Below are 114,098 nucleotides of genomic sequence, written 5' to 3'. Positions count from 1 at the left end.
ATCCTACCAACGGAAACTGTAACATCTTATGTTTCACGGAATCGTGGCTGAATGATGACATGGATATTCAGCTAGCGGGATATACTCTGCACCGGCTAGATTGAACAGCACATTCCGGTAAGACGAGAGGGGGGGGGGGGGGGGGGTCTGTGCATATTTGTAAACAACAGCTGGTGCACAAAATCTAAGGTAGTCTCTAGATTTTGCTTGCCTGTAGTAGAGTATCTTAAGATAAACTGTAGACCACACTATTTTCCTAGAGAGTGTTCATCCATACTTTTCGTGGCTGTTTATTTACCACCACAAACTGATGCTGGCACTAAGACTGCACTCAGTCAGCTGTATAAGGAAATAAGCAAACAGGAAACCGCTCACCCAGAGGTGGCGCTCCTAGTGGCCGAGTATTTTAATGCAGGGAAACTTAAATCAGTTTTACCTAATTTCTAATTTCAACATGTTAAATGCGCAACCAGAGGGAAAACATTTCTAGATCACCTGTACTCCACACACAGAGATGCATACAAAGCTCTCCCTCGCCCTCGTCCTCCATTTGGTAAATCTATCCTCCTGATTCCTGCTTACAAGCAAAAAATTAAAGCAGGAAGCACTAGTGACTTGGTCTATAAAAAAGAGGTCATTTGAAGCAGATGCTAAACTACAGGACTGTTTTGCTAGTACAGACTGGAACATGTTCCGGGATTCTTCCAATGGCATTGAGGAGTACACCACATCAGTCACTGGCTTCATCAGTAAGTGCATCGAGGACGTCGTCCCCACAGTGACTGTATGTACATACCCCAACCAGAAGCCATGGATTACAGGCAACATTCGCACTGAGCTAAAGGGTAGAGCTGTCGCTTTCAAGGTGGGGGACTCTAACCCGGAAGCTTATAACAAATCCTGTTATGCCCTCCGACAAACCATCAAACAGGCAAAGCGTCAATACAGGGCTAAGATTGAATCGTACTACACCGGCTCCGATGCTCGTCTTACGTGGCCAGGGGCGAAAATCTGATATCAACTTTGGAGGGGACAATTACATGAAATTTTCTCAAGAGCAATTCCTGAGGGGGACACCAAAAGTAGTGCTGTAACACATAGCCTACGTTGTAATATGTTAAATGTATATTGAGGAACCATAATCACTACTACTGGATAATTGATAGGTACAGTAGTAAACTGAAGGGTTGTCCCAACTTGTTCCAAATGTTTAAATCATTATAATACTACTACTAATAATAGTTATAGCAGTGTTCCTTATCAGTCCAGTATGTATGCAGGTATTTGTACTTACAACCAGCAATACCAAGAAAGGCCAGTAGGTGGCAATGGTACTGTACACTGTATGGGTGCAGTTTTCGTAAATACAATGAACATGGTGTGATCTCGTCTAAAATAATCTCCATTGAGAACCATCACAAAGTTGGTCTCCATATTGAATTGACCTTATAATTAGACTTTTTCTGATACATTTATATAGTCATTAAATGTGCCACTGGCCTGAGTCTACTACAATATCTTTACAAGAACAAAAAGATACAAATAAGTACAGTTCTAAAAGCAAAATAACTACTTCAATGAATAACCCAAATAAATCAACCAAAAATATTCTTCAGTCAGTGTCTCAACTCTTCAAACAGCAGCTATGGACAAGTATGTCACACAAAGTATGCAATTTTAAATAAAATAACATTAAATAAATAATTAGTAAGTGTACTGTCATGTACTGAAAACTACTAAACAAAATAACAAATATCATACTATACACCAGGGGTTCTCAAACAGGGGTCCATGGACCCCTAGGGGTCCCTGGTGTAATTGCAAGGGGTCCGTGAAATAAAAAAGTGTAATGAACGTATTCAGTACCACAAGGTTTCCAGTAACTTTACATATAATATAGAGGGGGTGGAGGTCCCTGAGGACCACTCAAAACCTTGCCTGCCTTGCCTCAAAATATGCAGGGGTTCCAGTACCCCAAAAATGGTTGAGAACCACTGCTATACACACTACTGAACAAAAGAACCGAACATATGTTTGTGGGTTTCAATGAATCCAACAAATTGCTGGCAGACATTTTCCCTCTTGAGACTGTCCAGCCTGTCTCTATGTACATTACAGACAACTACGCCGTTCAGTCTCTCTTGGCCCATGCTAGCCCGTAGCCAAGTCTTTAACCTGCGGAGTGCACTGAAACTCCTCTCAGCCTCACATGAAGACACTGGCACCACAAACAAAATTCTGATCAGCACCTCAACTTGGTCAAACAACCCCCGCACCTCCACTGGAAGCCTCCTGAGGACCTCTGCTTCCTCTCCACTGCTGCTACAGGGGTATTTGTTGTGAAAGAGAGGGATCTGCACTGAAAGAGAGTCTATGTTCACCTCTGGGTACTGATCTAGAGACTCATCCAACTCCCCCGTGAGAAGCGCACTTTCCAACTTTTGCAGGACGTTTAGACTGTCCTGGTCAAAATGGTCGCCAAACTGAGCCTCCACACCATCCAACACTTAAAAAAATTCTGCCCTATAGTGATCCACTGCTTTGCCAGCAAATCGTCTTGAGTGCGTCTCAATGGATTCAATAGAGTCAATCAATGTTGTTGCTTTCTCATACAGTCAAAGGTAGCTTTCGTGATTTCTCTTGCCCCTAAGAGATGGCCGCACACACTCGACTGCAGCCTGCATACCAGAGACAGTCTGAGTTTTCTTCTGCAGTGAAATGTTTAGACATTCAAGCTCTCCAAGAACAGCAGAGGCAAGTTTGAGGCCCAACACAGTCTTGCCTTTGTTGAAGTGCTCAAATATGCCACTGGCAGTTGAAGCTTTTCTTTGATGCAGTTTTTGCCATCTCCTCTAGGCTGCTTAGTACCCGCTCATGCTGCCCTAGCACAGCTCTAATAGCAGTATTCTGCACAGTCCACCTTGTTGGACATAGGGGTTTCAGGGTGGTCAGATTTGTATCTTTGGATGTGGCAATTGATTCAAACATGCTCTCAAACTTTCCTGGCTGTCCATAGAGGACACCTAACTGATGGACCCAAGAAAGGGAATCCCGGATCAGTGGGGAGGCTGAGCAGCCAGCCTGTGTAATCAGATTTACACAGTGTGCTCCACAATGGACATAGAGGGCTAATGGCTGCTGCCTCCTCATAATTGCCTGTGCACCTGTGTATTTTCCTGCCATGTTTGAGGCACCATCGTAACTCTGCACCGAACTAACAATTTTCATCAAGCAATGCCTTGCGTCCTCCCACGCGCTGGATAACTGGGCACTGATTGGATGTAGCTGGTGTGCTGTTACAGTTACAAAGTGGCGGTGGGTTTGGCAGTTTTGATGTGCTGTGAATTTTTCAATGGCTTTTCTCCAGTTCCTAAATCCTGCACTAACGAAGGCAGCATCTGCTCTTTGGCCAAAAGATGGCTGGCTTGAAAACCCTTGGCAACAGTGAAAAAACAACACTCCTTTTATTGATGGATTATAATGTAGCCAGGGGAAATCGCGAAACCATCTCTCTTGAAACGTCAACACTCTGTTGGCAAGAGTTTGCGGTTCTATAAATTGTGGGTGTGGCTGATATGGTTTTGTGCCATCACTGAGGTAACTGGACAATGCTGTGCCACTGTCCCCTATACTGGTGCTGCTGGCAACAAGGGTGACACCTGGTCCTGCCGTGGCTGTGACACTGTCCTCTGAAGTCTCTCTCCCTGGCTCTTTCCCTTTCATCACCCTCACAGACTCAGTCTGTCTCCTAGAAAAGAAATAAGGTGTTTGCTGTACTCCTAACTACCGGTACCCAAAACTACACAATTAATCACAACAGCAATACCATTGTCTTAAACAAATCTTAGTTTAGTCACCAGTTTAAGTTGAGAGTGGGGGTATCCATGGCATTTTCTAATTATGTCCCTATTTTACAAGTCCAAAAAATTGAGAACCTTTCATAATGTTGCCAAACAAAGACTCAACAAACTTACCTGAGACTCCCTGTCTCTGCCAGTCTGTCCCTGCATATCTGTCCCCAGCTCTGCTGTCTGTGTGCCATCTGTTGCCTGCTCTGCCTAATGACATCATTGTGAAACATTCCCATTAGCATTTCACTTATTTCTTATGAACATTTTATCAACTAGTCTTTGAGATATTAGGCTACTAGAGTTCTTACTTTGCGTTTTGGTGTACTGAAAAATACTCTGATGTCCGCCATTTTTCTACCTGGCTGGCTGGCTGGCCGGTCTAGCTGCACACACACACATTTACACAACATATGCTGCAACCTTCGTAATTTTAATATAGTTTGTTTCATATTGGCTGACTTCCAACAATAGCTGAATTTGCAAAGCTAGCGAGCACCAATTTTGTTTCTGTGGTGTTTGCTATAATCGTTGCTACCTGGTTAAATAAAGGTGAAATAAAAGAAAAAGAAAAAAGTTCACTAGCGACAATTTAGCTTTTGCAACGAGACCATTAAATATATTTAAGACAATGGTATAAGAGAGTGTAGTTCTGTTCAGTTTGGACTTCAGTTTATCGCTAACCTGATCACAGGGACTTTGAAGCACTCCAGCTGCATGCTGATCTTGGAATAAACTGATGATAGCAAAGATTCCATCTTTGACGACGCCACATAAATGGAATAGGTACTAGCTAGCTTGATGGTTAATGTTTGCTTTAGTTTGCGCGCTAGCTCTGCAAATTCAGCTAGTGTGTGAACCCTGCCAACACAAAAAAAATAACATTGCTATGGCCGATTGACTGGATTAACCTCACGTCAGTTACGTTACGTACATTGAGTGTCTTTCGGACAGTAGATACGAACCCTCTATTACCTTGCCAGCTAAAGAACTGGCAGTAGATCAAACCATTGTGAAGCAAAAAGTGGGGGAGGGGTCACAATCTTTTGAAACTTAAAAACGCGCTATTAAGTGTCTATAATCAGCATAAGTGCTTTCATTGCGTATTATTAATATTATTGAAATGACATAGTTATGTTTACAGTGATATATTGGGGGGGACAAATCATATTTTTCCCAGGATGGGGGGGTCGTGTCCCCCTGGGATTTCCGCCTATGTACGTGGCAGGGCTTGCAAACTATTACAGACTACAAAGGGAGGCACAGCCGCGAGCTGCCCAGTGACACAAGCCTACCAAACGAGCTAAATCACTTCTATGCTCGCTTCGAGGCAAGCAACACTGAGGCATGCATGAGAGCATCAGCTGTTCCGGACGACTGTGTGATCAAGCTCTCCGTAGCCAGATGGATTAACAGGACATGTGCTCCGGGCATGTGCTGACTAACTGGCAGGTGTTCTTCACTGACATTTTCAACATGTCCCTGATTGAGTCTGTAATACCAACATGTTTCAAGCAGACCACCATAGTCCCTGTGCTCAAGAACACTAAGGCAACCTGCCTAAATGACTACAGACCCGTAGCACTCACGTGCGTAGCCATGAAGTGCTTTGAAAGGCTGGTAATGGCTCATATCAACACCATTATCACAGATACCCTAGACCCACTCCAATTTGCATACCGCTCCAACAGATCCACAGATGACGCAATCTCAATCGCACTCCACACTGCCCTTTCCCACCTGGACAAAAGGAACACTTACATGAGAATGCTATTCATTGACTACAGCTCAGCGTTCAACACCATAGTACCCTCAAAGCTCATCACTAAGCTAAGGATCCTGGGACTATACACCTCCCTCTGCAGCTGGATCTTGGACTTCCTGATGGGCCGCCCCCAGGTGGTGAGGGTAGGTAGCAACACATCCGCCACGCTGATCCTCAACACTGGAGCCCCTCAGGGGTGCGTGATCAGTCCCTTCCTGTACTCCCTGTTCACCCACGTCTGCGTGGCCAGGCACGACTCCAACACCATCATTAAGTTTGCAGACAACACAACAGTGGTAGGCCTGATCATGACAACGACGAGACAGCCTATAGGGAGGAGGTCAGAGACCTGGCCAGATGGTGTCAGAATAACAACCTATCCCTCAAAATAATCAAGACAAAGGAGATGATTGTGCATCTCAGGAAAAGGAGGACCGAGCACGCCCCCATTCTCATCAACGGGGCTGTAGTGGAACAGGCTGAGAGCTTCAAGTTCCTTGGTGTCCACATGACCAACAAGCTAGAGTGGTCCAAACACACCAAGACAGTTGTGAAGAGCGCACGACAAAGCCTATTTCCCCTTTTTAGGAAACTAAAAAGATTTGGCATGGGTCCTCAGATCCTCAAAAGGTTCTACAGCTGTAACATCCAGAGCATCCTGACTGGTTGCATCACTGCCTGGTACGGCAACTGCTCGGCCTCCAACCACAAGACACTACAGAGGGTAGTGCCTACGACCCAGTACATCACTGGGGATAAGCTGCCTGCTATCCAGGGCCTCTACACCAGGTGGTGTCAGAGGAAGGCCCTAAAAATTGTCAAAGACCCCAGCCACCTCAGTCATAGAATGTTCTCTCTACTACCGCATGGCAAGCGGTACCGGAGCGCCAAGTCTAGGACCAAAAGGCTTCTCAACAGTTTTTACCCCCAAGCCATAAGACTCCTGAACAAGTAATCAAATGGCTACCCAGATTATTTGCATTGTCCCCCCCAACCCCTCTTTTACGCTACTACTACTCATTGTTTATCATATATGCATAGTCACTTTAACCATACCTACATGAACATACTACCTCAATTAGCCCGACTAACCGGTGACTGTATATAGCCTCGCTACTGTATATAGCCTCGCTACTGTTATTTTCACTGTCTTTTTACTGTTGTATTTATTTCTTTACTTATCTATTGTTCACCTAATACCTATTTTTTACTTAAAAATCGCACTGTTGGCTAGGGCCTGTAAGTAAGTATTTCACTGTAAGGTCGACACCTGTTGTATTCGGCGCACTTGACAAATAAACTTACTAATCCTAGAATCCTACTACGCCGGCTCTGACGCTCATCGGATGTGGCAGGGCTTGCAAACTATCACGAATTACAAAGGGAAACCCAGCCGAGAGCTTCCCACTGACACGAGCCTACTAGACAAGCTAAATGCCTTCTATGCTTGCTTCGAGGCAAGTAACACTGAACCATGCATGAGAGCATCAGCTGTTCTGGATGACTGTGTGATCACGCTCTCCGTATCCGATGTGAGTAAGACCTTTAAACAGGTTAACATTCACAAGGCCACAGGGACAGACGGATTACTAGGACGCATACTCAGCGCATGCGCTGACCAGCTAGCAAGTGTCTTCTCTGACATTTTCAACGTTTCCCTAACCCAGTCTGTAATACCTACATGTTTCAACCCTGTGCCCAAGAACACCAAAGTAACTTGTCTAAATGACTACCGCCCCATAGCGCTTACATCTGTAGCTATGAAATTCTTTGAAAGGCTGATCATGGCTCAACAACAACACCATCATCCCAGAGACCCTGGGTCCACTTCAATTTGCATACTGCCCATGCAAATCCACAGATGACGCAATCTCTATTGCACTCCACACTACCCTTTCTCACCTGGACAAAAGGAGCACCTACATGAGAATGCTGTTCATTGACTACAGCTCAGCGTACATAACACCATAGTGTTCTCCAAGCACATCAATGAGCAAAGGTCCCTAGGACTGAACATCTCCCTTTACAACTGGATCCTGGACTTCCTGACGGGCCACCCCCAGGTGGTGAAGGTAAGCAACAACACATCTTCCATTCTGAACATCCTCAACACGGGGGCCACTCAGGGGTGCGTGCTAAGTCTGTTCCTGTACTCCCTGTTCACCCACGACAGCGTGACCTCGCACAACTCTAACACCATCATCAAGTTTGACACAACGGTGGTGGGCCTGATCACCAATAACAATGAGACACCCTTTAGGGACAAGGTCAGAGACCTGGCAGTGTGGTGCCAACAACCTCTCCCTCAACTTGGGCAAGACAAAGGAGCTTAACGTGGACTACAGGAAACGGAGGACCAAACACGCCCTCATTCACATTGACGGGGCTGTAGTGGACCTTCAAGTTCCTCTGTGTCCATATCGCTAAGGACCTATCTTGATCCAAACATACCAACACAGTCGTGAAGATGGTACAACAATGCCTCTTCCCCCTCAAGAGGCTGAAAATATTTGGCATGGGCTCTCAGATCCACAAAAAGTTATACAGCTGTACCATTGAGAGCATCTTGACTGGCTACATCACCACTTGGCATGGCAACTGCTTGGCATTCGACCGCAAGACGCTACAGAGGTTAGTGCGTATAACCCAGTACATCACTGGGGCCGAACTCCCTGCCATCCAGGACCTCTATACCAGCCGGTGTCAGAGGAAGTCAAAAATGTACTGTTCTCTCTGCTACTGCAAGGCAAATGGTACCGGAGCGCCAAGTCTGCGATCAAAAGGCTCTTGAACAGCTTCTACTCCCAAACCATAAGACTGCTAAATAACTAACTAAATAGCTATCAGGACTATCTGCATTGACCCTTTTTGCACTAACTCTTTTTGACTCTATGCACCCACACTACACACTCACACATACTTACACTGACACGCCAACACTGTTACCCCATGTATGTAGCCAAGCTAGCATTACTCATTGTGTATTTATTCCTTGTGTTACTATGTGTGTGTGCGTGGGTGGTTGGTCTTTGGGACCTCCCTTGGTTAGGTGGGTAGCAGATGGCAGGGCAGCTTGGAGTGGGTGGCATGGACTGGCACATTCTTAGTCTACTGCCAAGCTGTGGCTAGTTTATTCCTGTGTGGTTTATTATTGGAATATTGGTGCCCTTTACAACTACAGCCAGTCAATTAAATGCCAAATAGGCAGTTAGTGCTTTTTTTCATGTTTCTGATGGGAAACTCATTCTCTACTAAAGCAATTCAAGGTCCAGCATGAGCAACATTATCCACTAGCTCATAGCCCTAGAATGCAGGGTCAGGGCTAGGTCAGGGAGTGTAGTCTGGATGTTCATAAAGCCCCTCTCCATTCCCATCTGCACCATTCTTGCTTGTGATTGTCTATGTCTGTTTGCAGACACGTGTGAGCCTGTATGCCTATATGTCAATGCATTTATTTTATTGTCCCTCAGATCTGGACGGCCGGTCAGTTTAATGGTTTTTCAACAGCGCCAGTCCCCTCAGCAAGATCTCCTGGGTGAATCTTTAACAGTATAGCTAGCCTACGAGCTTAGCTAGCCTACTCCTAATACAGACCTAATACATATTAAAGCTTTGTCGCATATTGGTCATTGTATATGTTTTGCCCACTGATGGATGTTGTAGAGGTGTACAGCTAAACGTATCTCTTTTGACCAAGGGGAAGAGAACACGCCAGGCTGGGTATGTGCGGAGGATGATGTGAAGACTAGACCTCCATTCTGGTGTCCCTTTCTAGCCTGACTACTCCCCATCTTTTCCCCAAAAACTCAAGACCCTAAAGGTAAGCAGCTATAGCTGTGAGGAAGCTCAGTGGTGGAGTGGACATATTTTGACAGCAAAATTATGCCATTTAAGAGAGTAGGAAACCGATCGTAGACAACAGAAAGGCCGGTTTTGTGGTTTTATGAAGAAAACAATTTGGGTCAGATGACACTGTAATAAAGTAAAGTGAGAAATGAAGTTTGAGTTCCTCTGAAGGTATCTGGTACATTGGTGGATTTGCGCTTGAACAGAGAGCAGACGATGTAGCAGGCCTTGGCTTCAATCAACCGGGGAATCAGAAAAAAATTGAATAATTGGCAATTAGAGTAGTGTGACTGGGATTCCTTTGTGTGTTGCAGGCTATGATTAGCAGGTTACATCTCGTTCAGTCAGTGTCTATATCTCTAACATTTCCTGGCAGCTGAGCTGGACAAGTCATCCAAATTGACTGATAAGAAGAAGCTGTTTGATAAAGAAAATGGAATCCTTCACTCACATGAGGAGAATAGCAGTCCTTGCTCATCTAAGAGACCACGAAATTACCAGAGGAACATTTTTTACATTGCCATTTCTTGTAATTTAGCAGACGCTCTTATTCAGAGCAACTTACAGGCACAAATGGAATGGCATTTAACACCTGGAAACCATGTGTTTGATGTATTTGATACCATTCCACTGATTCTGCTCCAGTCATTACCACGAGCACGTTCTTCCCAATTAAGGTGCCACCAACCTCCTGAGAGATATATATATATATACAAATAACACCCTTTGTTATTTCTTGCACTATATATATATATATATATATATATATATATATAACAGTGCATTCGGAAAGTATTCAAACCCCTTGACATTTTCCACATTTTGTTACGTTAAAGCCTTATTCTAAAATGACTTAAATTGTATTTTTCCCTCATCAATCTACACACAATACCCCATAATGACAAAGCAAAAACTGTTTTCTAGAAATCTTTGCAAATGTATTAAAAATAAAAAAAACTCACATTTACATAAGTATTGAGACCCTTTACTGAGTACTTTGTTGATGCACCTTTGACAACGATTACAGACTCAATTCTTCTTGGGTATGACACTACAAGCTCGGCACACCTATATTTGGGGAGTTTCGCTCTTCTCCCCCGATTGCTCAGTTTGGCCGGGTGGCCAGCTCTAGGAAGAGCCTTGGTGGTTCCAAACTTCTTCCATTTAAGAATGATGGAGGCCACTGTATTCTTCAATGCTCCAGAAATGTTATGGTACACTTCCCCAGGTCTGTGCCTTGACACAATCCTGTCTTGGAGCTCTACGGTCAATTCCTTCGACCTCATGGTTTGGTTTTTGCTCTGACCTGCACTGTCAACTGTGGGACCTCATATAGACAGGTGTGTGCATTTTCAAAATCATGTCCAATCAACTGAATCTACAACAGGTGGACTGCAATCAAGTTGTAGAAACATCTCAAGGATGATCAATGGAAACAGGATGCACCTGAGCTCAATTTCGAGTCTCATAGCAAAGGGTCTGAATACTTATGTAAATAAGGTATTTCTGTTTTTATTTTTAAGAAATTTGCAAAAAAAGATTACACATTGTGGAAAAAGTCAAGGGGTCTGAATACTTTACGAATGCACTGTATATGAATATATGTATATCATTTTTTAAATATTTTTTATTTTTTACAACGTCTGATATTGGGCATAAGCGTCATTTTACCAATTATGAAATTCCCTTACGTTGAGGACTTTTTACAAATCCAATCAGTTTTCCATGTTGGAAACAACATTGTGTCAACCAGTTTTTGCCCAGTGGGTTTATTATAATTCAACATTGTTGAGTTGAGTTCATCTATAACACCATTGGTATAATGATACGGGACCTTGGTCTTACCTACACATATCCCCGAGGGGCAAAAAATAGCACTATAACCTAAAGCAGTATTTCAAGCTGTTACAAAATAGCTCATTACTAAGTAAAAGGCAGGTATGTTAAGATGAAAGATATAATGTGCTCTTCCAGTACTATACTGCTATTATGCCATGCTAACACACCACCTTAGTTTGCCTGGCAGGGTTAAAGTAACAAAGGATGTTGAAGAGGATATCAAATATGCACTGTTGGCTCTGTGAATGTGCAAAACTAACTCATTATAATAGAATAATGCAGTTAAGATGAAAGGAAACCTTCTGTCAAGTGAAAGTAAGCCTGTGTGTGTGCCCTCATGCATTCATGCATGCTTACGTGTGTCCTGTAGAGGAGATGGGATACTATCATTATTCTCTCTCATTGTTTGAGCAAAGTGAAATCCCCCACAGCCTCGGAAGTCCCACAAAATGAATGACATGGCTTGTTTCAATCTGGAGTCATGTCATTTGTCAGATGTAGTGATAATCTGTGTTTCTCCCCCTTTCAACACCTATACTGCTGATACCGTATCAACACACTCTCTCTCAGTTTCCCCTCTTTCACAGTCTCTGTGTCAAGGGATGGCGGAGAGATCAAAGGGTAAGCACCTTATTTCTGGTGACTCGGCTGAGGCCATTGAGTCCTGAAGATAATCCATAAAGCGAGGCAAATGCTGGATGGTATTCAAATTAATCTTTCCAAATTGAGATTGAAAGGCTGATGGCCCATGTCCCACAAATATTCCTGCATACATATTCCTGCATACATATTCCTGCATACATATTCCTGCATACATTACAAGTAAACAGTAAATCACAGACCAGCCTGCGTCCAAAATGTCACTGTATTCCCGTATAGTGTACTACCCTATGCTGGCTCTGGTCAAATGTAGTGCACTATATTGGGAATAGGATGCCATTTTGGATGGAACCCAGTGTTCTTTCCATCTCCCTCCGCTCCTCCGAACTCTTACATACTGGACACCACTATTCCCTTCATCTTAACTATTTGAAATTCAGATGCCTCCGTCTCTGAAAGGAGAAATTGTGTGTGATGGATGGCAAACTCAAAGGAAAATACATTTACACAATTTGTATGGAAATGCAGAAGCAGTGGCAGAGGCCAGTCACCTGGAGACGGCGGACCACTGCAGGGTGCTTGGAGATGATGAACTTGTCCCTGTGTTTGATCTAAAATGTTCCAATTTTCATCCATATGTAGCTTAGTAGTGTGACCAAGCTCTTTATACGTCTTCATTCTGACTGATACCCAGAGTGTGTGAGTGTGTGTAATCATATTGCAGCTCAACCCCACTATGTCTGTGTTGTTATCCCTGTTCGTCTAATACCATCGGCCTCGTCCCATCAAACCTCATCGGAAATCTCATTCGTCTTTATCTGCGAATATAAATGCATGTTTCAATTCAAGTATTCCACAAAACAATCTGCTACCCAGAGTGTAGGGTCGTTCCACGAAATGAGTCCCTTTTGCATCCCTTTGATAGAAATTGTGCAGCAATATTATATTTTTTAAAAGCCTGTTATATTAAATAAAGTGCCCTTTAATATAGACCACATGGAAAAGTCTGCTAAAGTGCTAAAATCCAACATTTTGACATGTCCCTCTGTGCGCTCTCTATGACCTTTCGGAAAACTTTAACCCACGTAGCCATTTCCTGCAGTCAAATTACCTACTGGCCTCATGGGGGGAATGTTATGAATATTTTTCACAATTAACGTTATTGTTTTTTTTACTCCGACAGTCTAGTGTTTCTACGTCAAACAGTTTTGTTATATTTCAGTCTTCTGTGATGTAATATTGGGATGCAAACTCAACATCTATATCTGACATGGTACAGGTGTCTTCTTTTTTTTAAGCCCATAAACCATGTGTAGATCATTTTGTTTCAAAGTAGATTTATTCAAGACTACCAAGAAACACTCTGTGTGATCCTGATTTAGCCCACTGCAGTAGAAGGTTAACCGCAACATTACGTTTTCACCATTATTGTAAAGCCCTAGTTATTTTGTTGGTTTGACAAAGTCATTTCAGAAGATCATTATTTACAACTTGGAACTCGGAAATCGACTTCCAACTTAAGTGCGTTCAAGACAACTGGGAACTCACAAAAAACTAGCTCCGACTGGGAAAAATAGTTTTGAACGGACATCCAACTCGAAAATTCCAATGTCGGAAACGTGGTAATCTTTCTAGAGCTCTGACTTTCCGACCTGAAGATCACTGACGTCATTATATGACCTCGTTTTTTTCCAGTTCCTAGTTGTCTTGAAAGCACCATTCCTGTGTGAGATTATTTTTTACTTGTCCTGGAATATGGAATTGGTAACCATTTTGGATTTATTAGAGCATTGGATGCATACTCAAAATAATCTCAAATACTCTGTCCTCTGAACATGAAGTCAAGCGGGATGTTGCAGAGACGTTCTAATAATGTCAAAGGAAAACCATTTCCTCAGGTCATTATTCAACATCCGTATTGAGGCAAAGGAACATTCTGGTAACCAACAAAATAAGAAATGAAAATGCAGCTGTAATATGCAATATATTGCCTATAATGTAGAATACCACCTATATCCATATAACCAAAGACACTTACTACTCATCTCCAATCCTCTTTGCTATAACTGAGTAGTGATTACAGTAGGTCTGTGGGTAAAACTGAGCATTTGTTTTGTTGTCTGTAGCTGAAGACGGCCCTTCACCACCCGGTCCGTTGTGCCCTGCTGGGCTTCTCTGCAGCCAGCACATCTCTACCGCAGGGCTGTCTCTGGGTAAACACTGCAAACTGTAAATAGATTCCAGGACTGAACTGAGCTGCGGAGAGGAGGAGGTTAGGTTAGTGGTAGGAAGTGTAATGAAGGTGGTTCAATGAGCTATGTTGGTTCATGTGATACAGTAACCTAGGCCTTAGCTTTAGCTCTTTAGCTCAGAGGGTCTAGTGTCACGAATAAGACCTGTGATCAATAGCTGGTCGACACATTAACAGCCTCTATCTGTAATGACCAAGTGGCCAGTGGAGGTGACCGCAACCACGGTCAAGTGGAAATCTTCTCTCTGAACCGGTCCACGCCACACACGGTCAAGCCCATCCAGCTGGGGTTGCCAGTCCTGTTTCTGGACCACATGATGGAGCCCTGTCCCACCGAAGAGGAAGAGGATTCAGACGCTGCTGCAAAGAACACAGCCAGCTCTGGCAACACCATCTGTGTAGGCCTGCAGGATGGTTAGTGAGTCATCATGTACACTGTAGTACAAACAAAAATGGCAGAATTTTTTATGCTGCACCTTATGGATTTATTTATCCACAATTCCCCATCAAGGAACCAACAAATCAGAAAAAACGTGTCAGACTTAACATTAAGCATTCAGCTCATTGTGGCATGAATTGTCTGTAGCACTGCTAGTAGAAACCGGAACGTAGCAGCCCAAGTAGCCACACACAACTCTATCAGTAGAATTTATGTTTGCTCATGTTATTGTCATTGTCATGTACCTAATATTTAAATGCCCTTGAGGTCACCCTATTTCTCATTAACTCCATTTCCCGGGATCCGTGTGTATTTTAGTGTGGAAACTGCCACCCAGTGCCTTCTGACCTTCTTCCACCCAGACAGTTGTCCAGTTCTGTGCCTGAAACACTCTGCCTCTGTCCTGTTCGCTGGGCTGGGGAATGGAAAAGTTGCCGTTTACACTCGGAAGAGTGGAGGTGAGACTGCGAACCAACTGTATAATCATACAGTCATATCTTATATCACAGCCATTTTCTCGTATAATCAAGGTAATCAATTACAGGTTACAAAAAAACATAAAAATGAACAGGATGGGTCTATTGCAATGAGCATTGGCCAGCGTACTAACACAAGGTAATCTCTCGTTATATAACAAATTCTTATTTACAATGACGGACTACCAGAAGCCAAAAGGCGGGACAGGGGCTGAGATAATTGTTTTAGTTTAGTTTTTTAAATATAGGACAAAACACACATCACGACAAGACAGACATCCCAACACTACATAAAGAATAAAGAGAGACCTAAGACAACAACATAGCATTGTAGAAACACAATGCTATGTTGTTCTTAGGTCTCTCTTTATTCTTTATGTAGTGTTGTGATGTCTGTCTTGTCGTGATGTGTGTTTTGTCCTATATTTAAAAAACAAAACTGCTACAACATGGTAGCAGCACAAAACATGGTACAAATATTATTGGGCACAGAAAACAGTACAAAGGGCAAGAAGGTAGAGAAAACAATACATCACGTGAAGCAGCCACAACTGTCAGTAAGAGTGTCCATGATTGAGTCTTTGAATGAAGAGATGGAGATAAAGTGGTCCAGTTTGAGTGTTTTATGCAGCTCGTTCCAGTCGCTAGCTGCGGCGAACTGAAAAAAGGAGCGACCCAGGGATGTGTGTGCTTTGGGTGCTAAACTCACCCGCACAGGTGATCTCAATTGTAACCATCAATTGCCACGATTTAGCACTCTCTAAAGCAGATGTGACTGTGGGCAGTGGCCCCATCCGCACCCCCCTAATCCTGGAGAACACTTTGTGAGCCAGTTGTGCCAACTTCGTCACCGTCATCCAGGGCTCCAGCTTCCTCCTCCAGGTGAGCAAAACACATCCTTCTATACACCCTCATTTACACAGGGCTGAAGGAAAGAGGGAGGGATAGGAAAAGAATAGAGACAATGGCCTTTTCTCAATTCATTTTGCTCAATTCCTTCGTCCTCTCTCGCCTCCTTTTGAAAAAGGTCAAAGGGAATCAAGGAGAGTGAACGTGGACGAAAATGCGCTTGTATGAAATGAGAAGCTTCTTCTCCACTCGCGTCATCAGGCAAATTACGTTTACAGGGATGGATCCCAAAATAAATGTGTAAAGTGATGAAAGCGAATTAGGTTAGTTGTGCAAGACATTTCATAGATAAAAGGACAAGTAACATATTGTTTTTAAATGTGTGCATGCTTTTCTCCTCCGACAATATAACAGCTGATTCAAAGGGTGTGTGGCAGATATCAAAACTCTTCTGCGATAGGATACACTTGTGCTTCTTTGCCAAAAGGAGGCTATCGAGGAGGGGAGGACCATCTTTCGTTTGCCTACTAACGAATTGACACACTCCTCGACCACTTATCGGTTTCCGGATCACAGAGGAGAGAGGACGGAGAAGAGAGGATGGAGGACAGACTTTTGCCCAAATGAGAAAAGGCCTATATGACCCTGGAAAGGATAGGTTTTAATACTGTATGATACTGTAGCTAGTATGAAGAGGACACATGCATTGACAACCTCACACAACCTCTCCTCTCCGTCTCTCAATCATACCCCCCTCACCACCACCTCCTCCTCTTCCTCACCTTCACTCACTCACTCACTCACTCCTCACTCCTCGCTCCCCTTCACTCACCCTCACTCACCACCCCCTCCTCCCCTCTGTCTTCTCTTCTCTCTGAGGTTCGAGGCGTACCTAGAGCACCTACACGAGATCAATATCTCCACACGCTCCATATTCCTCAGCCCAGGCAAGTACAGTGTAGAAGGTCACAGGTCACCGACTACTTTTTTTCACTTACATTATTCAAATCCACCCCCTATACACTTGTGTAGGTCTAAAATAATTGTATACAGGTATGAACAATCAGGTAATAGGTTCACATTGCCCTATGTAAGGCTACATGTATTTTTTCCCCTATTGATCATATGTATTCATAGAGGCTAAGGTTGGATGTGGGAGTGGGAAGCTGCAACGTTGACATGAACAGAAGGAAGTGACAGAATGGTGGTTGTGTCTCTCTTGCAGGTCAGCAGGGCAGCGTCCGGGTCACCAGCCTACTCATCTGCCAGGGGCTGCTGTGGGTGGGCACTGCCCAGGGCATCATCGTCACCCTGCCCGTGCCCAAACTGAAGGACATCCCCAAAATTACAAGTCAGGCTTGGCAAAGACACAACCAACGTTTGCGCATTAAATCTGGCATCCGGTGGCATCGAGGTCCTCCCGTTGCGTTGGTGTGACTGGCTGTATTGAGTTATAACTTTCTAATAAAACCAATCAATCAACCAAATCAAATTTAAAAAATCACATTTCATTGGTCACATACACATGTTTAGCAGATGTTATTGCGGGTGTAGCGAAATGCTTGTGCTTCTAGTTCCGACAGTGCAGCAATATCTAACAAGTAATATCTAACAATTTCACAACATACGTAGTCCCGTGTGGCTCAGTTGGTAGAGCATGGCGCTTGCAACGCCAGGGTTGTGGGTTCATTCCCCACGGGGGGACCAGGATGAATATGTATGAACTTCCAGTTGAACTTGATAAGAACGCTAAATGATTAAATATAAATGTGTATGTAAATGCACCCAATGCACGCAAATCTAAGTAAGGCGGCATTAGATATATAAACATAAGGATGAGCAATGGCAGAGCAGCATAGACTAAGATATAGTATAGAATACAGCATATACATATGAGATGAGCAATGCAAGAAATGTAAACATTATTAAAGTGACATTATTAAAGCGACAAGTGTTCCATTTGTTAAAGTGGCCAATGATTTCAAGTTTGTGTATTTAGGCAGCAGCCTCTCTGTGCTAGTGATGGCTATTTAGCAGTCTGATGGCCTTGAGCTAGAAGCTGTTTTTCAGTCTCTCGGTTCCAGCTTTGATGCACCTGTACTGACTTCACCTTCTGGATGATAGCGTGGTGAACAGGCAGTGGCTCGGGTGGTTGTTGTCCTTGATCTTTTTGGCCTTCCTGTGACATCGGGTGCTGTAGGTGTCCTGGAGGGCAGGTAGTTTTCCCCCGGTGATGCATTGCGCGGTTGTGGGCGGTGCAGTTGCCGTACCAGGCGGTGATACAGCCCGACAGGATGTCATTGTGGGTGACAGGTAAGATGGAGGTGATATGATCCTTGACTAGTCTCTCAAAGCACTTCATGATGACAGAGGTGAGTGCTACGGGACAATAGTCATTTAGTTCAGTTACCTTTGCATTCTTATGTACATGAACAATGGTGGCCATCTTGAAGCATGTGGGGACAGCAGACTGGGAGAGGGAGAGATTGAATACGTCTGTAAACACACCTGCCAGCTGGTCTGCGCATGCTCTGAGGACAAGGCTAGGGATGTCGTCTGAGCCGGTAGCCTTGCGAGGGTTAACACGTTTAAATGTCTTACTCATGTCGGCCACGGAGAAGGAGAGCGGGCCGCGTCGATGGTACTGTGTTATCTTCAAAGTGGGCAAAGAACGTGTAAAGCTTGTCCGGAAGCAAGACGTTGGTGTCCGCAACGTGGCTGGTTTTCCTTTTGCAGTCCATGATTGTCTGTAGACCCTGCCACATTCGTCTCGTGTCTGAGCTGTTGCATTGTGACATTTTGTCTCTATACTGACGTTTTGCCTGTTTGATTGCCTTACGGAGGGAATGACTACTCTGTATTCTTCCATATTCCCAGTCACCTATCCATGTTTAAATGCAGTGGTTCGCGCTTTCAGTTTTGCACAAATGCTGCCATCTATCAACGGTTTCTAGTTAGGGTAGGTTTTAATAGTCACAGTGGGTACAACAGTGGGTACAATTTCCTATACACTTCCCGATAAACTCAGTTACCGTTTCAGTGAATTTGTCAATATTATTCTCTGAAGCAACCTGGGACATATCCCAGGGGGGGGTGTACATGGCCGTGACTATAATCAAAGTAAATTCTCTTGGGAGATAATATGGTCTGCATTTGATTGTGAGGTATTCTAGGTCGGGTGAACAAAAGGACTTGAGTTCCTGTATGTTATCACAATTACACCATGAGTCGTCAATCATGAAACATACACACCCACCCTTCTTCTTCCCAGAGAGATGTTTATTCCTGTCTCCGCGATGAACTGAGAATCCAGATGGCTGGACCGAACTCCGACAGTATATCCTGAAAGAGCCATGTTTCCGTGAAACAGAGTTACAATGATACAATCCCTGATGTCTCTGGAAAGAAACCCTTGCCCTGATCTCATCAACTTTGTTATCCAGGGACTGAACATTAGCGAGTAATATACTCGGAAGCGGTGGGTGGTGTGCGCGCCTCCTAAGTCGGCGTTGTTTTTGGGTCGGCCTCTGGAATCAGTTCAATTGCCCTGGGTGGTGCGAACAAACAATCCGCTTTGGGAAAGTCATATTCCTGGTTGTAATGCTGGTAGTGCTGGTGAGTTACCGCCACTCTGATATCAAATAGTTCTTCCCGGCTGTATGTAATGAGACATAACATTTTCTGGGCTAACAATGTAAGAAATAATACATTTTAAAAAATACTGCAAAGTTTCCTAAGAACTATAAGCCCTCTCTGTCGGCGCCATCTTGACTGTGTCCAACCAACCAACCCACCCACCAATCATCCAATCAGGCTGTGTTTTCTAACCGAGGCCTTGTGTGCTGTTTGTCCCACAGGTAAAGGATGACGTCTCCAAACACTCACTGTGGCCACCTCCAGCACCCTGTCCCCAGACATGCTCAACCGGACTGCTCCTCCCCCCAGGACGGCTCCATCTACGAGCTGAGCGAAGACCCTGACGTGTGGGTGCGGGGGCAGCCCCCAGCCAGGGAGGGGAGTGGGAAAGACAAGGTGACCTTGGCTGCCGCAGGTGGTCCCGTAGGCTTAGGGAGCCAATGGGGTCCCAGATGAAAGTACGCTCATGGTTTGTCAACTCCCACTAGCAGTAGAGAAAAAGTCTGATTGGATGTTGTGAGAGATGGCTCCTCCCTCTCACCTGATGTATTGCGTGCTCTAGTAAGAAGAGACACTATTAAGCAATATATTTCAGGATGGTAGACTAGACTGTTTCAGGAAGGGCTATACACTATGGTACATTCCTCTACTACCTTGGTGGTTGGAGCTCTGGATGGAGTCTAGTGGTGTGCTGCTGCTTCAAACTGTCTGACATGTTTCAGGCCCTGGGGCCACGTCGGAGTCCCATCTGAGGGAACTCTAAACTCTTAACATGCACTCTTCCAACCAGATGCTGCTTCAGTCTGGCAGATCTAGACCAGGGGGTCTTGTCAAATGTGATTTGAGGAGGCTCACCAAATATGACTTTGCATATCTTTTAAGCGTGTTCTTAGAAAAAGGATAATTGACAATTAATTGAAAAGTGACAGTTATGAACATAAGATTGGATTTGCTTGTTGTCTTTCTAATTCCCTCATTTTGCCAGTGTATCATGTGTTTTGCTAACACAGAACATGACAGCTAGTGGTATTGTATAGGCAGGGTGTATGGGGGCATGTGTATGAATGACTTATAAAACATTTACAACCCCTTAATTACTGCAGTGGGCTAAATCATTGTGATTCTTGGTATTCTTAAACAAATCTATTTTGAAAAAAAGTATACACCTCACACACATATTTATGGGCTTAAAATAAAGAAGGCACCTGTACCATGTCAGATATAGAGTTGAAATGTATTCAATTTTGAGTTTACATCCCAATATTACACTTTGTATACATCACAGAAGACTGAAATATAACAACATTGTTTGACATAGAAAGATCGGATTTGTCCGTGTTTTTTTACAATAAGCTTGATTAATTATGAAAAATATTAATACAATTCCACCCATGAGGCCAAAGAGGGCGCTTTTGGTGATTGACTGCAGGACAGGGCTACAGTGTACATTAATGGAAAATGTTACCAGTGAACTTAATGTAAATTATAGGTACAGCACACCACTGATATGTATCCCACTTTTGGGAGAAAGGGAATTCTACATATACAATTTGTCATAAATCAACTTGATGATCAACATACTCTGTGTAATAATGTCCTGTCCTTTTATTCTGCGAGAATTGTTTTAAATGTCCTGGTTTCCATTTCAATAAACACACTGTTTATTGAAGGAACTTATTTGAAGGTACTTAATGGACAGTTCGTTTTACAGTATGTCACGTTGTTATTGGAATAAATAGTTCATGGTCTTCAAGCTCTTCAGTTTTGCTAATTTGGGATTTTTTGCAAACTCAGTGAATGACTTTGGGAGGCAGTTGAGGTACGAGCGAATATACTGTTATCTTGGACACAGAGCGGCTACATGCTTTTTCCCCCTCAACGTATGTCCCTATTTTATACTGTAGCCAACGTTTTATTTAATTGCATGCAAATAAATAATCTAAACGAATAATGAGCTATTTTGCCTATATTTCATAGCACTAACATGAGGCAACTGTCTGTCTCCTGATAGGATTTGGCGCGCCTATCTGTTCTTGTGTGCGCGCTCTTAAGCGTGTGGCGTGTGTTGAGAGAGTTCATTCAAATCTGTTCCTTTTTTTAATCCTCTGACTATTCAGGAGTTAATAACGGGAAGAGGACATATTTTTCTCACTGCTCGCTTGACAGAAACAGAAAAGTAGGTCTGCGTTCCGGTGCAGAATGAAGCGTTCCGAAAGGGCACCCGACCCCGTGCCGCAGACACGGTGGATGACACATTATCGGTGATTTTTCGCCTAAAAGTAGATGGAATGTAAACTTGACCTCACACACTAACGGTGAAGATGAGTTGTGCTTTTTCTCAATGTCTCATCGTATATATTTTGGATTTAGCAGTTGGTAAGTCTGTTTTTTATACTATAAGGAGCATTTTGTTCTTATTAGCTAAAACGTTTTTATTTTATTTCTAAAGCTCAATGCAGTAGACTATTTCACCTAAATATATATACACACATACAGTACATATATAGATACACATACTTATATATACTCTGAACAAAAATATAAAACGCAACATGTAAAGTGCTGGTCCCATGTTTCATTAACTGAAATAAAAAATCCCAGAAATGTTCCATACACAGAAAAAGGTTATTTCTCTCAAATGTTGTACACACATTTGTTTACATCCCTGTAAGTGAGCATTTCTCCTTTGCCAAGATAATCCATCCACCTGACAGTAGTGGCATAGCAAGAAGCTGATTAAACAGCATGATCATTACAATTGTGCTGGCGACAATAAAAGGCCACTTTAAAATGTGCAGTTCTGTCACACAACACAATGCCACAGATGTCTCAAGTTGAGGGAGCGTGGTGACTGCAGGAATGTCCACCAGAGCTGTTGCCGGAGAATGTAATGTTCATTTTCTGTATCATAAGCTGCCTCTAACGTTATTTTAGAGAATTTGGCATTACATCCAACCAGCCTTACAACCGCAGACCACATGTAACCACGCCAGCTCAGGACCTCCACATCCGGTTTCCTATCTGAAGGGGGGGTTCTGAGGAGTATTTCTTTCTGTAATAAAGCCCTTCTGTTGTCAATTTTTTTGTTGTTGATTGGCTGGACCTGGCTCCCCAGTGGGTGGGCCTATGCCCTCCAAAATCCACCCATGGCTGCACCCCTGCCCAGTCATGTGAAATCTTTGAAATTGTTGCATGTTGCGTTTATATTTTTGTTCAGTATATATATATATATATATACACATGCAAACAGACACATACTTATGTGATAGGCTAAAGCTCTCAACCCTGCAGAATTAACTTTCCAATGATTATAGGGTGTAGATGTTCTTTGATTACATGTTTGAAACTCATTACACAGTAGCCTAGATTGACTACAAACAGTGTCAAGTCATTGACAGCCATCCAAAAGGATTAGTTGAAGATCTTTGTCCTTGAGGAGATTTGCTTCAGTGTCTGTACATTGAGTGCTCATATTAATACATGTTTGATGTAAACAAAAGTTGCCTGCTGCCAGTGAGGCTATGATGTCACAGTCCTAGTTACTCAATCCAGATTTTTGATTGATTATCTGAGGGATAAAGGCTGTTTGTTTGGCTGACCCATTTTACAGGTAATCTGTCCTCTAAAATGATTAAATTCCACTGCCCCAAGGCTCTAGGCCCCAACACAATGCCAGCAACAAAAACAGGAGGATATGTATTATTTCAAGCATCTGTGTGTGTGTGTGTGTGTGTGTGTGTGCGTGTGCGTGTGTGTCTGGGTCTTTAGTCTTGCTTGCCAGACGAATGGCACTCCACCTCCAGCGGCTCGTGAGATCAACTTGGTCTGTGAGTTGGAGAGAGAAAGAGAGAGATAGTCATCTCCTTGCTGCCTTTCTGTCTGTGCTTTATTCACCCCCCCCCCCCCCCCCCTTCCCATTTGCAGTAGCTGAGTTAATGCTTGTAGGGATCAACCACATTATGCCTTGAGTGAGCCCATTTTCAGAAGAATCAAGACTCACAACGCCAGGCTCTAATTCTCTGATCACCATATAATCTATTTGGATTGATTTGGATTGTAGATTTGGATTGTAGATTCTTAGTGGGAATGGCCGCTTTAAGAAATGTCGACAGACATCATAAAAACACCTGAGTTAAAAAATATTTGCCTTCACCTACAGGACTCACGCTTACAGAGTTGAGTGTCAGCTCTCTTTGCTCCAAGGAGCTGCTGTTTATTTTTTATGTTTTTAATGTGAGTATGTAGCACAAGACCCTCCAGCCCTCTCCTCCCATCCATGTAGTATCTGGAGCAGGACGCAGAGCGATGTGCCGAATGGCTGGGTCTGTAGATGAAAAGCTGGGGGATTAGCGGGAAAAACATGGTGAAAAATAATCCACCATGATGTCAGGGTGTAGAGGCCAAGGTGGGAGGGAGGGGCTGGAATGCTACACTGGCATTATTATATAACACCGTGGCTACGTTTACACAGGCAGCACCAATTCTGATCTTTTTTTCACTAATTATTCTTTTGACCAACCAGAACAGCTCTGAAAAATATCTGATGTGAAAGGACCAATTAGTGGGATAAAAAAAAATCTGAATTGGGCCCCCTGTATAAAAGCAGCCTATTTGGTCTTTTGACCAATCTTTTCACATCAGATCTTTTTTCAGAGATTATCTGATTGGTCAAAAGACCAATTAGTGAAAAAAGTTTCAGAATTGTGCTGCCTGTCTAAACGCAGCCTACAACACTCACAATATTTACTTAAGGGAAAGCTAGTTGAGATTCTTTCTGCCACAGAATGCGCTTATGAAAGTGCAAATGAAAACATATCATTCATTACAGTGTATAAATTCTCAGAGAATGAGGTCGCTACTAGGTTTCTGTGGCCTCAGATGCCTGTGCAGGGTAGAGATAGAGATTAGTGCTTCTAAGCACTATATCCTCTCTTGACTTGTTTAGGAGACAGGTTGGCTTTTAATTCATCATTCTGACCTTTTTACCCTGACAGAGCCACAGCACTTAGCACACACTAAGACCACACCAATGGGAGAAAAAGAGTACCATCAACATGCACTAGTGGTGCCACTGGTTTTAACATGCATCCTTTGTCCTGCTCTGGTCCACATTCTGATTGTACCAACATTTTTAGACAGGTGTAGATGATTAAGAGACGCATTATGATCTGATTGTGATCAGATCTTCCTGACCACCTCCGGAGGTAGTCAGGCACGCATTGTGTCTGGATATCTTACAAGTGTAGACAGATCTGGACAGTGAAACCATTTAAATCATCATTATCCCGCCCTATAAAATCCTTGACAGGTGTTACCATTGACAATATGTCTTCAAATAAATTAGATTTTGAAAGAAAAGCTGTGAAATTATTTGCATACAGGGAGGGACCATGAAATGTGGTCACAATGCGGACACAGTGGACGGATAAGATACACATTTTAATACCATGTGAAGACACATTTCTGAAAATGTGTGTAAAATCAGCACTGCAATTAATGAATGAACAAGACAATAATGAATCCTTAAAGTAAATGGGGAAAAAGTGTGTACATTATATTGCTATCCCAACCTGTAATTGCCTGCATGAGACAAAATAAATGATGCTTTGGCTACATAACCTTGATAATGCACTATTAATAATCCATTACAGCTAGCTGGTAAGGTTTGATTCCCAACGCTACAGAGAGAGGGAGGTATGGTCATTTGAGAAGTATAGCAACAATCTTTGATTTTGCCATTAGGAATCATAACGTTGTTCTATTCTATGTCTAATGAATGCCTATAGCATGTTTTGCGCTGGTTTATGCTATGGGTTTCATAGAAGGGAGTGGACTATACATTGTGGGGAGAAATACGTGTGGAAATCTGTGTAACAGATATTTTACTTGTTGTCTTTGAACCACAGGCTATTTAACGGTCACTCTTGAGTCCCTCCCTCCCGTTGTCATTGGAGACACGGTGACACTCAAGTGCAATTTCAGGACAGATGGCAACCTGCGAGAGATTGTGTGGTTTCGGGTGAGTAGGGTTGCCTTGGTGTCCCCGAATGAACCGTATGGTTGTTTGCAACAGCACATATTTTGTGTTTACTTCCATTGAGATGTTTTTGACTGGACCGACATTGTTATCTACTGTTTTCCTTTGACACTTCAATTAAAACGCATCAAAGCTTTGTTCAGTAGAGACAGAGCTTTAGATACAGTACATAACAAGCTATCTGACTTCTGAAGAGCTACTAGGTTTGATAAGGTTTCTTAAATTATTATTATAATAAGCTCCTTGTGAAAATTCACTTCAAATTCCCATTAACTCCCCACTGTGAAATTCACATCTAGTAACAACTAACTAAACTGATTAAAGAAGAGGCTTCAAATCTCTCTAGGCTTCATGAATTGGAAAATAATAACTGTGTGCATTGATAGTTTTGTATAGAAAGCTTGTTTATTACTGACATGCCCAGGGTGTGTGATGTATTCTTTAACTTTCTAGGTGACAGAGGGTGGCAGTGCCAAGCAGAAGATCTTCACCTACGATGCCATGTACAACAGCAACTTCTCCCATATGGAGGACTTCCGCAGACGAGAAGACCTGGTCTACCAATCAACTGTTCGGTAAGCTTGACCAGTAGTCTGCAGCCTCAAGAAAAAGAGCATTGGTCAGTGTTTTCACTTGCAAGTGTAGGCTTATCTTGCCTTTTTTATTTGATCTTATAAAGGCTTTGAGTGTATGGGAAAGTGCTGTAAAACTCCTATCTTGTACCTGTGTTATCTTCCTGGGTTTGCTGTTGTGTTGCCAGGCTCCCTGAGGTGCAGATGGAAGATGATGGACCATATGAGTGCCATGTGGGGATCTACGACAAGGCCTCTAGAGACAGGGTGGTCTTAGCCTCAGGCACCATTGTGCTCACTGTCATGGGTACAATTCAAGAGAATTCATGTTATATTGATATGATCATGTGGTATTGGATAGGATTTTGTCGATGGAAGGTTTTGTAGCCTTTGTCCTGCATCCACGATTCTTTTGTGTTTTAGCCATTTTCATTACCACCACTATCAGCATTTTTATCACCTGCCTCCCTCTACTGTTGAGATGTAGGAAATGCACAGAAGACTACTTTCTGTCATCAAGTACAGACATGAAAAACATGTTTTAGTTTAGTTTTTTTTTTTTTAAGTTGCCCTTCGGGAAATACTGGGAGGGTGGTAACTGAAAATACTATACAAACTTTGCCTATATGTGGATGGTTTTGTCGTTTTAGTCCCAGGCTCCTTCTTTTCCTCCATAGTGCCGCCTAAATCCATCTCTGTAGTGGCAGCAGACTGCCCGGCCCCCTTCAATCGCTACGAGGCCCAGAACTTCACTCTAATCTGCATCGTCATGGGAGGAAAGCCAGCCCCTATGGTGAGTTTGCCCACATGCTAGCTGAGGAACGCTCAACTCCGTTCTCTTCTTATATCGAGGCGGAGTTGAGTTTTTTTGGTACCGCGATTTGCTAGCAACAACATTGAGTTACCATCTGTCAATTCTTGTAAAAATGTAAATACTGAAAACAGTTACCTGTACCTATTGTAATGAAACAGCAGGGAGCAGGTCTCGAACCCTCGACCTTTTAGCCCGAAGTCCAGCGCACTATCGACTGTGCCACAAACGCTATCGAATGTGCCACAAAGGAATGCACAAGTGGTAGAGTCGATATCCGCTCTTATAAACCCAGGGTCGTTACACTATGTTTGTCCTTTACAACTGGGAGGGCGCTCAAGATGGTGCCATAGGAGGTAGTAAAATGTCTAGCTGAGGAACAATTTTAGGGTTTTCTCACAAAGTTTATAAATGTAGGCTGCAGTTGCAAAACTAAATAAATATATATAGCCATACAGTGTAGCTATTTCGAATAAGTTTAATTAATCAAGTCATTTAAATATTTTGATGATTTCCAACGAACAAGTTAGCTACGATAGTTATCGAAAAGTTTCAGCTAGCAGCATGGAGTCAGGACATAACCAAACTGTTGCTGAGATAATGGATGCTGCGACTTTCAAGGAGAAAAAGCCATTGCTGAAACTCATTCATATGGTTGTAGTGTAGAAAAGGGGGGTGAATGTGATTCATACCCAAATACCACAGAGCAACTTCCAAAGAGGCAGAGAAGGGAACCATCAATGAGCCAGCTACAGGACAACATCGTCTGCATCCTCACGGCTAACATCAAATAGAGAGCAGATGACATCATGGACTTTGTGAAAAAGAACACTGTCATCATCGTTAACCTGAAGAAAGTGATTGATTACCATGCTGAGGAAGTAAATACTCTGAAGCAGCAGTACGCAACACTGAAAACTCAGGTTGCAAAACAGGAGAAGAAATTCACAGAAATAGAGTCAAAGGTTAACAAGACTGACCGGTACAGTCAGAGATGGAATCATAAATTTGTGGAATCGCAAAAAGAGAACATCAAAGCAAAAGTGAAGGACATTTGCAGGTCAACAGTTCCGGAGGCCGAGCGGAAGGCTGTTGCAGCTTTGCAACCTGCGTTTTCAGTGTTGTGTACTGCTGGTTCAGAGTATTTACTTACCCAGATGGCGCCGGAGAAGAAGGCAGACGTTTTACAGCCAATTGTGCTTTTTTGTTCGTTTATTTGCGTTGTTTGTAACATATTTTTTTCCTTATTTTGTACATAATGTTGCCGCTACCGTCTCTTATGACCGAAAATAACTTCTAAACCAACTGGCGCAAACCAACTGGCAAGTGTCTTCACTGACATTTTCAACCTTTCCTTGTCCGAGTTTGTAATACCAACATGTTTCAAGCAGACCACCATAGTTCCTGTGCCTAAGAACACTAAGGTAACCTGCCTAAATGACTACCGACCCATAGCACTCACGTCTGTAGCCATGAAGTGCTTTGAAAGGCTGGTCATGGCTCACATCAACACCATCATCCCAGAAACCCTAGACCCATTCTAATGTGCATGCCGCCCCAACAGATCCACAGATGATGCAATCTTTATTGCACTCCACACTGCCCTTTACCACTAAGGACCCTGGGACTAAACACCTCCCTCTGCAACTGGACTTCCTGACGGGCCTCCCCCAGGTTGTAAGGGTAGGTAACAACACATCCGCCACGCTGATCCTCAACACGGGGGCCCCTCAGGGGTGCGAGCTCAGTCCCCTCCTGTACTCCCTGTTCACTCATGACTGCATGGCCAAGCATGACTCCAACACCATCATTAAATTTGCCGATGACACAACAGTGTTAGGCCTGATCACCGACAATGACGAGACAGCCTATAGGGAGGAGGTCAGAGACCTGGCTGTGTGGTGCCAGGACAACAACCTCACTCTCAATGTGATCAAGACAAAGGGGATGATTGTGGACTACAGGAAAAAGAGGACCGAGCACTCCCCCATTCTCATTGACGGGGCTGCAGTGAAGCAGGTTGAGAGCTTCAAGTTCCTTGGTGTCCACATCACCAACAAACTAACATGGTCCAAGCACACCAAGACAGTCATGAAGAGGGCAGGACAATACCGATTCCCCCTCAGGAGACTGAAAATATTTGGCATGGGTCCTCAGATCCTCAAAAGGTTCTACAGCTGCACCATCGAGAGCATCCTGACTGGTTGCATCACTGCCTGGTTTGGCAACTTCTCGGCCTCCGACCGCAAGGCACTACAGAGGGTAGTGCGAAACGGCCCAGTACATCACTGGGGCCAAGCTTCCTGCCATCCAGGACCTCTATACCAGGCAGTGTCAGAGGAAGGCCCTAAAATTGTCAAAGGCTCCAGCAACCCTAGTCATAGACTGTTCTCTCTGCTACCGCACGGCAAGCGGTACCGGAGCGCCAAGTCTAGGTCCAAGAGGCTTCTAAACAGCTTCTACCCCCAAGCCATAAGACTCCTGAACAGCTAATCAAATGTCTACCCAGACTATTTGCAGTGCTCCATCCACTCTCACCCCGTCTTTACACCACTGCTACTCTCTGTTGTCATCTATGCGTAGTCACTTTAATAACTCTACCTAAATGTACACACTACCTCAACTAACCGGTGTCGCCGCACATTGACTCTGTGTATCGGTACTCCCCTGTATATAGTCTCGCTCCTGTATATAGTCTTACTGCTGCTTTTTAATTACTTGTTACTTTTAGCTCTTATTCTTATCTGTATTTTTTTTAAACTGCATTGTTGGTTGGGGGCTTGTAAGTAAGCATTTCACTGTAAGGTCTACAACTGTTGTATTTGGCGCATGTGGCTACTAAAATTTGATTTGATTTGATAAATATTAGAACCGCGAGTGTGTTATGAATACGTTTGGAAGTTACTGGGAACTGATGAAATTTGATATAAGGGTTTTGGCTTTTTCAATGGGGAAATTAATTACTTGTGACAAGAGCGAGAAAGAATATAACATCATAAAGGGAATAATGGATTATACAACAACAACAAAAATGATCTAACTAATCAGGAATTACTGGAGCTATCATCACTGCAAATGCAGTTACTGTATCTACAAGGAAAAGGCCCGGGGAGCATTTGTAAGATCAAGACAAAAATGGATGGAAGAGGGAGAGAAAAATGCAAAATATTTCATTAATTTTGAAAAAAGGGCAGGCGAAATGTCTTACGTATGTAAATGAATGATCAATAATTCTCCCAATGAAAATCCAAAAGAAATCTCTCAGTTTGTTGCCCAGTTTTATCAGAATATTTATACATCAGCCCAGCCAACTTCCAATATGGATTCTTTCTTAGACAATGTAGTGAACACTGCTCAGAAGATAGATCATGATTTCAGGGATATTTGTGATGATGAGTTATCAAAATTGAGATACAATATTGTATTTTAAAGCCTTAAGGACAATAGATCCCCTGGAAAGTATGGTTTAACAAGCAAGTTCTATAAAACATTCAATGATCGATTGATTTCTTTCATTCGTGCTATGTTTCAAGAAAAAGGGGAGTTACCGGCTTCTGTAAAGCACAGTGTAATTACTTTGACTCCCAAACCTAATAAGGATTAGCCTGTTGAATAATGATGGAAAGTTATTTGCCAATGTATTTGCTAAGAGGTTGAAACAAGGCTTACATCATATAATTGATGAAGAACAATATGGTTTTCTGCATGGCTGACACATTAGTAGTAACCTCAGTTTGATCTTGGATATGATTGACTATAAGGACCTCATCCTTGATAGTTTTCGCATGTTTGTTGATTTTTATAAAGCTTTTGACACTGTAGCATATTAGTTTATGTTGAAAGCAATCTGTTTTATTGGTTTGGTTTAGTGATTTTGTTTTTTTAAGCAGTCCAAACTTTACACAGTAGTTGTACTAGATCTGTGAAATTAGCTCACTGGACATCCCAAAGATTTGATATTGGGTGTGGCATTAGGCAGGGCTGGCCAATTAGTCCATTTGTATTTTTATTGGTTACTCAAATTATGGCTCTTCATATCAAGAAAGGGAGTTTTCAATGTATTTCAGCAGGAATTTAAACTATGTCAACTGGCTGATATCACCATATTTTTGAGAGACCAGAATGAGTTTTCTAAAGCAGTTTCCTGTATTGAAGAGTTGTTATTGGTTTCAGGTTTGAAAATTTATATCAATAAATCAGTCTTATTTCCAATAAAGGATTGTGTTTTACAGGAACTATATGGTATCCCAGTTAAAGATAAGGTAACTTATCTTGGAATTGTTATATGCAAGGATGAAAAACAAAAGAGTAATTTAAACTTTAACCCAATTATTGAGAAAACCAAGAAGAAATTTAAACTCTGGTTACTGAGAGATATTTCATAATATGGTCAGGTTTTATTCTCCAAAGCTGACGGGTTATCCAGGTCGGTTTATGTCTCTCTATCACTTGACTTACCCACTAAAATTGTAGAGGACTTAGATAAGATTCTTTATCATCTTATTTTGAGGAACAAGCCTCACCATCTACGGAAAGATATTCTCAGTAATACCCAAGAACAAGGATGACTTGAGGTTTTTGATTTCAATATTCTAACTACAGTTGAAGTCGGAAGTTTACATACACTTAGGTTGGAGTCATTAAAACTTGTTTTTCAACCACTCCACAAATTTCTAACTATAGTTTTGGCAAGTCGGTTAGGACATATACTGTGTGCATGACACAAGTCAGTTTTCCAACAATTGTTTACAGACAGATTATTTCACTTATTATTCACTTTATCACAATTCCAGTGGGTCAGAAGTTTACATACACTAAGTTGACTGTGCCTTTAAACAGCTTGGAGAATTCCAGAAAATTATGTCATGGCTTTAGAAACTTCTGATAGGCTAATTGACATAATTTGAGTCAATTGGAGGTGTACCTGTGGATTTATTTCAAGGCCTACCTTCAAACTCAGTGTCTCTTTGCTTGACATCATGGGAAAATCAAAAGAAATCAGCCAAGACATCAGGAAAAAATTGTAGACCTCCATAAATCTGGTTCATCCTTGGGAGCAATTTCCAAACGCCTGAAGATACCACGTTCATCTGTACAAACCATAGTACGCAAGTATAAACACCATGGGACCACGCAGCCGCCATACTGCTCAGGAAGGAGAAGCGTTCTGTCTCCTAGAGATGAATGTAGTTTGGTGCGAAAAGTGCAAATCAATCCCAGAACAACAGCAAAGGACCTTGTGAAGATGTTGGAGGAAACAGGTACAAAAGTATCTATATCCACAGTAAAATGAGTCCTATATAGACATAACCTGAAAGGCCGCTCAGCAAGGAAGAAGCCACTGCTCCAAAACCGCCATAAAAAAGCCAGACTACGGTTTGCAACTGCACATGGGGACAAAGATCGTACTTTTTGGAGAAATGTTCTCTAGTCTGATGAAACCATAATGACCATCATTATGTTTGGAGGAAAAAGGGGGTGGCTTGCAAGCCGAAGAACACCATCCCAACCGTGAAGCACGGGGGTGGCAGCATCATGTTGTGGGGGTGCTTTGCTGCAGGAGGGACTGGTGCACTTCACAAAATAGATGCCATTATGAGGTAGGAAAAGTATGTGGATATATTGAAGCAACATCTCAAGACATCAGTCAGGAAGTTAAAGCTTGGTTGCAAATCAGCCTGACTAACCGGTGTCTGTATGTAGCCTCGCTACTTTTATAGCCTCGCTACTGTATATAGCCTGTCTTTTTACTGTTGTTTTATTTCTTTACCTACCTATTGTTCACCTAATACTTTTTTTTACACTATTGGTTAGAGCCTGTAAGTAAGCATTTCACTGTAAGGTCTACATATACCTGTTGTATTCAGTGCACGTGACAAATAAACTTTGATTTGATTTGAAATGGGCCTTCCAAATGGACAATGATATAAGCGTACTTCCAAAGTTGTGGCAAAATGGCTTAAGAACAACAAAGTCAAGGTATTGGAGTGGCCATCACAAATCCTGACTTCAATCCTGTAGAAAATTTGTGGGCAGAACTGAAAAAGCGTGTGCGAGCAAGGAGGTCTACAAACCTGACTCAGTTACTCCAGCTCTGTCAGGAGGAATGGGCCAAAATTCACGAAGCTTGTGGAAGACTACCCGAAACGTTTGACCCAAGTTAAACAATTTAAAGGCAACGCTACCAAATACTAATTGAGTGTATGTACACTTCTGACCCACTGGGAATGTGATGAAAGAAATAAAAGCTGAAATAAATAATTTTGAAAAACTGAGTTTAAATGTATTTGGCTAAGGTGTATGTAAACTTCTGACTTCAACTGTAGCACTTTCAAAATAAATATAATTTTGAAGTATATTAAGAACCAGAACAGTATTTGGAATGTCTTCCCTAAGTAGTTATTTGACTCTGTTGCTGGTTTAGAATTTCTGCTTCGGTGTAATTTTGATGTTGATAAAACCCCTGTAGAATTGGCCGAATTCCATAATCAGGCTCTTTTAGCTTGGATGTTAGCATATAAACGTCCTTTTTACCCAGACAGATACTTTCTATGAAACAATCAAAGATATTTTTAAATTGTATGTCTCTTTTTTTGTAACTGGTAAAATAATTTTGGTTGGCTAGTTACTGAATGAGGATGATATCTCATATGGGGAATTTCTTCCTAAATTTATAATTCCAATAACCCCGAAAAAAAATATGCAATTGTTTTTGATGCAATTCCAATGGGGGGTTTGTTATACTTTTTGTATTCCTCTATGGTTGATGTAAGTAGATTTAAATGAAAATAATATATTAATTAGCTAAATTAATACCCTCAAAGATAAATGTTGTAATAAACAGATTAGGAATATTGTCTGTGATACTACATTTCCCTCAGCAAGATGTTTTATCTATGGTGATATACAATGGGGGAAAGCATAGGAAATTCCTAACAAATATTGTATCATTAACAAGGTAAAGGAAGTTTCATCTAAAATGTTACATAGAATTTATCCTGTGAAACATGTTTTAGAAAGATGCAAACTGAATATTGACTATTATTGTGATTTCTTTGGAATGGAGAAGGATATCATTTTTTATTTGTTCTTTACCTGTATTTATAGTAGATTTTTTAGGATTGACATAAAGAACTTTGTTACAAAGAAAACATGATAGGTTGTACAATTTAATGGTTTTGATGCAATGATTTATTTGAGAAATTCTGACGTTGATAAAGATGTAGTATATTTCATTCAACTGCTAATAATATTAGGTACATTTAATATTCACACATGCAAATGGTCTAATTCAAAATGTTAGTTTTTTTACTTTATAAATGAATTTAAACAATATGGCACTACTTAACTAAAATGGAAAACAAAAAGGCAATTTAAACTTGTATTATTTATGAATACCATTTCTTTGTTTAGGATTCCTGGCCATGGAAAAAGTTTATGTATGCTTGTGGCATTGTAAAAAGTTAGTATGTATGCTTGTTTGCATGTGACTATTTCTCTTTTGTTTGTTGATATTTGTTTGTTAATATAAATAAGTAAAAATGTCCTCATTGCACGTACTACGGAAACTGAGATTGGGTCCGTGCTATCCGGGATATCCTAACCTTACCTTAACTGTAACCATAACCATACCTAACCCTAACCTAAACTCTTACCGTAACCACTTAAAATGTCAACTTCAATGGGGTAGGTACTTCCCAATGATACTGGATAGCACAGGTCTAATTGAATCTCAGTTTAAGTAGTACGAGCAATGAGGAAAAAGTTGATGGTTGTATTTGCTAAATGTTTTTATTAAAAGTATGAATTTCAGGACCCCGCGAAAGGATCGCAGTTTTAAAGGACGAACATAGGTACAGGTAAGCGTTTTCAGAATCTACATTTTTACAAGAATCGACTGATGGCCTCGATATAAAAGAAGAGTTGAGAGTTCCTTGGCTACCCACATGCAAACTACTCAAAAGTACTCCTACTAGAATATATTTTGAAGTAAGAACACTCACTGCACTGTTGAAATGATTAGTGTTCTTGGTTGTTACGGGCTCTTACGATGTCGTTCCCCTCTCAGGTGTACTTCAAGCGTGACAGCGAGCTGATCGAGGTGTTTCCCTCTATTATGGAGGGTGGTGGGGGCCAGTCCCAGGGAAGGGGCCTGGCAGGTCTACGGGGCTCTAGGCCCCTGATCAGCAGAGATCTGGATGACACCAAGCTGAAGAAGTCCCTCTCCCTGCTGGACCAGGACCAGGGGAAGCCCCCCCGTCTGGATCATGACACCCCTGGGACCAGAGGGACAGGGAAGACAGGAGGGGCCGGGGAGGAACCAGGGGCCCTGGGGGAGCCTGGCGGTGTGGAGGGGTCTGAGCCCAGCCCCACCACCACGGAGGTGATCCCAGAGACGGTGGTAAGCCGGGAGTTCCCCCGCTGGGTGCAGAGCACAGACCCGCTCTACTACTTCCAGCACAGGCGGCAGGTCTCCAGCGATGGCACCATGGAGGTCAGAGCCATGCTCACCTGGAGCCTCAACCCCCAACTGGACAACGACGCCCTGTTCAGCTGCGAGGTCAAGCATCCAGCTCTGTCCATGCCCATGCAGGCTGAGGTCACTCTGTGTGGGTACCAGACCAGAGCATGCCCTTCCACCTTCTACCTTCCTCAGATACCAGGCTCCCAAACTGGTTTGACCATGAAAATCAGCTGGATACCAAATACTAATGTCTCCTTGAAAACAGAAAGAATATGTACAGTCCTGGCCAAAAGTTTTGAGAATGACACAAATATTAATTTTCACAAAGTTTGCTGCTTCAGTGTCTTTAGATATTTTTTGTCAGATGTTACTATGGAATACTGAAGTATAATTACAAGCATTTCATAAGTGTCAAAGGCTTTTATTGACAATTACATGAAGTTGATGCAAAGAGTCAATATTTGCAGTGTTGACCCTTCTTTTTCAAGACCTCTGCAATCCGCCCTGGCATGTTGTCAATTAACTTCTGGGCCACATCCGGACTGATGGCAGTCCATTCTTGCATAATCAATGCTTGGAGTTTGTCAGAATTTGTGGGTTTTTGTTTGTCCTCCCGCCTCTTGAGGATTGACCACAAGTTCTCAATGGGATTAAGGTCTGGGGAGTTTCCTGGCCATTGACCCAAAATATTGAGGTTTTGTTCCCTGAGCCACTTAATTATCACTTTTGCCTTATGGCAAGGTGCTCCATCATTCTGGAAAAGGCATTGTTTGTCACCAAACTGTTCCTGGATGGTTGGGAGAAGTTGCTCTCGGAGGATGTGTTGGTACCATTCTTTATTCATGACTGTGATCTTAGGCAAAATTGTGAGTGAGCTGCGAATTAACCCCACACATGAATGGTCTCAGGATGCTTTACTGTTGGCATGACACAGCACTGATGGTAGCGCTCACCTTGTCTTCTCCGGACAAGCTTTTTTCCGGATGCACCAAACAATCGGAAAGGGGATTCATCACAGAAAATGACTTTACCCCAGTCCTCAGCAGTCCAATCCCTGTACCTTTTGCAGAATATCAGTCTGTCCCTGATGTTTTTTCTGGAGAGAAGTGGCTTCTTTGCTGCCCTTCTTGACACCAGGCCATCCTCCAAAAGTCTTCGCCTCACTGTGCGTGCAGATGCACTCACACCTGCCTGCTGCCATTCCTGAGCAAGCTCTGTACTGGTGGTGCCCCGATCCCGCAGCTGAATCAACTTTAGGAGACCGTCCTGGCACTTGCTGGACTTTCTTGGGCGCCCTGAAGCCTTCTTCACAACAATTGAACTGTTCTCCTTGAAGTTCTTGATGATCTGATAAATGGTTGATTTAGGTGCTATCTTACTGGCAGCAATATCCTTGCCTGTGAAGCCCTTTCTGTGCAAAGCAATGATGACGGCACGTGTTTCCTTGCAGGTAACCATGGTTGACAGAGGAAGAACAATGATTTCAAGCACCACCCTCCTTTTGAAGCTTCCAGTCTGTTATTCGAACTCAATCAGCATGACAGAGTGATCTCCAGCCTTGTCCTCGTCAACACTCACACCTGTGTTAATGAGAGAATCACTGACATGATGTCAGCTGGTCCTTTTGTGGCAGGGCTGAAATGCAGTGGAAATGTTTTGGGGGGATTCAGTTCATTTGCATGGCAAAGAGGGACTTTGCAATTAATTTCAATTCATCTGATCACTCTCTGATCACTCTTCATAACATTCTGGAGTATATGCAAATTGCCATCATACAAACTGCGGCAGCAGACTGTGAAAATTAATATTTGTGTCATTCTTAAAACTTTTGGCCACGACTGTAGACTGACCTTGCACGAAGTTGCATTGTTTTACAGAGAACGCATAGAGCCCAGAGTTGATTATCCCTTTCATACCATGGCTATAATTTAATACATTTGCCGCTAGATAGAAATGTGTTCAACATCCACTGAAGTAGCTAGCATTACAAGTATACTAGACAGCTACAGTAGTTGCCGTGGTAACCAAACAAACAGACCTGCGAGTTTAACTAATCAAACTATCAGTCCTAGCTTGCCATTATGAAAATCTAATTCAACAATACCAATGTTTTCAATACGACTTTTGCTTTCAAAAGCATAGAACATGTAATAATGAACTATAGCCATTGAATTATACCGTGCAAATATACTGTGCGTAATAGGGAAATAATGCACACTCTAGAATGCCCTTCAAACCAATCAGAAATAAATATTCAACAACGCCATGGTATAATTAAGCAATAAGGCCCGAGGGTCTGTATCCAGGCACTCCGCGTTGCGTCGCGATAAGAACAGCCCTTAGCAGTGGTACATTGGCTATATAGCACAAACCCCCGCCTTATTGCGATTATAAACTGGTTACCAACGTAATTGGAACAGTAAAAAGTATTTTTTTAATCATACCCGTAGCATACCACGGCTTTCAGCCAATCAGTATTCAGGGCTCAAACCACCCGGTTTATATTCCAAAATAATATATTTCCAAAATATTAGTTAAAGTCCAAATTCACTATAGGATTACATTTTTTCCTGAATTAATGGAAAATGTCCATGGTGTCTGAAAACTGAATTTAGGGAATGTGGCATCTGAAAACAAAATTTAGGGAATTTGGCTCACAAGTGGCGCAATTCGATTCCAGGCTATATCACAACGGTGGTGATTGGGAGTCCCATAGGGCGGTGCACAATTGGCCCAGCGCCGTCCGGGTTAGGGTTCGGCCGGGGTAGGCCGTCATTGTAAATAAGAATTTGTTCTTAGCTGACTTGCCTAGATAAATAAAGGTTAAATAAATACATAAATACATAATATATATATATATATATACACACAACCATACTTAGAGATAATGCATTCAGTAATGGCAGAAAACAATCACTTCCCAGCCCAAAGCATCAGCTAACTACAGGAGTATACGGTACTCATATGCTTTAGCTCAGGATCCAGCAGCAGCCAGCGACTATTTAGAGGCAGTGACTCACGTAATGAGGATGATCCTTAATGGAGTATTTGTTCAGAGCATCCATTAGTTCTCCGTAGAAACGCATTAGAAATCTCACGGCAGATCAGCTATTTTTTACACCGTTACATATGTAATCACATAAGCACACACACACACACCTACCCACGCTATGTTCTTTATGCAGTACAGCCACGGGCATCAGTTTATGATGAATACATGGCAAACCTCATATCAGTAAGTATGAGTGGATTACTAGATATAGTGGAGATTTTTCATAATCAAAAACAGCTATTCCAAGAATGTCATGCTCATATACAAAATGGACTCATAGGCTGAAAGCTTATACAGAGAATATATACTGAACAAAAATATGAAGGCAACATGTAAAGTGTCACATGTTTCATAAGCTGAAATAAAATATCCTCGAAATTTTCCATATGTACTTAAAGCTTATTTCTCTCAAATTTTGTGCACAAATTTGTCTACATCCCTGTTAGTGAGCATTTCTCCTTGGCCAAGATAATTCATCCACCTGAAAGGTGTGGCATATAAAGAAGCTGATTAAACAGCATGATCATTACACAGGTGCACCTTGTCCTGGCAATGTACCTTATGCTGGGGATATTGAAAAGCAATTCTAAAATGTGCAGTTTTGTCACACAACCTAATGCCACAGAGGTCTCACGTTTTGGGGGTGCTCGCAATTGGCATGCTGACTTCAAGAATGTCCACCAGAGCTGTTGTCAGAGAATTGAATGTTAATTTCTCCACCATAAGCCACCTCCAAATTCATTTTAGAGAATTTGGCAGTACGTCCAACCAGCCTCACAACTACAGACCATGTGTAACCGCGCCAGCCCAGGACCTCCACATCCGGCTTCTTCACCTGCGGAATTGTCTGAGACCAACCACCCCGACAGCTGATTAAACTGAGGAGTATTTCTGTCTGTAATAAAGCCCTTTTGTGTGGAAAAAGTCATTTTGATTTGCTGGGCCTGTCTCCCAAGTAGGGGGGCCTATGCCCTCCCAGGCCCACCCATGGCTGTGCCCTTGCCCAGTCATGAAATCCATAGATTAGGGCCTAATTAATTTATTACCTTATATGAACTGTAACTCATTGAAATTGTTGCATCTTGCATTTATATTTTTGTTCAGTATAGATGACTTGCTGCATTTATTTCTTTGTAAATAGTTTATGTGACAAATAAGGAAAAAATAATAGAAGTGATTTGTTACTGACTGCAGTGACTGTAAGTCGCTCCGGATAAGAACGTCTGCTAAATGACCAAAATGTAAATGTGACAATTTTGTTAAAATATTAAAGATTAGATTAGATCAGATAAAAAAATATGTAACATTGATTGTTTATATTTTATTTCCCTTTAGCTGCTCCCAGGGGCCCCAAACTCTCCATGTCGCCTGGTAAGGCTAAAGTAGGAGACACTGTCCGCATTACAGTTCAGGGCCTCCAGATCTCTTCCACGGGGGTGAGTACATGAGAAGTGCTATTTGCACCAATAAGTGCATTCAACTGTAGTAGGAAAGACAACCACATATCACAATCATTGAAAGTGAACCTTCTTCAAAAATATAACACTTCACCAACAGGTGTCACTCTATGACTATAGAATACAGCTAACTGGTAGATACATTTGGATGAAAGTCATTCAGCGTGTTTGATGGGATCAGTTTGAGTAAGATGAGCTGGCAAGACACATAATCGATCATCTTGATCACAGAGTAATTATTTGGGATGCAAGGTGATTTGTGTATCAGTGATTATGTGCAGTCCGGCTGTAATGTATTCAATCTCATACACACATTATTTACAAAGGATGCTTTTCCCCATGCACTCTTCAGAATATGGTGTTCCCCGAGCCACTGTTCACCTGGACCAGGGTGGGAGGTAATTTGCTGGACGGGAGAGAGGACCATAATGGGAGGGAGCTGGTGCTTGAGAGAGTACCAGCCGAGCTCAACGGCTCCATGTTCCGATGCACTGCCCAGAACCCTTTGGGATCCACTGACACACACACGCGGCTCATCGTGTTTGGTGTGTGTGTTCTCTATGTCAAGGGTTCTCTATGTCAAGTTACCCCCTCTCCTCATCCATATGACTTACTTTATCTTCTCTGTTTTTACAGAAAACCCCAGACTTAAGAAGGGGAGACAGCATTTTGTTGGTATGCATAGAGAGAATGGACAAAAGGAAACTCAATCCTTTGCAAGGTCAACATAAGTCATTCTACTAAAGAAGAACTAATGCTTATTTATTTCTATTAGCAGATGCAGCCTATTGCAATGAGGCACTGGAGCTGACCACCATGCTGTTAATGTTAGCCGTGACATGGGAGATGACGTGAACAGCAAAATGGACCCCTGCCCTTCTCCAGTCTCACTAGTCTCTCGAGTCTCTCCTCTGTCACTCACTTCCCCATCTGCAGTTCCAGCTACTGGAGCTGAAGCACTGTTCACTTTTCATAAAAGCAGCTTAGGAAAATAAAAACATTGTCAGAAAGAAGATGAGAACTACATACATTCTAACTTTCTAAGCTTTTATGTTGTCATTCAGCCTGCCTAACTGCTTCTTCCCTTTTGGTTTTTTCAACATCCTATGACCAACTATCACAGTGGTTATGTTTTATGGTAGATTCCAACCTGTGTTAGAGGTCATTTTAACCAAGTTTATGTGGGCTGGCCCGCATTAGATGCTTTTTCCCCGTCGTCCTGTTATTTGAAGGTCAGAACACATACAATATGACATGTTTTTGACATATCTTGGTCAGCAAGTTCTTGGATAAAATAAATGTTTGGTTGGAAGAAATGTCCTTGAAATGTATTTTTGTTCAGAGTCATAGAAAAAGAGTGATATGTTTTTTTTCTCGATTTGCTGAAATGCTTGCAATTCTTTTAAGAGAAATGTACAGTCTGCGGTAATGGTCCCTACTTGAATGCACAGCCCAGTTTATTTTACCGACACCAAATCAGAGTCAAGGTGCCAATGTGACCAAACAGGTATTGTTTGAATATGTGCTGTCCGGGGAATAGAGATATATGATGGAACTTGAGCCTACAATCAGATGAGAGTTCCAAGTGATCTCATGTTGAATATCGTCACCTTAAAACACGATCTTTATGGCATTACTGATATATCACCAGAGTAATCAAATAACACATAGGCTACTTCTATATAGTTATGACAACCTATTGGCAATTCATAACATAAAGACAGTGGTGGTTGTAAACTTGATCATGTAACCCCTGTCCTCTGCAATTCATACTTTTTCCCCATGCGACTTTCTCCTCTCGCAGCTCTCTTGGGGGTGGAGAGAAAGAAAATGAGCAACAGCCGTTAACGCACAGTTAAATCGGAGGGACTTTAATCTCCAACAACTGTCAATCAACATTAATGGGCTATATAAAGCCATATTGTCGTCATACCGGTAGTCAGACAGTGCTGGGATTGAAAAGGCTGAGCATAGTCGAAGAAGTCAAATCCAAATTGTGTTGGTTGGCGCACGCACTGTTGGCATTGGCTCTCAATGTCAGCTATTGTCACTGCATGTTCGTACTGTGCCTATTATAACAAAGACTTATGTGTCAACATCTGATATTCAAACTGGAGTGATGATAATTCTGTCGTAGAGGGGTAGTGTTATGGAGAAGACTTAAAATTCCAACATCTGGCATCCACGCACTTTGGGAAGGTGTGCATTGCCTATGTGGATACTCCAATTGTATTCTCAGAAAAAGGCATCTTTATACCTCAAAGTCGTAATGGAACTAAATAACTTGGGACACGCTTTGCTTTTCCCGTTCCACATCCTCTTCTGCATATTAAAAGCATGCTTTGGGTTGTTGCTCCCGAGCAGACGGAAGGACCTACGTGGAGAGGTGGTGCTGATCACCGGCGGTGGACGGGGCATCGGTCGGCATTTGGGGAAAGAGTTCGCAAAACATGGGGCAAAAAAGGTAAACAATCACTGTGCGCTATTATGCATTTGTGCGTCATTGCGCATATCATCAATATGATAAACGCACAATTAAAAAGCAATCCACTGCCAAACAGTCATATCCACCACTGTAGCGTGCTCACATCACTTTGTACAGCTTGTATGTTATCTTATTTAAAAAAGAAAGAAGAATATGAACAAGAATCCATTAACATTTTACCTCATGTGAAAGTTGGGAGAAGAAAGAGTTGTTGGAGATGTTTTATAATTTATACTCTATTTGATTCAAGCATAACTTCAAAATCTATTGTATTGTTGTATAACTTATATTATAGCTTTAGTTCTATTAAAAACTTGAGTCTATCAGTCACTCTCGGTGTGTTTGTTTTCCATGTGAAATGTAATTGGGAAAGCACTCACTAAAGTAGGCTAGTGGAACGGAGCCTGAACTCCTCTCGTCCCCTAGCTGACCTGGGGGACGTATGATGTGTAGTGTGTTCCCTTCCCCATTCATTTTATTGTAAAGGCACACAAACACAGGTGTTTCCTCAGTCCCTGATTGTAAAGGCACACAAACACAGGTGTTTCCTCAGTCCCTGTGCTTTACAATGGGTTGATGACAGGTTGGGCGGTTGGCTCCGTAGTGCTACAATGATATTTGACTTTTTAACCTCAACTCTAGCCTCTCCGGGTCCCCAGTGACTGTTCAAGAAAGTTCACTGACAGGGTAGTGGAAGGCACAGTTCGGTTCAGTGAAAATATTCCTTTTATCACCGAAGCATTTGTCAATGTTGTAAAATGATCCGATGGTTATCTCTGTCTGTCCGTGTGTCTGTGTTCATGTGTCTGTGTGAGAGTCTGGTGAATGTGTATGTGCGTGCGTGTCTGTCTGCGTTTGTGTGCATGCTCACGTGTCTTGCATGTGTTTGTGTGTGTAGTGGGGCCAGTAGCTAGACATCCAAGGTTATCAGTGTACAGGGGCCCCTCTGGGGACAGATATTAGATCTTTGTCTCTGGTTTTCACTCCAAAACTGCAAATCAAAGAACTTGTGTCTGCTCAAAATCTCTAGCCAATGCCTCCTCCATGAGCAATTCAAGATATAGCACTTTGCAATGCACAGCAATCTCAAACAGATGGGAAAGATGTTAACGTAATAGAATATAACTTCATATCTTGAACCTACTGTAGGCTACCTGAGCACTGGTTTAAGAAATGCATGCAATGATCATTAATCTACAAAAAACAACATTTTTCTTGCCGCCCAGAAAGCCTGTGTGTTTATTTGTGATTCCTACAAGATGACACAAGTCCAAATATGTGTTCTCAGGCCAATAGACTGTTCTTTTTGACCTTGTCTGCCTGTTGTCAGGTGATCCTGTGGGGCCGCACTGAGAGGTGTCTGAAGGAGACCTGCGAGGAGATCTCTCTCACCACCGGAGTCGAGTGCCACTACTTCCTGTGTGACGTGGCCAATCGCGAGGAGGTGTACAAGCAGGCCAAGGTGGTCCGAGAGAAGGTACAGTAGAGATAACCTCCGAGATACTGTAGCCCCACCCAAATGAACAACCCAGTTCCTATGTCATTTAGATAACAAACACATGACCGTGTTGAAAATGGTCTACAGTCCAACCAGTCTTTCGAAGGTTGCCTTTGGGATCTTCCACTGTACAGTGTTTCACAGGGATATATGATGTATCAGCTTTAAGAGATTCTCTGGTACTTTTGTATACTTTTTAGCCAGTAGTTCTGAAAATAAAGCTCACAAGACAAAAGTAGTCCCTGAAAATTGCGTACTACGTCACGTATGTGCAGATATATGCACCACGTCATGGCTCTCTCTCTCGCTCTGCTATGTGTGCATCTTCCTACCTGTCACTCAAATGGCGAGGGCTAGAACTTAATTTTCTGGGGGGCTGGCCCACATGAGGGAAAATGTAGGGAAAATGGCACAGCTTCCAAAAAAACAGTCGCTTTCAAACTAGGGATTTCGTGGCTAATTGAGGTAAAACAGCAATTCTGCTTATAGATTATGCATGTATGAACTACACATTGACACATTCAGCCCAAAGCTGGAGGTTTAAAAAAACACTTAGTCACCAAAGTTCCAGAGCATGTCTTTAACTTAACAAGGATTAAAATCAGACATAATTATCGCTCACTTATCAGTCTTGCAACTTAATACAAAGGGAAACAAAGTAATAAAACAAAGAGGTAAGCCTTTTAACAGAATATGTTTATTTTTGTCTCTTAGGTAGGCGACGTCACCATTCTGGTGAATAACGCAGCAGTGGTTCATGGGAAGAGTCTGATGGACAGTGACGATGATGCCCTGATGAAGACTCAACACATCAACACACTGGGCCAGTTCTGGGTGAGTGTTGAAAAATAGATTTCCTTTAGATAAGTATGTTGATACAGGAAAGTACTAATTCGTTATGTCTTGTATTATGTATTGAAGCATTTTATGAATTTTGATTTGTTTCAGTTATTTGAAATATAAAGGTTATCTTTCCACGTATGTTGATACCACAATGTATGAAGGGGAGAAGTTATGTTTTTAGTACTCTATCTACTACTGGTCTCAATATAACTCCCTGTTTGAAATAAAGGTTCAATAAAAATAATTAAGAATCAATAGATCTGAAATCAAATGCTGGTACCTGAGAAGGCTTGCTGACACTGTTAAAAGGATCTCATGATGTTAGAGTTTGCCTTCTGATTTGCTCTGATGGGATGTGGAACAGGTTCGGTTCCCCAATTCCCTCTGACTGCTGCAACTCCTCTCTCTTATTCTTGTGAATTCCTGAAGGTAGGAAGGGAACTCATTTTGAGAATGAGGAATTGGGAATAGTAGTGAGTGGAGCAGAACAGTGTGCAGACGGTCACGTTTCTCTCTGTCTCTCTCGCTCTAACTCTCTTTCTCTCTCTCTCTCCCTCTCTCCCTCTCTCCAGACCACCAAAGCGTTCCTACCCCGCATTCTGGAACTTTGCCATGGCCACGTGGTGTGCATCAACTCCATCCTGTCCCTGTCCTCCATCCCGGGGGCCATAGATTATTGCACCTCCAAGGCATCGTCCCTGGCCTTCATGGAGAGCCTCACCCTGGGCCTGCTGGACTGCCCCGGGGTGGGCTGCACCACCGTGCTCCCCTTCCACACCAACACAGACATGTTTCAGGGCATGAAAGTCAGGTGAGTGTGCCCACCATGGATACCATACATTGGAACTACCATATATTGAGTCTACCATATATGGCACTCTAGTTGTTTTACAGTGGGTCAGCCAGTAAGCACAGTCAGCACACAGAATTGACACATGGACTCAGATAGAGGTTCCATAGAAAGCAATGGATGGAATGTCTACACGGACCAATCCCATTCACACATCAATAACAGGAAGAATGAATCGATATTGTGAAAGAAATTCACCAAGACACATTTGACAATATGACTTACAGGGTTAAATAAAAGTGAAGTGAGAGTTTGAAGGTAAAGTGTTGTGATGTGTTCATCCCCCAGGTTCCCTCAGCTCTTCCCACCGCTGAATCCTGAGCTGGTGGCCCAGCGGACGGTGGACGCAGTCCGGACCAACACGCCGTTCGTCTACTTACCATGGACCATGCACGCTCTCGTTATCCTCAAGAGGTAGGGGAACCGAATCCCAGGCACGACACCAGAGTAGCCTACTACTAAGTTAGATAGATGAGGCGGTGACACTGGGTCTTCTGAGTGCCAACAACTGTGTTAGCCCTCTGAACTAAAGCCCTAGGGACTAGCTTGGGGAGCTAACACAAGTCTTCAGGTCTCAGACAAAGTTCATCTTCATCTAAGTGTGGTTCAATGATCTACCTCTGTTAGATAAACATGCTCCATTCTCTTCTCCAACAGCCTCCTGCCTCAGGCGGCCCTGGAGGAGATCCATCGCTTCTCAGGGTGCTACACCTGCATGGACACCTTCAAGGGACGGACATAGGAATGGAGGCCAGGCACGAGTACTGCCCTGGTCGTTCTTGAATTGCGGTGGCATTTGCGTCGCTTGCCTTTGCAACCATGAAAAACACATTTAAAATGACATAGTTACACATCATAAATGTTTTTGTATATATTGAACTGTTTATAAATGGTAGAACATAATGCAAGTCCTTTATCCTGCAGAACTGTAGGTTTAGGCATTGTTTAAAGTACTTAGTACGCAAATTGGCGTATCCCACTAGTGATGTGTAGAATTGTAGTGTTTTAGAGATACTGTATCTATCAATTATTATGAATGCTAGAAAGTGAACGAAACTATTTAATATATTGTATAGATCAATTAAAACAAAGGCTATTTAAATAACTATTTTCTTTACTAGTATAACGTGTCACTCAGTTTCATGTCATTGGTGTTACCGCCTTGAAAATCACTCATTACAAAGATAAACAAGGACTCCAGTGGCAAACTGTTATCGGGGAAGGGTCTATATTAAAGAGAACTCTTAGCTAACCTTTTAGTATGTCATAAATTGAAGGATTCCATTGATAACTTGGTGTGTCTAAATCCAGTGTCAGATGGTGTTTAAATAAAGGGAAAAAACATTGTGAGCAAAATAATTAATAATATCATTTTAGTAAATTACTTTTAAAGGATTGTTCACTTTAGATTTGAGCATTTGTGGCCTCCATGTCAGAAAATCCTTATTTACCTAAAATGTCTCATTGGTGTTACCATCATTGGTGTTAATAATCCAACTGGTGGCACAATGTTAACATCATGGTAAAACATTTGTAAAGTCATTAAGCTACCATATTAGTTTATTTAGATTGGGAAAATGTACCCAAATACATAAACTAGAAAAATGAAGTTAATTTTCTCCAATGTCATGCCCAAATGCCACTGTAATTCAAGAATGACCTGCCCATTTGCACATTAGAAACATTAACGCCGCGGCTTGGCACTAAGAGCTACACAACAGCTGCTCGTCTAAAGATGAAATTACAGTTGCTAATGGTAGAGCACAGACAGGGCCTTCAGAAAGGATTCATACCCTTGACTTATTCCACAATTTGATGTTTTACAGCCTGGTTTCAAAATGGATTCAATCAAAAATATTCTCTCTCACGCATCTACACACTACCCCATAATGACAAAGAGAAAACATGTTTTTAGACATGTTTGAAAATGTATTGAAAATTAAATATCTAATTTACATAAGTATTCACACCCCTGAGTCAATACATGTTGAATCACCTTTGGCAGTGAATACAGCTGTGCGTCTTTCTGGGTAAGTCTCCAAAAGCTTTGCTCACCTGGATTGTAAAATATTCGCACATTATTCTTTAAAAAAATTCTTCAAGCTCTTTTCAAGTTGGTTGTTGATCGCTAGACAGCCATTTTCAAGTCTTGCCATAGATGTTCAAGACGATTTAAGTCAAAACTGTAACTAGGCCACTCAAGAACATTCAATGTCATCTTGGTAAGCCACTCTAGTGTATATTTGGCCTTGTGTTTTATGTTATTGTCCTGCTGAAAGGTGAATTTGTCTCCCAGTGTCTGTGGAAAGGCAGACTAAACCAGGTTTTCCTCTAGGATTTTGCCTGTGCTTAGCTCTATTTAGTTTATTTTTATCCTAAATATAACTCTGTAGTCCTTGCCGATGACAAGCATACCCATAACATGATGCAGCCGCCACCATGATTGAAAATTTGAAGAGTGGTACTTAGTGATGTGCTGTGTTGGATTTGCCCCAAACATAACTCGTTGTATTCAGGACATAAAGTTAATTAATTTGCCACATATTTTGCAGTTTTACTTTATTGCCTTATTGTAAACAGGATGCATATTTTGGAATATTTTTTATCCTGTACAGGCTTTCGTCTTTTCACTCTGTCATTTAGGTTAGTATTGTGGAGTAACTACAATGTTGTTGATCCATCCTGGCTTCTCCTATCACAGCCATTACACCGTTTAAGTCATCGTTGCACTCATGATGAAATCCCTGAGCGGTTTCTGTTCTCTCTGACAACTGAGTTAGGAAGGACGCCTGTATCTTTGTAGAGATACACCATTGATACACCATTCAAAGTTCAATGTCTGCTTTTTTTTTTAAATTCAGCTTTTTTATTTTTACCCATCTCCCAATAGATGCCCTTATTTGCAATGCATTGGAAAACCTCCCTGATCGTTGTGGTTGAATCTGTGTTTGAAATTCACTGCTCAACTGAGGGACCTTACAGATACTTGTGTGTGTTTGGGGTACAGAGATGAGGTAGTCATTCAAAAATCATGTTCAACACTATTATTGCCTACAAAGTTAGTCCATGCAATTTATGTGACTTAAGCAAATTTTTACTCCTGAACATACTTAGGCTTGCCTTAACAAAAACAGAATTCCCACGTTGACAATAGGGGGTATTGTGTGTAGGCCAGTGACACAAAATCTCAATTAAATCAATTTAAAATCCAGGCTGTAACACAACAAAGTGTGGGGGAAAAGTCAAGGGTATGAATAATTTCTAAAGGCACTGGTTGTCATAAATAAGGGTCTCTCTACCTCTATCGATCTCTGGGTAATTAGTAAAAAAAAGTGTTACTTTCCCCTCAGTTCTTTTATTTTTATTTAAACCTTATTTTACCAGGTTAGTTGACTGAGAACATATTCATTTACAGCAACGACCTGGGGAATAGTTACAGGGGAGAGGAAGGAGGATGAATGAGCCAATTGGAAGCTGGGGATGATTAGGTGGCCATGATGGTATGACAGACAGATTGGGAATTTATCCAGGACACCAGGGTTTACACCCCTATTCTTACAATAAGTGCCATTGGATCTTTAATGACCTTAGAGAGTCAGGACACCCGTTTAACATCCCAACAAACGACAGCACCCTACACAGGACGATGTCCCCAATCACTGCTTTGGCAAGCCAGCAGGTTGCAGGTTCTCCCCTATAGTGGAAAATGCTGTATTAAATACTTATTATACATGTATTATTGTGTGATGTGTATGTGTAGACAGATCCAGTCTTCTCCGTGTGCTTGTTCATGTTCTGCCAAAGCCTCCAGCCATCTCATGGTCAACATTCCTGTGCTGCAGCCCTGCCAATTGTGAGCTCATTGTTCGCTTTGTTAGGGTTGTCATAACACTCTCTCAGCTCCATAGGAAAGCGTACCGGAGAACCTCCTTCCATTGGAAGACCCATGGTTTAAGGGGGAAACAGGCAATACGATCAACATTCATCTGACAAACAGGAGAACATGTATTTGATCCTATACTGTGCCTACTGAATACACTTCCTGGTACCCCCTTTCTTCATCTTTTCCTCTCAGCTCCATCTTTTAATCTTCTTTAGTGCGGTTATCAATCTGGAACACAGAGACCAATATTATCGTTTTTTCTACGTTCTGTTAATAACTTGCCTTTGCTAGGTAAGGGCAGTCATTCAGGTTAAGTTTTAGTGGTTATTGTGTTTAGCATTCAGGTGTAGATATTGAACATTCAAATTTACGCACAATGACGTATCCAAATCTTGTTCAAAGAATTCTTGTGGGCAAAAAACTGTCAAAGTTACTTGATAAAACAAATTCACTTGGTCATATTTATGTGCTCAAATGCAGGGGAGGCTCATCCATTACTATAATACTACTTTGGCCAATTAGATACAAAAGTGATAAAGTGATTGTTTGTTTTAGACTAGAAAAGTTTCAGAATGTAATGGCCCAACCTCTGAGTGTGTGTTGGAGAAGACCGGTCAAATCTCAGGAGGTGAGTTCATAGCAAGGTTAGCCAAACAGCAGATAGATTTGAGGAGGTGGTTGGACAGACAGAATATTCCCCCTGTCCTGAACTCTTCACCCTGAGGCCTTGGAAGGCAGGCAGCTCTCTTGAGTGGAGGCTCAGGTGGCCGAGAGGTGCATCAATTACCAGTCTTTAACATTCACAAAGTTCTTGTCCGACTTGTGAAACTAGAGAAGTGGGATGCTGCGGTGTGCAAGAAAGGGAGCAAACGGCATACACCGTGGCACGTGACAGACAATGCACCAATAAAAAATGTCCATCCTCCTAGCTAGGCTTTAGATACATTGACTTGGGTTCTTCTAAAGTTGGTGCTGCTGCCCTCTGTAAAGAGAGAGATTTTGCTTGCCACTACCTCATTTCTCTCTTGATGCAAATGAATTGTGAAACCCCTCCATTACTACCAATTACCTCGGTATGCAAAGGCTTCTCGCGGCCTTTCTGTGAGCGAGCGAGGCACTGAACTCTCTCTCTCCGTAACATAGGTTCTCTTACAACATTCATACAACATTCATCTGATATTCAAATGTAATGAAAACTCATCCGCATAATTGTCCAAGATCTATTTGTATACATTTTCATAATCACATGGCTTCTGGAATCAGACAGACTTCAGAGCCTGCATCCAATCATTGCTCAAACACACTGAAACCCTGGCCATGGATTTGATTGAGCTGGCTTTAAAAGACTTCAGCAACTCCAGCGAAAGAGGCAGGGGAGTCCAAACGAGCAAGGATCGTGTCTCACAGTTCCGGGAATCTTTTAATTCCAAATGTTCTGTCTGTTAAGATCACTGCAGCTTCATGGGGGCTCAATAGGGGTTTGCGGTCTGATCCGTTGCAAAGACTCTTTCTAAACCTCAAAGACATGCTCCGGAACTTTGGCGACTACTAAGTATTTTTTAAACCTCCCACTTTGGGCTGAATGTGTCCAAATGTAGTTCATACATGCATAATTTATGAGCAGAATTACTGTCTTATCTCTATTAGCAACAAAATCCATAGTTTGAAAGCAACTGTTTTTCTGGAACCTGTGCTGTGCCATTTTCTCTACGGGCCATCCCCCTAGCAAGTCGAACCTAACCAATGACTTCTTAGACAATAGGCTAAAAATTAGGCCAGGGGTGGGCAAACTTTTTTTGTCTGGTGGGCCACAACAGGATTTCGAAATTTAATGGACGGCCGCAGAGATTTTTATATATTTTTTTTACCTTTATTTAACCAGGTAAGACCCATTGAGGTTAAAAACCTATTTTGCGAGGGCGACCTGGAAAGAAGGCAAAACAGGGAAATAGCAGCGTGTACACCATATATTACAGAAAAAATACAAAATACACACAAAAGACAATGTGTTACAGATACAATTGAAGATTAGAAACAACTGCAGCTATCGAAACATGCAAGGACACTAACTCCCCTAACTTTAATATCTTTTGAAGCATGTTCCAGGATGAAGGGCATTATGGGGAAAAGATTGTTTCCCCATCTCAGTTCTAACCTTAGGAAGAGACAAGGACAGCAACGACTGTGAACGAAGACTGTATTGAGTGACAGATCTTGTCAGTAAGGAACAGAGATACAAAGGGAGTTGTCCCATCAATGCTTTGTACACAAAAGTGTACCAGTGCTTTAGCCTCCTGTCCAATTCAATTTGCGAGCAAGAAAAAGGGCATTTATTTGAATATATATACACTGCTCAAAAAAATAAAGGGAACACTTAAACAACACTATGTAACTCCAAGTCAATCACACTTCTGTGAAATCAAACTGTCCACTTAGGAAGCAACACTGATTGACAATAAATTTCACATGCTGTTGTGCAAATAGAATAGACAACAGGTGGAAATTATAGGCAACTAGCAAGACACCCCCAATAAAGGAGTGGTTCTGCAGGTGGTGACCACAGACCACTTCTCAGTTCCTATGCTTCCTGGCTGATGTTTTGGTCACTTTTGAATGCTGGCGGTGCTTTCACTCTAGTGGTAGCATGAGACGGAGTCTACAACCCACACTAGTGGCTCAGGTAGTGCAGCTCATCCAGGATGGCACATCAATGCGAGCTGTGGCAAGAAGGTTTGCTGTGTCTGTCAGCGTAGTGTCCAGAGCATGGAGGCGCTACCAGGAGACAGGCCAGTACATCAGGAGACGTGGAGGAGGCCGTAGGAAGGCAACAACCCAGCAGCAGGACCGCTACCTCCGCCTTTGTGCAAGGAGGAGCAGGAGGAGCACTGCCAGAGCCCTGCAAAATGACCTCCAGCAGGCCACAAATGTGCATGTGTCTGCTCAAACGGTCAGAAACAGACTCCATGAGGGTGGTATGAGGGCCCGACGTCCACAGGTGGGGGTTGTGCTTACAGCCCAACACAGTGCAGGACGTTTGGCATTTGCTAGAGAACACCAAGATTGGCAAATTCTGTGCTCTTCACAGATGAAAGAAGGTTCACACTGAGCACATGTGACAGAGTCTGGAGACGCCGTGGAGAACGTTCTGCTGCCTGCAACATCCTCCAGCATGACCGGTTTGGCGGTGGGTCAGTCATGGTGTGGGGTGGCATTTCTTTGGGGGGCCGCACAGCCCTCCATGTGCTCGCCAGAGGTAGCCTGACTGCCATTAGGTACCGAGATGAGATCCTCAGACCCCTTGTGAGACCATATGCTGGTGCGGTTGGCCCTGGGTTCCTCCTAATGCAAGACAATGCTAGACCTCATGTGGCTGGAGTGTGTCAGCAGTTCCTGCAAGAGGCAGGCATTGATGCTATGGACTGGCCCGCCCGTTCCCCAGACCTGAATCCAATTGAGCACATCTGGGACATCATGTCTCGCTCCATCCACCAACGCCACGTTGCACCACAGACTGGCCAGGAGTTGGCGGATGCTTTAGTCCAGGTCTGGGAGGAGATCCCTCAGGAGACCATCCGCCACCTCATCAGGAGCATGCCCAGGCGTTGTAGGGAGGTCATACAGGCACGTGGAGGCCACACACACTACTGAGCCTCATTTTGACTTGTTTTAAGGACATTACATCAAAGTTGGATCAGCCTGTAGTGTGGTTTTCCACTTTAATTTTGAGTGTGACTCCAAATCCAGGCCTCCATGGGTAGATAAATTTGATTTCCATTGATAATTTTTGTGTGATTTTGTTGTCAGCACATTCAACTATGTAAAGAAAAAAGTATTTAATAAGAATATTTCATTCATTCAGATCTAGGATGTGTTATTTTAGTGTTCCCTTAATTTTTTTGAGCAGTGTATATAGATCCATTATACAGTATTCACACCCAGTGGCGATTTTAGCATGTAAATCTTGGTGGGGCAAGCTCCCCCACAAAAATGTTTATGCATGCCAGAAAAGCCACTACACTACACTACACAACACTAAACAATACATCAATTGTACTATAACGGTGACAAATGGTGCCCGCAAACTGTTAGGGCCTACATAAAGCTGTCCCAACAGCAGTACCAACACCTTACCACTGCTACACCTGGCTATCAGCAGAGCCTTGTCTGGCAGCGAAACAGTTCATTCAGCCTCATTTACTGCCCTTTAAAAAATATAGCTGATATGGCTGACTTTCCTAAACAAAGTAGAAATGTTGTTTCTACCGACAATTTAGATGTACAAACTATGGCATAAGCGGACGACGATTGAGGCAATCCATAATTTTGATTAAGACATTAATAAACGAGCTAGAACAGATTAGTCAATATAACACTTGTTCAGCACTTTTGCTGGGAAATTTTGTCATCAAAGTCTGTCATTCTCTGGATTTATGATGCTTTCAAGACAACTGGGACCTCGAAAAAAAAATAATGCTGCATCATGATGTCAGTGATCTTCAGGTCAGAGCTCTAGAAAGAGGCCCGAGTTCCCAACTTGGAATTCCGAGTTGGATGACAGTTCAAAACCTTTTTTCCCAGTCGGATCTAGTTTTTTTCAGTGTTCCCAGTTGTCTTGAACTCACTAAAGTCTGAGATATCCCAGTTCAGAGTTTCTAGTTGTTTCGAATGTGGCAGAAGTCATGCTGGATTGACAGCATGGCCAATGTTGAATGTTTATCCTTTAAAGCTTGGAAAAGAGACCCTTAAACCCAGATGTGCACCACACACCCACTCCGCTAAATAGCAGGCTAGTGATTGCTTAGCAAGAAGCTCTGACGAAGGCCGTGAGGCCGATACGTAAGCTTATTAAAGATCAGTGATACTATCAAGAGCAGTGTGCGGTTTCCTTTTCCCCTCATCTTGTCCAACTGTTACCATGAAACCTGCAAAAAAGATTGCTCAGATGTGCGAGTGCCTTTTAAATTTCGTTATTATTGTATTGAAATGATTGAGTAATGAAGTACTACTTTCTGGGTGGGCTGAAAGCCCCCAAACACATCACTGCGAAACTGGGGGAGGTGCTGCTAAAAGCCCTCGATGGTGCAGCTGTAGAACCTTTAGAGCATCTGAAGACCCATGCCAAATCTTTTCAGTCTCCTGAGGGGGAATAGGTTTTGTCCTATTCACGACTGTCTCGGTGTGCTTGGACCATGTTAGTTTGTTGGTGATGTGGACACCAAGGAACTTGAAGCTCTCTACCTGCTCCACTGCAGCCCCTCCATGAGAATGTGGGCATGCTCGGTCCTCTTTTTCCTGTAGTCCACAATCATCTCCTTTGTCTTGATCACGTTGAGAGAGAGGTTGTTGTCCTGGCACCACACGACCAGGTCTCTGACCTCCTCCCTATAGGCTGTCTTGTTGTTGTCGGTGATCAGGCCTACCACTGTTGTGTCATCGGCAAATTTAATGATGGTGTTGGAGTCGTGCTTGGTCGTGCAGTCATGAGTGAACAGGGTGTACAGGAGGGGGCTGAGCACGCACCCCTGAGGGGCCCCTGTGTTGAGGATCAGCGTGGCGGATGTGTTGTTACCTACCTTTACAACCTGGGGGCGGCCCATCAGGAAGTCCAGGATCCAGTTGCAGAGGGAGGTGTTTAGTCCCAGGGTCCTTAGCTTATTGATGAGCTTTGAGGGCACTATGGTGTTGAACGCTAAGCTGTAGTCAATGAATAGCATTCTCACATAGGTGTTCCTTTTGTCCAAATCAAATCAAATTTTATTTGTCACATACACATGGTTAGCAGATGTTAATGCGAGTGTAGCGAAATTCTTGTCCAGGTAGGAAAGGGCAGTGTGGAGTGCAAGAGATTGCATCATCTGTGGATATGTTGGGGCTGTATGCAAATTGGAGTGGATTTAGGGTTTCTGGGATGATGGTGTTGATGTGAGCCATGACCAGCCTTTCAAAGCACTCATGGTTACAGACGTGAGTGCTACGGGTCGGTAGTCATTTAGGCAGGTTACGTTAGTGTTCTTGGGCACAGGCACTATGGTGGTTTGCTTAAAACATGTTGGTATTACAGACTCAGACAGGGAGAGGTTGAAAATGTAAGTGAAGACACTTGCCAGTTGGTCAATGCTCGGAGTACACATCCTGGTAATCCGTCTGGCCCTGCGGCCTTGTGAATGTTGACTTGTCTGAAGGTCTTACTCACATCAGCTGCGGAGAGCGTGATCACACAATCTTCCGGTACAGCTGATGCTCTCAATTGGTGCTGGTGCTCTCAACTGTTGTGGTTTGCAAGCCCCGTCACATCCGACGAGCATCAGAGCCCGTGTAGTACGACTCGATCTTAATCCTGTATTGACGCTTTGCTTGTTTGATGGTTCGTCGGAGGGCATAGCACGATTTCGTATAAGCTTCCGGGTTAGAGTCCCGCTCCTTGAAAGCAGCAGCTCTAGCCTTTAGCTCAGTGTGGATGCTGCCTGTAATCCATGGCTTCTGGTTGGGGTATGTATGTACGGTTACTGTGGGGACGACGTCCTCGATGCACTTATTGATGAAGCCAATGACATATGTGGTGTACTCCTCAATGCCATTGGAGGAACATATTCCAGTCTGTGCTAGCAAAACAGTCCTGTAGCTTAGCATCTGCTTCATCTGACCACTTTTTTATTGATCTAGTTACTGGTGCTTACTGCATTAATTTTTGCTTGTAAGCAGGAATCAGGAGGATAGAATTATGGTCAGATTTGCCAAATGGAGGGCGAGGGAGAGCTTTGTATGAGTCTGTGTGTGCAGTATAGGTGGGCCAGAGTTCTTTTTCCTCTGGTTGCACATTTAACATGCTGATAGAAATTTGGTAAAACTGATGTAAGTTTCCCTGCATTAAAGTCCATGGCTACTAGGAGCGCCGCCTCTGGGTGAGCGTTTTCTTGTTTGCTTATGGCGGAATACAGCTCATTCAATGCCATCTTAGTGCCAACCTCTGACTGAGGTGGTATGTAAACAGCTACGAAAAATACAGATGAGAACTCTATTGGTAGGTAGTGTGGTCTACAGCTTATCATAATATACTCTACCTCAGGCGAGCAATAGCTCGAGACTTCCTTAGATATAGTGCACCAGCTGTTATTTACAAAAATACATAGTCCGCCGCCCCTTGTCTTACGAGACACCGCTGTTCTATCCTGTCGGTACATCGTATAACCAGACAGCTGTATGTTGATATTGTCGTCGTTCAGCCACGACTCCGTGAAGCATAAGATGTTACAGTGTTTAATGTCCCGTTGGTAGTGTAATCTTCCACGTAACTCAATTGTATTGTCCAAAGATTGCACATTTGCTAGCAGAATTGAGGGAAGTGGGGGTTTATTCGATCGCCTTAGAATTCTCAGAAGGCAGCCCCTCTTTCTCTGCCTCTTCACACAGATCACGGGGGTTGGGGCCTGTTCCCGAGGGAGCCGTAAATCCTCCGCTTCGGGCTCGTCAGAGTCGTGAAAGAAGAAAAAGGATTCTGCTAGTCCGTGGTGAGTAATCGCAGTCCTGATGTCTAGAAGTTATTTTCGGTTATAAGAGATGGTAGCGGCAACATTATGTACAAAATAAGTACAAAAATAAGTTAAACAAGGCAGATAAACAAACAAAAAAACACAATTGGTTGGGGGCACGTAAATCGTCTGCCTTCTGCTCCGGCGCAATCTTACATTCATCGTATTGTGTTCTAAATATACAGAAGTTGTTAAAACACCCGTTTGCAAAAAATTCACTGTTAAAATTGTGCGATTCTTGGGATGTCGGACTCTCTAAGTCTCTACTATGTTGCGCTACTGAACCAAGTGCAGCGGTGGCCAATCCGGACCCGATTTTTTCCTTGCCTGAGTAGCCTCATTTCACTGCCAAAAATAAAATGAAACCATCTAGTGTTCAGAGAAATAACAACACAATGTCAAATACAGGTAGCCCAGTCAAATAATTAACATCCAATCACATTAACCATTTCTCTCTCGTGGGAAACCTTCACTCTTGCGCATACATTTAGAAATGAATCATGACAATTTGAAAAATAAGCCATGGGAGTTTTTAAAGCGAGAATAAAGACGACATTCGAGTAGTAAGACATGTATAAAAGCAACAGATACCATTAATAAATAAGAAGGGGCTAGAAGTGTCTTATGTGGTGAGCTACCGAGTGGCTAGGACAGGCAAGCTCCATACTATTGTGGAGGACTTAATTTCTTCCTGCTGTCGTGGATATGGCTGGGACAATGCTGGGGGAAAAGGCCCAAAAAACTATACAGACAATGTCTTCATCAAACAACACTGTTTCACGACGCATCAGTGACATGGCAGGAGATGTTTTGAAACAATTACTGCTTCGTATTCAAGCCAGTGAATTATATGCGTTACAGCTGGATGAGTCAACAGACATGGCGGGCCTGGCACAGCTCCTGATATATGTCTGTTACGTTTATGGGGGGTCAATTAAGGAAGACATCCTCTTCTGCAAACCACTGGAAACCAGGACAACATGAGAGAATATTTTTTAAAGTACTGGACAGCTTTGTGACATCAAATGGAGTTGTGGTCAAGATGTGTTGGTATCTGTACTGATGGCGCAAAAGCCATGACAGGGAGACATAGTGGAGTGGTAACGCGCGTGCAAGCAGTTGCTCCCGATGGCACTTGGGTACACTGCAGCATCCACCGAGAGGCTCTTGCTGCCAAGGGAATGCCTGACAACTTGGGAGAGACGAAGGGCGAGAGAAAAATATTTAGAACTCAAGACTTGCTTGGCAAAAATGTGAGGTAGAAAGGAGGAGCTTCCTACCGAAGCTAAGAAGCACTTGCTTTACAGTAACCACTGAGTGTAATTTCCTAACACTAACATTTTATTTGTTACAGACAATGTGTTTAGCAGATGTTATTGCGGTTGTAGCGAAATGCTTGTGTTTCCAGCTCTAGCAGTGCAGTACTATCTAACAGTAATATCTAACAATTTCACAACAATACACACACATCTAAAGTAAAGGAATGCAATTAAGACTCCATAAATATTGGGCGAGCAATGTCAGAGCGGCATAGACTTAGATACAGTAGAATAGGATAGAATACAGTATATGCATTCGAGATGGGTAATGCAAAATATGTAAACATTATTATAGTGACTAGTGTTCCATTATTAAAGTGGCCAGTGATTCCAAGTCTATGTATATAGTGCAGCAGCCTCTAATGTGCTATTGATGGCTATTTAACAGAATTTAACAGTCTGATGGCCTTGAGATTGAAAAACAACTTCTGTCTCTCGGTCCCAGCTTTGATGCACCTGTACTGATCTCGCCTTCTGCAGACCGCACCACACTCTGGAGAGCCCTGCGGTTACGAGCGGTGCAGTTGCCGTATCAGGCGGCGATACAGCCAGACAAGATGCTCTCAATTGTCTGTAAAAGTTTGAGGGTTTTAGGCGCCTTCTTCACCACACTGTCTGTGTGGGTGGAACATCTCAGGTTGTCAGTGATATGTACGCTGACAAACTTGAAGCTTTCCACCTTCTCCACTGTTGCTTCCTGAAGTCCACGATCAACTCCTTTGTTTTGTTGACATTGGGTGAGAGGTTCTTTTCCTGGCACCACACTCCCAGGGCCCTCAACTCTTCCCTGTAGGCTATCTCGTCTTTGTTGGTAATCAGGCCTACTACTGTGGTGTCGTCTGCAAACTTGATGATTCAGTTGGAGGCGTGCAAGTCCACGCAGTCATGGGTGAACATGAGGACAGGTGTGGGCTGAGCACGCATCCTTGTGGGGCCCCAGTGTTGAGGATCAGCGAAGTGGAGGTGTTTTTTCCTACCTTCACCACCTGGGAGCGGCCCGTCAGGAAGTCCAGGACCCAGTTGCACAGGGCGGGGTTCAGACCCAGGGCCTCGAGCTTGATGATGAGCTTGGAGGGTACTATGGTGTTGAATGCTGTGCTATAGTCAATGAACAGCATTCTTACATAGGTATTCCTCTTGTCCAGATGGGATAGGGCAGTGTGCAGTGCGATGGCGATTGCATCGTCTGTGGATCTATTTGGGTGGTAAGAAAATTGAAGTGAGTCTAGGGTGTCAGGTAAGGTAGAGGTGATATGATCCTTGACAATAAAAAAAAACAAAAAACATTTAACTAGCCTAGTCAGTGAAGAATAAATTCTTATTTACAATGACGGCCTACCCCGGGTGACGCTGGGCCAATTGTGCGCCGCCCTATGGGACTCCCAATCACGGCCGGATGTGATACAGCCTGTATTTGAACCAGGGACTGTAGTGACGCCACTTGCACTGAGATACAGTGCCTTACACCGCTGCGCCACTCGGAAGCCCTAATGCACTTCATTATGACAGAAGTGAGTGCTACGGGCCGATTGTCAATTAGTTCAGTTACCTTTGCTTTCTTGCGTACAGGAACAACAGTGGACATCTGGAAGCAAGTGGGGACAGCAGACTGGGATAGGGAGAGATTGAATATGTCCGTAAACACTCCTGCCAGCTGGTCTGCGCATGCTCTGAGGACACGACTAGGGATGCCGTCTGGGCCGGCAGCCTTGCGAGAGTCAACACGTTTAAATGTCTTACTGACGTCGGCCACGGAGAAGGAGAGCCCATAGTCCTTGGTAGCAGGCCGTGTCGGTGGCACTGTATTATCATCAAAGCGGGCGAAGAAAGGTGTTTAGCTTGTCTGGAAGCAAGACGTCTGTGTCCGCGACGTGTCTGGTTTTCCCTTTGTAGTCCGTGATTGTCTGTAGACCCTGCCACATACCCTAGCACACATGCATGAGCCGTGTAAAATACATGCACACACATGCTAACGTAAACAAACATGGTGTGAGCAGCAGTCCCATTGGAAGAGTGAAGTGTGGGCCAGAAAGCCCAGAGGCTGAGCTGAGTATTTGACTGGTTAACACCTCTAGGGTCAGAGGTAAGGGGCTAGAGACAGGGTTCTGCTGACTCTCTGGATTTATTAGCCTGTGAGGTGACAAATGCTCTCAGGCCCAGCAGAGATAATGGAATCAGGCTAGTGCCCCATCTGTGCCAGGGATTTCATGTCTCTTTCTCACTCTAGAGATACTAAATATGTATTAATGAAGTTAAACGTACATTTAATTGGAAATTAAACAAAACTTTTTTTTGGGCTGTTTCTCCAAACCTTCAGCTGTCTTTTTCAAACACCTTCAGCAGGCTTTTGTTCCAGCCCATCACTAACTCACCTGACTCATCAACTCATCGTGGTCTAAATGAAATACTGTGATGAGTGGAATCAAGTGTGTTAGAGCTGGGCTGGAAACATAATCCTGCACACACTGTGGCCACTGACTGGCCAGATAGTGGCTTAACTCTGGAAGCTCAGAACAGGAGTGTGACTCACAACTCAGAGTGGATGTTGTCAGTGAGGTGGAAGAGCTGCTCCTCTCCGTCGGCTTGGGTGAAGGAGAAGCGGGCCTGCAGGCCCTGGGGTCCCTTACAGCAGCGCGGCTTCCTCACCCGCAGCACTCTCAACCTTCAACACAGGATGGGGAACATAGAGCAGCGTCAGCAGTAGTCAGTATAGCTGCTAAATACAGAGGATCAATATAACAAAAGCTCAGCATAGCAGCTTGAACAAATACACAGCATTAACATAACAGCTTAGCACAGCAGCTTTACATAGCAGCCAAATACAGAGTATCAATATGTTAGGTCAACATGGCAGCTCAACACAGTGCGTAAGGTGGTATATAGAGCACTAGTTGAGACTGATTCCGGCTGGAAAGGACCTGTGAGGCTGTTGAGAGGTGAAGAGGTCACACAGTGCCTTAGTGTCTGGTCTGGTCTCACTTCCCCTTCAGACGACCCCCCCCCCCCCGCCCCTTCATCACCCCCTCTTTTTCCTGGCTGCCAAAGTCAGCCCAGGCCCGGCTGGAATTCCCACATCTGGCTTGAATCTTCCCGGGCTGCAGTCTTTTGATTAGGGACCAATGGGGCTCAGTGAATTTACAAAGACGGCACTGTGCTGCTCTGCTCTACTGGGCTGGGCTGCGGGGGTTTGCTTTTCTTGGGGCGAGACAGGTTCCAGGATGTCTGCAGCTGGAGCCGCTGCTAAGGTGGAATGGGAGCTTGTGGGAAGGCTGGGCGCCGGGAACCAGGGGGCTGTAGGGCTCCTCTGGCTGGCTGGCTGGGTAGGTAGGTGGGTGTGTGTGTGGACAAACAGACGGAGAGAGGCGCCGGCCGATGTCAGCCACAGGTGAAAAATTGGGGGGAAAAACCACAGCTCAACAGCTTCATATCAGTGTGAATAGCGTAGGACAAGCCAGGTCGACTAGAATGGCAGTGTATCTTTGGTTCAGGCTCAGGGGCCTGGAGGAGGACCAGCCTGCCGTCAGGAGTTCAGGCCCTAGCCCAGCACAAAAACACACACTACCCTACTCCAGCCTTTTCCTCCAGGAGACAGCATTGCCCAGTCTCCCACATTGCCCCTGGCCCTAGGCACTTCATGTAGTTCAGAGAGGATCGGATGGATAGTTACTGCATATGCAATATGCTAATAACTCCACTATGTCATCTAGAAGGCTGGGTGGAATTTGTGCTGTATTAGTTACACACTTCTCCCATTCTCTCAAGTGCCTAGGAGGCTAGGGGTATTGGTGGTATTGGGCAGAAAGAAGTGTGGGCTGGGCAAGATGAACACCGAAGAGCATTAGGCTCAAGTGTGTTTTGTTATGGCATGCATGGCAGAGAGGTATAGTTGGTTAAAATAAGATATACACTACCGTTCAAAAGTTTGGGTCCACTTAGAAATGTCCTCGTTTTTGAAAGAAGCGCACATTTTTTTGTCCATTAAAATAACATCAAATTGATCAGAAATACAGTGTAGACATTGGGCTAGGCGTGCCGCTAGCGCCCCACCTCGACAACATCCGGTGAAATTGCAGAGCACGAAATTCAAAATTCGTAATATTAAACATTCATGAAAATCTAAGTTTCTTACATCGTTTAAAAGCTTAACTTCTTGTTAATCCAGCCGCTTTGTCAGATTTCAAAAAGGCTTTACGGTGAAAGCACACCATGCGATTATCTGAGGACAGCGCCCCGCTTACAAAAGCATTAAACATTTTCCAAACAAGCAGAGGCGTCACGAAAGTCAGAAATAGCGATAAAATAAATCCCTTACCTTTGAAGATCTTCCTCTGTTTGCAATCCCAAGGGTCCCAGCTACATAACAAATGGTTGTTTAGTTCGATAAAGTCCTTCTTAAAGTCCCAAAAAAGTCAGTTTAGTTGGCGCGCTTGATTCAGTAATCCACCGGTTTCCCTCGTTGAAAATGCATACAAATGAATCCCAAAAGTTACCAATAAACTTTGTCCAAACAAGTCAAACAACGTTTCTAATCAATCCTCAGGTACCCTAATACGTAAATAAACTATACAATTTAAGACGGAGAATAGTATGTTCATTCCCGGAGATAAATAACGCGCAACAATACTACAGCCAAAATGGGAGCCACCTAGAAAACCTACAAATTCTAGCTCATTTTTCAAAAAACAAGCCTGAAACTCTTTCTAAAGACTGTTGACATCTACTGGAAGCCCTAGGAACTGCAATCTGGGAGGTATTACATTGATTTTCCCATAGACAGCTAAAAAAAAAAAACATTCCGTATGGATTCTCCTCAGGTTTTTGCCTGCCATATCAGTTCTGTTATACTCACAGACATTATTTTAACAGTTTTGGAAACTTTAGAGTGTTTTCTATTTCTATGATATGCATATCCTAGCTTCTGGGCCTGAGTAACAGGCAGTTTACTTTGGGCACCTCAGTCATCCAAACTTCCGAATACTGCCCCCTATCCCTAAGAAGTTATTAATGTAGTAAATGACTATTGTAGCTGGAAACGGCAGATTTTTAATGTAATATCTACATAGGCGTACAGAGGCCCATTAACAGCAACCATCACTCCTGTGTTCCAATGGCACGTTGTGTTAGCTAATCCAAGTTGATCATTTTAAAAGGCTAATTGATCATTAGAAAACCCTTTTGCAATTATGTTAGCACAGCTGAAAACTGTTGTTTTGATAAAGAAGCAATAAAACTTGCCTTCTTTAGACTAGTTAAGTATCTGGAGCATCAGCATTTGTGGGTTCAATTACAGGCTCAAAATGGCCAGAAACAGACTTTCTTCTGAAACTCGTCAGTATATTCTTGTTCTGAGAAATCAAGGCTATTCCATGTGAGAAATTGCCAAGAAACTGAAGATCTCGTACAACGCTGTGTACTACTCCCTTCACAGAACAGCGCAAACTGGCTCTAACCAGAATAGAAAGAGGAGTGGGAGGCCCCGGTGCACAACTGAGCAAAAGGACAAGTACATTAGAGTGTCTAGTTTGAGAAACAGATGCCTCAAGTCCTCAACTGGCAGCTTCCTTAAATAGTACCCGCAAAACACCGGTCTCAATGTCAACAGTGAAGAGGCGACTCCGGGATGTTCTTTTGCCCATCTTAATCTTTTCTTTTTATTGGCCAGTCTGAGATATGGCTTTTTCTCTGAAACTCTGCCTAGAAGGCCAGCATCCCGGAGTTGACTCTTCACTTAAAAAAAAAAAATGTGAATCACATTTTTATTTGGCGTACCCCTGATAGAATTGCGCGTACCCCTGGGGGAATACCTGGTCTAGAAGATACAGAAGTTTATAACTTGCAATGCTGGTGGAATAACCCCCATCCTCTTAGAGATGTGGAATGGTGATCATGCTAAAACACATTCCGTACCAGTGTGTAGATGGCTTGTGGCGAGACACCTCATTAGCATGTCTGTCTGGTATTTCTCACGCAGGGTTGACAAAATAAAACAATTCCTCTCCTCTCACTTTCCATCCCTGTGGTTTCACTGTCAAATCTCTGCTGTTGTCATGCTCATTTTCAATGTTGGGATAGAAAGAGAATAGGTGAACTTGTGTTTGCTTTGTGCATACTGTAGATTTTGCCCTGGTTCAGTTGAATAGATTGAATAAGTGTTTAAATCTGATGCCATGACTCTGGACATTGGATAATAAATGAATAACATCTCTAACAGATCACCAACAACGCTACCTAGGTCAATTATGTACTGTAATGTGCTGTATATAGTTCCCATTTGTGGGTTTTGAAAATGTGGGTCTAATGTTCTGTTTCTACTCATTGCAATGTAGTGTATTTGTAGTGAAGGAATGTCTGGGACTGGATTGACAGTGTGCTGAGGGAGTGTGAGGAGTGCTTCTCTCCCCCTTTGTTTGGGAATTGTAATTGAGCTGGCTCTAGAGGGCTGCCAGTACCGAGGGAAGGGGAGTGTGTGTGAGAGAGATAGTGTGTGTGTGTGTGTGTGTGTGTGGGGGGGTTCATGAGCAGGGCAGGAGAGCAGGGGAGCGCAGACCATCCAACAACTTCTGCTTCTCATTGACTTGTTTGTTTCCTGGTGTGTGTTCCTGGAGACGTGGTCTGAGCAGTCATACAGAGGGTAAAGGGAGAGAGCTTCATGTCCTGCCGGCTGTCTACGTGTTTTTGCGGACTGCCTATGTCCAACCGGTGAAAATAAAGTACAAATCTATATACTTTTGGGGGGATGGAAAAACGTTCAGTGTAAACTTAAATGACAAACCAGATATAAAGTATGTAGAAAAGAGAATGGAGCTACAGTGGGGAGAACAAGTATTTGATACACTGCCGATTTTGCAGGTTTTCCTACTTACAAAGCATGTAGAGGTCTGTAATTTTTATCATAGGTACACTTCAACTGTGAGAGACGGAATCTAAAACAAAAATCCCGAAAATCACATTGTATGATTTTTAAGTAATTAATTAGCATTTTATTGCAAGACATAAGTATTTGATACATCAGAAAAGCAGAACTTAATATTTGGTACTGAATCCTTTGTTTGCAATTACAGAGATCATACGTTTCCTGTAGTTCTTGACCAGGTTTGCACACACTGCAGCAGGGATTTTGGCCCACTCCTCCATACAGACCTTCTCCAGATCCTTCAGGTTTCGGGGTTGTCGCTGGGCAATACGGACTTTCAGCTCCCTCCAAAGATTTTTTATTGGGTTCAGGTCTGGAGACTGGCTAGGCCACTCCAGGACCTTGAGATACTTCTTACGGAGCCACTCCTTAGTTGCCCTGGCTGTGTGTTTCGGGTCGTTGTCATGCTGGAAGACCCAGCCACGACCCATCATCAATGCTCTTACTGAGGGAAGGAGGTTGTTGGCTAAGATCTCGCAATACATGGCCCCATCCATCCTCCCCTCAATACGGTGCAGTCGTCCTGTCCCCTTTGCAGAAAAGCATCCCCAAAGAATGATGTTTCCACCTCCATGCTTCACGGTTGGGATGGTGTTCTTGGGGTTGTACTCATCCTTCTTCTTCCTCCAAACACGGCGAGTGGAGTTTAGACCAAAAAGCTCTATTTTTGAATCATCAGACCACATGACCTTCTCCCATTCCTCCTCTGGATCGTCCAGATGGTCATTGGCAAACTTCAGACGGGCCTGGACATGCGCCTGCTTGAGCAGGGGGACCTTGTGTGCGCTGCAGGATTTTAATCCATGACGGCGTAGTGTGTTACTAATGGTTTTCTTTGAGACTGTGGTCCCAGCTCTCTTCAGGTCATTGACCAGGTCCTGCCGTGTAGTTCTGGGCTGATCCCTCACCTTCCTCATGATCATTGATGCCCCACGAGGTGAGATCTTGCATGGAGCCCCAGACCGAGGGTGATTGACCATCATCTTGAACTTCTTCTATTTTCTTCTATTTTCTAATAATTGCGCCAACAGTTGTTGCCTTCTCACCAAGCTGCTTGCCTATTGTCCTGTAGCCCATCCCAGCCTTGTGCAGGTCTACAATTTTATCCTTGATGTCCTTACACAGCTCTCTGGTCTTGGCCATTGTGGAGAGGTTGGAGTCTGTTTGATTGAGTGTGTGGACAGGTGTCTTTTATACAGGTAACGAGTTCAAACAGGTGCAGTTAATACAGGTAATGAGTGGAGAACAGGAGGGCTTCTTAAAGAAAAACTAACAGGTCTGTGAGAGCTGGAATTCTTACTGGTTGGTAGGTGATCAAATACTTATGTCTTGCAATAAAATGCAAATGAATTACTTAAAAATCATACAATGTGATTTTCTGGATTTTTGTTTTAGATTCCGTCTCTCACAGTTGAAGTGTACCTATGATAAAAATTACAGACCTCTACATGCTTTGTAAGTAGGAAAACCTGCAAAATCGGCAGTGTATCAAATACTTGTTCTCCCCACTGTATATATTTTTAAATAAGACCATCTATGAGAACTAACAATCACCGAAATAAAAGCTAAACAGTCAGGGAGAATCTATCACTTCAAAAATGATGCATTCAGGAGTATTTTTGTCATGGCCTGCGCCGGGCCCTCGTTGATTTTGTTATAAAATGTTTGAGTCCCTCATAGCATAAGCCATGGAAATTAGCCATTGAAATTAGATTTAAGAAAAAAACATGCAGTGTAGAAGGTTATGTGATGAGAAACTCAACTACAGTAGGGAGAACTGTCTGTCAACTCCCCATCATTCCCTTAGATAATTTCACAGCTTTTCTTCTGTACGCGATGGTATCACATCAATATCACTGCTTGATTAATAGGCATGACAGTGTCAGGGGGAGCATATGTGTGTGTGCGACTATGCAAGTCTGTTGGTATGTGCAAGTGAGAGTGTAAGTATAAATGTGTGTGTGAAAACCTAAGTATGTGTGTGTTTAGTCTCTACCTGTGTGAGTGTGTTATGAGTGGGTGTGATAGAGTGGTCAGTGTCCTTTGTGACCCATGATTCTAGCACATTCTCTCGGGTGAACTCTGGCTGAACTCGTGGACACACTGTGGCAGGCACGCTTCGGATTCCCCCTCCCTCATCCACCCTTTCTCTCCTCCTCTCCTTTCCCTCTCTTCTCCCATACCTCCCCTCCTCTCCTGAATAGCGCCTCGCTAGTACAGAAACAGTTCATCTGCAGGTCTCTTCGCTTTCCCTGTACACACACACACCCCCGTCACTAATCAACCCCTCACATGCGAGCACACACACACCTCCCACACACACAGAAACACACACACCCTTTCATAGTCAACAAGCCTATACATGCACGTGTCCCCCCCTCCACACACACCTCCCACAGTGACACGCATGAGTGCCATCTGTTATCTTTACCATTCCAAGTACACAAATAGTACCGTCCGCCCGGCCTGCCTAATGTATACACACACTGTACGCAAATGCTGAACAAAAGGCCTGAACTCCCAGACCGCCTGTGTAATATGACCTGCCTGTGGCTTTAAAACCAGTGAGAGCTGGAAATTGAGGGCAGAGAAAGGCTCCACTGTCACAGTGCTGAGCCCACTCAGTAGATGTCACACTGTGTGTATGTGTGAGTTAAAGAGAGTGGCTGTGAGGACCGTTACCTGCCCTGCCGCGCCGCTATAGATTCTAATTGGGGGAGAGGCTTGACCCAGCGTCGAGCCAGCCGACCCCTTTAAAAACAGCAGGTGGCATTTACAAGCACATCTGGTGGGTGTAGTTGGTGCGCACACACAGGAGTATGTGTGAATTTTGGTCTCCAGGCAGAGCTTTATAATGCAGCCTCTCAAAGCACAAGAGGGTCTCGGAGCGGTCACACAAAATCCTGAAGAAATAGATGAAACCCTGCACCAATCGCAAGATTCAAACCCTTTCTATGTCGAATGTTACAATTGATCGACCCTTAGCGGGGCAGCTTACAACCGGATGCATCTGGTTTTCAGGGGAAATGGAAAGAGAGCCTGTGACGCGACTTCCGCTTTTGGACGTTAACAAGGCAACACTCCATCGTAACTCCTCTTCCACATTTACTTGATTGGTTGAAAAGTACAGAAGAGAACCTCTACCGACAGTATTTCTTTCTTGTCAGGACCAGAAAGAAAGAAACGCCGGCTAGGTTTGGTCAGGGTTTCGAAACTCAGTCCTGCCCCCCGGCCCCCCTCCCCAAATTCAAATTCAAATACACAACTCATCATCAGCTTTGATTATTTGCATCAGCTGTGTAGTGCTGGGGGGGGGGGGGGGGGGGGGCTCTACACTTATGGGATGGAGTTAGGCGTTTGGGATGGAGATAAAAGAGATTGATGTTTAGCGGAGGTGTGTCTACAGCAGTGTTTTCCACATGTACCTGGAGTAGCCAGCAAAATAGAAAAAAAGTAGCCAGCCAGGCCTCCCCGGGCTGAGGGGTTCCGGAGGCGTTTGCCCCCTGGGTTATATCATTTTTGCCAAACTACCTATATTTTGGTGGCCTCTGGTACATTCTAATGACTTGATTCCATCCGAAATGCACAGCGAAATTATTTAATACCTCATAAAAATGTACCTCCCAGATTGGAAAATTCGTTGTGGTATTGTGGGAGAAGGTTACACTTTCTGGAAAGGTTACCCTCCGGGTGGACAACATCAGCATGGTGTGGGACTGGCAATTAAGAACAGCCTTCTACCCAGCCTCACCGAAACACCTGTCGGCATAAGTGAAAGACTCATGTCTCTCCGTATCCCCCTAGCCAAGATGTGTTATGCTACTCTTCTCGGTGCATATCAATCAAATTCAATCTATCACATTTATTTATAAAGCTCTTCTTACATCAGCTGATTTCACAAAGTGCTGTACAGAAACCCAGCCTGTTTCGATGAGAACTCTGACACCATCACAGCCTTACTGGACAATATGCACAAAGGCAACAAAGCACTACTCTCAACAGCTCCACATCTGCTACCCTTCGCAAGCAATGGCGTGCATCGCGCAAGGAAGTACAAACAACCTTGCATGCTCTGCAGAACGAATGGTGGACGAATAAGGCACAGTAAATCCAAATTTATGCTGACAAAAATGACATGCACAATTTCTACAACTCAACTAAAGCTATCTATGGCCCTAGAAGTCGCTCCATCACCCCCATGAAACCAGCTGATGGTCTGACTTTCTTGAAGGACCAAAACCAGATCCTGATGAGGTGGGCTGACCACTTTGAAGCACTACTCAATCAGCATTCTCCTATAGACCACTCCATCCTGGAACTGCCTGTCCACCCATTCAAAACCTCAACCATTCGCAACCTTCCAAGAGGTGTTATCAGCTATCCGTTCCCTCAAGAACAACAAGACTCCTGGCACTGACAGCAGCCTGGCAGAACTACTTAAGGGAGGTTACTTGTGCACCAGAACGCTCCACCAGTACATCTTCCGCTTTGGGACCGGGAGATCGTCCCCCAACAGTGGCAGGATGCAAACATTGTCACCATCTATAAGAACAAGGGTGACAAGTCCATCTGCAGCCACACCCGGGAGATATTCCTTCTGGGTTTTGCCGGCAAGGTCCTGGCCAAGGTGATGCTACACAGGCTGGTGAACAACATCACAGAGAAACTGCTGCCAGAGTCACAATGCGGCTTCAGAAAGAACAGGAGTACAGGCAACTCCAGGTGAAGTGCTGTGAACAACATCAGGACCTTTTCATGGCCTTTGTCGACCTCTCCAAGGCCTTCAACACTGTGAGCAGGGAACTACTATTGGTCATTCTACTAAAATTTGCCTGTCTACACAAATTTGTCAACATCCTTTGCCAGTTCCATGATGGCTCGGGTGGCCATAAGAGGGCAGGAGTCAGTGCCCTTTGGAGTAAGCATCGGTGTGAGGCAGGGGTGTGTGAAGGCACCGGTACTCTTTAAGATCTTCCTCCTGTGTCACTCAGCTTCTCCACAAGGATCTTGAGGACAGCAGTGGTGTTGCGGTGGACTTCACGCTGGATGGAAACCTAACAACATCAGGAGGCTCCAAGCAACCACCAAGGTTTTGACGGAGCGGGTTCTTGAGCTGCAGTATGTTGATGACTGTGCTCGTTACCCACACTCCGGAAGACTTTCAGTCCATCCTTGTAGAGGCTGTGAGGGTCTCTAGCAAGATGGGCCTGTCTATCAACACCAGCAAGACAGAGGTGGTAGTCCTCCACCCACCATGCCTATCTTCACCATTGAACACAAATCCCTGGCAATAGTTCCGTCCTTCAAATACCTGGGCAGCATTCTCTCAGAGGACTGCAGCATCGACCACGAAATTCAAAATAGGATCAAGCAAGCATCAGCTGCCTTCGGGAAACTCAGATGCAGGATCTTCCAAAACAGGGATCTCAACCTCCACACCAAAGTCACTGTCTGTCAAGCTGTCTGCATCCCCACACTTTACAGCTGTGAAGCAAGAGCAGTGTACAGAGGTGGGAGGAGGAGAGGAGCACAAAGAGACAGAAAAAACAGCTCAGGAGACATACAACCATGCCTGCCCCCACAGACTGCATATGCCCCACCTGCAATAAAGTTGGTGGATCTTGGATTGGACTCTACAGTCACCAAGGAATTCACTGTTAACTCAGGATTAGAAGTTATCATCAAATACGATGGACTATCTATCATAAGCAAGAAGGATTTGACTTTACAATTTACATTTGTGAAATTATATGAATTCAGTGCATTGTTAGTAATTTTGGTTATCGTCTCGGCCTAGGACTATATGATCCAGACTCTTTTCGAAGTGAAAGAACATTAAAGCCTTAACATTTAACCTGTCTTCTCTTGAAATTAAAATCTTATTTACAGTTTTACTGCAAGAATTGAATTGCCACAATTATGTTTTTCTTCAAATTATGTACAGTACCAGTCGAAAGTTTGTACACACCTACTCATTCCAGGGTTTTTCTTAATTTTTAAAATGTTCTACATTGTAGAATAATAGTGAAGATGTCAAAACTATGAAATAACACATATGGAATCATGTGTTATTGCCTGTTTGATGGTTCATCTGAGGGCATAGCGGGATTTCTTATAAGCATCCGGATTAGTGTCCCGCTCCTTGAAAGCAGCAGCTCTAGCCTTTAGCTCTGTGAGGATGTTGCCTGTAATCCATGGCTTCTGGTTGGGATATGTACGTACGGTCACTGTGGAGACAACATTGTTGTTGATATAGCCAGTGACTGAGGTGGTACACTCCTCAATGCCATTGGATGAATCCCGGAACATATTTCAGTCTGTGCTAGCAAAACAGTCCTGTAGCTTAGCATCCGCGTCATCTGACTACTTCCGTATTGAGCGAGTCACTGATACTTCCTTCTTTAGTTTTTCCTTGAAAGCGCAAATCAGGAGGATAGAATTATGGTCAGATTTGCCAAATGGAGGGCGAGGGAGAGCTTTGTATGCATCTGTGTGTGGAGTAAAGGTGGTCTAGAGTTTCTCTCCACTGGTTGCACATGTGACATGCTGTTAGAAATTAGGTAAAACAGATTTAAGTTTGACTCAATTAAAGTCCCCGGCCATTAGGAGCGTCACTTCTGGATGAGCATTTTCTTGTTTGCTTATGGCCTTATAGAGCTCGTTGAGTGTGGTCTTAGTGCCAGCATCGGTTTGTGGTGGTAAATAGACAGCTACGAATAATATAGATGAAAACTCTTTTGGTAGATAGTGTGGTCTACAGCTTATCATGAGGTACTCTACCTCAGGCAAGCAATACCTCGGGACTTCTTTAATATCTGACATTGCACACCAGCTGTTATTGACAAATAGACAGCTGGTGTCCTACCAGACGTAGCTGCTCTGTCTTGCCGATGCAGCCAGCTCTATATTAACCGTGTCGTTGTTCAGCCACGTCTCGTGAAACATAAGATATTACAGTTTTTAATGTCCCATTGGTAGGATAGTCTTGATTGTAGATCATTCAGTTGATTTTCCAGTGATTGCACATTGGCCAATAGTACGGATGGTAGAGGCAGTTTACCCACTCGCAGACAAATTCTCACAAGGCACCCCGACCTCTGCCCCCTGTATTTCCGTCTTTTCTTCACGCAAATGACAGTGATTTGGGCCTGGTCTCGGGGAAGCAGTATATCCTTCGCGTTGGACTCTTTAAAGAAAATATCTCTGTCCAATTCGAGGTGAGTAATTGCAGTTCTGATGTCCAGAAGCTATTTTCGGTCATAAGAGACGGTTGCAGCAACATTATGTACAGAACAAGTTACAAACAATGCAAAAAAACAAACAAAATTGCACAGTTGGTTAGGAGCCTGGAAAACGGCAGCCATCCCCTCTGGCACCAGTTCATGGAGAGGTTGTGCATTGGGCAAGCGACCCGCCGCGGAAAAAAGCATTGTCACAAAACCTTGACAAAAATTCAATTCTACTCTGACTGACTATGATGACTTGACCCTGCACCGTCTTGATTTACGAGAAGAATAACAAAGGATGGCTCAGCATTCCTAGTAGCCAAAGAACTGTCGCATATGAACATTGCCACTGCTGGGATAACGGAAGTGTGCTGGCCAGGTTCTGGCACCTGCTCTTCCAACGGCATGACCATCCTCTGGTCAGCCAGAGATTACATAGACAAGGTGTGGCCATAGCTCTTTCAGCCGCTGCAAATCGGGCCCTCCATAAACAACCGGCTCCTGATTGTTTGACTACGACATCAGCATGGCAGGCCGACAGTTATAGTGTATTACATTCCAACATATGTGGCCTCAGAAGATGAAAAGGACACCTTCTACACACAGCTGGAAAGCCTAACTGAGGGCATCTCTAGACACGACATCGTCTGCATTGTGGGGGACTTCAATGCAGCCACTGGCTCCGACAGTACTGGCTTTGAAAGTGACTGATCAAGCCTTCTACGCTCATAAACACATACACTGCATGACATGGATCAGTAATAATGGGGTGGCAGGTAGCCTAATGGTTAGAGCGTTGGGCCAGTAACCGAAAGGTTACTGGATCAAATCCCAGAGCTGACAAGGTAAAATCTGCCGTTCTGCTGCTGAGCAAGGCAGTTAACCCACTCTTCCCTGTCCACTGAAGAAATAGATGTCTATTAAGGCAGCCCCCTGCACCTCTCTGATTCAGAGGGGTTGGGATAAATGCAGAAGACACATTTCAGTTGAAGGCATTCAGTTGTACAACTGACTATGATGGCCACACAACCAAGGAAATAGATCAAATTCTCAAACCCTCGCTGGCATTGTAAATAAGAATTTGTTCTTAACTGACTTGCCTGGTTAAATAAAGGTTAAATAAATAAACTCAAACTGCCAGGTCTACCGCATTGTGGAATTTGGGAACACAGATCACAGGTTTCTATCCACGTCCCTCCGTCTTCACCTAAAATGAATTGTGTCCTTCTCCAATCAACACAGGATTGATGTTGATAAGCTACGGATCCTCAATGTAACATCCGCATTCCAACTTGAGCTGCAGAGCTGCGTCTCTGTTCTCGCCCCCAATATCCCAGATGATCTAGAAGAGATCTGGACCGCCTTCAAGAATCACATCAATGAAGCAACTGGAAAGATACTTGGGCACAAAAGAACAAAGGAGGACTTCATCTCAAAGGAAACACTGAGTATAATCGAGGTCAGAAGAGCGGCCAGACTCGAAGGACTCAGGAGCGAATACAGAAGTTTGAACTCCATGCGCTACACAAGGACAAACAGAAGTGGCATGACACCTTGCTAATGAAGCTGAGGCTGCCTCTAAGATAGGCAACCAAGCATGTGTGGTACCAGTTATGGCAGCCTTTTATGGCCAGGATTGCATGTGTGGTACCAGCATGTGTGGTGCCAGGATTGCCACGTCCTCCACAGCCTCAGCTTCACTGAGGCTGCGGAGGACGTGGCAATCCTGGCCGAGCTCTTGGACAGAGTGTTGTCACGATATCAGAATTTTGACTCCGATACCAGCTTTAGTATCACGTTACTCAATACCATCACGATACCATAAAAAAAAGGCATATTAGCCAAAGTCACGGAATGGCACTTGATCCAGACAGATAAACTCAGCTACTGCTCTGTTCAAGAGTTGGGCATCTTTTGAGTTCAATATCATTACATTTGAACATTTGTAAGCCCATTTTTTAGATACCGCCATGTATGCATTAATGAATCAATTATACAATCATACATTCAATTTGACTTTTTACCAATGTAATTACAAAACAATATATTATTGATATTTATTGATCAACTGGGTAAATCAAGATGTAGCCTAGGTCTATTCAGGACAACATGTGAATTAATATTATTCAATAGGAGTGTGTACATGCATTGAGTTATTTAGCTTGTTTTAACTGATTTCATGGGGCTACAGATGAAAAACAATCCCAATTCCATTTTTTTTTTTTACTTATCAACAACATTTGCATAGAAGAAGCAATCTCTTCTTTTATAAAATAATCTGTGGAATCTGACTTTGTGGCTATGGAATCTAGTGGAAACCAGAAGGCATGTGAGGGAGACGAAGAAGTAAATTCGTTTTTGGTGGCAAGGGAGACAAAGTGAATTAATAAAGTTTTTGGTGACAATCAGCTTTGAAATTAACATATTTTGCATTATGATTCCAAAACGAAGTACTACGGTAGTGAATTCAGCTGTAAGCTAGCAAGGAAATTTAGCCTACAGTTAAAGTTGGAAGCTACTGGTATCGTCTTGCATTGTAAAAGTGATCTAGACTGTATGAACATTGTTTTGCGAACAGTAATGAACAGTTTCAACATTTCTACATGCCGTGTTGCATTATTCAAGTGTGTTAACTTCTGTGCAGCATGAGTGGGGAGTTAACAATGCAGCCCAGACAGCTCAAGCAATGAAAGAGGAAAAGTACCAAGTTTCAGTGTACCATGCAAAACCACTTGGAAATCCTTGCCCTTGTCCTTCAGATCATCCTTGTCCTTCAGATCATCCTTGTCCTTCAGATCATCCTTGCCCTTCAGATCATGAATTATGTCACCTGGTCAGACCAAACCCACCTCTGGAGCCTGCCCTTGTCCTCAAGGAGCCATCCACGCCGAAGAGGAAGACCGAGAACCAGGTGGTCCGACCAGTTGGAGGACGACCTACACAACCTGGAACTCAACACCACATCAGCCTGGGACCTGGCCCAGAATAGGACGGCGAGGAGACCGATTTGTCGAGGTGCTATGCTCCAAGGAGCGAGTGAAGATGAGTGAGTGAGATAAGGGGATTGTAAATATAGGCTAAATTACATTTTACCTTATGATCGCTGGAGATGAATGTAAAACCAGTCATATGGCAGGAAACTGAAAAGCATATCAACATGACAGGTAGTCCTATTTATGCCCCTTTCCTATAGTGAAGTATGAAATGCTGTGCCGTTATGCAGAATTTTTATTGCATGGCCTTCAAACTTGCAGGGATTAAATTTTGAGACGCAAGCCAAATTGGATGACAACACAAAGAGTTGCGCCAAATTTAATCTTCGTGCTCACTTTAATGTTTTAATCATATGCCCTGACTTTTCCTGTTTCCTTCAATATAGTAGGCTATAGCCTATGTTAAATATTATAAGCCACTATCGGTAGCGACCATAAGTAATAACCACCTACAGTATATGAAACTGCCAATTTAGTGTTAATTCCCTTCCTTACAATCGTATCATTCCATTCCATTGTTTGATTTAGCCTACCTTTATTTCTTTCCTCTGTAAACGCTGTCACGCCCTTGTGGTTGTGGCTGAGGGTCAAGTAGTAGTGGATACTATTTAATGAAGGTCAAATACAAATTGTCGTAAAAATTTGATCGGAACATATAGGCTTATTAAATCATTATGGAGCGCAAAACGTTATTTTGAACTTGATGAACTGCGCACTTCCATCACACAGTTCTATGATCAGTGTGGGCAATTAGGTTACATTTATTAGATCATACTATTGTATATTATTTTCCAAATTATAAGTATAGGCCCTATAGGCTACACACATGAAGCAGGATTCATGATTATTCCCTAAATAAAAATGGTGTAAAATCTGTGTTTTTGGGTTCTGAACCAATTCTCTATAGGCTACATTCAAGGCTTGTGCCGATCAAATTCAAATGAAAGAAACACCGTATTTAAAGGGATTGCTTTATATAAATGAATAGAAAAACAAATTGAACAAAAACTCCCTGATAAAATTGGTGAGCCACACGATGGGTGTGTTTTCTGGAGTTCAATTACATTTATTCAGTGCGCGGTAGGGAACCACTCCTGCAAACCTCCTAATGCACTTCCATAAGGTACACTACGTGGCCAAAAGTATGTGGACACCTATTCAAATGAGTTGATTCAGCTATTTCAGCCACACCGGTTGCTGACAGGTGTATAAAATCGAGCACACAGCTATGCAATCGCCATAGACAAACAGGGCTCCGGGTAGTCGAGCGGAAATCGAGGCACACACGCTCCTGCGGACCTGGCATCCTTTCACTCCCGCCTCTCTACATTTTCATCTTCTGTATCTACTACTACATTGACAGTAGAATGGCCCGCACTGAAGAGCTCAGTGACTTTCAACGTGGCACCGTCATAGGAAGCCATCTTTCCATCAAGTCAATTCGTCAAATTTCTGCCTGCTAGAGCTGCCCTGGTCAACTGTAAGTGCTGTTATTGTGAAGCGGAAACCTATAGGAGCAACAACAGCACAACCGTGAAGCGGTAAGCTACACAAGCTCACAGAACGGGACCGCCGAGTGCTGAAGCTCATAACAATTGTCTGTCCTCGGTTGCAACACTCACTACCGAGTTGAAAACTGCCTCTGGAAGTAACTTCAGCACAAGAACTGTTCGTCAAGAGCTTCATGAAATGGGTTTCCATGGCTGAGCAGCCGCACAGAAGCCTAAGATCACCATTTGCAATGCCAAGCGTCGGCTGGAGTGGTGTAAAGCTCGCCGCCATTGGACTCTGGAGCAGTGGAAACGCGTTCTCTGGAGGGATGAATTACACTTCACCGTCTGGCAGTCCGACGGACAAATCTGGGTTTAGAGGTAGCCAGGAGAACGCTACCTGCCCGAATGCATACTGCCAACTGTAAAGTTTGGTGGAGGGGGAATAATGATTCTGAGGCTGTTTTTCATGGTTCGTGCTAGGCCCCTTAGTTCAAGTGAAGACAAATCTTAACACTACAGCATACAATGACATTCTAGACGATTCTGTGCTTCCAACTTTGTGGCAACAGTTTGGGGAAGGCTCTTTCCTGTTTCAGCATGACAATGCCCCAATGCACAAAGTGAGGTCCATACAGAAATTATTTGTTGAGATTGTTGTGGAAGACCTTGACTGGCCTGCACAGAGCCCTGGCCTCAACCCCATCGAACACCTTTGGGATGAATTGAAACGCCGACTGCGAGCCAGGCCTAATCGCCCAACATCAGTGGCCGGCCTCACTAATGCCTTTGCGGCTGAATGGAAGTCCCATGGAAGTCCCCTCAGCAATTTTCCAATATCTAGTGGAAAGCCTTCCCAGTTGAGGGGCGTCTGAATCTGCCTCATTGTAAGGATGGTTTAATGACATATGTTGTCTCCCTGGGTTTAGGCACCTATCTGTGGTTACTGAGGCTGGACATGTCTCGGACCGTCTGTGCTGTCTCCGAGGCAAAGGCCAGCGCTACAGCCACCGGCTTGGTTACCATACCAACCAGGCCTTTCCCCAAGCCTGAGAAGAAGCCACTGACCCTTCCCTCGGTCTTCACCCCCTCCACTGTGGACGTGATGACGCTGGTCAAAACGCCGATGATACCTGTGGAACACTAGAGAAGAACCAGGTGTGACTCCTCTCAAGCAACACAATGGACTCTGATCAGCACAACAGATTCTGACAGATTATAGATCCACTGTGGTTATCTGATGTTAGATTAATAAAATGCAAGTCCCATATTGAAAGTGAAATACGAACTACAGTCAGTGGTGGTATTACTACAGTATTATTAGTAGCACCACATTATTACTGTAATAGTAAATACCATGAGCCAATCCATGATTCCCGGCCACCAGATGCTCTCCGCTGGTGGTTCCCTGGTAACGAATGTACTCTCGTTTGCTCCGATGTCGGTTGTCGATGGTCTTGCTCCACCCATCCGACAAGGTCCCTGCAAACTAAGAAGATAGAGAGAGTCATTCTAGTAAGTCTTTCTCACCTGTTGTGTTGAAAGCGGTCCGGAAGAGGCAGAGAGATGGGTGGTGATGACGGGTGCAGGAATAGCCATCCTCGTTGTCAATGTTGTGTTGAAAGAACGAGACATAGTTCTTTATAAACAGCTCAGGTTTATTAGCTACAACTCTAACATACTCATGTTTGTTAGCTAGCATAACAACTTTAGCTAAAGTATGGTGGCCCTTCAAGATAACAATACGGAAAAAGGACCACAAACTCACAGGGTAGGCTATATAGTAAGCATAACAGCACACTTCATTTCAAGCTTGTATTGCAATATTATATTGCAGTATTTGGAAATAGTCTTGGATAATGCAGCATCAAGTCTATGTATCACTTCTTAGAAAAGGTGTATCTCAGGGCTCAGTTTTGAACCCCCTTATTTTTTCTATATTCATAAAGGATTTAAAGGTATTCAAAATATGTACCTTTTATCACTGCAGTCTAATCTGATTCAGGTTGACCACACAGTACAGCTCTTTGCTCCCATGCACTAGGTAGCCTGCCATTAGACCAGTGCAGCCCTCACACAGGGCACTCTGGCTGATTGTGTACTTTGGCTGGCCATTCCAGTCTGCACAGACTCAGCCTTGCAGTGGAATGATGAATGGCTCTCATTTATCTCAGTCAAATACCTTTCAATTCACACAGGCATGATGGCTCTCTCTCTTTCAAACTTATAAAAATACTAACTCAACAAGTCAAATAAGCCATCCAACATAACCAGATGTGCAACTGTGATGGGGGTGGGGAGCCACAAAAAATCTTAATTCATCATGAGGGGCCGCAGTTTCTCTGCGAGCAAACGCAGTTGTAAGTAAAAGATTTTAGCAGCCCCCTTGACAGCAGAGTAAAGTTGTTTTGGTTTTAGACTTCATTTTGTGCAATTCTACACATTTCGCCATGGGGAGTAGAGAAAATGTTGCAGTTTTAAAGCAAGTTTGCTGCAATTCTACACATTTTGCCATGGGGCAAATAGGAACATTTGCTGTTTTACAGCCAATTTCACAAATTCTGCCATAGGGTGGAGAGAAATGTTTGCAGTTCTTAAATATATGGAGTGAGATGGACTAACAAAGTCAATAGCGGCCCCCGGCCTGTAATTAGACCATGATTACTAAATTTAGATAGCTGGACGCTCGACTAACTTACCAATCTAAAAAATGTTAGCTGACATGGGATAGTTGAGTGACAGTCAGTGACTGACATAACAAGAGAAAAACTGCTGATGTACAACCAAATTTCAAAATTGTACCTTGTATATTCTACTATTCTAACTTGCAATAGCAAGTTGAGACCCCAACTGAGTTAAAAAACATGTTTTATTAAAATTGATCCAAAGGCCGCATCCAGTTGCCCATCCCTGATCTAACTCATACTGAAAATGTCAACAATTTATTTCTAAAGATGGGGGGGAATTGATACAGTAGAGTATAGCAATATTATATTGATACTATGACTTCAAGTATCGATTTAAAAAAAAGATATTTAGATAATGTTTGCTAGCGTTAGTCAGCCATACCTGCGCCAAAACTCTTGTTTTTTCTCTTTCCATAGCTTGTTTTCCATCTTCTATTTGTTTGGAACATCTAATCGTAATAAAATCTCAGTTTTGAATCGCAATACATAGAATAGCGATACATATAGAATCGCAATACATATCGTATTGTCACCTAAGTATCGAGATAATATTGTATTGTGAGGTCCCTGAAAATTCCAAGCCCTATTTCTTTCCTTGTCAAATAATGACCAAAAGACTTGACACTGTTTACCAGTGATTCCTAAGATGTGCTGCTGCTGAGTGGCAATATTAAAAGACAGTAAAAATGCGTGTCACATATCCAGAGTGCCCAAGCTCACAGAGTGAAAAGGTTCTACAGTAACCTAGTGATGATGGGCTGGTTCTCATCCCCACAGCTGAATTAGAGAGACATGGGGGAGACAGATAGAGAGAGGAGAGAACTGATTTTACACAGCGCCTGCCTCATCCATCTGGCCAATACATCAGCGAGTCATTTGTCAGCTGGAGTGGAGTGGAATGAAGTGCCTTCCCACCCCCGTCTTCCCCCAGCGCTGACCTGTCTCTGCCCAGCCAGGCTCCCCTCCTCCCCTCTTCCCCCTTCCACCCAGCAGGTGCCTGATGGAAGTGGGTTTGTGTTACAGGCAGTGTGAGGGAGCTCCCCAGAGGAGGCTGGGTTCTGTGTAAACACACCCGGGCCCTCCGCCGCGCCGCATCGCGCTCTGCAGCCAGCGCCAGGCCTGAACTTGGGATGACCCCACCAAGCAAAGTCCCCGGCGAGTTCATTGGAAGGCCAGCGCCAACTTTCTCCTCCTCCTCTCTTATCTTCCCACTCTTTGTGAAACTAAACAAATACACTTACCAGACCTGTGTCCCAGGGGAGTGAGAAGATGAAGATGCTTTCAAGTTTACACCCCCCCCCCCCCCCCCCCCCCCCCCCCTTACTATGCTGAAGGAGCACAGTAGACACACACAACATACATAATGTGAAACTGGGGCTGTTGGTGAGGGTTGATAAAGGAACGTTTTGGGGGCTTTCAGAGATTACATGAACCGCGTTTACACTGCATTTATCCCAGGGCTTAGAGTGTTCACACTTGCAGATTCTAAAATGGGTTAGCACCAACCTTAGCCCAGGTCTAGCTAGCCCTGCTCTGGAGTAGGGTTAGCACCGACTTTTCAGGGCTAGCCAATCACAAAGTTCCATTGTTACCTAATTTGAATATTCTACTCCAGAAAAGTGACAGTTGGTTTCAGTTAGACCTGCTTGTGTGAACACAAGCTAAGATAGCCCCAGGCTTTGACTGGCCCTGGGCTAAGGATATCCCGGGGCTAAGAACAATGCAGCGTGAAAAGGCCTATGGCGTGTCAGTCACTACGTGGGTGACGCCTCGATCACACCGACATCGTCATTGCATTTTAGTACACCAGAAGTACATTCATGTCCAATGGAACGCTGCGTTTGCCTTGCAGCATTGCGTTGCAGAGGAAGTTGCAGTGTGTTCTGTGTGGTGCATATGTTGGATTTATCGAACGTATTTATCAAACTGTATACTTGACAGAAATGGTAGCAGAAGGTGAATGTTGAACTTTTGTTGCACACATATCCAGATAATGCTGCGTACCATTTTGTGCAATGATGCCGTTGGTGTGATCGAGGCGTGAAGGTACACCAGGTGAAACTAGACCAGCAGGAAACAGGGGAACTATTCAGTGGTGGTTTACATGAGGTGTAGGTGACCTGCTGCAACATGACACTTGCACACCGACATTTTTTGGACCGAGTTCAATTCGCACCTTTCTGTCATTTTGCTGTCATAATAATTTTAACATCTCTCAATAAAAACTGTGTAAATGTTCTCAATGTACGCTAGGTATGTATGTGGAACGGGTCAAATAGACCTATAGTTCTCAGTAACAGGTCTGCAACCCGGGCCAGGGAATGAGTTGAGCAGACCAACCTATATATATATATATACAGTGGGGAGAACAAGAATTCTTACTGGTTGGTAGGTGATCAAATACTTATGTCATGCAATAAAATGCAAATTAATTACTTAAAAATCATACAATGTGATTTCCTGGATTTTTGTTTTAGATTCCATCTCTCACAGTTGAAGTGTACCTATGATAAAAATGTGCAAATAAATTCATAAAAAATCCTACAATGTGATTTTCTGGATTTTCTGGATGAATTATAGGCCTCTCTCATCTTTTTAAGTGGGAGAACTTGCACAATTGGTGGCTGACTAAATACTTTTTTGCCCCACTGTATATATATATATTTTTTTTTACAAATATCCATAAAGAAAGGAGTTAAACCATCAAGTGGAAATGAAGATGCAGTACGGCCAATGGTTCATGGCTGTCGATGCCTTGCTCACCCTACATAAACTATATGATGATTATGCCACAAGTGAGAAATTATGAATAATTAGATGACTGGTTTAACAATTTTTAGGAGGTAAGCTTTTTATTTAATTTTATTCGAAGCTGGACACTGTGTGTGTGTGTGTGTGTGTGTACGCACAGGGGCTCCTACTTTGTTGATATTCAGCAAACAGAGCGAGTGCTTACAAGGGAAACAATTTTGATTGGAAGAAAGACTTTGCTAAAAACACGTTGTTTTCTTTCAGAGGGAGGATGATGTCAAGTCAGTGGGGGAGAAAAAGTCCTCCTTGAATTTAAGGAAAGCAAACATTGCAAGACACTGCCAAGAGAGTAGCTGTGATGAAACCTTTATCAGTGTAGTTACAAAGTTTACAACCAGTCAACAGAAGCAGAGCTGAATTGAAATAGAAGTGTCGATAAGCCTTAATATGAAACGTTGTAGTGTAAGGATCTCACAGCCACAATGTGTGTGTGTTCCCAAGCATAGACTGACACAGTGATTCCATTTTCTATACGCAACAGCAAGTTACAGTTGCAGAGCAGAGCTGAAATCTGGTCCAGGAGGCGAGCGGTGTGTGTGTGTGTGTGTGTGTGTGTGTGTGTGTGTGTGTGTGTGTGTGTGTGTGTGTGTGTGTGTGTGTGTGTGTGTGTGTGTGTGTGTGTGTGTGTGTGTGTGTGGTGTTGGGGCCTAGTGCCATGGGCTGGTCAAGGGCTAGGAAAGGGGCTGTGTGACCAGGTTTACTGGCTGTCTGACACTTATGACATCAATACCGCGGGACAAATCCGAGTAAATTGCCGTGCAGTGAGAGTGGACACAGAGCACAGAGAGAGGGGGAGGGAGGAGAGAGAGACAGAGAGAAAGAGAGAGCTGACTGAAACTAAGCTGGTTGACACAGTTTGGCAGGGTGGAGTGTGGGGGTCTGTCTCTTTCAGGGGCCTGCTGAGAGCTGGCTGAGGATAGGGGAGAGAAAAAGACTGTGGGGCAGCATGCCTGGGTTCTGGACTGGGTGGGTCAATACATTGTTCCAAAACGAGAATGAGTCCTTTAGCTTGGAACAGTGCCCCCCAGGACATGTCTCATTGTAATGTAGATCAACTGATTACTGTTCAGGGGCAGAATGCCCACAGGGCTGGGGCATTACACTGGTCTTTGGAAGGTACATTAAAAAAAAGAAAAGCCTTTCGCAAACTAACACTCGCACTTGACTCTTTTCCCCCTTACTAGCTCTGACTTTGCTAATTCATTTGCTACTTTGAGGAGAAATGTACTTGCTACGACTGTGATATGTGGTTGTCCCACCTAGCTATCTTAAGATGAATGCACTAACTGTAAGTTTCTGGATAAGAGCATCTGCTAAATGACTTATATCTAAATGTAAAACATATAGAACATCTACTGAGCTGTTATAAAATCGACATTATACTCTGTATACCCAGTAGTATCCTTTAAATATACCAACTGTACATTTTCCTTCCCCCCCACCCTTAAGATGTTTGCAATGCCAAGCAATGAGTTGGTCAGCCCTAGAATCAGGTAGTAGTTATATCAGGTATCAGGTCGTTTAACTGTAATGCTCCTGACCTTTCTGTGCTGTTCCTTGTTCTTTCCTGGAAACCACATAACATTTAGAGACAGACATACACACTGATCCAAGCAAGCAGAGGCCAATTTTCATGGAAAGTGATTGAAAAGCCTCAGCGCACAGAACAACTCGTGAGTGTGTGTGTGTGTGTGTGAGTGTCACGTCAATGGAGAGGAGACCTTAGCCTTGCCTCATTTCACCTTAGTAGTATTGAAACTGCGACACCTACTGTAATTTTATAATGCAAACATTATGCAAACATAAAGGGAACAAGGGTTGGACGATATCAACCTTTGTCCTATCGTGACTATGTACCCATAAAACATTGTGATATACGATGATATAGCCCCTATAAAACGTACATTCTTGTTGTTTTTGAAAGTCACAACAACTTTAGGACAACACCTTCATATATAATATTTGTGAAATAAGCTACTGTTCATAACTTGAACTTATCTTAAAGCTTTTAGGAGGATAGGTTATTGGCCATTTGGTATTCAACCTCGCATGGAGGGATTTTCCCGGCCCGAATTGATCATTTGTTTCTTAATAAGCTTAAACTAGATTTATCTATAGGCTATTGTTATTGTTTGTTCTCTCTCATTATTAGTCCTCTGGCGACCTTACGTTTTTAGGCTTCAAATAACTCTTGAGATAGAACACTGTTCAATTCATTGTTTGATCGGGAGAAATCCATGCATAAACCAATTAAGCGTAGCCTTCAGGTCATACTCATAGCCTATCGAATGGAGAAGCAGCGAGACACAACGTAGTTAAGGAGGACTACTACATCATGTAATGGTGCCGGAGGAGATGGCTTCCGCTTTACGGGCTCCTAACCAATTGTGCTATTTTGTGTGTGTTTTTTTTCTCGCATTGTTTGTAACTTATTTTGTACATAATGTTTCTGCCACCATCACTTATGACCGAAAATAGCTTCTGGATATCAGAACAGCGATTACTCACCTCAAACTAGATAAAGATTTTTTATTTAATGAGTCGGACGCAAAGGATTTACTGCTGATACCGAACCAGGCCCAAATCCCCATTATTCGCATGAAGAGACCCCGATACAGGAGACGCAGGTCCGGGTGCCTTGTGAGAATTCATAGGCGAGCGGGTAACCTGCCTCTACCATCCATCCTTTGGCCAACGTGTAATCATTGGAGAATAAACTGGATGAGCTCTGTTTAAGACTATCCTACAGTACCAACGGGTCATTAAAAACTGTAATATCTTATGTTTCACCAAGTCGTGGCTGAACGACGACATTAATAATATACAGTTGGCTGGGTTTTCCGTGCATCGGCCAGACAGAACAGCTGCCTCCAGTAAGACGAGGGGAGGTGGTCTATGTCTATTTGTCAATAACAGCTGGTGAGCAAAATCTAATATTAAGAAATGTCTCAAGGTTTTGCTCACCTGAGGTAGAGTGTCTCATGATAAGCTGTAGACCACAATATTTACCAAGAGAGTTTTAATCTATATTTTTCAGAGCTGTCTATTTACCACCATAAACCAATGCTGGCATTAAGACCGCACTCAACAAGCTGTATAAGGCCATAAGCAAACAAGAAAATGCTAATCCAGAGGTGGCGCTTCTAGTGGCTGGGGAATTTAATGCAGGGAAACAAATCCGTTTTTACCTCATTTCTACCAGCATATCACATGTGCAACCAGAGAAAAAAATAAATAAAAATAAAAAATAAAAACTCTAGACCACCTTTACTCCACACACAGAGACGTGTACAAAGCTCTCCCTCACCCTCCACTTGTGGTATTGAGAGATAAACATGGTAATGCTTTCACTGATTGCACATAAAGGATGAATGTTCCTACGTGACAGAGTGCTCTCTTTGTTATCCTGCTGATCTTGTGTCCTTTCTGTCATCCTGTGTACCCTGTTCCTTGCAGCTACAGTACCAGTCAAAAGTTTGGACAGACCTTCTCATTCAAGGGTTTTTCTTTATTTTTACAACTATGAAATAACACATATGGACTCATATAGCAACCAAAAAAGTGTGAAACAAATTCAAATATATTTTTGATTCTTCATAGTAGCAACCCTTTGCTTTGATGCCAGCTTTGCACACTCTTGGCATTCTCTCAATCAGCTTCATGAGGAAGTCACCTGGAATGCATTTCAATTAACAGATGTGCCTTGTTAAAAGTTAATTTGTGTAATTTCTTTCGTTCTTAATGCGTTTGAGCCAATCAGTTGTGTTGTGACAAGGTAGAGGTGGTATACAGAAGATAACCCTATTTGGTAAAAGACCAAGTCCATATTATGACAAGAACAGCTCAAATAAGTTTAGATGTCTTCACTATTATTCTACAATGTAGAAAATAGTCAAAATAAAGAAAAACCCTTGAATGAGTAGGTGTGTCCAAACTTTTGACTGGTACTGTATATTTGTAATTCAATTCACTGTGAGTGTGTGTGTGCGCGTGCACATGAATGCATGTGTATGTTTTTTCGGGGTGTATGTGTGCGTGTTCTGCCTGTAAGGAGGGATAGAGTAAGTACCGGTCTTGTTGAAGAGCCAATAAGGCGCTGAGATGAGGATCTTGAGCGCCCCCTGTGATGATGTGGATGTGAGACAGAACAGGCGTTTGTTGGCGTCGTACAGCTACATGTGCACCACATAGTTCTGGGTACCAGGGGGAATAAGCAGCTCCTTACACACAGGGAAGTTCTCCGGCAGCCCACCTAGTAGGAGAAGGAGGGGGGCACAGACATGATCAAGGTGAAAACATTTGGAGTAGGCTGTATAGAACAATGGAAAAAATCTAATGTGTGATTTCAGGATCCAGGCAACAAATTATGATAACTGAACAAGTTGGTGAACACTTTAAGGCACTATATATATTATTATACGTTAATGGACAAAAATATAAATGCAACATGAAGATTTTACTGAGTTCAGTTCATATAATAAAATCATTAGGCCCTAATCTATGGATTTCACATGACTGAGCAAGGGTGCAGCGAAGAGGGTGCCAGGGAGGGCATAGGCCCACCCACTTGACAGCCAGGCCCACCCATTGGAGAGCCAGGCCCAGATAATCAGAAAGCGTTTTTCCCCATAAAAGGGCTTTATTACAGAGAGCAATACTCCTCAGCACCCCCCAGCCCCCCTCAGACGATCCCGCAGGTGAAGAAACCGGATGTGGAGGTCCTGGGCTGGCGTGGTTACACGTGGTTTGCGGTTGTGAGGCCAGTTGGATGTACTGCCAAATTCTATAAAACAATGTTGGAGGCAGCTTATGGTAGAGAAATTAACATTCTATTATCTGGCAACAGCTCTGGTGGACATTCCTGAAGTTAGCATGCCAAATGCACGCTCCCTCAAAACTTGAGACATCTGTGGCATTGTGTTCTGTGACAAAACTGCACATTTTAAAGTGTCCTTTTATTGCCCCCTGCACAAGGTGCACCTGTGTAATGTTAATGCTGTTTAATCAATGTATTGATATGCCACACCTGTCAGGTGGATGGATTATCATGGCAAAGAAGAGATGCTCACTTACAGGGATGTAAACTAAATTTGTGCACAACATTTGAGAGAAATAAGCTTTTTGTGCAAATGGAACATTTCTGGGATTTTTTTTGTGTCAGCTCATAAAACATGGGACCAACACTTTACATGTTGCGTTTATATTTTTGTTCCGTGTATATATTACATTTATGCTGCATTTCCTCTATAGGATTTTTGACCAATCCTTTACACCTCCAAGGCCCACAAACACCCAGGGCCATGGCACTGGTAAACCTATATTATATGGCTATGATATATTATTAATTCCATTGAGATTCTTAATAGGTGTAGAGGTGATCAGATGAGAATGGCAGCGGTGTGACTGACCTAGCTCCATGTTCTGGGAAGTGTCTGCAGCATGTAGCATGGCCTCCTTGCCTGGCTTCAGGGAGCCCTTGATGGAGGTACCCTTGATTTACATTTACATTTAAGTCATTTAGCAGACGCTCTTATCAGTAGTTGAGATCGCAGGACATCAGGATGGCCAGCACCAGCGTGGGCAGCAGGTAAATGGTGTGGCCCGGCTGCCGGGATATCTGCTTAGCGCTGCCCAAACCCAACACCATCTTGGCAGGCTGCTGGTCCAAGAAGTTCTCCTTCTTGATCACCACGCAGAACCTAAGAGAATGGAGGAGAGCGGATGAGGTCCTGGCGGTGCACCTCCACCTGACCTCATGCCGGCTGCAGGCACAGCCTAAAGGCCTGGGCCTGTTTTCTGCAAGGTGCCCATCTACTGGACCAGCATGGACAGACCCGATCCTTAAGGGTGCGATCCTTAAAACGTTTTAACATGGCTTCTAAAGTATCTGAAACAACCAGCAGAGACCGAGCATTATCACTGGCATGGAAGTGAACCGGGTAAGTGAAAGCGCTAGCTTGCTACATCTATGATAAAGTTAGCTAGCTACAGTATAGATGTAATCAAATGTAAACATGTCTACCAGCTGTTGGTAGCTAACTGCTGATGCTGTCATAAATAGTACAAGCCTATGGGAACGAGTCATTTTCAAGGTGTTTGTGGGGGCTACAGTAATTCGGTTGTTCTGTGGCTCTGGGGAAGATTTCTATGACAGCTGAGTGCGGACTAAACTGAAATGCAACGCTTTGGCCATGGATCTGATCGCAGATCGGGTGACATTTCGGAGATGCCCCGGAGCCATGTTTTCTTGGAGGGGTGTATTGTTAATTTTGCTCCATGGGAAAGTGAATTTTTGGATCATATGATCAATGTGGTCACAGTTCACAGCATCTTGTTGAAAAGGCAGCATATAACGTTAGTTTGCTAGCTAGCTATCCTCTTCCTCCATTTTTTATTAATTTGTGGCCATTTATTTCTAGCTCAGTCTTAAATAATTTTCCACACACAGTCTGTGCCTGTATTCAGTTTATGCTAGTGAGGGCCGAGAATCCACTCTCACATAGGTACTGTACATGGTTGCAAAGGGCATCAGTGTCTTAACAGCGCGATTTGCCAAGGCAGGATACTCTGAGCACAGCCCAATCCAGAAATCTGTCTGTGGCTTCTGATTAAATAAAATTTTCACAGAACCGCTTGTTGCAATTTCGATGAAGCTCTCTTGTTCAGATATCGGTAAATGGACTGGAGGCAGGGCATGAAAGGGATAACAAATTCAGTTGTTTGTGTCATCTGTTTCGGGAAAGTACCTGCGTAATTGCGCACCCAGCTCACTCAGGTGCTTCACTATATCACATTTGACATTGCCCGTAAGCTTGAGTTCATTTGCACACAAAAAATCATACAATGATGGAAAGACACAAGTCTATTGCCCTTGTTAATGCAGATAGAGAAGAGCTCCAACTTCTTAATCATAGCCTCACTTTTGTCCCACACATTGAATATAGTTGCGGAGGGTCCCTGTAATCCTAGATTCAAATCATTCAGGCGAGAAAAAACATCCCCCAGATATGCCAGTCATGTGAGAAACTCGTCATCATGCAAGCGGTCAGACAAGTGAAAATGATGGTCAGTAAAGAAAACTTTAAACTCATCTCTCAATTCAAAAAACGTGTCAATACTTTGCCCCTTGATAATCAGCGCACTTCTGTATGTTGTAAAAGCGTTACATGGTCGCTGCCAATATCATTGCATAATGCAGAAAATACACCAGAGTTCAGGGGCCTTGCTTTAACAAAGTTAACCATTTTTACTGTAGTGTCCAAAACGTCTTTCAAGCTGTCAGGCATTCCCTTGGCAGCAAGAGCCTCTCGGTGGATGCTGCAGTGTACCCAAGTGCCATTGGGAGCAACTGCTTGCACGCGCGTTACCACTCCACTATGTCTCCCTGTCATGGCTTTTGTGCCATCAGTACAGATACCAACACATCTTGACCACAAGTCCATTTGATGTCACAAGGCTGTCCAGTACTTTAAAAATATCCTCTCCTGTTGTCCTGGTTTCCAGAAGAGGATGTCTTCCTTAATTGACCCCCCATAAACGTAACGGACATATACCAGGAGCTGTGCCAGGCCCGCCACGTCTGTTGACTCATCCAGCTGTAACGCATATAAGTCACTGGCTTGTATGCATTGCAGTAATTGGTTTAAAACATCTCCTGCCATATTACGTCGTAAAACCGTGTTGTTTGATGAAGACATTGCCTGTATAGTTTTTTGGGCCTTTTCCCCCAGCCATATCCGCGGCAGCAGGAAGAATTAAGTGCCCCACAATAGCATGGGGCTTGCCTGTCCTAGCCACTCGGTTCTGGACCCTTCTTATTAATGGTATCTGTTGCTTTTATACATGTCTTACTACTCGAAAATCGTCTTAATTCTCGCTCAAAAGACCCGTGGCTTATTTTTCAAATTTGCATGTTTTGTTTCTAAATGTCTGCGCAAGAGTGAAGGTTTCATCGATTTGTGAGATAGTACTTTTGCACATATAACACACTGTGGCTGAGGAAAGGCACTATTCCCAATATAAGTGAACCCCAAATCAATGTAGTTATCATATTTGCGCCTGTTCGATGGTCCAACGTTCCTGTCTGTTGTTCGGTGCTTTCCCGGGTAAGGGGGCAGTAGCTCTTAGGCTGCATCAGATTCACAACTGTCAGTGTCCATGCTAGCTGGGCTAACAACAAATTTAGAATAACTGATGCTAGCATTGGATGTGCTCGTGGAAGCAGAGCAACTTGTGTCGTTGACAGGTGCAGGTGTAGTACTGCTGGTAGTAGCAGTACTACCAGTAGAGCTGGTATGTGTCTCTATGGACGCGAGCCTTACTTTTTTAAAAACATTTATCAATTTTCAAGCAAACAGAATGAGCAGCAGCTACGTTTGGCTACATACGGACCGTTAGCGGAATTCCCGCAAGATAGTAACAGTTAATGTGATTGGATGTAAATTATTTGACTAGTATTTGACATTGTGTTGTGATTTCACTGAACACTAGATGGTAAAAAACATTTGGGGCAGTGAAACGAGGCTACTCAGGCGAGAAAAAAACCTCACCCAAATGTATAGCCCCGTTGGAAAATATAAATGGACTGTTTGAAAATGTGAAGATTTTTTTAATAAAAAAACCATGTGAATCACATTTTGATTTGGCGTATCCCCAGTACTCCAGTTTGGGAATAACTGCTCCATGGTGATGGAGAAGACCACGCACACCGGTGGCAGTGCTGAGAACTACAACCACACACATACCAGAGCCCCTACCATCTAAAAGAAGTGATGTAATCAACAGCCATTATTTTATTTATTTTTAAATTAGGGCTATGGCAGTGTATTACAAATCAGTCTGACAGTATTTTTGAAAGTATTTCAAGCTGAAGGAAGTATGGCTTGAATTGACAGAAATGCATCAGAAAGGTATTGGGAAATTCAGAAGATCATCAGGCAATAATTCTGTATGATCTTCTCAGTAGAAAATAACATCATTATTGATGATCTTTTCCCCATCGTCCGATTTAGTGACTGGTCTTGTCCACTCTCTCTCACCCTCTAATGAGGCTTGTGGGCATGGTGGAGGGAAACAGACACATATGTGTTTCCGAGAGTCTTATCTTTCAGTGATGGGGTCATAATATTTTGTATCTTACACCGTTCAAAAGATAGAGGCATATTTGTAGGAAGAAAACAGAAACCGCTCTGTTTATTACAACCACATCTAGCGGCTACCGGAGGTTACTGACATAACCCCGGATCTATGAACCAAATTGTATTTCAGTTTCTCTTGCGACCCCATTTTCAAACCAGGACCCCTAGTTTGGGAAATGCTGTCCTAGAATCACACACATATTAGAGCCTAGAACCACACATACAGTTGAAGTCGGAAGTTTACAAACACTTAGGTTGGAGTCATTAAAACTCGTTTTTCAACCACTCCACAATTTTTTTGTTAACAAACTATAGTGCATGACACAAGTAATTTTTCCAACAATTGTTTACAGACAAATTACTTCACTTATAATTCACTGTATCACAATTCCAGTGGGTGAGAAGTTTACATACACTAAGTTGACTGTGCCTTTAAACAGCTTGGAAAATTCCAGAAAATGATGTCATGGCTTTAGAAGCTTCTGATAGGCTAATTGACATAATTTGAGTAAATTGGAGGTGTACCTGTGGATGTATTTCAAGGCCTACCTTCAAACTCACTGCCTCTTTGCTTGACATCATGGGCAAATCAAAAGAAATCAGCCAAAACCTCAGAAAAATTGTAGACCTCCACAAGTCTGGTTCATCCTTGGGAGCAATTTCCAAACACCTGAAGGTACCACGTTCATCTGTACAAACAATAGTACACAAGTATAAACACCATGGGACTACGCAGCCGTGGAAGGAGACACGTTTTGTCTCCTAGATGTAACGGCTTTCGTTGGTGGAAGGAGAGGAGGACCAAAATGCAGCGTGGTACGTATCCATAATAACTTTTAATGAGAATGAATAGAAAATACAAAAAGAACAAGAGAAACAAAATGAAAACCGAAACAGTCCCGAATGATGAAAACACTAAAACGGAAAACAACTACCCACAACCCATAGTGGGAAAACAGGCTACCTAAGTATGATTCTCAATCAGAGACAACGATCGACACCTGCCTCTGATTGAGAACCATACTAGGCCAAACACATAGAAATATAACGTATAGAACAAAACATAGAAAAACAACATAGAATGCCCACCCCAACTCACGCCCTGACCAAACTAAAATAAAGACATAAAAAAGGAACTAAGGTCAGAACGTGACAGTACCCCCCCCCCCCCCAAAGGTGCGGACTCCGGTCGCAAAACCTGAACCTATAGGGGAGGGTCTGGGTGGGAATTTACCGCGGTGGCGGCTCTGGAGCGGGACGTGGACCCCACTCCACCATAGTCTCGGCCCACTTATGTGACACCTTAGAAGTGGCGACCCTCGCCACCGACCCCGGATTGGAGACCCTAGTAGAGGGCGCCTCTGGACTGAGGGGCGGCTCCGGACAGAAGGGCGACTCCGGTGGCTCCGGACAGGAGGGCGGCTCAGGACAGACGGGCGGCTCCGGCGGCTCAGGACAGACGGGCGGCTCCGGCGGCTCAGGATAGACGGGCGGCTCCGGCGGCTCAGGATAGACGGGCGGCTCCGGCGGCTCAGGACAGACGGGCGGCTCTGGCCTGGAGAGAGAACCTGGAGGGAGGAGATGGAGAGACAGCCTGGTGCGTGGGGCTGCCACAGGACCCACCAGGCTGGGGAGACCTACAGGAGGCCTGGTGCTTAGAGGAGGCACCAGATGGACCGGGCTGTGGGGGAGCACTGGAACTCAGCCTTGGCACCACTCCTCCAGGCTGGATGTTCATTTTAGCCCGGACCCTCCAGAGTGCAGGCACAGGTTGAACCGGGCTGTGAGTGAGCACTGGAGATCTGGTGCATACCACTCGCACCTCTCCCATAGGCTCAATGCCCACATTCTCCCGGCACGAGCGGAGCGCAGGCATAGGACGCACTGCACCCTCCCAGCGCCCCGGAGACACAGCACGCAGAGCCGGCGCAGGGTACCCTGGGCCGAAACGGCATACCGGAGACCAGACACGCTGAGCCGGCACAACACGCCCTGGCTGGATGCCCACTTTCGCATTGGAACTTGCGGGGGGCTGGCCTATAGCGCTCCGGGCTATGAACGCGTACTGGCGACCACGTGCGCTTAACCGCATAACACGGTGCCTGACCAGTAACGCGCTGCCTACGATAAGCACGAGGAGTGGGCTCAGGTCTCCAACCTGACTCTGCCACACACAGAGTCCAGAATCCTCTGCTCCTGTTTACCACGCTGCTTGGTCCTTGTTTGGTGGGTAGTTCTGTAACGGCTTTCGTTGGTGGAAGGAGAGGAGGACCAAAATGCAGCGTGGTACGTATCCATAATAACTTTTAATGAGAATGAATACAAAATGAACAAGAGAAACAAAATGAAAACCGCAACAGTCCCGAATGATGAAAACACTAAAACAACTACCCACAACCCATAGTAGGAAAACAGGCTACCTAAGTATGATTCTCAATCAGAGACAACGATCGACACCTGCCTCTGATTGAGAACCATACTAGTCCAAACACATAGAAATATAACGTATAGAGCAAAACATAGAAAAACAACATAGAATGCCCGCCCCAACTCACGCCCTGACCAAACTAAAATAAAGACATAAAAAAGGAACTAAGGTCAGAACGTGACACTAGAGATGAATGTACCTTGGTGAGAAAAGTGCAAATCAATCCCAGAACAACAGCAAAGTACCTTGTGAAAATGCTGGCGGAAACAGATACAAAAGTATCTATATCCACAGTAAAACGAGTCCTATATCGACATAACCTGAAAGGCCGCTCAGAAAGGAAAAAGCCACTGCTCCAAAACCTCCATAAAAATGCTAGACGACAGTTTGCAACTGCACATGGGGACAAAGATCGTACTTTTTGGAGAAATATCCTCTAGTCTGATGAAACAAAAATATAACTGTTTGGCAATAATGACCATTGAGGAAAAAGGGGGATGTTTGCAAGCCAAAGAACACCATCCCAACCGTGAAGCACAGGGGTGGCAGCACCCCCATGTTGTGGGGGTGCTTTGCTGCAAGAGGGACTGGTGCACTTAACAAAATAGATGGCATCATGAGACAAGAAAACGATGTGGATATATTGAAGCAACATGTCAAGACATCAGTCAGGAAGTTAAAGCTTGGTCGCAAATGGGTCTTCCAACTGGACAATGACCCCAAGCACACTTCCAAAGTTGTAGCAAAATGGCTTAAGGACAACAAAGTCAAGGTATTGGAGTGGCCATCACAAAGCCCTGACCTCAATCTTGTAGAACATTTGTGGGCAGAACAGAAAAAGTGTGTGGAGCAAGGAGGCCTACAAACCTGACTCAGTTACACCAGCTCTGTCAAGAGGAATGGGCAAAATTCACCCAACTTATTGTGGGGAAATTGTGGAAGGCTACACGAAACCTTTGACCCAAATTAAACAATTTAAAGGCAATTGAGTGTAACTAATTGAGTGTAAGTACACTTCTGGCCCACTGGGAATGTGATGAAAGAAATGAAAGCTAAAATAAATAATTCTCTCTACTATTATTCTGACATTTCACATTCTTCAAATAAAGTGGTGATCCTAACTGACCTAAGACAGGGAATTTTTACTAGGATAAAAACTGATTTTAAATGTATTTGGCTATGGTGTATGTAAACTCCCGACTTCAACTGTATATCCGAGCAGGGAATACATGGGAAAAATAATTGGCTTGCACACTTACATAGGCATGTGGGTGTATGATGCTGGTCCTGCTGATAGGGCTGGCCACTTAGAAAAAAATAAACATCACAAACAATAAGCACAAAGCAGCATTCTGATACTGCCATACAGGTATAGGAAACGTGAGAGCAATGTTGAAGGAATAAACTATACTGTTTTTTTAATAACTGAGTAAGACCACAGCTCTTGACCTTTGACCTGAGGACTCACCGTGTTAGAATGGTTATTGCGGTCGGGGGTGACGTAGCGAAAGAACACAACCACTTTGTCCACGGACACGAGCTTGACTTTCTCCCAGCCCCCCACACGCACTAGGAGCTGGTGCAGCTTCAGCTCGTGAGTATGTTTGCAGAGAAACACAACCAACAACAGTTTAGAATCCAAATATAGACAGATATCCAGTCTAGGTTCACATTCATTTTTACATTTACATCCAGAGTGACTTAGTCAGTGCATTCTAAGGCAGTTCGTTTCTCGCATTGCAATCCATAGCTATGGATTGTGAATTGTGTGCGATCACCAGTTTAACGTCTTATTTGCTCTCTTGTCCTTTTACTTTTTGGTTCTTTGTTTTTGGTTTTATTCCCTGTATGAAAATAACAGGGATGCGTCACAAACCATACCGATGCCTGAGTTTCTCGAGCTTCAAACTCAAAGGGAATCTCCTTTCCAGGCAGCACCTCTTGCCACTGGCTGACGATGTGGTTGTCATCTGACAGAGCTGTGCACGTGGGATATGGAGTCTGCACTGCCACTGTGAGACAGCGCCACCCTGTGGGGAAACGGAAGACTCTGGTTACCAACATGCAATGATTCAGGAAGGCGCAACGATCAAATGTAGGCTGCACATTTTTAATGGTAGACTCAGCAAATGACATTGCAATATTACATTATCGGTGGGAAGACTGCTCCACTGATCTTGTAGGGGTGGTGGTGAGGGTGGCGAACCCTGTGTGATTGCGCAGGGCGTAGGGTACAAATGGCTGCCTCGACTATGAAGCAGACGAGGAAAGAGCTATTCTTTAGTACTGGGCCTATAACTTCAAACTGTCATTCATCCACTTTCCTATATGTTAAAGAATAGATTGGACTATGAATGTGGTGTTCATTTGAATTCCTTCTATTGCATTTCAAATGATATAAAACAATTGCATTTTTTTTATGCAGATATCCACATCAACATGCCATTTATGGAATGCACAACAATCCTTATTAAACCAATCCATAATTAATCAAGGCCAAATGTCAGTATGGATTTCCGAATGTTAGTTTTCCATGATGTGTTGTACAGCTGGTGGTATGCTGTTTAGCCAACCAACATGACCATACCTGCCACCAAGCTGCTCATTCAAATAGGACGGGAGGAAGATGCACACCGACCGTTCACATTGATAAAGCAGAAATATTTATTCACACTTAAATCCTACTCTTGGTCCATGGTATTTTTGCAATCAAAAAGATAAACCTCCCCAACTCCCTACATATCTTTTTCTCTCAATCTCAACTTGCATGTTCACTTGTGGTCTCCAGGTAGCATAGAGCAGTGTCTAGATCAGAGATGAAGGCTCACCCTTGCTCCAAAAATAAACCGGGTAAATAATGACAGTAAACAATGATAATCACAATGGATTGGATTTATATAGATTGACATTGAATGGGGGAGGTGAAAGAACATGACACAAACAGAGTAAAAAAAAAAGAAAGAAAGGAAAGTCTGAGAATAAACAGATAATCTAACTTTCTAACACGACTCCGGCACCACCAGACACAATGGCTCTGTTCTAACTAAGGGGGGGTCAATAAAATACTGTCTCTGTGGATGCTGATTATACTGACTTCAGTTTAACAATGGATCAAATTTGCCAATATTGTCACAAGATCGTGAAACACTAGTGTTACACAAAACACTCTATAATAACGTTGCATTAACGCTGTACTTAAGGATAGCGATGATACACATGATAAAGGAAAAGCATTGAGATGGGAAAACCCATGGTGTGGATGCCATAGAAATATAACACGACTACTTCCTGGCCACCGGTCCACCCATTCTACTTAGAGATTACCATTCTAGTAATTCTATTTCTATGGTGGAGGCCAACCGCTGCACTCTCTGTGATCTATGGATTGTACCTCTGGAGTCAATGTGCTGCTCAAGGCAAGTCAAACTGACAGTGGTAGGCAAGAGGGACACCTTACAGCAGAGAGACAGTTACCACAGAGAGGAGAGACGTGCTAGGGGTCAGAAGAGAGGGCAAAGGTCAGGGTGTACTAAAAAACATGTTTTAATACCAGCCATGACAAGTGTGTTTTATTTTATATTATGTGGTCATACTACCAAACAGAAGACCTGGATCTAAGCTAAATAACATCTTAACAGCAATCTTACTTTGACTTGAAGCCCTCCGCCATAAGGCCTACACTGCCATAATAAGGCCAGAACAAATGTCGTAGCTGTTAGCTGATAGCATAATTTAGACACGATAGACCTATATAGGCCTAGGACCGTAAAGTAAAGAGTTATCAAAATGATTGAACAAAAACATGAGCCGCTCTTAACTCTTAATACACCATTTTGACAAGGCAAAGGAGCTGTGTAAATTGACAGTCATTCCCAACACTTGAATCAACATTTTCATCAAACAATCCAAATGTGCAATAACCATGCGAAGGCGGCGATAATTCAGGCAGGTTTCCAATGCATCTGTGTAAAGCTTTGTTGCACTGCAAAAAAAAAATCTCCAAAATCAACACAAAATGATAAGATACAAATAGAAATACAAAGAAATGCTGGCACTATCGAAACGTTAGCATAGAATCAAGTGGGAACCACGCAATCATATACTCCAGAACAAACGTATATTAAATCTGATTTTTGTAACTACCCGCTAACTAATACAGTAATGTGCTGGAGCAATTGAGTATGAGGGCTCTACTTTTTTCTACTAAGGCTATTTTCAGCTCATAAGTGATACGTGTGTGTGTAAACTTGGGGGAAACAGTACCCACTGGGGGGGGGGGGTCCACCGAGGAGCCCATCCAGGATAGGGCTGCCAAGGGTTGGGGAGTCTGCTCCTCTTTCTTGCAGTAGTCAGCCAGCCAAGATGCTCTTGGTGAGGCTGTACTGCTCTGTGTAGCCAGAAGAGGGCAGTAGCAAGGTGAGGAGGAAGCTCAAAATCAGAGCGGAAAAAGCAAAGTGAGAGCCATGACTGGGCCAAAATCTTCTCCAGCAAGTGGAGCTTTTTGTTTTTTTTGGTGCGCAAGGAGTTTTTGCATGGAGGTCAATGAGTGTCGACTTTGGCTAACAAAAAATGCAGTGGCTTATTTGCTACGTGTGGCTTATTTGATCGAATAGAAGTTACGTAATGATTAGGTTGTTACCAGTGATATAAGTAGGCCATGTGACATACCGGCAACTTTGAGAAAACTATTTATATCGGAGTTGTGACTGGTCGTCACTAGTTACCACAGCCACAAAGTCATAAACCCTAACTATTTCTACAATTTATCTTCTTAAAATGTGATTTTAATTCTAACTTCAACCACACTGCTAATCTTATGACTAACCTTAAATTACAACCAAAAAGCTCATTTTAGTTTTTATTATTTTTTGGGATATAACCAATTTTGACTTTGTGGCTGTGGTAACTAGACGAAACCGTTGTGCCAACTGTTCACACGCATATCTGCCCTCTCATTGGCTAGAATGATCCCACCTGATCTTGCCTCATCCCGACTGCCTTCCATTTTGTAAGACATTTCTTTTCATTATTAGAGCGGCCACTAGAATATCTGGTCAATATAATGGTTAATCTGTGCTCAAATCCATTCAAAGTTCACTACTACAGATCACACATACATGGCTTACATATATCCGAGGCTAACCCACTGTAGTAAAAACAAGGTGTGCCAATTCACGACATAGTGCACTACTTTTGACACGGGTCAAGAGTAGTGCACGACGACATAGGGAATAGGCTGCCGTGTCAGAAGCATCCACTGTGTCCAAATAGTGGGCAGTGCAGGTCATACCCAAAAGGACAGAGGTGATGTTGATCCACATCCAGTCTGCTTGGCGTGGATGCCCACCTTGAGGCGCAATGGCTGGAGGCACCCTGCAGACTGATACAGGGTTCGATGAAGGGCTCCCAACCTGACACACACAGACGCAAATGAAAACGGACACACACAGTGGTTAAGATCGTTACATGATCTCTCGTGGGTTAAAGCTAAATGTTGTGACTGACTACCCCCTGGTGTTCATCACCAGCATGCTCACCTGACAGTTCTCTGTTGTAGTAGTCCCCTGACAAAGTGAAGCTGTTGTTGCCCTCCTGGGTCGAGCCGATTCGCTGCAGCACATAGAGCCCTGCCATTGGAGTTCAATGGAGAATGAGCTCTCAGAAGACATTACATAGTTGTTGTTATAGTACTAATACCACAGTATATACCACTAACATTATATTACACAATATCAGTATACAGTCGTGGCCAAAAGTTTTGAGAATGACACAAATATTAATTTTCACAAAGTCTGCTGCCTCAGTGTCTTCAGTATTCCATAGTAACATCTGACAAAAATATCTAAAGTATAATTACAAGCATTTCACAAGTGTCAAAGGCTTTTATTGACAATTACATGAAGTTGATGCAAAGAGTCAATATTTGCAGTGTTGACCCTTCTTTTTCAAGACCTCTGCAATTTGCCCTGGCATGCTGCCATGGACCCAAAATATCGATGTTTTGTTCCTTCTTGACACCAGGCCATCCTCCAAAAGTCTTCGCCTCACTGTGCGTGCAGATGCACTCACACCTGCCTGCTGCCATTCCTGAGCAAGCTCTGTACTGGTGGTGCCCCGATCCCGCAGTTGAATCAACTTTAGGAGACGGTCCTGGCACTTGCTGGACTTTCTTGGGTGCCCTGAAGCCTTCTTCACAACAATTGAACCACTCTCCTTGAAGTTCTTGATGAGCCGATAAATGGTTGATTTAGGTGCAATCTTACTGCAGCAATATCCTTGCCTGTGAAGCCCTTTTTGTGCAAAGCAATGATGACGGCACGTGTTTCCTTGCAGGTAACCATGGATGACAGAGGAAGAACAATGATTCCAAGCACCACCCTCCTTTTGAAGCTTCTAGTCTGTTATTCGAACTCAATCAGCACGACAGAGTTATCTCCAGCCTTGTCCTCGTCAACACTCACACCTGTGTTAACGAGAGAATCACTGACATGTCAGCTGGTCCTTTTGTGGCAGGGCTGAAATGCAGTGGAAATGTTTTTTGGGGATTCAGTTCATTTGCATGGCAGAGAGGGACTTTGCAATTCATCTGATCACTCTTCATAACATTCTGGAGTACAGTAATCCCTCGTTTATCGCGGGGGTTACGTTCCGAAAATGACCCGCGATAAGTGAAATCCGCGAAATAGAAAACTTTTTTTTTTTTTACAATTAGCAACTATTACATGTATACAAATACAGTGACTCACGTGTAGGCCGTTTCGTCGACATTATGGGTTTAGGAGATGTTCGAAATTACAAGATAATTTGGCCAACTTAATGTAAATTTGCCAAGCTGTTTTATGTACGTACACATAACTGCACGAGACGACAAAATGATAGCACAATTCGTAGCATGTTTTGATACAAGAAGCGGGAGTGAGTTTTTAGCGAATCAGAATGCAGAGCACAATGCACCAAAAAAAAAAAAAAAATGCATTATGAAAATCCGCGAAATAGCGAATCCGCGATAAGTGAACCGCGAAGTGGCGAGGGATCACTGTATATGCAAATTGCCATCATAAAAACTGAGGCAGCAGACTTTGTGAAAATTAATATTTGTGTCATTCTCAAAACTTTTGGCCACGACTACATGGTATTTGAATGTAGCTATAAAACAGACAGCGTTTTCAGATTTTCTGTTGCTTTCATCCAAACTCCAAAAATACACACTGAAAATGACATGAAAAGGTGAGTTCCTTCCGCATATATAAAGGGCAAGGGACTCAAACTGACACGAAAAGGTGAACTCGGCCAGTGGGGTGTAACAGAAGCAGATACACACGTTGATTCCTACTGAGAGGAGATTGTTAGAGGATGGTAGCTAGAGCCTCATCACAGTGGATCAGGGCTCATTTGCAATCCTGCTTCCTGAAGCCTAGATCCTGTAACCGAGTCAGCTGACCCTCTGAGGACAAAACATATCACATCATACCAGGGTTATGGTAACAAGCTGTGATGTATATCTGCTTGTGAGTTATAACGGTGTTATTTGAACACTCATGGGTCAGGATGTGGCGAGGAACAAAAACAGAAAGAGGCTTCTAGGGATAAGAAAATAGAAATGCTAACATTAATATTTATGCATAATAGCTATAGCAGATGCTCTTATCTAGAGCGACTTACAATTACTGCATTCATCTTAGGATAGCTAGGTGAGACAACTACATAGAGTTGTAGAAAGTACATTTTCCCTCAATAAAGTATATTGAACAAAAATATAATTTTTTAGATTTGACTGAGTTACAGTTCATACAAGGAAATCAGTCAATTGAAATAAATCCATTAGGTCCTAATCTATGGATTTCACATGACTGGGAATACAGATATGCATCTGTTGGTCACATACCTGTAGAGGAGTGGATCAGAAAACCAGTCAGTATCTGGTGTGACCACCATTTGCCACATGCAGTATGACACATCTCCTTCGCATAGAGTTGATCAGGCTGTTGATTGTGGCCTGTGGCATTATCATGCTGAAACATGAGGTGATGGCGGCGAATGAATGGCACGACAATGGGCCTCAGGATCTTGTCACGGTATCTCTGTGCATTCAAATTGCCGTCGATAAAATGCCATACCATAACCCCACTGCCACCATGGGGCACTCTGTTCACAATGTTGATATCAGCAAACCGCTTGCCCACACGACATCATCATACACAGGGTCTGCGGTTGTGAGGTCGGTTGGACGTACTGCCAAGTTCTCTAAAACAACATTGGAGACGGATTATGGTAGAGAAATTAACATTCAATTCCCTGGCAACAGCTCTGGTGGAGATTCCTGCAGTCAGCATGCCAATTTCACGCTCCCTCAAAACTTGAAACATCTGTGGCATTATGTTGTATGACAAAACTGCACATTTTAGAGTGGCCTTTTATTGTCCCCAACACAAGGTGCACCTGTGTAATGATCATGCTCTTTAATCAGCTTTTTAATATGCTACACCTCTCAGGTGGATGGATTATCTTGGCAAAGGATACATGCTCACTAACAGGGATGGAAACAAATTTGTGTACACAATTTGATAGAAATAAGCTTTTTGTGTGTATGGACAATTTCTAGGAACTTTTATTTCAGCTCATGAAACATGGGACCAACACATGTTGTGTTTATATTTGCTCAGTGTAGTTATCAGCAAAGTCAGTGCTAGTAGGAAAAGCCAATTTGTTGTACTTTTTTTTAAGTGTGTGTGTGTGGGGGGGGCATCATGGGACACTATTCACCATATAACTTTATGACTCCCTTGTAGGCCTCTGAGGTGATATACCTAGCAGGGTCTCTGTCTTGTGCCTGAAGGTGTCTTTCTCAGAGGTGGAGGGGTTGGGGCTGGCCGTGGATGGTGCTACCAGGGTGTCATCGGCAGTGTTGCTGGGCCCGGGAGAACCGGTGGTGGGGATGGATTTGGCGATAGACAGGAAGAGCTGAACGTCATTGTAAGAAAGCCAGATGTCCAAAGCAGGGAACTGGATCTGTGAGGGCAACAGAGACCCATTGATGTTTTACATAAATAAAGTGGTTACAAATAGTGTTATAATCGCAAAATAGTTTTCAAATCAAAATAAAATCCAATTTATTGGTCACTTAGACATGGTTAGCAAATGTTAATGTGAGTGTAGCAAAATGCTTATGCTTCCAGTTCCGACAATGCAGTAATATCTAACAAGTAATCTAACAAATTCACAACAACTACCTTATACACACACACAAATGTAAAGGGATGAATAAGAATATGTACATGTAAATATATGGATGAGCGATGGCCGTGCGGCATAGGTAAGATGCAGTAGATCGTATAGAATACAGTATATATGAGATGAGTAATGTAGGATATGTAAACATTAATAAAGTGGCGTTATTAAAGTGACTAGTGATACCTTTATTAAGTCCATTTATTTAAGTGGCCAGAGATTTGAGTCTGTATGTTGGCAGCCGCCTCTCTGTGTTAGTGATTGCTGTTTAACAGTCTGATGGCCTTGAGATAGAAGCTGTTTTTCAGTCTCTCGGTCCCAGCTTTGATGCACCTGTACTGACCTCTCCTTCTCGATGATAGCGGGGTGAACAGGCAGTGGCTTGGGTGGTTGTTGTCTTTGTCGATCTTTTTGGCCTTCCTGTGATGTTCAGTTCAGTAGGCATGAAATGGGACAAAATGTGTCGAAACAGAAAATGAACAGGTGCTTTATATGGCCTTTCTGCAATCCCCACCATTGACGGAACCCTGACCTCCAGTAGTGATGGGAAGTCCGCCATGTTGAAGACATCTAGAAGGCCAAAGCTGCTCTGGTAGGTGGGACTGCCACATAGCTCCACCTGCACGTTGACTGGGTCAATGATGGACAAGGCTGTCTGCTGCTCGCTGCCGAGCCGACAGGAAAACACTTTGATATGGAAAGGAGGACACAAACATGACAACACAGCTTCAAACAGCCTTGTGTATACCATAGAGTTGGAAAGAGGGCCCAACCCTATCTTTTCCATTATCACTTCTGTGATAGCTTCTGTGCCCTCTATCCAACTGTATGTTACTTACACCCATATTGACACACATGGACTCAAATTGACAAAGGGCTCTGTATTGAGTTAGTAGTCCAGTGGTTTCAGGACAGTTCTGAAAAGTATTGGTCAGTTACCTCGATGCCGGCCAGGCTGCCAGAGAACGGTCTGTCAAGCAGACAGGGTTTGTAGGTGAGCACAGTGGTGCCCTTCAGAATGATGGCATTGGTGTCCAGACAAGACGAATCCTTCACCACCACAAACTCAGTGCCTGGGGAACAGCAAAACGTGTATTATACATTATATAATCATTATGGCTATTATTACGATTAATGCTATTAACTAGTGGTGACATTGTAGCATAAAATACAGCTAGAAAAATCATGATTATGAGAGACAATTCAAATGATACTGTATCTTGATGTGTGCCTGACAATATCTACATCTCTGTTGTACAACACAGGGGTTAAAGCAAAAAACGTAAGTCGATCTCAGATTGTTTGTCTGCGGGGCCAAGCTAACCTCCCCTTTCATGTACAAAAAGTCATGACCATCATGTTTTTAGGGAAAGAGGGTCATTTTGTACATGTATTAAAATTAGAGTTTAAGAGTTTGACCAATTACAGTCCTTTTCAATTTGAATTTTTTTTTAATTAAGAAAAATAAACAGAGACATATGACGGTGTGTGTGTTGTAGCTCCTTATCACCCGTCACGTTGATCTTGACCTCCGGGTACCGATCCTGCATGACAGGCACAGTGGACCTCTTGGTGAACACGCCGCCCTTGACTGTCTAGTGCATGACAGCACCCGTGGTGCCTGGGGTTACTGCTGCCGCTGGGCCAGCGCTGGCGAGGTGGACCACCCACCCCTTCTCAAGGGCATGCGTAGGAAGTCCTGAACCATCTGGAGCTAATCAAAGATGAGAAACACACACAGGTTGTTGAGGACAACCGTGAAACAGGAAGAGTCCCTAGTGGACCTGACAGGAGAGAAAGAAGGAGGGAGGAGAAGCGAATGATTAGTAAGTATGGGCCTGTGTCTACATGAAGCCTAAAGAGTAATGTCTAAAATGGCACCTTATTCCTTATGTAGTTCACTACTTTTGGCCAGAGCCCATCATTACAGCTCAAGGCCCTGGCTAAAAGGGAAAAGGGTGCCATTTTAGAGTGCAAAGCTGTCATCAAGGCAAAGGGTGGCTACTTTGAAGAATCTCAAGTAAAAAATATATTTTGATTTGTCTAACAGTTTTTTGGTTACTACATGATACCATATGTGTTATTTCATAGTTTTGATGTCTTCACTATTATTTTACAATGTAGAAAATAATAAAGATAAAGAAAAACCCTTGAATGAGTAGGTGTAGCCAAACCTTTGACTGGTACTGTATAAATAATGGGGCCAATATGTGACATTGGGATCAACATTTCTAAATGGTTTGAAACAAAAATAAAAAAGATTTTTATGCAGTTCCACATGTGTACTTAAGAATATATGCAAATTGGCCCACAACTCCACCTACAGTATACAACAACATAGGCCTAGGACTATACAGTGGGGAGAACAAGTATTTGATACACTGCCGATTTTGCAGGTTTTCCTACTTACAAAGCATGTAGAGGTCTGTAATTTTTATCATAGGTACACTTCAACTGTGAGAGACGGAATCTAAAACAAAAATCCCGAAAATCACATTGTATGATTTGTAAGTAATTAATTAGCATTTTATTGCAAGACATAAGTATTTGATACATCAGAAAAGCAGAACTTAATATTTGGTACTGAATCCTTTGTTTGCAATTACAGAGATCATACGTTTCCTGTAGTTCTTGACCAGGTTTGCACACACTGCAGCAGGGATTTTGGCCCACTCCTCCATACAGACCTTCTCCAGATCCTTCAGGTTTCGGGGCTGTCGCTGGGCAATACGGACTTTCAGCTCCCTCCAAAGATTTTCTATTGGGTTCAGGTCTGGAGACTGGCTAGGCCACTCCAGGACCTTGAGATACTTCTTACGGAGCCACTCCTTAGTTGCCCTGGCTGTGTGTTTCGGGTCGTTGTCATGCTGGAAGACCCAGCCACGACCCATCTTCAATGCTCTTACTGAGGGAAGGAGGTTGTTGGCTAAGATCTCGCAATACATGGCCCCATCCATCCTCCCCTCAATACGGTGCAGTCGTCCTGTCCCCTTTGCAGAAAAGCATCCCCAAAGAATGATGTTTCCACCTCCATGCTTCACGGTTGGGATGGTGTTCTTGGGGTTGTACTCATCCTTCTTCTTCCTCCAAACACGGCGAGTGGAGTTTAGACCAAAAAGCTCTATTTTTGAATCATCAGACCACATGACCATCTCCCATTCCTCCTCTGGATCATCCAGATGGTCATTGGCAAACTTCAGACGGGCCTGGACATGCGCCTGCTTGAGCAGGGGGACCTTGTGTGCGCTGCAGGATTTTAATCCATGACGGCGTAGTGTGTTCCTAATGGTTTTCTTTGAGACTGTGGTCCCAGCTCTCTTCAGGTCATTGACCAGGTCCTGCCGTGTAGTTCTGGGCTGATCCCTCACCTTCCTCATGATCATTGATGCCCCACGAGGTGATATCTTGCATGGAGCCCCAGACCGAGGGTGATTGACCGTCATCTTGAACTTCTTCCATTTTCTAATAATTGCGCCAACAGTTGTTGCCTTCTCACCAAGCTGCTTGCCTATTGTCCTGTAGCCCATCCCAGCCTTGTGCAGGTCTACAATTTTATCCCTGATGTCCTTACACAGCTCTCTGGTCTTGGCCATTGTGGAGAGGTTGGAGTCTGTTTGATTGAGCGTGTGGACAGGTGTCTTTTATACAGGTAACGAGTTCAAACAGGTGCAGTTAATACAGGTAATGAGTGGAGAACAGGAGGGCTTCTTAAAGAAAAACTAACAGGTCTGTGAGAGCCGGAATTCTTAATGGTTGGTAGGTGATCAAATACTTATGTCATGCAATAAAATGCAAATTAATTACTTAAAAATCATACAATGTGATTTTCTGGATTTTTGTTTTAGATTCCGTCTCTCACAGTTGAAGTGTACCTATGATAAAAATTACAGACCTCTACATGCTTTGTAAGTAGGAAAACCTGCAAAATCGGCAGTGTATCAAATACTTGTTCTCCCCACTGTACATCCTTTAAGCACACAGCAAAATCAATGGTGTATATTTAACTCTGAAAGTGTTAAATGTACACTACTTTCAGTCAAATTGAGGCTATGATTAAGCAGTTGGAGCTCTTCTCTGTCTGCATTAACAAGGTCAACACACAGGTATTTCCATCATTGTATGAATTTTGTGTGTGCAAATGAACTCAAGCTTAAGGACAATGTCAAATGTGATATAGCGAAGCACCTGAGTGAGTTGGGTGCGCAATTACGCAGGTACTTTTCCAAAACAGATGACACATACAACTGGATTTGTTATCCCTTTCATGTCCTACCTCCAGTCCACTTACCGATATCTGAACAAGAGAGACTCATCGAAATTGCAACAAGCGGTTGTGGAAATTTTATTTAATCATAAGCCACAGACAGATTTCTGGATTGGGCTACGCTCAGAGTATCCTGCCATTGGCAAATCGCACTGTTAAGACACTGATGCCCTTTGCAACCACGTACCTATGTTAGAGTGGATTCTCGGCCCTCACTAGCATGAAAACTAAATACAGGCAGAGACTGTGTGTGGAAAATGATTTAAGACTGAGACTCTCTCCAATACAACCCAACATTGCAGAGGTATGTGCATCCTTCAAAAACACCCTTCTCATTAACCTGTGGTGAGTTATTCACAATTTTAAAATGAACAAATAAAGTTGTATATGTAAAATTATTGATTATTATAATATTATTATTTGTGCCCTGGTCCTATAAGAGCTCTTTGTCACTTCCCACGAGCCGGGCTGTGACAAAAACTCACACTCATTCTTATGTTTAATAAATGTATTGTATAGTGTGTGTGGCAGGCTTACAATGAAGGCATTTGAGAGTGCACTGACCCTGGTGCTAGAAGGGGTACGCAGCTGGAGGTTGAATGTTTGAAGGGGTACGGGACTATAAAAGTTTGGGAGCCACTGACCTAGGTGAATGCTATCATTAAAATTAAACTATGACAATACATATATCATAAGGCCTTACTTTGATGGCCTAGTTTTACACCCTAACACATTGGTGTTAGGAAACTCCTGGTTTACAGGCCACATCAGGCCTGCAATTCACATTATGCTGGCTTGCAAAGTGATGTGTAATTCCTAAAGGAATTGAGTCAGCATTAGGATATCCAACAGTTATTATTCCACCTCAACCTCCATTCAGATTGACTATTAGAGTAATAAAAGTTGATAAGAAGACTACCTTAAAACCTCTTGACGCTAGGGGTCATATTTTCTTTTTTTTTAAAGAACGTTCCCAAGGTAAACTGACTATTTCTTAGGTCCAGATCGTAGAATATGCATATAATTTACAGATTAGGATAGAAAACACTCCAAAGTTTCCAAAACGGTCAAAATATTGTCTGTGAATATAACAAAACTGATTTTGCAGGCAAAAACCTGAGAAAATATAACCCGGAAGTTATATATATTTTTAATTCTGTGTTTCCTGGCCAGTCTTTCTTCCATTTAAAGGGGTATCAACCAGATTCCTTTTCCAATGGCTTCCTCAGGCTGTGACCAGGGTTTAGACATAGTTTCAGGCTTTTATTTAGAAAAATGAACGAGATTCTTCAAAAGTAGTCAGGTGTCCTCTGAATAGTGCCTGCGCGCCAGAGGGGAGCTCTCCATTTTGCTTTTCTCTCTTATTGAATAGGTTATGGTCCGGTTGAAATATTATCGATTATGTTTGTTAAAAACAACCTGAGGATTGATTATAAAAAACATTTGACATGTTTCTACGACCATTACGGATACTTTTTGGAATTTGTCGAACGGAACAAGGCTTTGGTTTTCTGAACATAACGCGCAACCCAAATGGCGTTTTTTTGTGATAAAAGTCATATTTATCGAACAAAAATAACATTTGTTGTGTAACTGGGAGTCTCGTGAGTGCAAACATCCGAAGATTATCTAAGGTAAGCGATTAATTTTATTGCTTTTCTGACTTTCGTGACCAAGCTAACCAAGCTAATATAAGGCTAACTGTTCTAGCATTGATTGCTACACTCACATAAGCTTGGATTTCTTTCACTGTAAAGTATATTTTCAAAATATGACATGATAGGTGGATTAACAACAAGCTAAGCTGTGTTTTGGTATATTTCACTTGTGATTGCATGATTATAAATATTTTTTGTAATATTTTTTAATCTGATACGTTTGGGAATTTTCTTCTTCCTTTCAGGACCGGAACGAGGCTGTAGTTTTCTCAACATAACGCGCAACTCAAATGGCGTTTTTTTGTTATAAAAGTAATATTTATCGAACAAAAAGAACATTTATTGTGTAACTGGGAGTCTCGTGAGTGCAAACATCCGAAGATTATCTAAGCTAAGTCAGAAAAGCAATAAAATTAATCGCTCTCACCATCGCGGTTTTTATAATGAGAAATCGACCAAAAACGAGGTTCCTTTTGTAATGGAAGGATTTGTATGGAACGTCAAGAGGAAGCCGGCATTAGATGTTGTCATCTTCATAATAACCGCACATGGTTTTACCGCAACACCCTTCAATTGAAGCAGTGGAAAACAAACGAAAGTGGCCACCTCTCATAAAAACTGAGCAAAAATCAAATTTACGGAACATTATATGGGAGGAGAACTTATAAATTGGCTACAATAATAACAAATTGAGGAATTGTTTGATTTTTAAGGTAAGCCTATTCCAGTACTTGAACTTCTGAGATCCAAATTCAAGTAGGCTACTTCAAGCCTCTTGTATTGTTTAAAATGGCAGATGTAACATGTAACCAAAATGTATTCGTCATGTTATTTCATTACCAGATCATGTTGTGAAGAAGCCCACTAGGCTATGTCATTTGTTGTTATTATATCCAGAATAATTCATAGGAATAGCGTTGGGGTGTTTTGCAATAGTCTCAGGCTCTAATACAAAAAATGAAAACATGAACTCATTACCTTGATGCTTTCTCTGTTAAATCTAACGAGACCCTGCTATAAATCAAGCAGACAACAGATGATCAACATCAATTCTCTAGGGATTAATTAGATCCAGCGTCGATCCAGGCACAACGGTCTTCACCGGCATAACGAATGAGACCAAAATATTCTGGATATTCATCGCAAACACCTTTTTTCCCCCAGCACTTGGGCTATTGTTGTATTGCATGCACTATCACAACAGCTGTTCGTCACCTGACTGTCATTCAGAAAAGTTCTTCCTGAATCAGATGAGTGATATGTGTGAAAATATCACGCCGTAATTAAACAGCTCGACACCAAATGCACATCCAACAAGTATTATACATAATTATTGAAGAACCAAAGTATCGATTTAGGTTTTAATTATCAAGGTAAGGTGACTCTTTCGGTTAGAAGCATTTGATTTCGCAATCGCATACATTTTGGGGGATTTGTGTGCCCATGAAACCTGTTTTCACCACGCAACATAAGGAAACTCAAAATGTTATGTAGTTACACTGCATTTCTGAGATAAAAAAAATAAAATTAAAATATAACTGTCCAACAGCTAGATCCAGGATTTGTACAGGGTTCATGTTCAATGTCTCATTTAATGATTCATCCTTAATACAGTTGAAGTCGGAAGTTTACATACACTTAGGTTGGAGTCATTAAAACTAGTTTTTCAACCACTCCACAAATTTCTTGTTAACAAACTATAGTTTTGGCAAGTCGGTTAGGACTGTCACGTTCCTGACCTTATTTTTCCTTTGTTTAACTTTGTTTAGTTGGTCAGGACGTGAGCTGGGTGGGTAGTCTATGTTTTGTGTTTCTATGTTGGGGTTAATGTGTTGCCTGATATGGTTCTCAATTAGAGGCAGGTGTTTGACGTTTCCTCTGATTGAGAACCATATTAAGGTAGGGTGTTCTCACTGTTTGTTTGTGGGTGGTTGTCTCCTGTGTCCGTATATGTCTACCACACGGGACTGTTTCGTTTTGTCGTTCGTGTATGTAGTCTGTTCCTGTTCGTGTGTTCTTCGTTATATGTAAGTTCTCAAGTCCAGGTCTGTCTACGTCGTTTATTGTTTTTGTAATTCTCTAGTGTTCTTCGTGTTTTCGGTTTCGTTTAATAAATCATTATGTCTACCTTCACCACTGCATTTTGGTCCGACCCTTACTCCTCTTCCTCATCCGAGGAGGAGGAATTAGACGATCGTTACAAGGACATCTACTTGTGCATGACACAAGTAATATTTCCAACAATTGTTTACAGACAGATTATTTTACTTATAATTCACTGTATCACAATTCCAGTGGGTCAGAAGTTTACATACACTAAGTTGATTGTGCCTTTAAACAGCTTGGAAAATTCCAGAAAATGATGTCATGGCTTTAGAAAATTCTGATAGGCTAATTGACATAATTTGAGTCAATTGGAGGTGTACCTGTGGATGGCTTACCTTCAAACTCAGTGCCTCTTTGCTTGAAATCATGGGAAAATCCAAAGAAATCAGTCAAGACCTCAGAGAAAAAAAATTGTAGACCTGCACAAGTCTGGTTCATCCTTGGGAGCAATTTCCAAACGCCAAAAGGTACCACGTTCATCTGTACAAACAATAGTACGCAATAGTACGCGAGCATAAACACCATGGGACCATGCAGCCATCAAACCGCTCAGGAAGGAGACACGTTCTGTCTCCTAGAGATGAACGTACTTTGTTGCGAAAAGTGCAAATCAATCCCAGAACAACAGCAAAGGACCTTGTGAAGATGCTGGAGGAAACAGGTACAAAAGTATCTATATCCACAGTAAAACTAATCCTGTATCGACATAACCTGAAAGGCCGCTCCGCAAGGAAGAAGCCACTGCTCCAAAACCGCCATAAAAAAGGCTGACTACGGTTTGCAACTGCACATGGGGACAAAGACCGTACTTTTTGGAGAAATGTCCCCTGGTCTGATGAAACAAAAATAGAACTGTTTGGCAATAATGACCATCGTTATGTTTGGAGGAAAAAGGGGGAGGCTTGCAAGCCGAAGAACACCATCCCAACCGTGAAGCACAGGGGTGGCAGCATCATGTTGTGGGGGTGCTTTGCTGCAGGAGGGACTGGTGCACTTCACAAAATAGATGGCTTCATGAGGAAATAAAATTATGTGGATATATTGAAGCAACATCTCAAGACATCAGTCAGGAAGTTAAAGCTTGGTCGCAAATGGGTCTTCCAAATGGACAATGACCCCAAGCATACTTCGAAAGTTGTGGAGAAATGGCTTAAGGACAACAAAGTCAAGGTATTGGAGTGGCCATCACAAAGCCCTGACCTCAATCCCATAGAAAATGTGTGGGCAGAACTGAAAAAGCGTGTGCAAGCAAGGAGGCCTACAAACCTGACTCCGTTACACCAGCTCTGTCAGGAGGAATGGGCCAAAATTCACCCAACTTATTGTGGGAAGCTTGTGGAAGTCTACCCAAAATGTTTGACCCAAGTTAAATAATTTAAAGGCAATGCTACCAAATACTAATTGAGTGTATGTAAACTTCTGACCCACTAGGAATGTGATGAAATAAATAAAAGCTGAAATAAATCATTCTCTCTACTATTATTCTGACATTTCACATTCTTAAAATAAAGTGGTGTTCCTAACTGACCTAAAACAATGAATTTTTACTAGGATTAAATGTCAGGAATTGTGAAAAACTGAGTTTAAATGTATTTGGCTAATGTGTATGTAAACTTCTGACTTCATCTGTATATGACATAATGACAACTTACACTGCCATACATGCAAGGACAGAAAAGTAATGTTTTATGTCACATGATTGTGGACAAATCCGTCAAAACACCAACCATGAGAAACGGTTAAACATAGTTTTAAATCAACTCTTGAATTGTATTGAATATCGCCATGTTCCCTCTTATATCTTAATATAATGAAATGAAAAAAGTGTCAGATTATTATCAATGACTTATCAATAATTGTAACAAGTTGTCCAGTATAGGAAATCCTCACTGGTACCCTAATTTATAGAAAGACCCATTTGCCCATACAGGTACAGATTTTGAATTTGGCGTTCCACGAGGCTCTGTGCTTAGACCTCTGTTATTTTCTTTATACACGTTACCACAGAGAAATGTTATCTGCAGACATGTCACTTACCTGTAATGCAGCTCTAGCTGGAGGGTGGCCCGATTGACACCTGTCTTGGCTGCAGGATGCAGTCGAAAACATTGTGCTTGCCCCTGGTACTGCTGCCCGCATCCATGCCAGGCCAGGTGTAACGGGTGTCATATGCCAAGATGGAGTGAGACACCAGATTCACAGACTTGGAACCGTTAGAGAAACTCTCAAACAGCAGCTTGGACTTTATGAAATCAAACCTGCAGAGAAGGAGAAGAGCGCTTCAGTGAGGAACGTTGCAATTGGGACTGTCCATTTACTTCCTGAATTGACTGAATATAAATAGAATTTGTCCCCAACCCTGGTAATTTGCTAAAGTAACTACAGAGCAAACACTTGATATCTCCGTGGTCAAAATGAAGTGTTAATACCAACCTGGCTAGTGAGTATGGTTTCTGTCCAGTGGCCTTGGGGCTGTCCAGCAACTCCAGACTGACGTTCATCATATCCACCAGGATGGAAAGGCTGGTGTACATGTCACCACTCAACACTGTCTGGGGACACATGGAGTCACTCAGAAGAATCCCTCTCAACATTGTTAGTCAATTAATAGTCTATAATTGACAGTCGGCCACAGTGTAGAGTGTGTGTTTACTCACATAGTTACTGGGGTTCTGTAGGTTGTACGGGCAAATTAACTCCTCGATAGGCTCTCCCAGGTTGTTGTCCAGCAGGCCTCGGATCAGCTGGTAGCGCTCCAGGTCCAGTGAGCAGTGCACCGAGGACAGGCTGCCGTGGATGGACATGTCT

At 43.1% G+C, this 114,098-nt stretch overlaps 4 protein-coding genes and 2 long non-coding RNA genes across 9 annotated transcripts; 3 read left to right on the top strand and 3 right to left on the bottom strand.

Moving 5' to 3' along the window:
- The first annotated feature begins 6,959 nt into the window (after positions 1 to 6,959).
- Positions 6,960 to 15,261, top strand: LOC139557975 (uncharacterized). Its single transcript, XM_071373351.1, has 5 exons — positions 6,960 to 7,070; positions 7,563 to 7,880; positions 14,025 to 14,127; positions 14,348 to 14,564; positions 14,886 to 15,261. The coding sequence occupies exons 1-5, from the start codon at positions 6,960 to 6,962 to the stop codon at positions 15,205 to 15,207; spliced, it is 1,071 nt and encodes a 356-aa protein (XP_071229452.1). The 3' UTR covers positions 15,208 to 15,261.
- A 6,086-nt stretch (positions 15,262 to 21,347) lies between these two features.
- LOC139557014 (immunoglobulin superfamily member 21-like) lies at positions 21,348 to 41,258 on the top strand. Of its 3 annotated transcripts, XM_071371308.1 has the most exons (11): positions 21,348 to 21,429; positions 21,667 to 21,925; positions 25,456 to 25,568; positions 26,040 to 26,161; positions 26,347 to 26,465; positions 26,836 to 26,951; positions 35,038 to 35,578; positions 39,821 to 39,921; positions 40,295 to 40,487; positions 40,579 to 40,617; positions 40,718 to 41,258. In XM_071371308.1, exons 2-11 carry the CDS (start codon positions 21,871 to 21,873, stop codon positions 40,795 to 40,797), a joined length of 1,479 nt encoding a protein of 492 aa, XP_071227409.1. In that variant the 5' UTR covers positions 21,348 to 21,429; positions 21,667 to 21,870; the 3' UTR covers positions 40,798 to 41,258. The 3 variants fall into 3 exon arrangements, with proteins under 3 accessions (XP_071227409.1, XP_071227410.1, XP_071227408.1); XM_071371309.1 differs by lacking the exon at positions 21,348 to 21,429 and having other exon boundaries at positions 21,538 to 21,925; positions 40,721 to 41,258; XM_071371307.1 differs by lacking the exon at positions 21,348 to 21,429 and having other exon boundaries at positions 21,544 to 21,925.
- Positions 26,085 to 27,538, bottom strand: LOC139557022 (uncharacterized). Its single transcript, XR_011671320.1, has 3 exons — positions 27,114 to 27,538; positions 26,310 to 26,456; positions 26,085 to 26,179 (listed from the first exon to the last, which is right to left on the bottom strand). It is a non-coding gene; the product is annotated as an uncharacterized lncRNA (long non-coding RNA).
- A 196-nt stretch (positions 41,259 to 41,454) lies between the features above and the next one.
- LOC139557016 (short-chain dehydrogenase/reductase 3-like) lies at positions 41,455 to 46,724 on the top strand. The gene is made up of 6 exons (XM_071371310.1): positions 41,455 to 42,406; positions 43,758 to 43,904; positions 44,640 to 44,759; positions 45,341 to 45,579; positions 45,907 to 46,032; positions 46,276 to 46,724. Exons 1-6 carry the CDS (start codon positions 42,155 to 42,157, stop codon positions 46,358 to 46,360), a joined length of 969 nt encoding a protein of 322 aa, XP_071227411.1. The 5' UTR covers positions 41,455 to 42,154; the 3' UTR covers positions 46,361 to 46,724.
- On the bottom strand, positions 46,439 to 101,071 carry LOC139557021 (uncharacterized). 2 transcript variants are annotated; one of them, XR_011671318.1, is made up of 8 exons: positions 99,572 to 101,071; positions 95,503 to 99,445; positions 95,294 to 95,340; positions 87,878 to 88,168; positions 86,539 to 86,721; positions 78,328 to 78,460; positions 60,880 to 61,011; positions 46,439 to 49,729 (listed from the first exon to the last, which is right to left on the bottom strand). It is a non-coding gene; the product is annotated as an uncharacterized lncRNA (long non-coding RNA). The 2 variants fall into 2 exon arrangements; XR_011671319.1 differs by lacking the exon at positions 46,439 to 49,729 and adding an exon at positions 58,356 to 60,274.
- Positions 101,072 to 103,215: 2,144 nt separating this feature from the next.
- Positions 103,216 to 113,537, bottom strand: LOC139557020 (intermembrane lipid transfer protein VPS13D-like). The gene is made up of 4 exons (XM_071371313.1): positions 113,328 to 113,537; positions 104,773 to 104,976; positions 104,202 to 104,335; positions 103,216 to 103,949 (listed from the first exon to the last, which is right to left on the bottom strand). The coding sequence occupies exons 2-4, from the start codon at positions 104,810 to 104,812 to the stop codon at positions 103,833 to 103,835; spliced, it is 291 nt and encodes a 96-aa protein (XP_071227414.1). The 5' UTR covers positions 104,813 to 104,976; positions 113,328 to 113,537; the 3' UTR covers positions 103,216 to 103,832.
- Positions 113,538 to 114,098: the final 561 nt, after the last annotated feature.

Source organism: Salvelinus alpinus, chromosome 28, assembly GCF_045679555.1.
Source record: "Salvelinus alpinus chromosome 28, SLU_Salpinus.1, whole genome shotgun sequence".
In the NCBI taxonomy this organism is placed as follows: Eukaryota; Metazoa; Chordata; class Actinopteri; order Salmoniformes; family Salmonidae; genus Salvelinus; species Salvelinus alpinus.
The sequence above is the reverse complement of the archived record's forward strand: the minus strand, read 5'-3'. Positions and strand labels throughout refer to the sequence as shown.

What these genes read in the sequence shown, in the direction of transcription:
- LOC139557975 (XM_071373351.1), top strand. Translation starts at nt 6,960, where the DNA reads ATGTGGCAGGGCTTGCAAACTATCACGAATTACAAAGGGAAACCCAGC. An exon ending in CCTTCTATGCTTGCTTCGAG is followed by an intron (nt 7,071 to 7,562) that starts GCAAGTAACACT and finishes CATTGACTACAG; the next exon opens with CTCAGCGTACATAACACCAT. An exon ending in CTGGGTAAACACTGCAAACT is followed by an intron (nt 14,128 to 14,347) that starts GTAAATAGATTC and finishes GTAATGACCAAG; the next exon opens with TGGCCAGTGGAGGTGACCGC.
- LOC139557014 (XM_071371308.1), top strand. Translation starts at nt 21,871, where the DNA reads ATGAGTTGTGCTTTTTCTCAATGTCTCATCGTATATATTTTGGATTTA. An exon ending in GAGGAAAGCCAGCCCCTATG is followed by an intron (nt 26,952 to 35,037) that starts GTGAGTTTGCCC and finishes TTCCCCTCTCAG; the next exon opens with GTGTACTTCAAGCGTGACAG. An exon ending in GCAGGCTGAGGTCACTCTGT is followed by an intron (nt 35,579 to 39,820) that starts GTGGGTACCAGA and finishes ATTTCCCTTTAG; the next exon opens with CTGCTCCCAGGGGCCCCAAA.
- LOC139557016 (XM_071371310.1), top strand. Translation starts at nt 42,155, where the DNA reads ATGTGGATACTCCAATTGTATTCTCAGAAAAAGGCATCTTTATACCTC. An exon ending in TTTCAGGGCATGAAAGTCAG is followed by an intron (nt 45,580 to 45,906) that starts GTGAGTGTGCCC and finishes TTCATCCCCCAG; the next exon opens with GTTCCCTCAGCTCTTCCCAC. An exon ending in GCTCTCGTTATCCTCAAGAG is followed by an intron (nt 46,033 to 46,275) that starts GTAGGGGAACCG and finishes CTTCTCCAACAG; the next exon opens with CCTCCTGCCTCAGGCGGCCC.
- LOC139557020 (XM_071371313.1), bottom strand. Translation starts at nt 104,812, where the DNA reads ATGCAGGATCGGTACCCGGAGGTCAAGATCAACGTGACGG. An exon ending in GGTCAAGATCAACGTGACGG is followed by an intron (nt 104,336 to 104,772) that starts GTGATAAGGAGC and finishes GCTGTTCCCCAG; the next exon opens with GCACTGAGTTTGTGGTGGTG. An exon ending in GCAGCCTGGCCGGCATCGAG is followed by an intron (nt 103,950 to 104,201) that starts GTAACTGACCAA and finishes TCCATATCAAAG; the next exon opens with TGTTTTCCTGTCGGCTCGGC.